Source organism: Rhineura floridana, chromosome 2 (assembly GCF_030035675.1).
Source record: "Rhineura floridana isolate rRhiFlo1 chromosome 2, rRhiFlo1.hap2, whole genome shotgun sequence".
Lineage (NCBI taxonomy): Eukaryota > Metazoa > Chordata > Lepidosauria > Squamata > Rhineuridae > Rhineura > Rhineura floridana.
In genome coordinates this window covers 146,591,420-146,735,598 of record NC_084481.1, presented here as the reverse complement: position 1 = coordinate 146,735,598, position 144,179 = coordinate 146,591,420, and the positions used below count along the sequence as shown (strand labels likewise).

At 41.4% G+C, this 144,179-nt stretch overlaps 1 long non-coding RNA gene across 3 annotated transcripts; it reads right to left on the bottom strand.

Annotated features, from left to right (window-relative positions):
* Positions 1–71,057: 71,057 nt before the first annotated feature.
* On the bottom strand, positions 71,058–123,783 carry LOC133378329 (uncharacterized). 3 transcript variants are annotated; one of them, XR_009760956.1, is made up of 5 exons: positions 123,696–123,783; positions 83,888–83,952; positions 79,152–79,287; positions 77,054–77,200; positions 71,058–73,534 (listed from the first exon to the last, which is right to left on the bottom strand). It is a non-coding gene; the product is annotated as an uncharacterized LOC133378329 (long non-coding RNA). The 3 variants fall into 3 exon arrangements; XR_009760955.1 differs by lacking the exon at positions 123,696–123,783 and adding an exon at positions 98,165–98,371; XR_009760957.1 differs by lacking the exon at positions 123,696–123,783 and adding an exon at positions 98,165–98,371 and having other exon boundaries at positions 79,214–79,287.
* Between the last annotated feature and the right edge of the window lie 20,396 nt (positions 123,784–144,179).

Genomic DNA, 144,179 nt, shown 5'->3' with positions numbered 1-144,179 from the left:
GCTTAGAAAAGTATAACACATTGCAATGGCATCATAAGCTGCATGTACACTTCTTTTAAATTTCTGTTCAAAATTATTTGAAAGATAAAATGTATAATATGCTATTTTTGCAAATAATTTAAAAAACCCTGCATGTACACTTATAATTGTAACTTAAATTGTTTACAGTAAACAATTGCCTACCAAGAGCCTGCTGTGATTTTTTGTTCTATATCTGCCACACACAGAGAGAAAGGGACTTTTTCTACTTATGAAAGGTATAAACTTACTCAATTTATGATATTTTCAGACAAGCAAGAAAAAACAACAGTTTTCTGGCCTTGCAATGGGTTCTAGCTATTGCCTGAAGGTCAACAAATCCCTTGTCAATTCACAACCCTGACTTCAGTTATTGGCTGCAAACCTGAAAGAGCGGGGTTAGAGCAGCCAGCTACAAGATCATTTAACAGAAGTTGTGGGGGGGTGGCTCACATTTTGGTATATATCTCTTAAACCAGACCACCTAGAAACTTTTTTTAAAAAATGAAAGCTGAGAGTAGAGATTGGGGTGACCCACCTGGAGAGGACCCCAAAACTCTGAAGTCTCCAGGCAAAAACTGGAGACCTGGCAACCCTTGCTCAGGGGCAAGTTCATGTTTCTTAAATTAATGTGTCTTACTGGATTGCTCTGGGGATACACACTGGCCTCCTGAACGCCTTGGGGGGAAAATGTATGATTAATAAACAATGAACAAAATTACTTATCTATTTATTTATCCCAAGCGTATTCTTATGGGTTTGGGATTGAGATGGATGATTTCTATGAGTCCCCTTCCAGCCTCTGATTTGGAACCTTGTTGCCTGGGGGTGAGAACCCGCTCTGCTGGTCAGATGAGTTTCTTTTGTTAATCTGATAGAGTGGCCAGGCAGGTTAATGGGTCTATCAAGTGCCCATTAACTGGTGTATGGGCCAGGGAGGTCCTATTGTTATTGAAACTCTTCAGGAGACTTCCCAGGAGGATCCCTCCGCCTGTGCAGCTCTGAGACGGGCTCCCGTCTTGGATGAAACTTTTTCAGTTTTAAATTCAGTCAGAAGGGTCTTTTCTGACTGGGGATAATTTCCTCCGGATAAGGAAGAAACGTGAGATTTCCCACATAGCTTTGTTGTGATTGTTGGAGTCTGGAATTCGTCAGAATTGTCTTTGAAAGACATTCTTCCAGCAGCTCAGATGGAGCGAGGATTTCTATGCTAGCTCAGCTGAATAAGTGACCCGTTTTTTTTCTTTAAAGAATAACGGATTAACAGGCAAGCATCCTCCTGTCTATACTTATAACTTTCTTATCTATACAGCTAAAGAGATTTGTCAAAGTAACAGCAATTAAGATAACCTAGGTGAGTTAAGACTTTCCTTTTTTACTCACGGAACTAAGAGGGAAGAAAATAAAAATAGCCTATCTTTCTTTTATTGCAAAAAGCTGACATGGAAAATAGCATTATAAAGATTACACGGATGAGGGATTTCTGATTGGAAGAGAAAAGAAAAATCTTTTTGATTTATAAGACTTTTGTGTAATATATGTCTGGGACTATTTTTCCTGATCTACTTTTTTTTTTGACGAATCTGCTCATTCTCTCTGCTACTAGTTATTTGGACGCTGTGAACTAAAGCTGTTTTTGCACTTCTGGGCATATAAGAGATAAGGGCTGTCTAGCGTGTGACGCCAGTTGGTTGGAAAGATTAACTCCTTTGTAACTGGATAAAGAAATAAACTGCTCTTTGCTTGGGACATTGAAAATTGAAGGAGTTTTGTTCCTTTGGCTTTAAGAATGACAATTAAGAAGATCATGGATGTACAAGAAGGGACTTTATCTTTAGACATGTTTCAGAAAATAATGAATGGGATTAACTCAATAAAACAAGAACTGAGAAATAATAGACAAGCGTGGAGAATTGAATTTCATGAAATGAGACAGGAGCTGAAAGAAATTCAGGATTCTATGAGAAAGGAGAATAAAGATAGATCTGGAAAACCAAAAGAGGATGAAAGAGAAATTAAAGGCAAGGTTCAAACTATGGAGATTGGATTAAATATGGACATGAAAAAAGATTTGGATTTCCTGGCTGTGACGGATCCTGGAGACAAATATTACAGTTTGGAACTCAGCGCTGTCCCTGAAGGAATTGAAGAGATTGGAGATAAAGATATTATCAGTTCAAAAAAATTCCTGGACTGGAAGGATTTGATGGAACTTGAAATGGAGAAAGTTAACAGAATTAATCCCTGTTTTGTGTCAATGGAAAAATCTTCAAGAGATGTACTAGTGTATCATGTGGAAAAGAGGAACAGAGATGCGTCTTTGCAACAATACTTCAGTGATACGTTCGGAATTGATGGCAAGAAAATATCTGTGATGGAGGAAATTCCTATCAGACTTTTATTATATGACTATGACAGCAAGATTTTTGGGTGCATAAAGATGGAAGATGGACCCAATAAGGATAATGACAGAAGAGCGATTTGAAATTACTGGACTTAGTAGACTTGATGAGTTGGATTATTTGACATGTTTATTTAGAAAAAAAATTGTTTGACATATATCTCAAGGATTGGAAACTTCTCTTTGACTTTTTGTGGAAGATTAAAATGATATGATGTTAATGAGATTTGAAACCAACTAAGATAACTGCTGGAGGAAGGTGATTTTATAATCTATTAAGAGATAGGTTTGTTATATATTATAGATTTATAGCTGAATTATGACAAATTGGAAGTCAATATTTTTATATATATATATTTTCTTTTTTTATTGTATTAGTTATTGATTTGTGTTTTTTTCTTTTTGTATTGTTTTGGTTTCGAAAATTTGAATAAAAATTAATTGGAAAAAAAAAGAAACTCTTCAGGAGAGCCTCTGCCCCTCCTGGGGCCTAAGAGAGGTTTGTGTTTTGAGTTGTGTCTGAGAAAGGCTGGGAACTGGTGGCAGGCAGAGAAACTGGCTCTCTGCACCATGGCTTTGGGCTGCCTCCTGTAACCCTGATGGAAAAGCTGCATATTGGACTGCTGATGCCTTGAACCCCTCCGTCCTAAGCTCAGGTTGGAATGTGTGAATAAATAAACCATATTTCATAAAGACACCACAGTCTCCGCTGACCTTCTTCCCAAGGAAACCAAACCCTGGGTGAGCGAGGGACCCCTGGAAATCTCAGTGCTCGTAAATTGGGGTGGCGCGCAACAGTATGTATTCCAAGCATACTTATTCTGCCTTACTAAGTCCCAAGACAGGTCACAAACAGAAGATTGCATACAGCAACACAAAACTCACAAAATACAACAATATGTTCAAGAAGTGCATATGCAGTTAAAATAACCTAAGCCTCAACACAGCCAAATATGAGATAAGCCTTAAAATATGCCTTCTGAATCAGTCTTATAATCTGCATGGAATGCAACAAAGAAGAAAAAAACAACTTCATCTATTTGGGGAGGGCATTGCAGGTTCTCCAGCCAGCTGCAGTAAAGTCCTGCTTCTTATAGTTATGCTCTTTCCTGGGTCTAACACGAAGGATTTATTTGTTTGTATTATGTATTTATTTAGCTGGTAAGGTATCCCATCCTGTTTCAAGAGGCTCAGAATAGACTTCACAATATCAGGTAGGCTATTAACCTCTTCTTTTTTCTTTTTCTTTTTGGTTTCACTATATTTCCCTCTTACCTTAGAATAGGCTATCATGCATCTGGACTACATTGAGAGTGAAAAAACAAAACAAAAAGTGTTGTTTTTAATATGAAAAAAAATATTATTCCATCAGTTTATAGAGCTGCTTTGTAGAGTTTCCAATACAAATAATTTGAAGCCATCAGCTAAATGTCTAACACACACAGTTTTTCCATGCATGCTTCCCCCCCACTCACACATAAGAAAAGTATCCTTTGCAATTTGTTCATTGTTTTAGGATGTTTTTCTCCCACTCACTCCATTTTTGCCCTCACTCTCTTTTTGCCAGTAAAAGGTAAACCACTTCTGTAAATAAGCAGTAAGAAATGGAATGACTACTTGAAAAGTCAGATTGTTCAAGCCTCACTCACTTCTTTCAGAAATGAGGTGCTCACATTAGGACAAAATGAGTTTTCATCTTGGAGGTCAAAAGTTGCTACATTATTCTTCAGCATGTGAGTGGCAGAGAAGTTTTATTTGGAGTGTATAAAATGAATCCAGAAGCTGGCTTTGTCTATTGGCAAGGAAATAAAGGACAAGATCCCCCTCTGGTGACTCACTGAATCCTATTGCTAGTCTTTTTTGTTTTACAGCAAGGTACTGGGAGGAATCCATCACTTCTGTTTAAATGTGCACCAATTAGTTTCAATGACAGGGAAATGCAGGTTTATTGATCAGGTTGAATTCATGATCCTGGAACAGAAAAAATAAAAACAAGATGACAGACAGGTAAATAGACTAAACTCTTAATATAGGGATGTAGGGATGTCACACATTAACTCCCCTAACCTGTGCACTCCCTCCTGAATGTTACCCATTTTTTCAACTAAGATGAATGCCCTGTGTGATCTTCTATATATGCAAAATGTATTTCCAAAGAGGTTAGTAGTCTTGAGGCGTTTATTTATGAACCTGTATCCTGCCTTTTGATCCAAAGGAGTACCCACTGAGCCATATTACTAAATATGCTAGGAGTTGGTTTCAACTGGACTTCCCCTCCACATGCTTCTGGGTTTCATTTACCTGAGGAGAGCATGCTCATCTTTTGAGTCCCTGTATGGTATTATAGGGAAAGGTCATCACTTCCTGATATTCTGTATGAAATGGCTATAGTTCAGTGATAGAGCAACAGCTTTGAATGCAGAAGAAGGTCCCAGGTTCAATCACTGGTTTCTCCAGGTAGAGCTGGGAATGGCCCCTGTCTGAAACCCTAGAGAGACAGTGTTGAGCTAGATGGACCTCACAACAAATTTCCCCGTGTCTCTAATGCCAACAGGCACCACAATCACTGACTCGTCCCCAGTCCTATCTATCAGGCTTCTTAGACAGTAGATGACATATGTAACCTTTGCACCAGGCAGGCAATCCCTGTTGTCCATACAACCATGACACAGCCAGCTATTTATTTTCCTAATGATTGAATCAGGATACCTCCACTACCCCTTCTGAGGAATCATTTGCCTCTTCCTCATAGTGATGCCCTCTTTCCCTGAGACATTCCTTCTCCATGACAGCAGGAGAGTTCTCATCGTGGGAGTGGAACACTTTGTTTGTTTTTTTATCCCACCCTTTCTCCAAGTAGGAGCCCAGGGCAGCAAACAAAAGCACTAAAAACACTTTAACGTCATAAAAACAGACTTTAAAATATATTAAAACAAAACAACCATTAAAAACATATTAAAACAAAGCATCTTTAAAAGCATTTTTAAAAGCTTTAAAAACATCTATTTAAAAATAAAAAAGGTTTAAAAACATATTAAAAAGCAATTCCAACACAGACACAAACTGAGATAAGGTTTCTACTTAAATGGTTTGTTGAAAGAGGTAGGCAGCGAAAAGATAACAGAGATGGTGCCTGTCTAATATCCCTGACATTCTTGTCCATCAACCTCTCTGCCTTTATCAGCTTCTCCAGGTCAGCCACCTTGGGCTCAACGGAACAAACTCATTCCCGGAGGGCCAGGAGCTCACTGTACTGAGAACACACCTCTGATTTCTGCCCAGCAGGCAAATGGGGGTAGAAGGTTCTTCATCCTTGCCTTAAACCTCTTTTCTAAGAGTTTTATAAAGGAGCTTCATGGATGTTTCTTCTGGATACATTGAGCTGAGAGTAGAAGAACCAGGCACTTAAGAAAAAACAAAAAACAGTGATCAGTGCCAAAGTCCTCTTCATTCACACCTGCCCTCTGCAAATAATTAGTGAGAGGGAGTGACCAAAAAATGGTGTCTTCCATGATGGGCTCCACTTGACCTGGCATTTCAAGCAAGAATTCCTGCAATGAGTCTCTCTGAGGTCAGACTAGCATTTCTTGTAAAACATATGACACAAGCCATTTATTTGCAAAAACAATGCAATCAAGGAAGCAAAGCAGATAAACACTGTGCATAGTACTTCAAGCATCCCCAGCGACAAGCTATTTAACACTTCGTGCTAATGGGGAGGATTTGTTATGAAGAGTTTATGATCCCCCCTCCTTTTTAATATATATTGTCAAAAACCGATGTAAGGGGTGATCATCCCACTCCCAAACATCCAATCTCTTTTTATATGCCCAAGGGGTGACAACTGTATTACAGGAAAATAAGTATTTGCTTCCTTGGGGAAGTGGGGGTGGAATAGTTATTATACATAAAGTGGGATGGAAACAATTGTATGCAGTTGCTCTAATGCTATGTATCATTCTCATGTAATACTGCTCTTCTCATTCAGATGTGATTTTTCTTATCATGGAATAATAGTCTGGAGTGACATTTTCAGATTATCACCTGCTCTAATCCACAAACTGAACTTGAGTTTGCTTTCTATAATCTATTTCTCAGAGATACATGTTCCTCCTTGTTTTGAACACTACTTTCCATGCAAAGTATATACTACAGTAGTTCTCCCTACGAGGCAGATAAGCTAATTACAATTTACATTGTACTGGACAATCTATACTGTCAATTGCATATGTGCCAAGCTCTTACAATGACGTATGTCTGCAATGGAGCCCAGGAGGAACAATGATACTTTTACAAGTCTTCATCTAGATCTGAAGTAAAACTGCGCACAAATTAACTATGTGGCTTTATGTCTGCGGGGGACAGCAGCCATGAAGCGATATTACTGGAAAGCTGCAGTAATACTGGCCATGGTTAAATTCTTAGAAATGGGTCACTAGTGGGGAAGTAGTGCACTGATATTGTAGTAGTTTCATGCACTAATTATTCGGTCAGCACTACAGCTGCACATCAGATGGTGATGGAAGCATATTTGTCTGGGAAATGCCTAACAGAAACCAGAGTTCAGAGCCCTCAAGGGCTGAAAAGCCATTGTCATCTGAGTCGTTACTCTACTGAGCCATCACATCTTGCCCCATCTGTAATATTTATCTGAATATGAGTCTGCACATGGAAGTATTTATTGTTAAGGACCAATGGTCTAATATATACAAGTGATATGAACTGCCAGATATCTAACTGGCTTAATCAAACTGCTGGGTCACTAGTAGTAATAGCTGTGATGGACACCTAGGTTCCGCCTTTTCCATCATTAGCCAATCCTGCAAGTGGAATGTTCAGAAGGGGGAGAGTGTAAAAGGACTGTTTTGTCAGTTAGGGGAGTTACTTTGATGCGAATGAAGATCAGATTGAGTTTGGGTCTGGTATAGGGTTGCCAGGTCTATGGTTTTCACCCAGAGATGCTGGTTTTTGGAAGTCCTCTATGGGAGAGTCATCCCAATCTCCAGACTCTTAGCTTTCATTTTTTTAAAAAAAGTTTCTAGATGATCTGGTTCAAGATATATACACTAAAATGTGACCCTCCCACACAACTTCTGTTAGAAGTTGGCTGCTCTAATCTCCATCCTTTCAGGTTTTTAGCCAATATGTGAAGTCAGGGTTGTGACTGACGAGAGATTTGCTGACCTCCAGGCAATAGCTAGAACCCATAGCAAATTCTGAAAACAGTTTCCTTTTCCTGCTTGTCTGCACATCAAAGGTTGTGTGAGTGAATAACTCTCAGCAGCAGGAAGATTGTCTTTCTACAATAATATAGCAGGAAATCTAGGAATGAAGATCACAGCAGGTTCTTGGTAGGCATGCACAGTAAACAATTACAGTTATGATTATAATAAAAGTATACATTCAGTTTTTCAAATTACTGCAAAAATAGCATATTATACATTTTATCTTTCAGATTTTTGAACAGAAATTTGAAACAGAGTACATGCTGCAGCTTATGATGCCATTACAATGTGTTATACTTTTCTAATTATAAGGAGTCAGAGAAGTTTAAATTTTCCTGGGCTATTGAAGAGGACAGTTTATTTGTCTAATTCATAGTCTGTTTTGAAAACCTTGCTATTATGAAGCTTTCATTCTATAATCATTTTTCTGGGAGTAAAGCTGCAATGCTAATCCAAAATACTTGGGAGTAAACCTCATTGAATTCAATAGGACTTACTTTTCAGTTGACATGGTTAGGACCAATGGGATCTTTGAGTGAACATAGTAAAGGATTGTATTTGTGTTGTAAATCTTTCTCCCTCCAATCTTTTTTTTTAAGCAATGAGGCAGGGCTTACTTAGGTATCACTGCTTTTATTTGGTAGCAAACTAATACTGATTATTTTTTTAAAAAATCTGCAGTGGCCAACTGGTTTTGACAATAAACTATTATATGGGGTGTATTATTTTTACATCCCCAGTGTGTGTGTATATGGAATCATTCCAACAACCCTGTGAGGTAGGGCTGGAAACCAAGGCAGCTCACAAGAAATAAATCCATTCAAAACACCATAGCCATAAAACAAGTATAACACAGTTGCAAAACAGCTTGAAGTGGCATGATTCTGAATTTTGTGTTAGGTGAATTGAAGTTCCTAATCATTTGAGGTTGCAGTCCTGTTCATGCTTCTCTGTTTGAGTAAGCCCCATTGAACAGACTGGGACTTGCTTCTGTGTAAACATGCCTAGGATTGCACTATAACTATACAGTGGTTGTGTAAATAATAAACATCTTTGATAATCATGCTAATATAAATATTTCTTCATACTATATCCCAATAAGTATCTGATTTCACACTATGGTTGTACATTACTGTTTCCTCTACATTTTAAGTGTGCCGTTTTTCCTTGGGGTGGTCATGGTCCTCCTCTATTGTTTTCACTCTGAGGGGCAGGTTAGGCTGAGAGATGGTGAGTAGCCCGTGGTCACTCAGTAAACTTTGTACCTGATTTCCATGTAAAAGAAAGTAATTAAAATTGTTTACATAAGTTTATTAAGTAGATTCACAAAATACATTTAAAGCACATCCAACTTGCATTTAAAGTGCCTGACTTCCCCCCCAAAATCCTAGGAAGTATAAATTGCCCCTAACAGTTATAGTTCCCAAGACCCTTAACAAACCGCAGTTCCAAGGATTCTGTGGTGGTATTCATGTGCTTCAAATGTGTGTTGAATGTGCTTTAAATGAATGGTGTGGATCTGCCCTACGTATGCTGTGCATTCATTAGTGAACTGAAACTAACAACTTTAAAAGATACTTTTTTAAATAGGAGAAGGGCTGTAGCTCAGTGGTAGGGGGCACGCTTTGCATGCAAAGATCCAAAATTCAATCTCTGGAAAAGACTATTGGAATCCTGGTGAGCCAGTACTAGTCTATGTCATTAGTACTGAGCTAGATGGTACCAAACAGCCTGCGTCGGTGTAAGGCAGATTCCTTTGTTCCTAAAAGAGGAAAAAGACCCAAGGGCCACAGTGACTCTGAAATTTATTTATGTATTTTACTTACAACATTTATATACCACATTATTGTAAAAATCCTCAAAACAGTTTACAGAAGGAATTAAAACAATAAAATAGTTACAAACAGGTATTTCAAAACATTCAAAATAATAAAACCAACAATGAGTTAAAAACTGATGAAAAGCATAATAGCTTCTACATGCCTTGATAGGCTTGCTTAAGCAAAAAGAACTTTTAGCGTATGCCAAAAAGAGTACAATGAAAGTACCTGTCTAATGTCAATGTCAATAGGCATGGAGTTCCAAAATGTAGGTGCTGCCATACTGCACGATCAATTTCTTACAAATGCAGAACAAGACTATGTGGAACCTGTAACGTAACATTGAAAGCACACCTTGAACTTGGCCTGGTAGCAACTGGACTACCAGTGCAGATTTCAGAGCAGAGGTGTTATGTGATGACTGGGTCTCACTCATGTCAGCAATTGTGCCATAGCATTCTGCATTAATTTATCACTTCCCATTTGCCTCAAAATCCAGTTTAGAGCTGCAGATTTTCACAGTTTTCTGCATTGTCTCACACAGAACAGGATTTGTTTTGAGGTGAGAAAAAGCAAATCATGTCAAATTTCATCATCCTCTTTGGCTGCCCTTGTTCTCCCCCCCACCTTCTTCTGATTTCTTGACTATTGTCTCCATTTTGGTTAATGACTGTGCCAAGGTATTCATAATCCTTGACAAGTTCAGTGTCCTCGTTGTCAACTTTAAAGTTACATAAATCTTCTGTTGTCATTATTTTAGTCTTCTTCACGTTCAGCTGTAGTTCTGCTTTTGTGCTTTCCTCTAACTTTTGTCAGCATTCGTTTCAAATCATTACTGGTTTCTGCTAAGAGTATGGTATCGTCTGCATTACTGCTCCTATTTTGGGCAGTCACCTCATGGGCTGTCATTGACTTAGCAAAGACAACAAAAGGCAGGTGAAGTGGGACACCTGGTGCCAGTGAAAGAAGAAATGAACTTGGGGAGTGGACCTGGTTTCCCTCATCTGGGTTTTTTAATAGGGCTGTCCCAGTAAGGTCAGTAGGACCAGTCAGTTGTGGGGTGTCTAGGCTGGTGGCCAAACAAGAGCAAGGCCTCTCAGGGGGTAAACACCATTTTTCTTTTTTGTTTACTTGTTGCCCCCAACTAATTACCTTTTTTTAAAAAAAAAAATGAATGTTTTGCGTAATGAGTGAATTGCATGAGTACTGACCAGGATGAGGTCCTTTAGGACCTCCAGGAAATGTGTGCAAAATTTAAAATTGTTGCTTTCCCCATCCAGGTCTGGTACAAAGGATAGCAAACAGGAGCTGATTAAGTTGCCTAACTGTTTCTTCTCAGTGCCAGTCTCCATCCGACTATGGCATGGGTATGGCAATGTATTGCACCGTTGTGGCATGGAGAAAAGGAAGAGGGGCAGCATCCTGAATGATTTCTCCATCATTTGCTCATGTGATGGTGTGCAGCTATCCAGTAATTTCCGTTCAACAATACTCTTGTTCTTGGAGTTCTTACAATCAAAATTACTGGATTGGAAGTGACGCCTGAAAGGTCATTTAATCCAACCCCAATCCCATAACAGTAGGTTGATTTTTTTTCTGGATACTTACTGGATGCCATGCTTGTATATGGCTTTAGTTATCTCTTCTGCATTCACTTTTTAGTTCTTTCTTTGCAGTCTGAATTGTGCTCGCCTGACCCTTTGGTATTGCTGGTGGCACGGGATATTATTTATTTATTTATTTATTATTTTTATTTATTTATTTAATTTGTATCCCGCCCTTCCTCCCAGCAGGAGCCCAGGGCAGCAAACAAGGCACTAAAAACACTTTAAAAATCATAAAAAGAAATCTTAAAATGCATTAAGAGAAAACAGCGTTAAAAACATTTTAAAAACTTTTTAAAAGGTTAAAAACATTATTAAAAGCATATTAAGCAAATCTGACACAGAGACAGACTGTGATAGCTCTCAACTTAAAAGGCTTGTTGAAAAAGAAAAGTCTTCAAAAGGCACCGAAAAGATAGCAGAGATGGCGCCTGCCTAATATTGCGAGAACATGGAATGTACCTTAAATGACCAGACATTTTTCTGTGGATTTCATCTTTTTATCAGCAGGCTTTGCCTTTCTACTGTCTAATGACCCCATCAGGCTCCATCCTGTTGTGCGTAGCCACAGCCGGCAGCCCCAGAGTCATCATGCTACTCCTGAGTAAAGGGCCTGTCATGAGTAAAGGATCTCTTTGCAAGTAAGCAATCCCAGAAACTCCTTTAGTACTAGCAGCTATGGTCAGGGTATGGTTCAGAAGGCCAGATTTTATAAGGTCTCCCTCTTAAGCTGTCCAGTTACTGGAAACGACATAGGTTTCTGGCTCCTAGTCCCTGATTCTAACTTTTTTTTTTTTTGCCTTGCTTTGTCGTACTTTGCCTGAACTCTCTGTGGTATTTATCTTGGACTGTTGCCTGACTTTGTGTCTGGATCACATTTGGACCTAGACTCATTCTTTGTGCTTGACCTTTGTTTGGACTGTGCTGCATCTTCAACCCCATGCTCTTTGGTGAGTACTTTGGTGAAGGCTTATATCTCCTGTAACTGGGACCCTAGCTGTTGAGGGCATCCCTTTGAGTTTTACATATCCTGTGATCTCTCTGGCCTCCCCCTTCATGCTCCACACAGACACTAAAAATTGTCTTTCAGGCATTGGCAACTGTAGCATAGTTAGGATATCTGGCAATCTGTCCTTCTGCCTCAGCAATACCTCTGCAATCTTTTGTGATATTTAAATTTCAAAAATACCAATAATATGGTATGTAAATGCTGCCATTTAAAAAGTAGTTTGCAGAACACAAAGCTCAAGTTTTCCTGCCCCTCCAAACCACTGGATAAACTTGGATTTTGTGCCAGGTATGTGGGATATTTAAGATCTCCGCTTCTCCAGTTCATTTGTCTGTCCACTTGATAGTTATATAATTCATATTATCCTATTCAAAGGATTAGGGAATATACTAAAATGTGCTGTACTGCTTTTAATAGAATGCAACCACACACACACAACCCAGACGTTTGTTTTAAAAATATTTCATGAGTGGGCTCTAGGACTTCTTTCCAAAGCTGTAAATTAAAATGGAGGCAAAGTTTTGCTATGCAAATGAAATCATCATTAGAAAGCAATGTTTTCATTTCCCACTAAATGATGTAAGTAGATGATGCTTTCAACTCTCTATAGGCTGTAATGTTGAGAAGGAAGCCAGCTGAAAGGCTAAAGGATCGGAGTTGCTTTGTCACAGTTTAAAAAGCTAAAACCTTAGAACATAATTTCAATAAGACCGGAAGAAAATAATAATGAGTTTTAATGTGATTTAAATTAACTGGACACATGCTCACAGTAAGAATTATGCAAACGTGCTTGAGACCTCCTGGAGCTAACAAGGAAATTAGGCTGTAAATGAATAGAGACTGAAATACCCTGGGGAAAAAATTTATTCAGACAAGTGGTCATTTCCTGCCAAATCCATTTAAACTAATTGAGGAAAATAGTACATTTTCCAATACACTTAGACAAATTTATTCCTGGAGAAACACCTTTCATTGGAGTTATCCTTAAGGATGATTTAATTCCATGTGCTTAACCCCCCTCCAAAATACCTCCCATTGTATCTACATATTTAATAATAGGGCTGCCCACAAATGTTTCCTTACAAAGATTTTGGAGTGAAAGATAAGGGATAAGAAAAGCTCAGGGGGGGGGAGAGATCTACTTTTGGTGCCCCTTTGCATTTTTTACATTGTTCATAGCCCTGATCTGTAACTTTCAAAACATATTTAGGATTCCTCCTTTCACTAATGATCCCAACCAATTGGGGATCACATAGTGAAAACAATCAGAATGGGATTATCACCAAGGACAGACAAAGCCAATGGTTTGTCGTCAGTTAGGGAGGGCACTGGGGAAAGGCGAGAGGCTTATGCTCCCTGTTTTGCCATGCTCCACTGTGGCAGTTTCACTGGCAAAACAGAGACCATCACCTAGTGCTAAGGAAATAGAGATATATACCCTCCCTCTCGCACCCATTCCAAGTGAGGGCCCATGCACAAGGACCAATATGTTTCCTTCCTTTTTTACAGGATCTGTTAAAAAAAAGCCATCAAATGTGGATGCTTTCCACAGTTTGCAAAAGCTTTGTGAAAAGAACCTTTCCCTTTTTGGCTGCTTCTTAATGTATTCCTTGATGGAAGGATTTCCTCTTCCTCCTAATTGTGATGACAAACATGAAATCTGCCTCAGGCATTTGGAACTGGCAGAGCTACCGTCCATATGAATAGGATCAGAGATCATAACATTACTGACAGGCAAGGGAAAAAGGAGGAAAACAGTGACAACCTGTGAAAACATCTGCCTCACCAGTTTGGGAAAGCCGTGCCTTTCATACCCGGCCAGGCTTTGTGTGTGTGTGTGTTGTCTACTTAAAAGTAGTGCAAGTCAGACCATTACACACACACTAACAAACAACCTGAAGTTTGTTCTCAAGAGAAGAACTTCAGTGCTCTGTTTCTCAAGTTTTGGAACATCTAAAGTAGCTGAAACATTCTATGTAATTCTAATAAAATAACAAAAAGCTTTGAACTGGAAGCGGAGGGAGAACAAGGGCAGCCAAAGAGGCTGATGAAATTTGACATGATTTGCTTTTTCTCACCTCAAAACAAATCCTGTTCTGTGTGAGACAATGCAGAAAACTGTGAAAATCTGCAGCTCTAAACTGGATGTTGAGGCAAATGGGATGCTGTTGAGAGATGCTCAAAGTGAACATCTATGAAACGGGGACACACTAGGCGTGTTTCTTCCCAGCACGTGGCTTCTATTTTGTTTGCTGGTGCAGTTAAACTAATTCCTGAAGTTCATTTTTAAACTCATTTTGCATCTTCCTCATTTCCATGGATACTGAGGGATAGAGTTTCCCTGAGCTGTACATATAAACTCAGCTCATGGCTTTTTCATATGAACAGGAAAGAAAGGGATATATTATGAGAAAGATCATAATCTGACAAATTTATCTCACATTTGCTCTGGCCAGCCATGTTACCCATCGAAATATAGCACCTTCCTGTATCTCTTTATTATATAATCTGAATGGGAACTTTCTTTTCAAAAATTGTCACCATGTATGCTTTCTATAGATAGATTTTCCTATGCAACACCAATACATTTCTGACTAATGATAAGGAATCTTCCTAGTAAAGTTAGGAAGAGATAATAAACTCTAAGAGGTGATATGGCTGGGAAAAGTATAACACTTGCATAGGCCACGATTCAAAGGCCCATTTTAGGCACACCTGAGAGTTGGGCACAGCTAATAAGACTTTTGGGATAGCCAACCGAGAAATGTTTTAACATACCTATTTTTATTTAGCTACTGGCTTTTCTCAGACATGGGAGAGGCAAACCACCAACTCTACCTTTCTGTTGGTTCCTTTTCCCTTTTTGGCACCTCTCTGGAATCTGTCACTGGAACACACGGAGAAAGAGTTGCTAACCTCACGTATTAAGCATTCATGCTTGAACTAACAGGTGTCAAGAGCACTGTCCCATGTAATTGGTCCCAACAGAGCAGGTAAGGTTGAACTTTCAGCTCAGCAGCAGAGGCATGACACAGACCTTCAGAGGAGTCTGCTAAAGGGTGCTTGCTGTCCAAATGATGTCCAGCCATTTTGCAGGATGGGTTTATAAACTGCCACCATAATTACTGCTGGGTGGCGTTCCACAGTTATGTTGGATTAAGAACCACTCTTCTCTGGAAATGTTCATTGTATCTGAATAACTCATGTAATGTTGTGGTGCTGCCCCTACCTTTGACCACTTCTGCATTGCACATATAAAATACTATTATGCAACTAACAGCCATGGCTTCCCACAAAGAATCCTGGGAAGTGTAGTTTGTTAAGGGGTGCTGAGAGTTGTTGGAAGATCCCTATTCTCCTCCCAGAGATATAGTTCCCCAAAGGGTATAAAATAATCAATCTGTCTTCCCAGGAAATCCTGTGAATTATAGTTCTTTGAGCGGAATAGTCTTTTTCTTCTCCTGTTCCAAGGCTTTAATTCTACCAAGCAGTTCCCTCAATTCTTGATCATCACTATCCTTAGAATAATATGATGATTTGTGACTGCTTCTGGAGTGTACAGCTGTTGTTTTTAATTTACTTTTTTTTTACAGGCACCATTACACAGTATCTTTGTTTATTGCCCAGGCAATATTATCTCTATAAACTTTCCCTCTTTTTTCAAAATGCTGCCCCATCATCCTTTTTTTTGGTGGGAGGGGGTTGTATGTATGCTTGTGTTAAGAAGGTCCCTGCTCAACTTGCACCTGCTTATGAGTAATCAAACTGAGATGCTTGCTTTTCAAACTGAGATGCTTGCTTTTATGAATGCCTGTATTTGATTCCTCATGGCATCCCTAATTTAAACAGCTATTCCCTTGTCAGCATTCTAAGCTTATCTACATTTGCCCAGTGGAATTCAAATGCACCTGAGTTTTGGGTTCACTCCAATAACGTGTGTAGATTGAAAACCATTCATTCATAGAATTGTAGTAGTGGAAGAAAAACAGTGGTCCATCTATTTATAAGAGCATTTACCAACTCATAAATATCATGACATATAATATTACAATGTATACAAAATGTGGATAAGAGAAAAATCAACATTTTAAATGTGGTGTTTGAGGAGAGCTTTGCGGATACCATGGACCACAAAAAAGACAAATAATTAGATGTTAGAACAAATTAAACCAGAACTATCATTAGAAGCTAAAATTATGAAACTGAGTTTATCATACTTTGTACACATAATGAGAAGACATGGTTCACTAGAAAAGACAATGATGCTGGGAGAAACAGAAGGGAGTAGAAAAAGAGGAAGACCAAACAAGAGATGGATTGATTCCATAAAGGAAGCCACAGGCCTGAACTTACAAGATCTGAACAGGGTGGTTTATAACAGATGCTATTGGAGGTTGCTGATTCATAGGATTACCATAAATCATAATTGACTTGAAGGCACATAACAACAACAATACAAAATGTGAAAATAACTTGCTTATCAATCAAGGAGCAAGACAGAATTAGAAAAAAATCTGTGTGGATAAACATGACCAAGATTTTCAAAAAATCCCATCCCTTCTCTGCAGCTCTGTGACTACCCTGCTGTCCTCAGGTGTGGTGGAGGATACTATGCTGTTGCTAACACTGAAGGTACATAAGAACATAAGAAGAGGCTTCTGGGTCAGACCAGTGGCCCATCTAGTCCAGCATCCTGTTCTCACAGTCGCCAACCAGATGCCTATGGGAAGCCACGAAGCAGGATCTGAGCGCAATAGCACTCTCCCTGCTTGTGACTCCTAGCAACTGGCATTCAAGGCATATGCCTCTGACAATGGAGGAAGAATATAGCCAACTATGTTCTGCTCCAAGGAAGATTCAGCTATCAGTCTACTTGGCTTCTGTATGTGGAATGGTGGGATGCCATCTTGAGCTTTGCCTCAGGCAGCAAAATGTCTTGGACCAGTCCCGAAGCTGTGCTACATAAAGCAATTCTGAGTGCATGGGTCCAGCCTTTCTTTGAAAATGTCAAGGAAGAACATTCCACAACCTCCTTAGATAGCCTCTCCATTCAAAATGAGTTAGAAAAAAAACTTGCTAGGGAAAGGGAAAAATCCAGAGGACACAACTCTTGGAAAGTTTTCCTGTGCAAGCTGGAATGAAATCAGTGCTAGCATTCTGCTTTCTTGCATGGCTCCCATTTTCTTATTGGGATTTACACATGATAACTTTCTAGTGAATAGTGTTTAATATTCACTCCACATCAACAAGAATTGCTAAGTACTTGCTACAGGAGTTTTAAACCAGCCAGGTGGCACTTCTAAAACTTACAAGCTGAGGTTATTATCAATTTCATGGGACTTGCTTTAATATTGAAGAGGTATTATCCATAAGTTTGCTGGCCAGCTTCCAAGTTGCTTAATTATATTTTGTCTCCCTAAAGTTTCCCCTGCAGCTTCAATTAACAAAGATATTAATTATTTCCTTCCATAGCAATGCTAGTCCAGAACACTTAATAACATTCAGTTTGATGTTTATATATCTCAGGGAGTATTTTAAGATCTTTTCAGTGAGAGGAGCTATATGTTACAAGAATATTAAGATTATTTATTATTTTTAAAAAATCTATAAGTTGCACCTTTGTCCAAAAATGGATTTCAGAGTGGTATAAATATGAATTTAAAATATAGAAATACAATATAAAACATAGCCAACACTACAATTGTGTGGTGGCTGGGAAAAAGGCCAATTCCAAGCTAGGAAAAAGGTACTGAAAAGAAAACTGCCAATATCATAATGCCATTACACAAATCTATAGTATAGATGCTTTTGGAATGCTGTGTACAGTTCTGGTCACTTCACCTCAAAAAAGTTATTGTCAAGTTGGAAAAGGTTCAGAAAAGGGCAACCAAAATGATCAAAGGGATGGAGCAACTCCCCTATGAAGAGAGGTTGCAGCATTTGGGACTTTTTAGTTTAGCAAAAAGGTGAGTAAGAGGTGACATGATAGAAGCGTATCATTTCAGAATCTTTGTATCAGGGCTTCAGAAGCTGAGATAGAAGAGAGCAGGTATGAGAAGCTCCATCCACATCTCCCACTTGCTTCTCTCACAGAAGTACCAAATGCCACTTCACCTCATGAAATTGTCTGGCCTGGAGTCTACACTCCTCGGTGATAGCCCATTTTTACCTGAAATGCTCTCTTCCAACAACACATTTCAAATGAGTTGATTTTTCTCTTATCTGCTTTTTTTCGTGTCCAACTTTCACATCCATACATAGATACAGGGAATACCATGGTCTGAATGATCCTGACTTTAGTGGTCAGTGACACATCTTTGCAGTTGAGGACCTTTTCTTGTTCTCTCATAGCTGCTATCGCCAGTCCTAGCCTTCTTCTGATTTCTTGACTGTTGTCTCCATTTTGGTTAATGACTATGCCAAGGTATTCATATTCCTTGACAAGTTCAATGTCCTCATTGTCAACTGTAAAGTTACATAAATCTTCTGTTGTCATTACTTTAGTCTTTTTTACATTCAGCTGTAGTCCTGCTTTTGTGCTTTCCTCTAACTTTCATCAGCATTCATTTCAAATCATTACTGGTTTCTCCTGAGAGTATGGTATCGTCTGCATATCTTAAATTATTGATATTTCTCCCTCTAATTTTCACACCTCCTTCATCTTGGTCCAATCCTGCTTTCCGTATGATATATTCTGCGGATAGATTAAACAAATAGGGTGATAAAATACACCCCTGTCTCACACCCTTTTCTATTGGGAACCAATCGGTTTCTCCATATTCTGTCCTTACAGTAGCCTCTTGTCCAGAGTATAGGTTGCGCATCAGGACAATTAGATGTTGTGGTACCCCCATTTCTTTTAGAGCATTCCATAGTTTTTCATGATCTACACAGTCAAAGGCTTTGGTGTAATCTATAAAGCACAGGGTGATTTCCTTCTGAAATTCCTTGGTCTGTTCCATTATCCAATGTATGTTTGTGATATGATCTCTGGTGGAATTCATATTCCACTGTGTGTATTTTGATGTTTGCTTAGTCTAAAATTTATTTTATACTTCAGGATAGCAGCCTGTAACATTCTGAATTCTAAAAAAAATTGCCAAGCATTGTTTGCATGAACTAGAATTGAACTGAGAAATGAATGTGAACCAAACTAGTTCATTTTGTAAAGGGACAAATGTAAACTGGAATTAGTTCCTTTTTGGACATGTTAAACTTGAACTAGAACTAGTTCCTTTTAAAAATTAACTTTCCAAACTCTGATTATACCTTCTGACTATTGTTCAGTTTTTTAAAAAAATCATCCTGTGCTTGATAAATTAAAGCATACATTTGAGATTGATTCAGGAGAATAATCCAAAACAAAGGCCATTTGATGGATGCAAATGTTACAGGAAAACTGAGCACAGGGAAGGATAACAATTCATAGGAAGAACAACAGACTCTAAGATCAAACAGAGAGCATCCCATACCCATATCTTTGTCTTTTCTTCAATGTATATTTATCCTGCTTTGTCAGCCTTCGAAGAGCATAATGAAATATTCTTGCTTTTGCACTTTTTTCAGGACAGTTAGGCAGATTCTGCTAAAACAGACAGAAGGAAATGTGCCTTTTTTCCAGTGTTTCCAAGGTCTGAGAAGATATGGCAATCTTTGACAATTTCCACAGAGGTAAAGAAAAAACAGCTCTCCTTCTAGTCAGAAGTTACCCAGCTAATCCAGAGAATCACGGAAGTTATTTTTCCTGTGGTTTTCGTGGAATCACACCACTGCCGTTCACAAACAAAATTTGGGGCAGTGTTCCAGCATACAGAAGCATACATGTGCATAAAGAATGAAGGAGTGACATGTCTGATGATATCTGCTGGTTTTGTGTCACACCATGCCCACTGGGAAAAAACACAGTTATGGAATGCAACAAGTGAGGAAAGGGATCTTAGAAATTGGGATAGCAGCACTAGCATTATCAGGAAAAATAATACAATAAAACCCATGTATGAATTGAAGCCTTGCATTTAGTGAGTCTCATTTATCCAAGGCTACTTCACAGAGTTATTTCAAGGATAAAGTGGAGGAGGAGGAACATGTATGCTCTCCTGAGCTCATTGGAGGAAAGGTGGGATTAAAATGTATTATTCCTTCTAATAGTGAACTCAGGTGGTTGAGTGACAAGTGGATTGAAGCAAAAATGGAGCCACTGAGTAACAAAAGGAGTATAAGAATCTTTGGTTGAACTAAAAATGTAATAAAATAAAATAAAATTGTAATACAAAGGGTGCAACACACCCTCTGAAAATTGGCTGAGCTTTTTTGGCTCAAGGTGGTGTAATGCCAAATGTCTAGCCTTTGCGAAGCATAAGACTAATAAATTCGTAATTTCAAAAGAATCATGAACACAGCTGGCAGCAAAGAAATTAAAGGCTTTATTGGAGCAGGATTTACAAACAGCTATCTTTTGCAAGTAATAAAACACTAAACTGAAGCTAATGGCAAATGGGTATCTGCCTCCCCTCCCCCCGTCTGTTTTTGATTGCTCTTATGTTCTCTTGCCTGGGAGGAGTTGTGGCTCTTGCATCTTGTTCTTTAATCTCGATGCCTGGAGGCTTCTTCAGTCCCCCTGAAGGCTTAGTCTTGTTGGTACCTTGGGACTTCTTCAGCCCCCTGAAGGCTTAATCTCCCTGATCTAGGGGTCCTGTATTTATCCCCAAACACCCCCTGGGAGAGGCACCTTACATCTATTAGACCATTATCTTCTCATCATCCAGGTACCTGGTTCCCCCTCAGGTGATGTCTCCTGATCTTGTCGTCGTGACATCTTCAGCTTGAGAATGCAGTTGCATTCTCAAGGTTGACTGCTTGTTTTGATTATCAGTCTACTTGTTTACATTAGCCAAGTGAGAAAATGCATAAGCTGAGTAGCTCATCATCCCTTCAAAGTCTGAGAAAGCCATAAACAATCTCACCTGACAGAGCAGAAGTGTGGGACAAGATGCATTGTTTTGGTTAACTGCATTACTTTTCTCACAGGCTGTTTCTGAGTACAGACAGAGCTGAAACTTCTGTTCCAGCTTCTTCTAAATAATATCACAAAGCCTGTGCTTTGAGCTCTCTAAATTGCAATATATTACAATTACAGTGTGCAAAACAATCAGAACCCCAATAACTCTGGGGTATGAGGCATGAATTAGGGGACAAAGGCCATCCACATGCCATTTCTAAGCCTCCTGATTACATCTAGATTCTTCCAGTCATGTGGCAATACAGGTTGGCTGAATATCCTTCCCACTTTTGTGAGTCCATTCATCCCCTGCAAAGTGTGTGTGGAATATTGAGCACTTTCAGGAGGGTGGGCAATTTTTTTAAAAAAAAAAACTTTTCAGGTAGGGGTAGACTTACGTATTTAAGAAAATGAAGTCATGCTTTTATTTTCTTTTGTATCAATGAGAAAAAGAGTTTTGCTGCCACTTTAAGGGACAGCTTGGCATCCTCCAGCAGCCACCAGGAGGTGTTCCCTTTGAAATTTGTGACAAGAGTATCCCATGGGAATGATGCTCCACCATGATGTAGCAATGTTTCCATGGGGTATTCTGTCCTAAATTTCAAAGGGAACGTTCCTGAGCTGCTTAGGGTACCCAAGCTATTGCTTGAAATGTCAGCAAAAGGGGTTTTTCCCCTGTTATAAAAAATGAAGAAAACCCCTTGGCTTTTCTTGGCTTTAATCCAATTTTGAGAAGGGGTCTAGGCCAACCAGCAGCAATGCTGGGAAGCCAGGCTGGGAAGCCTTTAGCTGTCGTCTTGCAGCAGCCATTACATTATTTATTTATTAAATTTATATCCCGCCCTTCCTCCTAGAAGGAGCCCGAGATTGCAAACAAAAACACTAAAAGCACCCTAAAACATCTTAAAAACTAAAGACTTTAAAACATTAATACAAGACATATTTTAAAATATATTAAAACAAAGCATCTTTAAAAACAAAAATGAAACGTCTTTAAAAAACATCTTTAAAAAACACTTTAAAAACATGTAAAAAAAGTAATTCCGACACAGGCACAGACTGGGATAAGGTCTCTACTTAAAAGGCTTGTTGAAAGAGGAAGGTCTTCAGTAGGTGCTGAGAAGGTAACAGAAATGGTGCCTGTCAAATATTTAAGGGGAGGGAATTCCAAAGGGTAGGTGCCACAACACTAAAGGTCCACTTCCTATGTTGTGCAGAATGGACCTCCAGGTAAGATGATATCTGCAGGAGGTTCTCACCTGCAGAGCACAGTGATCGACTGGGTATATAAGGGATAGGACAATTGTTCAGGTATCCTGGTCCCAAGCTGTATAGGGCTTTGTTCACCAGAACCAGAACCTTGAACTGGGTCTGGCATATCAGGCTGCAGTAGAGGAGGAATGAGAAAGGAAGCAGGACTACTCTATCAGCATAGCAGAGACCAGAGCTACAATTCCTAGCACCCTTAACAAACTACAGTTTCCAGGGAGAAGTCATAAGCTTTTAAATGTATGATGTGTATGCAGCCAAAGAACATTTGCTTATTTCCACTCCCTTTTCCTTTTGTGTTGTGTCTTTTTAGATTGCAAGCCTGAGGGCAGGGATTGTCTAGTTTGTAGTGATTTTGTAAATTTTGGGAGGCTTTTTTGGCTGAAGAGCAGGATAAAAAAATCATTAAATAAATACAAAAAAGAAGAAAGAGTGTGTTTCAAAGCAATCATCCCAATGACCATCCTGGGATATACAGAAGTTTGTTTGCTTATTGTTGTTTTCATTTTATTGTGACTCTTGATTAAAAAATGCAGGGTAGAGGCCTAGAAAAGAAATGTGCCATTCTGTGTAGATTTCAATATAATCTTCAGCTGAACTTCAGCTGGCCTCAGAAGGGATATTCTCATCAGAATCAAAACAAGGCTCATTAGCTGGGAGGTTGTAATGTGATTTGAATAGGGCAGATTAGCTATTGCATTTCATCTTTGCACAGTGTGGATATGCTGAGCAGTCAAGCTGCAGTTTAAATTAGCTTGGCCAGCCACTGGAAAATCATATGATTTGAATTTTGACATTGTGCTTTAGCTCAAGATATGTTGAGAAATATGCAACTGAACACTTAGGCACAGGGGATGGGGGTTCTATGGTCTTAATGAAGTTAGCCTTGCAATATCGGATAGGTTGTACCATACACGTTTTCATGGGCCCCAAGGAGAATCTCTGGCAAGGTTGGGAGAATGGAGAAGAGTTTACCAACATTGGGGAGCGCTGAAGAAGGAAATGATGAGGTTACAGAGGATGTGGCTCCAGAAGCCTCAAACCCAACTGCTGGAGATACTAAGAAAGACTCAGACAGCCTTTCTTAGCTGGTAGGTGATGACTGTGTGCAGCATCAAGGCCAAGTGTAACAGCAAAAGAGATAAGTACTAACAAAAACACTGGAACTTCTCAGGCAGGAGAAAATGAAAGTGACTATGCAGAGTCAGAGACTAGCATGTCTCCAGGGTTGTGGAGGTTAGAGAAGAGTAGGGTTGTCAGGTCTCCATTTTTGCCCAGAGACTCCAGTTTTTGGGGGCCCTACTCCGGATCTCCAGGTGAGGCACCCCAATCTCTGGACTCTTAGCTTTCATTTTTAAAAAAAGCTTTCTATGTGGTCTAGATCAAGAGATATACACCAAAATGTCAGCTGCTCCCCCCTCCTTCTGTTAGAAGTTGGCTGCTCTAATCCTTGCGCTTTCAGGTTTTTAGCCAATCAGTGAAATGATTGGTGAGAGATTTGCTGGCCTCCAGGCAATGGCTAGAACGAATTGCAAATCCTGAAAAGAAACTTCCTTTTCCTGCTTGTCTGCACATCAGAAGTTGACTTAGTGTATAACTCTCAGCAGCAACACAATTGCATTTCTCTCTACAATAATATAGCAGGGAATCTAGAATTGAAGATCACAGCAAGATCTTAGTAGGCATTACAACGTAAACAGTTTCAGTTACAATATAATAAATGCGTACATGCAGGGTTTTTTTTAATTAGTTGCAAAAAATAGCATATTATACATTTTATCTTTCAAATAATTTTTGAACAGAAATTTGAAAAAGTGCGCATGATGCATCTTATGATGCCATTACAATGCATTATTTTCCCCTAATTATAAGGAGTTTAAAAAGTTTAAATTTTCCTGGGCTGTTGAAGAGGGCAGTTTATTTGACTAATTCTTAGCCTGTTTTGAAAACCTTCCCAATATGAAGCTTTAATCTTATGCTCACTTTTCTGGGAGTAAAGCTCCAATGCTAATCCCACATACCTGGGAGTAAACCCCATTGAATTCAATAGGACTTACTTTTGAGTAGACATGGTTAGGATTGTGCTGTATATCAGTGGGACTTTTGAGTGGACATAGCAAAGGATTGTGTTGTAAATGTTTCCCTCCCCCTTCAATCCTTTTTTTAAAAAACAAAAACCAGTAAGGCAGGGCTTACTTAGGTGCCACTGATTTTATTAGGTAGGAAACTGATACTGATTTTTTTAAAAAAATGTTCTGCAATGGCCAACTGGTTGTGACAAAAACCTATAATGTGGGGTGCATGTATTTTTACATTTGCAGTGTATATGTGGAATCTTTCCAACAACCCTGTGAGATAGGGTTGGAAACCAAGGCAGCTCACAATAAGAATTTTTTTAAAAAATCCAATAACCATAAAAGAAGTATAAAACAGTTGCAAAACAGCTTAAAGTGGCATAATTTTGAATTTTGCTTTGCGTGAATGTAGTTCCTTATCATTTGAGGCTGTAGTCCTGTGCATGCTTCCCTGTTTGAGTAAGCCCTATTGAATACATTGGGACTTGCTTCTGAGGAAACATGCATAGGATTGTGCTGTAAATATCTTTACAGGTTTTGTAAATAATAAACCTCTTTGGCATGCATGCTTATATAAATATTTCTTCAGACTATGTCTTGATATATATTTGATTTCACACTATGGTTGTACATTATTATTTCCTCTACATTTTAAGTGTGCCCTTCTTCCTTGGGGTGGTCATAGTCCCTCTGTTGTTCTCACCCTGAGGGGCAGATTAGGCTGAGAGATGGTGACTAGCCAATAGCCACAAAGTAAACCTTATAGCTGATTTCCATTTAAAAAAGTAATTAAAATGATTTATATGCAGGCAAAGTTTATGAAATAATGCAGATCCACACAATACATTTAAAGCACATTCAACTCGCATTTAAAGCATATTATTTCCTCTAAAGAACCATGGGAAGTGTAGTTTCCCCCTCACAGTTATAGCTCCCACCACCCTTAACAAACTACAGTTCTCATGATTCTGTGCTGGGATTCATGTGCTTCAAATATACATTTATCTCTGACTTCACTCCCTTACATCCATAAAAACAACAACAGTGTTTGCAAGAATGAGAAGCACTGATAGCACAATAAGCACCCAGCTGGAATCAAGAACTTACTGTATTTTGTGGGGATTTGTTCTTCCATTATATACGTTTTGGAACATTAACTAAGCTCATTATTATATCTTCTGTATTTTCTGCTATTTTATGATGTTGTTGTTATGTGCCTTCAAGTCGATTACAACGTATGGCGACCCTATGAATCAGTGACCTCCAAGAGCATCTGTCATGAACCACCCTGTTCAGATCTTGTAAGTTCGGGTCTGTGGCTTCCTTTATGGAATCAATCCATCTCTTGTTTGGGCTTCTTCTTTTTCTACTCCCTGCTGTTTTTCCCAGCATTATTGTCTTTTCTAGTGACTCATGTCTTCTCATGATATGTCCGAAGTATGATAACCTCAATTTCATCATTTGAGCTTCTAGGGACAGTTCTGGTTTAATTTGTTCTAACACCCAATTATTTGTCTTTTTCGCAGTCCATAGTATGCGCAAAGCTCTCCTCCAGCACCACATTTCAAATGAGTTGATTTTTCTCTTATCCGCCTTTTTCACTGTCCAACTTTCACATCCATACATAGAGATTGGGAATACCATGGTCTGAATGATCCTGACTTCGGTGTTCAGTGATACATCTTTGCCTTTGAGGACCTTTTCTAGTTCTCTCACAGCTGCCCTCCCCAGTCCTAGCCTTCTTCTGATTTCTTGTCTCCATTTTGGTTAATAACTGTGCCGAGGTATTGATAATCCTCGACAAGTTCAATGTCCTCATTGTCAACTGTAAAGTTACATAAATCTTCTGTTGTCATTACTTTAGTCTTCTTGACGTTCAGCTGTAGTCCTGCTTTTGTGCTTTCCTCTTTAACATTCATCAGCATTTGTTTCAAATCATTACTGCTTTCTGCTAAGAGTATGGTATTGTCTGCATATCTTAAATTATTGATGTTTCTCCCTCCAATTTTCACACCTCCTTCTTCTTGGTCCAATCCCGCTTTCCGTATGATATGTTCTGCATACAGATTAAACAAATAGGGTGATAAAATACACCCCTGTCTCACACCCTTTCCGATGGGGAACCGATCGGTTTCTCCATATTCTGTCCTTACAGTAGCCTCTTGTCCAGAGTATAGGTTGCGCATCAGGACAATCAGATGCTGTGGCACCCCCATTTCTTTTAAAGCATTCCATAGTTATTCATGATCTACACAGTCAAAGGCTTTGCTGTAGTCTATAAAGCACAAGGTGATTTTCTTCTGAAATTCCTTGCTCCGTTCCATTATCCAACGTATGTTTGCGATATGATCTCTGGTGCCTCTTCCCTTTCTAAATCCAGCTTGGACGTCTGGCATTTCTTGCTCCATATATGGTAAGAGCCTTTGTTGTAGAATCTTGAGCATTACTTTACTTGCATGGGATATTAAGGCAATAGTTCTATAATTACTGCATTCTCTGGGATCCCCTTTCTTTTTGAAGTGGGATATATATTGAGCTCTTCCAGTCTGTGGGCCATTGTTTAGTTTTCCATATTTCTTGACAAATTTTTGTCAAAATTTGGACAGATTCAGTCTCAGTAGCTTGTAGCAACTCTATTGGTATGCCATCTGTTGCTGGTAATTTGTTTCTTCCAAGAATTTTAAGAGCAACTTTCACCTCACATTCTAAAATTTCTGGTTCTTCATCATACGGTTCCTCCATGAATGAATCTGTCATCCTGGCGTCTCTATTATAGAGTTCTTCAGTGTATTGCTTCCATCTTCCTTTTATTTCATCTCAGTCAGTGTGTTTCCCTGTTGATTATTCAACATCCCTACTCATGATTTAAATTTCCCTTTCATTTCTCTAATCTTTCGGAATAGGACTCTTGTTCTTCCCATTTTGTTGTCCTTTTCTATTTCTATACAATAACTATTGTAATGGTTTCCTTTGTCCCTACGTACTAGTCGTCGTATAGTTGCATTTTGGGTTCTGACAGTGTTCCTATCTCCTTTTGCTTTTGCTTTCCTTCTCTCTTTAACCAAGAGTTTCTTCAGTCATCCATTGAGGTCTTTCTCTCTTTTTAACTAGAAGTATTGTCTTTTTGTATTCTTCCCTGATAATGTCCCTAACTTCAGTCCATAGTTCTTCTGGTTCTCTGTCAACTAAGTTTAAAGCCTCAAATCTGTTCCTTATTTGATCTTTATATTCTTCTCGGATGTTATTTAAATTGTATTTTGGCATTATGATTGCTTTGTTGTTCTTCTTTAGCTTTACTCTGATTTTCGATATGATCAGTTCATGATCTGTACCGCAGTCTGCTCCTGGTCTTGTTTTTGCAGAAAGTATGGAACTTCTCCATCTTCTGTTTCCAATTATATAATCAATTTGATTCCTATATTGACCATTTGGTGATGTCCACGTGTACAGTCATCTTTTCGGTTGCTCAAAAAATGTGTTGGCAAGAAACAAATCATTGGCTTCACAGAATTCAATAAGTCTTTCTCCTGCTGAATTTCTGTCACCTAAGCCCCATTTCCCCACAATTCCTAGTTCTTCTCTGTTCCCTACTTTTGCATTCCAGTCCTCCATGATTATCATGATATCTTGTTTTGATGTGTGATCAATTTCCTCCTGTACTTCTGCATAAAATCTCTCCAATTCTTCTTCTGCATTTGATGTTGGAGCGTAGACTTGGATGATGGTTATGTTAATAGGTTTCCCATTTAATCTCGTTGATATCACTCGCTCAGACCTTGCGTTGTAGCTCCTAATTGCTTTTGGTACATCACTTCTCACTATTAAAGCAACCCTGTTTCTTTTTGATTTCTCATTTCCTGCATAAAATATTTTGTAGTTGCCTGATTGAAAATGTCCCATTCCTGTCCATTTTAATTCACTCATGCCAAGTATTGTAATGTTGATACACTCCATTTCTTGCTTGACAATTTCTAACTTTCCCTGGTTCATGCTTCTCACATTTCATGTTCCTATTGTGTGCATCATACAACTCCGGACTCTCCTTTCGCATCTGTGCACATCAGCCTCTGGGCTTCATTTCGGCTTTGACCCAGCTGCATCATTAGTCACAGCGCTACTTGTACTTGTCCTTTGTTCTTCCCCAGTAGCTCAGTGAGTGCCTTCTGACCTGGGGGTCTCATCTTCCAGCACTATCTCGTGTTGCACCTTGGATACTCTGTTCATAGGGTTTTCGTGGTAAGAGGTATTCAGAGGTGGTTTACCATTGCCTTCCTCTGAGTTTGGATGCATCTTAGTCTGGTGTCTCAGCTTTGACCATTCCGCCTTGGGTGCCCCTGCTAGGAGTCTAGCCTCTTGGTCTCGACTCCTGATGGCATTGCTCTCAGCTTCTTCAACACTCTCAACCCCCCTCACCTCATTAAGGTGTGCATCCTAAAGGGGGTGCATCCCCCTCACCACATTAAGGTGTGCATCCCCCTCACAACGTTAAGGTGTGCATCCTAAAGTTTTTATTATTTGTTCTAATATACATCTTATATAACCAGTGGTTTTCTTTTATAGAATTGGTTCGTTTTCTCTCTTCATTTCAAAAGACAGAGAACACTATAATGCACTATTTATATTAAATCAAAATGTAGCATGCATATGCAGACTTTGTAAAGTAACATATAAAGACAGCTTGGAAGAAGTGGATTTTTTTAACCCTGGAGGAAAGAATGAGAAGTACAACCTTTACCTTATCTAAAAGACTGCTACATGGGTGGGCGGGGGGATAATGCATGAGAATGAAGCAGGTGATAATGATATAGTTAGAGCTGGTGTAAACCATCACATATATCTTAGCACCTACTACAAAAGAAAGGGAACCAGGAGGGTGAAATCAAAGGTGCATCACTTGGGATCAGGAGGTGAAGGGAAAAAAATGCTAATATCTCTGAGTAAATCGAACTACATTTAAGAAAGCTTTTTGTAACTAGGACTAAGAAGTTGAAAATCTTCCAAATTTTATGCATCTTGATGGCTATTATTTTACTTAGAATATAAAAGACTTTACCAACAATAATTACTTGGACTGCTATCCTAGAAGTGCACATAATCACTTTAATGAACTTCTGCCAGATCTGAGAAAATACTCCTTTATGACAATTTTGCCGTAAGTTATAAGCTTGTCTGTCTCCAGTGAACTGCTTGGTCTAGTAACCATCATTTTTAAAAAAATCCTCATAATGAGAAAAAAATTGAATTAGATTTGTGCGCCTGGAGCCATTATAATAGTCAAATCCTATTTCTCTATTTTGAAGGGAAGCATCTAAATTTCTGTTACATAAAGGCATTGGAATTCAATGAAGGGACAGGTAATAAATGGGAGAGTATTGTACAGTAATAACTACAATTCTCTTTAAAGGTCATTGATAGATGAGAAAGTATTATGTCCTGCTTATATTCCTTGTCATGTTCTGACTAGGCTCTTTCCTTAGTGGAAAAATAACCAGGGACTCCTGTCACTCTCACTTTTAAAGAAATATAGATTCAACATCTGTGGAAAGCATCAAGCATTGAAGAATTTCACACTCTTTAATATAGTTTGTGAAAGAATAGCACCCTTCAAATTCTTAGGATACTCTTCTCCACAGCTTAGGAAATCCCATTTGAGATGTTCTTATATGTTCTGGCAGGGAGGACTACTGAGGTGTTCGGCTATACTGAATGGATCTCATGATGTAGCAACCTGCTGAATCTAACCAGATCTGGGCCTAACATGTCTGAGGGCCAGCCTCCTGGAAATCCTAGGTAAGTTGAACCTGAACTCTCTAGAGCAGCCTTTCCCAACCAGTGTGCCTCCAGATGTTGTTGGACCACAATTCCCATCAGCCTCAGCCAGCATTGCCAATGGCTGATGCTGATGGGAGTTGTGGTCCAACAACATCTGGAGGCACACTGGTTGGGAAAGGCTGCTCTAGAGAGAAGGATCCATATTTACTTATTGCTCACTTGAAAAGAGAATGAAAGATTTGCTGCAGAATTGCAAGACTACAAAAACAAATATTTAAAATGTCTTTTGCCCACTAAGAATAACAGCTGAAGAACTGCCCAAATCACTGAGATTGGTTAATGGTCTCTGTTAGCAATAGATGCTTTATCAGAAGATGCTAGCTGGAAGATCGAGTCCAGTAGTACAACGTCTTATGGTGCAAGCCTCTTTGAAATGAAAAGACCCATTAAAAAGTCTAATTAGACATTGCTATCATACCCCCCTCCCCAAAAAAGTAAGTGTGAGAGAAAACTCAAGACAGTGTTAGGATAGAATCAAATATGAACACAAGTTGAAATACAAATCTTCCCACCAGCATCTTTCCAGTCCTTTAATGAACCACAGATGTGTGCATCACTATGTAGAACTTCTGCAACTTTGAAGGGTGTCGGAAGGCAGAGCTGGGGTCCCAATCCCGGGGAGCTGGATCCCGGAGAGTTGGGAGAAGAGTATTCGGATGGATGGCAGAGGGAAGGGGGAGGAACTTCCCCCCTTTGGAGCGAAGACGAAACAGAGGAACTGCCAGTGATAAGGTCGCTTAGCAATGGGGAGCCTGAGCCCTCCCTGGACATTCTCACGCCTCCCCCTCTTTCAGGCTCAGAGCAAGAGGGGGAAGAGGGAGGGCTGCTCACAGCCAAAAAGCGGGGAGGCAGTTTACCATCAGCCCCTCCCCTATCCCCCATCCTGGAATCGGAAACTTCAGAAGAGGAGGGGGTGATGCTTCCCCCCTCACCGCGCACATGCAGACAGCTGAAAAGACAGGAGAGAAGGGGGGGAAGGCGGGCAGTACCTGAGGGGCAGTTAAGGAGGAGCGAAAGATTGCGCGCCCGTTTGGCCCCTTCTTAAAGAACAGGCGAGAAGAAGTCCCTTGCTCTGTCAACTTTCTCCCAATGCTGCAGGACCTGTATCCCTGTATTGCTTCATGAGAAAACGCAGTCTTTGTTTGGACATTACCCTAATAAAACACGAATTAACTACAGCCGTTGGTCTGGTTCCTGAGTCACATCCTGGGCCTGACAGCTTGACAATGCTCTCTTCACTTGACTGGGACAAGATGTCAAAGGGAGCAGCGGGGGGGACAAACCCCACTTCTGAGATGGAAGAAGTGGAACTCTTGAGGACTAAGGTAGCTGATTTGCAGACGGATGTTCAAGCCCTGCTAGCAGCAGTCAAGGCGCTGAAGACGGATAATCAAACCTTGAAGGCCACGATAGACCAGATGCGAACAGCCCCTCCAGCTGCCGTAGTAAAGGTTCCCATTGGATTGCCCCCAAAATACGCGGGACAAAGTGATCAGTTGGCAACCTTCGTGGCTCAATGTGAGTTATATCTGGATGTCAGGCACACGGAATTTCCAGACGATGGGGCTAAAGTAGCTTTCGTGATTAGCCTCCTGGAGGGAGAAGCTGCAAAATGGGTGACTCCGTATCTCGTGAGAAAGGATACTGTCTTAGGAAGGTACAGAGGATTTATACAGGAGATGACCGAGATGTTTCAAGACCCGCAAAGGGCTGAAACAGTAGTGCGGCAACTAGGCGCTCTGAAGCAAGCTAAAGGGACTGGTTCCGAGTACACTAACGCTTTTAAAATTCTGTCCCAGGAAACTGGTTACAATGACGCCGCCCTGATGTTTCTGTACCGGAGTGGATTAAATGCTGAAATCCTGGATGAGTTGGCCAGGACCTCCCCCCCCCCGCTGACCTACCAGGGCTCATCCGGCTATGCCTACAGATAGATCACCGGATGGAAGGAAGGCGCCTGGAAAGGAAGCAGGAGGTCCCAAGATACTCAGCCTCGGCATCCCGCAACAAGACCCTTCCCACTGCAGGGATGGCAGGTAATGCAACTGAGGGACAGGGAGGGGCTAGGCCAAGACTGTCGGAAGAAGAAAAGGAAAGACAACGCCGGGAACGTTTATGCTTTTATTGTTCAAAGCCGGGCCATGTGGCCAGAGACTGTGGACTGAAAGGGGGGAAAGCCGAGCCGTCGGGAAACTAGAACACCCAGTCCATGTGCAGGCCGGTGGACTGGGGGCAGCGTTGTATAAAGGCCCCCCAATGATCCAACCTCCCTCAAAGGGGGTGTTGGTCTTGCCTATTCGGATTACAACTTCCAGAGGAGTGGTGTTTAATTCCACTGCCTTAATTGACAGTGGAGCCTCCACAAATTTTATTGATGCAAAGTTAGTCAAGCGTCATGGAATTTCCCGGTGGAAACTGGACGCTCCCCTAGCTGTGGAGACTATCGATGGGAGACCCCTGAAGTCAGGAGGGGTGACACAAGCCACGGAGGAAGTGAAACTTCAAATCCCTGGGCACGAAGAGTTCATTTCGCTATACGTGTCAGATCTCTCGAACTTTGAGGTGATTCTGGGAATGCCCTGGCTAGCAAAGCATGAACCCAAAATAAGTTGGAAGGAGGCGGTGGTGTGGTTCACCTCACAGTATTGCCAGGAGAACTGTCAACTTGAAGGAATCAAGAACACCCTAGCGGGGGCAGTGGAAGACATCGACCAACTGACCCTGCCGCCAAAGTATGAAGAATTCAAAGATGTGTTTGATGAAAAAGAGGCAGAGACTTTACCCCCCCACCACCCTTACGACTGTGCGATTGATCTAGTGCCAGGAGCCAGCATCCCATCAGGGAGAATCTACTCTCTCACAGAGAATGAGAGGGAGGCCCTGAAGGAATTCCTGGATAAAAACCTGAGGCGAGGATTCATACGCCCCTCACAGTCCCCTGCTGAAGCACCACTATTGTTTGTGAAAAAGAAGGGGGGAACTCAGACCCTGTAAGGACTATCGCGCATTGAACCAGATCACCATCCCCAACAGCTACTCGCTGCCCCTGATCTCAGAGTTGCTGGACCGACTGCGCTCTGCAAAAATCTTCACGAAGTTGGATTTGAGAGGAGCGTACAATCTGATCAGAATGAAGAAGGGAGATGAATGGAAAACAGGGTTCTTGACCACTTACGGACAGTATGAATACCTGGTCATGCCGTTCGGGCTTTGTGGAAGTCCAGGAATTTATCAAAAATTCATGAACGACGTGTTTAGAGACTTGTTGGACACGTATGTAATCTGTTACTTAGATGATATCCTGGTGTTCTCAAAGAACCAGGAAGACCACGACCAGCATGTGAAGACGGTGTTGAAGAGACTGAGAGAAAATCACCTGTATGCTAAATTAGAGAAATGTGGATTTGACCTCAAGTCTCTAGACTTCCTTGGATATCGAATCTCAGCGGAAGGCGTGGAGATGGACCCAGGGAAAGTAAGCTGCATATTGGACTGGGGCCAACCTGTCACCAAAAAGGATGTACAACGGTTTTTGGGGTTTGCCAATTATTACAGAAAGTTCATTCCAGGGTTTTCCAAATTAACAGCTCCTCTGACGGACTGTTTAAGGGGGAAGAAGAAGTTTCAATGGACAGAGAACGACACCGAGGCCTTTGAGGAGCTGAAGAGAAGGTTTGCTACTGAGCCCATTCTGCGCTTTGCTGATCCGAACCACCCTTTCATCGTGGAAGCAGATGCTTCAGATTTTGCCATCAGGGGGGTCCTGCTACAATTAGACCAAGAAGGGAAGGAGCTGCACCCCTGTGCGTACTTCTCTCGGAAGTTAAAGCCTGCAGAGAAGAACTACACAGTTTGGGAGAAGGAGCTGCTGGCCATCAAGGACTCTTTTGAAAACTGGAGACAATACCTAGAGGGGACCTCTCATCGAATTGAAGTGCGCTCCGACCACAAGAATCTTGAAAGCCTCCAAACCGCCAGAAAGCTGAACCAGAGACAGATAAGATGGTCCCAGTTCTTCACTAGGTTTAACTTCCAGATTACTTACCATGCCCAAGCCAAAAACCAGAGAGCGGATGCCTTGTCCAGACAGCCACAATACAAAGAAAGTGAATCCGAGGACCAGCCTCAGTACGTAATCCCGCCAGAGAAATTAACGTTGGGAGTATGCCAGCCTTCATGGGAAGAGGAACTCAAAAAGGCACAACAAGAAGATGCAGACATGCTAAAATATCAGCAGGAGACGGGACAAGGTCAAGACTCAGAAGTAACCTTTCACTGGAGAAATGGACTGTTATGGTTCAAAACCGCCAGATATGTGCCAGAAGGGGAATTAAGGCTCAGAATCCTACGCCAGGGTCATGATTCCATCACAGCGGGACACTTTGGGATTTACAAGACCATTCAGAACGTGGCCAAGGACTTCTGGTGGCCTAAAATGCGTCGGGATATTGAGAGTTATGTAAAGTCCTGCTCTGTCTGTCTGCGGACAAAAACACAAACAGGGACACCAGCAGGACTGTTACAACCGTTGCCTGTCCCACACGAACCCTGGAAGGACCTCTCCATGGATTTTATAACTGATCTACCCAAGTCCCAAGGAATGACAGCCATCTTAGTAGTGGTGGATCTACTTACCAAAATGGCACACTTTCTTCCTTGTGCAGGGGCCTTAGAGGCTAAAGAAACGGCCAAGTTATTCATAAAAGAAGTCTACCGGCTGCATGGATTGCCAAACAGCGTAGTCTCAGACCAAGGAACTCAGTTCACAGCCAAATTTTGGAGAGCAATGTGGAAACAGTTGCAGACGGAATTAAAACTCTCCTCCGCCCATCACCCCCAGACAGATGGGCAGACGGAACGCTTGAACGCCGTTTTGGAAAGATATTTACGAAGTTATGTGTCCTATCAACAGACTGACTGGGTATCATATTTGCATTTTGCAGAGTTCGCCTACAACAATTCTCTGCACTCCAGCACTCAACAAACCCCGTTCTTCGCTAATTATGGATTCCATCCTAAAGTCTTTCCAAGCAGCTCAGAAGGAATGCTGGTACCGGCAGCTGAGAACTTCCTTAAGGAATTGCAAGCGGCGCAACAGACACTGAAACAGCAGTTAAACGAAGCCAAAACGGAGTACAAGCGAGTTGCTGACCTGCACAGGAAGGAGGGCCCCCCCTTCAACCGGGAGACCAGGTATGGCTGTCCACCCGCTTCCTCCAGATGCCGGGCAAATGTAGAAAATTACACGACAAGAGGGTGGGTCCTTTCGAAATAGAAACTCAAATCAATCCCGTGGCATACCGACTGAAGCTGCCTGACACGTTTAAAATACATCCTGTGTTCCATCTATCCCTCTTAACGAAAGCCGCCCCTCCCAGTGAGTTACGGCCGGAGGAACCTCCCGGAGCTCCACTCCTGGTAAATGAGCAGCTTGAGTTTGAAGTTGAGGAGATCTTAGATTCCAGGATCAGACGCCACAAGCTGCAGTACTTGATTCACTGGAAAGGCTATGGGGTGGCTGACAGATCATGGGAAGATGCAGCTGATGTGCATGCTCCAGAATTGGTAAAACTTTTCCATCAACATTTTCCCCACCGTCCCAAGCCAGACAAGGGGAGGGGGCACAGCCTGGGAGGGGGGATGGTGTCGAAAGGCAGAGCTGGGGTCCCAATCCCAGGGAGCTGGATCCCGGAGAGTTGGGAGAAGAGTATTTGGATGGATGGCAGAGGGAAGGGGGAGGAACTTCCCCCCTTTGGAGCGAAGACGAAACAGAGGAACTGCCAGTGATAAGGTCGCTTAGCAACGGGGAGCCTGAGCCCTCCCTGGACATTCTCACGCCTCCCCCTCTTTCAGGCTCAGAGCAAGAGGGGAAAGAGGGAGGGCTGCTTACAGCCGAAAAGCAGGGAGGCAGTTTACCATCAGTCCCTCCCCTATCCCCCATCTTGGAATCGGAAACTTCAGAAGAGGAGGGGGTGATGCTTCCCCCCTCACCGTGCACACGCAGACAGCTGAAAAGACAGGAGAGAAGGGGGGGAAGGCGGGCAGTACCTGAGGGGCAGTTAAGGAGGAGCGAAAGATTGCATGCCCGTTTGGCCCCTTCTTAAAGAACAGGCGGGAAGAAGTCCCTTGCTCTGTCAACTTTCTCCCAATGCCGCAGGACCTGTATCCCTGTATTGCTTCATGAGAAAACGCAGTCTTTGTTTGGACATTACCCTAATAAAACACGAATTAACTACAGCCTTTGGTCTGGTTCCTGAGTCACATCCTGGGCCTGACAAAGGGCGTATGAAAACAATTTTGGATTTCTCCCCCTCCCCATACATTTTAAGATGTGTGACAGGTGGGCATGGAGATCTCAGGCTGCTATGCAAGTATGGTCCAGAAAGCCACATGGGAAAGATACCAAACCAATATTTAAAAGCAGAAGAACTCTGCCCTCCTTTGCCTAAAGAGGGAATATGCACATATGCTGTAAAAGAAATGGTATGAAAATACTAAAGGCTATTGAACTACATGACAATTTAATTTTTATTGAGAGGGGACACTATTTTTTATATTTGGGGTAGCAAAAATACTCCAAGACAGTCTAAAAACTACAGGCATAGGGTGAAGGGCTGCACATGCTGAAGTCACCAATTTTGTGTCAGATATATTCAATGTTCAGCAAGGCCCTTGTTGAGCAGAATGATAACTTTATGGTCAATGTAGATTGTAGGAAGTCAGTAAACTCTTTAGTAGCATCTGAACAACAAGGTTACTTAACATGGTGATTATAGAACATGGTGGAAAGCTGATCATCTAGGCGTAGACATCCACCACATGATGATACCTCAAGAATGTTTGCGTATGCACGTGCTTGCATGCTCACACATTCACATGCACACACACACACACACACACACACACAGAGCACATTCACTCTACTAGCTTCCAGATTTCAAGGTATGAAAATTTGCACTATATATTTTTAGGTCTTCCTGGGAACCTATTGAATGCCTTTAAAACAAACATGACTGGAACTTCTGAATACCCATTTGGTATGTCATGATACAGGATAGAATCTTCTCTGTCCATGACATCTTGATTGCTGAATAGCCTTAGCTCACAAGCAAGAGCCATGCAGATATTATCAGTCTGTACCTTTATTTGTCCAGGCATTTTACGTTGGTTATTTCACCTGCTCTGGGTTGCGTTTTGTTTTAACTGCCTTTATTTGTTTTGAATGGTGCATTATTTTATGGTTGTGTATTTTATTATTTGATTTATGTTCTGTTGCCCACCTTGGTATCTGTATAAGGTAATAGGTGGGCTACAAATATTTTTAATAAATAATGCCCCAGTTGGGCAGCTAGACAGTAGGACGTCATCCAGATTTTTTTATCAGTAAAATCAATTTGCCAGTTTCTGCTGCTGTATAGCTATCAGTAAAGAAGCTGCTTCCTGAGCTCAGAATGATTATTTCTGCATAATGGAGTATTTTGAACTTATAATGCTCAAGCCCACTTAAATGGACACACAACAGAATGTGTTGCATGTCTACTTAAAAGTAAGTCCCACTGAGTTCAATGAAATTTACTCCCAAATAGAGATGGGGGACAAATTTCATTCAGTTTGCATTTTAATGCAAGCCGACCTAATTTGCACTTACCAAAACAATTCAGAATGAAGCTGTCCTATGAAATTGGCACTTTTCAAAATGTTATAGTGCAGTTCTCTAGCTAATAAATATTTACAAGAATACATGTATTTAGATGATAGTGTGCATAAGCATGAATATATTAGTGAAAATAACATACAAACTGCATTATATTATGGAACATTTCTCACAAAAACATGTATTTTAGGCAAAATGGTATGTATGTTAGGAGAAATATACACTAAGATGCTGAAAATTTTTCATGAGGACTAAAAAAAGATTTACAAACTGATGCACAAAATGTGTCAAACTGAACTCAAGATTGGGGGAAAAAAGAAAGTGAGAAACTGAAATTGACAGATTTATCCATCCCTACTCCCAGGTAAACATGTATGAGTTTGCAGCCTTGGAACATGTGCTTACTGCAAATATACACCTCATTTATGTGCTGGACAAGTGCTCAAAAATAATAAACTGCTTCATTCAATAGCGTCATTTATTTTCCAGATGCAGATGAGCCCTATTATATAACTTTCATTTTCTGAAAATTCACAAAAAGCTATGTGAAATACTTTGGAGGTTTCTTTAAAAAACAACTCCTCTGTATATGAGCAGAGCAAGTTTAACCACAAAACATAAAGCTCCTTCTAATGACATTTCACTAATTACAACCCTCAGGGAGAGAGTCACATAAGTAATACAGTCAGAGAGGCACTAGTGCCATTTTCATTTTATGTTCCAAGAGAAGATAGTTCTCAATAACATTTGATATTATGCAGCCCACTGGACTCTACAGCTTGAATTGCAATATAACTGCCACCACGGCAAGTGAAATCTGAAGAGTGGAGAGAATTCAAGGTCGATCTGTTTTCCCCAAGGTGAAGTTTACAAGCAAAAAGATCCATATTACATGATTTTTTATATAAAAAAAGTTGGAACAATGTTAAATCCCTTCCCATTCTTCACCAGTGCATTCTATTTTTCATCTATTGCTTTGTGGAAAGACATTTACCATTTCTGAGCTTAAAATTAGAATTATGCCAAGCTGTTTCTCTTTTCCTACCCACAATTCCACAGTATACGTTCTGCATTAAAAATAGGAATGAACTCTTCTCAGGAATAGTAAGGCAAGCATTGCTGTGTATTTGAGGAGCTGTACCTGATTGGAGTTGTGAGGTCATGGGCAGGGTTGTGGTCATCTGGGGTCCCAGGGGAGCCAGGTTTTTGCAAGCCAGGTTCTGGCAGGATCCCTATGTCTCCAGAGTCCTATAAGCCAATTGGCATGATATGGTAGTGTGTTAGCCACTGAGAAAAGTCCCAATGAGTGTCAATTGCAAGCAAGTCTTTATTAGTTTCTACTTCAGAAAGACAAGACAAGTTGTGGAGAGTGAGACTTCTATAATTGCAGAAGAGACAGTGAATCCAGAAGATAGCATCCCATCTACTTCATTAAGCAATGTGATAGCAGCAGGAGAGAAACATGTAGACACTGAATTGTCATTCAAGCAATATCTTTGACAGTGAGAGTCAATTGGTGACAGTGATAAAGAAGCAGAAAGCAATATTCAAGCTTGGCCAGATTACTCTATAATTTTGGAAGTTTGCATAATCTTAGAATGGGATATGGCTGTGATGATCATGAAGTGACCCTGCACTCCTGAATTTGCCACTACACTACACTACTGGCCATGGGAAGGTGTAGGTCAGGAATACCTCCCGATAGTATTCACCTTAATGATGTGGCCCAGGTAAAGGGGAATGGTGTATCATGCCCCTTGGCCTGGGCAGAGATTGGTTCTCTCAGTGCAGTTAAGAACGTAAGAACATAAGAAGAGCCTGCTGGATCAGGCCAGTGGCCCATCTAGTCCAGCATCCTGTTTTCACAGTGGCCAACCAGGTGCCTGGGGGAAGCCCGCAAGCAGTTAAACTTGTTCAGATTAGGTTAGCTTCCCACAATACTATTTCGCCTCCATAGAGACTTCATAAATGTGGCCATAGTTCAACCCATACCTTGAGTCTCGTCTCTTTATTTCCAATTCTGGTCATAATGATCTAGGCATGGAATTTATGCTGCAAGCAGAAATCAAGAAAGGACTGCATATGTTACTGGAACATAACAAAGTTTACTTATCTATTTTTCTGGTTGGCTCTGAAAAACAGAACCTGCCTATTATACACAGTGAAGCAGCATGGACAATAACAGCTCAGGATTCTCAAGCTTCAGTCTTACAAAATTCACCTCAGGGAAAGAGAGGGGGAATGTATCTTTCAACTCCACATAGTGAAAAGGGTGTCAATTAGTGTCACTACTGATAAAGGTTTGTAAAGTGCCTGTCTTTGAGGAAGTAGACATGGAATATATTTTAAATGGATGCAAATCTTCCTTATTCCTCTGACCCACTGAATATTCAGTAACCTGGAGATCAGACACATTATATTTGAGTAATAAAGAAGCACAATTATTTGTGTATATATAAACTTTTTGAACAGGCAATTGAATCAGGAAATAAGCAGGTATGTTGGAACACCCCCCATAAAATGTTTTGCTATGTAAATCAATATTGAGTAATATGCAATTACATCCCAGGTGCAATTCAATCTGTGGTTTGCGGGCTGAGCTATAAGTTACCTTTATCACACGGAGAGATCATTTGAAATTGCTTCAGCATGATGTCTTATTGCTGTTGCCACCATATAACATAGAACACAATAACTACATTGTTCTTTCACATCAAAGTAAATACCTCCGCATTACTGCAGTTTATAGCAATTGGTGTTGGTTTATCTATGAATTGTGGCAAAATAAGATGGCAAAATAAGACGTTATGAATACATGCAGAAGCTATCTTATGCAGTATATGCATGAGAAAGGTAATCTGTAAAGTGTAGACCAGACTGTACTGTGTCACATACCACCAAGTTTCCTACAAATGTTTCAGTATGTAAAGCAATGCTGCACAAGAGAGAGCCAAAGTTTTAAAAAATAGACACATAGGGCAGGGCACACCCTCGACTTGGTTTCTGCTCCAGATGGAGGATGTGGTGGTCTGGAGATGGGGGGGATGGATGTCACCCCATTGTCATGGTCAGACCACTTCCTGGTAATGTTTAGACTTATGGCTCCGATCCTCCCCAGATTAAGATGGTCCACCCCTGGACACTAATGGAAACCAAAGGATTCCTGGGGGAGTTTCCAGTGGATAGAGCAGGAGACCCTGTTGAAGACCTTGTCACACTGTGGAACAGCGAGGTGTGTTGTTCTGTTGATACGGTTGCCCCCGAGTGCCCTGTCCAGCTTTGTGGAGCCCGGTTTGCTCCCTGGTACACCAGTGAGCTAAGGGCAATGAAACAGGGTGAACAATGTATAGACCGCAAGTGGCAAAAGATGTACTGTGAGGCTGACTGGGCATGAGTAAAACATCAGAACCGTGCCTACTGTATGGCAGTGAGGATGGTGAAGTAGGCCCACTTCTCTGCCACCATCGCATCCTGAAGCAGCCATCCAGCGGAGCTTTTCCATATTTTCACGGGTCTGTTGACATCAACTCCAGGAAATGAAGTTTTAGACCCTTCGGAGGCCACTATGAATTGTTTGCAAGGCACTTTGAGGGTAAAGTTGTTCACCTCCATGGCAATTTTGATGCCCCATCCACATCTACTGTAGACCCCAGTTAGGTGTCCAGTACAACATCTGCTGCAACTTCTTGGGAACGGTTTCAGTTGATGTGGCCTGATGACGTAGACAAGGTGCTTGTGATGATGTGGCCAGCAACATGTCCTCTCGACCCTTGCCCTTCTTGGTTTAGTAAAGCTTGCCGAGGATGTGGTCAATGCATTATTGTGCGAGGGAGTGATTCCAGCCACCTTGAAAGAGGCAGTGATTCGACCACTCCTGAAAAAACCCACCCTGGACCCATTGAACAACTACCACCTGCTCACAAATACCCCCTTCTTAAGGAAGGTGATTGAGAGGGTTTTGCCACAGCAATTGCAAGTATTCTTGGATGAAACAGATTATCTTGGCCCATCCCAGTCTGGCTTCAGGCCTGGTTATGGGACTGAATCAGCCTTGTTCGCCCTGATGGATGACCTTTATCAGGAGAAGGACAGGGTGTGTGCAACCCTGTTGTTCTTATTTGATCTCTCAGTGGCTTTTGATACCATTTTATTTTTATTTATTTATTTTATTTGTTTCATTTTTAGACCGCCCATAGCTAGTAGCTCTCTGGGCGGTGTACAAAACAGATTAAAAATACAATATTATAATAAAAACAATCACATATATCAACAACAATATTAAAATAAAGTGTAGACATAAACATTAACATTAAAAACATTAAAAACATTAAAAAGCCTGGGAGTACAGCCAGGTCTTAACCTGGCGCCTAAAAGAAAGCACCGTAGGCGCCAGGCGTATCTCTTCAGGTAAGCTGTTCCACAATTCGGGGGCCACTACAGAAAAGGCCCTAGATCTGGTAACAATCCTCCGGGCATCCTGGTGAGATGGTACCCGGAGGAGGGCCTTAGATACTGAACGAAGTGAACGGGTAGGTTCATAGCGGGAGAGGCGTTCCACAAGGTATTGCGGTCCCACACTGTGTAAGGCTTTATAGGTCAAAACCAGCACCTTGAATCTGGCTCGGAAACAAATAGGTAGCCAGTGCAAACGGGCCAGGACAGGTGTTATATGCGCAGACCGATTGGTCCTCGTCAATAGCCTGGCTGCCGCGTTTTGCACCAGCTGAAGTTTCCGAACTGTCTTCAAGGGCAGCCCTACGTAGAGTGCATTACAGTAATCCAGTCTAGAAGTTACCAGGGCGTGAACAACTGAAGCGAGATCATCGCTGTCCAGATAGGGGCGTAGTTGGGCTACTAAACGAAGATGGTAAAATGCATTCTGAGCCACCGAGGCCACTTGAGCCTCAAGCGACAAGGAAGGGTCAAAAAGGACCCCCAAACTACGAACCTGTTCTTTCAAGGGGAGTGTAACCCCATCTAGAACAGGATGAACATCCACCATCCGGGCAGGGAAAGAGCTCACCAACAGTGTTTCAGTCTTGTCTGGATTGAGTTTCAGTTTATTAGCTCTCATCCAGTCCATTATCGCGGTCAGGCAGCCGTTTAGCACATCAACAGCCTCACCTGAAGAAGGTGAAAAGGAGAAATAGAGCTGCGTGTCATCAGCGTACTGATGGCAACGCACTCCAAACCTCCTGATGACCGCACCCAGAGGCTGCATGTAGATGTTAAAAAGCATGGGGGACAAAACCGACCCCTGAGGGACTCCACAATGGAGAGTCCAGGGTGTCGAGCAATGTTCCCCAAGCACTACCTTCTGGCGACGATCCGCTAAGTAGGGGCAGAACCACTGTCAAGCAGTGCCCCCAACTCCCAACTCCGCGAGTCTCCCCAGAAGGATACCATGGTCAATGGTATCCTTCTGGGCCAACTTGGTGAGATGGGTATTGGAGGCACTGTTTGACAGTGGTTCCGATCCTCTCTCCAGGATCATTTTCAGATAATAGCATTTGGTGATTGTCTTTTGTTCCCCTGGCAGTTGTGCTGTGGGGTGCCTCAGGGTACCATCTTGTCCCCCATGCTGTTTAACATCTATATGAAGGCCTTGGGAGCAGTCATCAGGAGATTTGGGATGAGGTGTCAGCAATACGCTGATGATACCCAGCTCTATTTCTCTGTAACATCTGAATTGGGAGAGGCTGTGCAAGCCCTGGACCACTGCCTGGACTCAGTGGTGGGTGGGATGAGAGGCAATAAACTGAGTCTGAATCTTAGCAAGACAGAGACGCTGTGGATTGGTGGTTCTCAAGTTCAGATAATTGGTCAGTTGCCTACTTTGGATAGGGTTGTACTTCCTTTGAAAGAGCAGATCCGTAGGCTGGGGATGCTCCTGGATCCATCTTTGTCGCTAGACATTCAGGTGACCTCAGTGGCTGGGAATGCCTTTTAACAGCTTCAGCTAATAAGATAGCTGTGGCCGTTTCTGGACTGGGATAGGCTGACCGCTGTTGTTCATGCACTAGTGACCTCCAGGCTGGATTACTGTAATGAGCTCTATGTCGGGCTGGTCCAGAAGCTTCAGGTGGTGCAAAATGTGGTGGCAAGACTGCTCACTGGGGCAGGGTATCAACAACATGTCATCACACTGCTGAAAGAATTGCACTGGCTACCTATTAGCTACCAGACTTAAGTTCAAGGTTCTATTTTTGGTGTACGAAGCCCTATACAGCTTGGGACTGGGGTACCTGAAATACCGTCTTATCCCCTATATACCCAGCAGATCACTGTGCTCTGCAGGTGAAGGCCTCCTGCAGATACCATCTTATCAGGAGGTCCATTCTGCACAACATAGGAAATGGACCGTTAGTGCAGTGGTACCTACCCTTTGGAATTCCCTCCCCTTAAATATTAGACAGGCACCATCTCTGTGATCTTTTGAGCATCTGCTGAAGACCTTCCTCTTTCAACCAACCTTTTAACTAGAGACCTTATTCCAGTCTGCGTCTGTGTTGGAATTACTTTTTAATATGTTTTTAAAGGATATTTTTAAAGCTTTTAAAAAAAATGTTTTTAAAGATGTTTTGCTTTAATATATTTTAAAGTCTTTTTATGATGTTTTAGAGTGTTTTTAGTGTTTTTGTTTGTCACCCTGGACTCCTACTGGGAGAAAGGGCTGGATATAAATCAAATAAATAAATAAAGGCAAGGGTGCTGAGAAGTCTCCTAGAAGTTCCTAAGTATCCCTACTTCTGTCACAGAACTACAAATATCAGAGTTTCTTAGGAAAAATCAATTAACAGCTAAGCTAGATTACATTTTCAATAGTGACATGTTCAGAAGATACATTCCACTATTTTCATTCATCCTAAGATGGAGACTGCTGGTTATAACACCAGTGACTTACATCCATGTTTTATCACCACATTTCATTTAGTTTCATGGTAGATTGGAGCAACATCTCCTTGCACCATGTTTAATCACAAGCAGACCTCCTTTTCCATTTCTGATCCTTTCCTTGAGCATGGAGAAATGGCTAGGGACATAGGAAGCTGCTTTATACTGAATCAGACCATTGTTCCATCATGCTGAGGATTGTCTACAGCAACTTTCCAGGGTTTCAGACAGGACAGCTTCTAAAAATCCTGCCTGGAGATGCTGCCTGCAGATGGTATGTAGGACCTACATACAATACAGATTCTATGCCACTGAACTACAGCCTTTCCCTTCTGCTAGAGCCCAGCCTCTCCCAAAGCTCAGCCAATATAGCCACATTTGCTCTACTCTACTCCTCTTTTATCTGGAATTCAGGAGAGGACAGAACAAAATATCCTTGATTTATCACTGCCCCATTTGAAGGAAAATCTGAATGGCTATTTGGTACTTCAGAAATGTATGACCTTACTGACATCTCACATAATTAGGATAACTATATTACAAAAGGAATAGTTGTTAGGTGTTTTGTTAAAAGAAAAGCAAAAGTCCCACAACTGGAGTGGTAGGAAAAACTGGACTTGGTGATAACACGAACAAGAATGGATTCCCACTGTGTTCCTTGTGAAACAGCTGATTTTTGGTGGGAAGCACTTCAGGCATTCAAAAGCAGCAAGCAAGGGAATCCTAGTGACTTCTTCCTCTCCCCATGCCGGTCAGTAAATCAGTGGGGTGGAAGCTTATTTTGCGTGTGGGAAGACCTGGACATTGCCCCAACATTTGGAGGACATTTCTCTCCTTCAAATGAAGTTTCAAAGCACAAGGGGAAGTATGCTTTTTTTCTTCTCAGTTTGAATGTCCAAATCAAACAGCAGAGAGTTGGAAGATGAGGGACTGCTCTATAAAGAACAAGGTAGTTTACAAATAATAAGGTAGTATACTACTACTGCCAAGTTTACAAGACTGTTACTGGTTAGTTTCTTATGGGTAGGAGATACAGGGCTGGACAGGGCACCCTTCCACAGCACCACAGACACTGTGAACCAGAAGCAGATTTCTGTATTGGCAGGGACTGTCTCTGGTGTCTTTAAAATTTATAATAAGAACCAATGATCTCTTCCAAACCACTCTGTGAAATTATACTTCTCTCAGTAACTGGTTCTGAATCAAAAATAAGTTTACTTCTTACATTGAAAATGATGGTTTGTTTTAAACATAGCATGAAATATTTAATGCCCTGGAGGTTTTATTTTTCTTTCCTTAAAATATTACATTACAAAATGTGTCAATTTGTCAAAATCTGTAATCTTGCAGCATATGCTCAGGTCTTAAATAGAAAATATCTTTCTCCCCAACTCTTCCCCCCCAATTACATATGAATAAAGTGATATGATTATGAAATGAAGCACACATGATTATACTGCAAAGAGAGTGCTGTATACTATAGCCAGCATGGATTTTTCGCATTCTGCAATGTTAAATTGAAAATACCCCCCGTGCCATTCTGAGGCTTCCCATGAGCTCATTTCAAAACAAAACCTTACAAAACTTATAGTTCTGAACTCAGAAACGGTTGCGTAACAATCCTGTAAATTTTCATAGTGATACACAAAACAGTCAGAGAGAATTTAGAGTTCAAAATATAAAAGAGAGAAAATCCAGATCCCTATTGGACTTTTTTCTGTCAGTGTTCTCATAATTTGTTGAAATTAATTAAAAATCAACCATGTTCACAGACTACTTGTAATCCTATTACTGACTTTGCCACATGCTCTGACTTTCATCTTCTGCAGTTTAAAAATTAAAAAAAATGTCTGGCTGATTTTTAATTAATTTAAGAAATTTAGCATTGAACTCAATGATAAGCGTGAGCATGCTCAGTAAGAACCAACTGTCAATGTTCTAAAAGCCAAACTCACAGCAATTTGGCTTGGCTAATCGGGGGCCACACCAGACCTTTATTTCACTTTAGGCAGTCATGGCTTCCCCCAAAGAATCCTGGGTAGTTTGTGAAGGGTTTGTGAAGATTTTTTAGGATACTCCTATTCTCCTCACAGAGCTCCAATGGCCAGAGTGATTTAACAGTCAGCTGCTTTGACTGAAGCTCTGTGAGGGGAACAGGGTGCCTCCTTGCAACTCTCAGCACTCTTCATTAACTACACTTCCCAGGATTCTTTGGGAGAAGCCATGACTGCCTAAAGTGAAATAACAGTCTGGTGTGGATGTGGCCAGGGACAGCTTTGGTTTAAATTTGGGTGGGAAGCTACGTATGCCTGCTGTAGAATAAAAAGGTGGGGGAAATGCTGAAAAACAAGGATTCTGTTCACAGTGTTTTCCTTTTGGAAAGGAAAGGGGCTTTCCCTATGCTCAGTGCCCACCCACCCAATCTTGTCCCCTCCCCTCCCTCATCTTCCTCCCTGCCCCTCCTCCAGCTCAGTTTCACCAATCGTAAGCATGATTGCACAGGAATAAATCCCACTGAACTCAATAAGCATGCAAATGATCAAACCTGCCCTCCCCTCCTCCTCCCTCCTATCACCTCCCTTTTGCCCCTTCCCTCCCAATACCTACCTCCCCCTTCCCCTTCTACTCCCATGTCCCCTCCCTTCCTCCTTCCCTCTCCTCTCCCCTCCCTCCCCCTCCTCCTCCCCCGTGGTCAGTTTTACCTATCCTAACCATGATTGCATGGGAGTAAATCCCATTGAACTCAAGCATGCAAATGATTAGACCTGCCTTTGCCCTCCTTCTCCTTCCCTCTCCCTTCCTCCTCCCTTCTTCCTCCCCTCCCCTCTTCCTTCTTCCTCACCCACTCCAGCCCTCCCTCTTCTTCTCCTCCCCCATGGTCATTTTTACCTATCCTAAGCATGATTGCATGGGAGTAAATCCCACTGAATTCACTAAGCATGCAAATGATCAAATCTGCCCTCCTCTTCCACTCCCCGTTGCCTGCTTCCATGCCCCTACTACCCTCCGCCCTTCCTCCTGCCCTCCTGCCCTCCTTCCTCCTCCCCTACCCCTTCCCTTCCTCCTCCTCCCCTCCCCATTCCCCATGGTCAGTTTCACCTATCCTAAGCATTGCAGGTGAGTAAATCCCATTGAACTCAATAAGCATGCAAATGGGCAATCCATGTTCAGCAAACTTACACAGGATCCTATTAATTACCTCCTGGATTAAAAAGCAGAGAAATTCACTAATAGGCAAAAAAAAAAAACCCATTGCGGTTTAAGAATGTACCTATAGCCAACAGATATTTCTATTAAACTTTAAAAAAGTAGAGAAATTGGGCAGCTGTAGTGAATGCACGAGGGGACACAATTTGTGTTGGTCTTTGCATTTTGACAGAATTGTAGGACAGTACAATATCCCAGAGAGGAGGTCAGGTCTCCTGCTCCCCTGGTGCATTCACTGTAGTTGCCCAATTTCCCTGCTTTTTAAAGTTTGATAAAAAATATCTGTTGGCTATAGATACATAAGAACTCATAAGGATCTTTTTGCTTATTAGTGAATTAAATCATATGTTTGTTATCCCTTTTAAAGGTAAAGCTAACTATTAAGTGTATGTGCGTGTGCGTGTGTGTACAAATGCAAACACTCTTGAGGAAAAGCTTAGACCAAAGACATTCTGGGTTTTTTCCAATTTACCTATTTGAAAAGATTACTGTTTCATTTGTTTTCAGGCATTTTCATCATCCATTTACTTCTGCAAAATCTTCTAAAACACTGGAAGGAAATGTAGGAATCACATCAAGTGTTAACTGTTCTTTGAGATTAGGTGGAATGCATTGTATGACCTAAATATGCTTTGTAAACAAGGCATTGCATTTCTTATCATTGGAGGCCTATTAAACAGTTTCTCTGCGATTGAAAGCATTCCCCATAACTTCGAGGATCAACACCAGCAATAGTAAAGTGACATAGGAAGGTGCTTTCAGCATCAAGATAAGAGGCACCATTCTCCAACAGATTTACACATCATGTTAGTTATCTTTTCATAACCTGAGAAACCAGGTAGAAAAACTCCCTCGTAAGAAAAGGGAAAAGGCTACTGATGCAACAAATACAATATCTTTCAAATAAGCAATTCTCTGAGTTTTCAGGTACATATTGTTTGATTCTTTTTCTCACTTCCTTCTATTCCTTCCCTGGTGAATTTCACTAAACTAGAATGTGGCCTACAACATTGTATCATCCACCAGTCAAAGTCTGTCCATATTTTATTTTATGAATTTACACATCAACAATTTCATTCTTGACAAACATATTTCTATGAGTCCCTTTCCAGCCTCTGATTTGGAACCTTGCATCTGGAGGTGGGCTCCACAACTGAGAAACCTGATCCGCTGGTCAGTTGAGACTCCTTTGTTAATCTAATAGAGTGGCCAGGTGGGCTAATGGGTCTGTCAACTGCTCATCAACTGGTGAATGGGCAGGGAGATCCTATTGTTATTGAAACTCTTCAGGAGAGCCCCCCCTTCCTGGGGCCAAAGAGAGGTTTTTAGTTGAACTGGAGAAAAGGCTAGGAACTGGAGACATGCAAAAAGGCCTGCTCCCTGCACGATGGTTTCAGGATGCCTCCTATAAGCCTGATGGAAAAGCAAGATCTATTGGACTGCTAATGCTTTGAACCCCTCCATCTTCAGCTCAGGTTAGAATGTGTGTAAATAAAAACCCTCTTTCCTAAAAGACACCACAGTCTCCGCTGACCTTCTTTCCAAGGAAACCAAACCCTGGCAATCTTTCACCACTCAGAAATTGGGGTGGTAACACTATGTTTACATGAAATTTGTGCATGCAAAATTGAAATTGAACTGCATTTATGAAGAAGGAAGACATCTAGGACAATCCAGTGGGCTATTTCCAATTTAAAAAGAGTGAGACTTCCATTGTTATATCAAGAAAGTGTAATCAACCAAGTTTGACAGTTTATGCATTTATTGCAGGAAACAGTCCTGCCAGTACCATCACATCTGGGTGCCACAATGGGAGCTGAGACGAACACTCTGCATAGGCCAGGGGGCAGGTGAAGGGATGGGAGAGGGAATCTTTTGGCTAGAGTATGATCAGTTTGAGCTTTGCCCTGGCTCCTTCTTTACAGTAGATCCTTATTCCAGGCTGAAGATAGGTAATTTTAGACCCTGGATGTAACAGTCTTACAGGGGTGGAGGGCTGCTTTTAGATGGCCATGCATACAGTTTTCTTTATGAAGCCCACCCCCTAACCACCAATGCTTTACAACTGCTTCTACACTCCTGATATGTTAGAGAATAACAATGATTATAATAATAATTCTGCTTTCAAAAAGAAAGACTTTTCAGTGTTTCACATTTAAACTTATTTAAATCATAGTAGCAGCATGATTACAGGCATAAAATGAAGTTTCCTTTCACTGCCCTGAAACTAAACACATTTATTTGGGAATGAACACCACTGTGCTGTAGAAAAGGGTAGTACACATTTTTAAAGTAAAAATAATAAAATGAGGTCTGTAAAAATGTATGTGCCTGGCCAGCCATCCCCAGATTATAAAATGCTTTATTAAATTAGAAGAAAGGATGAGGTGAGCACTGTCTTTCCTGATGGGTACTGAGATGCCTGTACTGGCCCAGCTGATGCAGAGCCTGTTTGCTGTGGCCCAATCACCTGAATGGCCAGTCTCTGAGTCATCATTTGGTGGAGGGAGGAATGGACTTGGGACCCAAGATCCAGCCCTGCACCACTGCCTAATACAGAGAACTTCAAAGCCATAACACCAGGGTGGTTAATGTATTTTGGCTGATGGCCTCAATCACCCTTATAAATAAATAATATTTATTTATTTATATAATTTATTGCATTTGTTAGTCACTTTAAACAAAGAAATGTCTCAAAAGAACAAAATAAAATGCAAGCAATTGCCAAATTTAAAATGACTTGCAATACAAAATTCCTAAAATATTCATCAAACAATACAAGTTCTACCCCACTCCACTAAAACATGAGCTCCACAGTAGAGCAGCCTTTCCCAACCAGTGTGCCTGCAGATGTTGTTGGACCACAACTCCCATCAGCCTCAGCCAGCATTGCCAATGGTCAGGAAAGATGGGAATTGTGGTCCAACAACATCTGGAGGCACACTGGTCGGGAAAGTCTGCAGTAGAGGCTAACTTAACCCCTAAAAGTCTGGGTAAATAAAAATTGCTTGCCCTGGTGCCTAAGTGGCTTAAAATCTTGTTATTTTATGGATCACCTTCTCCGATTTAAACCTGCATTTTCTCAGGTAACTAAGGTAACTCTAGGGTTTCCATATCACCAGTTTTCACCAGAGGCTCCAGTTTGGGGGTCCTCTCCTGGTGAGTCACCCCAATCTCCAGACTCTTAGCTTTCATTTTGTTAAAAAATTGAGTTTCTAGGTGGTCTTGTTCAAGAGATATCAACCAAAATGTGGTCCACACACACACAACTTCTATTAGTACCAGCTACTCTAATCCCTGCCCTTTCATGTTTTTAGCCAATCAATGAAGTCAGAGTTGTGATTGACAAGGGATTTTTCAATCTCCAGGTAATAGCTAAAACCCAATACAAGTTCTGAAAACAGTTGCCTTTTACTGCTTATCTGCACATCAGAAATTCAGTAAATTCATAGCTTTCAGCAACAACAAGGGTACATTCACTGTGCAGGAGATCTCAATACATTGATACTTGCTTCTGAGTAAACATGCATAGGATTGAACTAGAATAGAAGATCACACAGGATCTTGGTAGGCATGCACAATAAACAATTTCAGTGATGATAATAATAGAAGAGTACATGCAGGGGTTTTTTTAATTACTGCAAAAATAGCATATTATACATTTCATCATTCAAATGATTTTTAAATAGAAATTTGAAAAACTCTACATGCTGCAGCTTATGATGTTATTACAATGTGTTATACTTCTCTGATTATAAAGAGTGAAGCAAGTTTAAATTTTGCTGGACTGTTGAAGGTTGCACTTTATTTGTCTTATTCATAGCCTGTTTTGAAAACCTTCCCAATATGAAGCTTTAATCTTGTATTCACTTTCCTGGGAGTAAAGCTACAATGTTAAACCTGGGAGTAAACCAGACTGAATTCAGTAGGACTTACTTTTCAGTAGACGTGGTTAGGATTGTGCTGTAAATCAAAGGGACTTTTGAGTGAATATAGCGAAGGACTGTATTGTAAATCTTTCTCTCCCCCTCCAATCCTTTTTTTAAGCAATTAGGCAGGGCTTACTTAGGTGGCTTTTTTTTAAAAAAAGTTCTGCAGTGACCAACTGGTTTTGACGATAAACTATTATATGGGGTATATGTATTCTTACATCTCCAGTGTGTTGGAGTTTTACCAACAACGCTGTGAGGTAGGGTTGGAAACCAAGGCAGCTCAGAAGAAATAAATCCATTTAAAACCCAATAACCATAAAACAAGTATAAACAGTTGCAAAACAACTTAAAGTGGCATTATTCTGAATTTTGGGTTATGTAAGTAAAATTCCTTATCGCTTGAATGTGCAGTCCTGTGCACACCCCACTGAATACATTGGGACTTGCTTCTGAATTAACATGCATAGGATTGCACTATACATATATTTACGGGTTGTATAAATAATAAACATATTTGACATTTATGCTTATATAAATATTTCTCCATACTATGTCTCAATATGTATTTCATTTCACACTATGGTTGTATATTATTATTTCCTCTACATTTTAAATGTGCCCTTCTTCCTGGGGTGGTCATGGCTTGTGTCTTTTGTCTTCAGTCTGAGGGCAGATTAGGCTGAGAGATGGTGACTAGCCCATGGTCACCAAGTAAAATTTGTAAAATTTAAATGATTCATAAGCAGGCAAAGTTTATGAAATAATGCAGATCCACACAGCACATTTAAAGCACATCCAACTCACATTTAAAGCACATGACTTGCCCCAAAGAATCCTGGGAAGTGTAGTTTCCCCATCATAGTTATAGTTCTCACCACCCTTAACAAGCTACAGTTCCTATGATTCTGTGCTGGTATTCATGTGCTTCAAATATATGTTGAATGTGCTTTAAAACATGGTGTGGATCTGACTAGGTATGCTGTGCATTCATTAGTGAATTGAAAATATAAATTTTAAAAGATACTTTTTTAAAACAGGAGAAGGGCTGTAGCTCAGTGGTAGGGCACATGCTTTGCATGCAAAGATCCAAAATTCAACCTCTGGAAAAGACTGTTGCCTGGAATCCTGGAGAGCCAATGCTAGTGCATGTCATCAGTACTGAGCTAGATAGTACCAAGTGGCTTGTGTCAGTGTAAGGAAGATTCCTTTGTTCCTAAAACAGGAAAGAAACTCAAGGGCCACAGTGACTCTGAAAGTTATTTTACTTACAACATTTATTTTACTTAAAATGTATTTTACTTACACCATTCATATACCACTTTATTGTAAAAAACCTCAAAGTGGTTTACAGAAGGAATTAAAACAAAAAATATCAAAAACAGTTAAAAACAGGTGTTTAAAAACATTCAAAATAATGAAACCAACAATGAGTTAAAAGCACACACGAAAAAAATCCTAATAGCTTCTACATGCCTGGGTAGGCTTCCCTAAACAAAAATATTTTTAGCAGGTGCCAAAAAGAGTACAACGAAGAAGCCTGTCTAATGTCAATAGCATGGAGTTCCAGAGTGTAGGTGCTGCCACACTAAAGGATTGATTTATTACAAAAGCAGAACATGTGCTATGTGGCACCCATAACATGGAACACACACCTTGAACATGGCCTGGTAGCAAATGGACAACCAGTGCAGATTTCAGGATGGAGGTATTATGTGCTGATAGCTCACTCATGTCAGCAATTGTGCCGTAGCATTCTGGACTAACTGCAGCCCCTGGGTCAGGTTGTGCTGCATGGGGATTTCTGTGACTTTGGCTGACTGGCTGCCAGGTTTTTTTAAGGTTAGTGTTTTGGTTAGGAATCCTGGAATTGCATTTAGGAAATCATCACTGTCTTTTCTTTTTCTTTTCTGTTTGCATTTCATTTATGTCTGACTTGACTCCTTTACATCCATAGAAGCAACAACAGTGGTTCCATGCGCTCAGCTCAACCCACTTAAACCCACTGATAATGCACCTTGTTGTTTGCATGACGGTTTGTTTCTTGCCCAAAAGTGGTAAAAGAGAATTCACATACAGGGAAGTGTGGCTTTAATTGCTTTTGTTCCCAAGTTACTGCCTGTGAAAGTAGACCAAACCATGTGTATTTTCTCTCTGTCAATTATTACTCACTGGAATTGGGTTGGCTGTCAATGTGAGTTTATAGCATCCCCCAGGGAAGACAGGAAAGGGTGGAGAATCTTCTTAACTCTTATTCATTTCTCAAACCTCTCTCTGCATTGAAGGGTAAAGTTTGGAGTAACCATATTAAAAGGCAGGGGCAGGGCATTCCAGGCAGCACAGTCCTAACCATATCTAATCAGAAGTAAGTCTTGTTCTATGGGGTTTCATCCCTTAATAAATGTGTTTAGAATTGCAGCCTTCAGGAGCATCCATCTTTACTCCTGAGTGCTCAAATCTAACATCTCCACAACACTAGGCTCCCTTCTTCCTACAATGGCCTACTGGTGACTGGACTGGCCTGAGTGCACTTACAGTTCTTGTCAGAAGCAAGTAGGCTAGATCAAATGTTCCCTACCCAAGCTCCCTAAGCAGGTGAGAAGGAATGATCCCATCACTTCAGCTTGACCTGGGAACACCCCCATTTAGCTAAGATTTCTATCTTAATTTCCAATCAGATTTTTTTTTAAGTGGCAAAGCAACTGTTGTTGATGCTTAACACATCATGCTTAATGACACCACAGGGGCCTGCCCCTGAAATCTCAGAGTTTGGGATGCTTCTGACCTGGCAGCCCTAACCTGTTCTGAGATTCCATGTGGGGCTGTAGGGCTGGGCTATCTCAGCCATTGCACCTAAGCAATGGGACTAGAGTTACCAGATCTCCGGTTTTCGGATGGAGTCTCTGGCTTCGGGGGTGTTTTCTGGCTCCCCAGCCAGACCACACCCCCTGTCCCTGGATCTCCAGTTTTTGGCATGGTGTGGCATGGCCACCCAGCAGGACTGGCCACAGGGCAGGAGATCCCAAGCCCGCCGCCATTCCCCCGCTCTACTTACCTTTCTCTTTGCTGTTTTTTGCAGCACGCACAGGTTTGCCATCAATCAAGATGGCAGCCGAGGTTTCCCTAAGGAGCTGAAGCCTCTGCCGCCATCTTGGTTGATGGCATGCGTGTGTGCTACTGCCCCGTGACATCACTAGGGCCCACCCCATGACATCTCAGGTTTTGGGATGCTTCCGACCTGACAACCCTAAATGGGACTAGGGTTGCCAGGTTCAAGGCCTGAGACTGATCCTGTATCTTTAGGAGAAGAGAAAGTCAGCCAAGTGCAGGTGTTCTTGCAACACTGTAATGTGAAAAACCACAAGGTGGAATTCTCCCTTCCCTCTGGACAACTTTTAAAGATACAGAAGACCTCTTGGAGGCTGGGCGTGGCAACCAAGTTGTCTTCTGTATCTTTAAAAGTTGTGCAGGGGGAAGGGAGAATTCCACCTTGCGGTTTTTCTCATTACCGTGTTGCACTTGGCTGACTTTCTCTTCTCCTAAAGATACAGGATCAGTCTCAGGCCTTGAACCTGGCAACCCTAAATGGGACTCCCTTTCCCAAGAAGTACAGTTTGCCTCTTCCCTCTTGCCTTTCCTTGGGAATGTTCCAAAGAGACCAAGGGTTACTTTTATTCTACTGTGGTTTTGTTTTCATTGGCTTATGCTGCCTGTTTTATTTATTTTTCTCTGGTGGCTGTTACTTTTATGTGTGTTTTTTAAATTGTGTCAGTTGTTTTTAATTGGGTTGCTCCTTTGGGTGTGTGTATATCTGTGTGTGATCTGCTTTGGATGCCTTTTAAGCTAAAGGAAAATGTTTTAAAAATAACTAAGTAACTAAAAATATATTAGGCAGTCATATAAAGGCAAAATAACAGAAAAAATATAATCTATCCTTGAAAAATATTTGTTTAAGCTTGAAAATTGCATATGTAAATCCTCTTCTATTAGGATTTATACACTTCCAGAAGTCAAATAAATTGGCAATAGAAATACAGTTACATGCAGTCCTATCCTATCTATGTTTATTCAAAAGGGATGTTGTTATTCAATGGGACTTGTTCCAAAGTACATGGGATCAACGGAAATTGATTCCATGTAACTTTTACATAGGGAAATCATTATCCTTTGATCAGGTCCCTTCCTATTACCTTCCCTCCAGACTATCAGGATAATGATTAGCAATAATTTGTTTGCTATTACAGTGTTGCTGATTGATGCTGTTCCTCTATTCTCTCCTCAGATCTGAGTGGTGGAAGTCACATGGGATTGTTTTTTTCTTTTTTGAGTACTTAAGAACTGGCCTGAGGTGAGTTATTTCAACTGAGATGGTGGCCAGTTGGTTTGGTGTTATAGCTCACACTAGTCATACTGAAAATATGGCACAGATATTTCATATCAATTATTCTATTATCCAGAACTCTGAGTTCTGAAAAATATGGTTGTGAACTAGTCCTCAAAGTACCTTTTTACTACTGATTTTCAAAGTGTGTTGATTTTGCATTGCTTTCTGTCCATCATGGAAATGGAATAAAGCTCTTGAAAACACTCTTCTACATGTGCTGTATAAATGAAAAGCTGCAGATGGCACAGTCAGAGACAAAATATGTCATTTTAAACACTTTAGTATGCATGCTAAATAACTCATAAGGATTTTATCACTGAAATTCATAAACATTTAATATGCTGAAATTAAAATCCCTGCAAAAAAAAAAGTAGTCATACTGGACAGTATGGCAGATGTGGGTTGGAAATGAAATAGGGAGTCATGTGGAGCATCAAGATGACAAGCTTGGGAAAGACAGCTGAACAGATAGTATGGGATTGATTCTGTCAGACAAATGTATTATTCAGCAACTTTTCAAATCTATATCTCTAACCATCTGGAGGCTCATGTGTGCTCATCACGGAATGCAAGCTATGTTTTAACAATGTTAAGGTAAAGTCTAATTAGATCAGATGAATCTCTCTGACCTGCCAGCTAATCAATAGTAGCAAGGAACAGAGACAGTATATCTTGGTCAAATTATAATGAAGCCATAGATTCAAATATTCATTCTCCAAAATAAGTATGTTGATACTTAAGAGCCAGATATTGCACTTTCCAAGTGACATAATTGGATTTTAAATAGGCCACAAATTAATTTAAATGCATAGCAACCCATGTGTGGGAGTGTCATCCCAGCTGGGTTGTCACATGCTGCCTATGACTACAGAGAAGGGCGGGTAGTGGGGAGTTTCTGGTAGCAGCGGGGAAGTCACAGCTGCAGGAATGTTACACTGAGGTGGCCACTGTCCTCCAAATCTCAGAATTCTGCTGAATTTGGACTTAGCTACAGATTTTAAAATAGTCCATGATACTCTTACCTTTGAGGAGTGAATCGCTTTGCTTCAAACTTCAGCAGCTTTCCCTGACACCGGATTAGCTCCAAACAGTGAAAGAGCATACCAAGCATACAGAGTTTCCAGCATTTAGAGTGCTATGGGCTGTACCCTACTGTTCCATATAGTATTCCTACAAAGAGTCCGAATTTCGACTTAGATTTCTTAGTATTCACATCCCTGCTATACAGGAGGGTGATGAGTGTCTTATTCTGGGAAAGCTGCCAATGTTTCAGGCAGTCTGCCAAGTAGGTAGTAAACAAAGATAAGAGAGTTGGGAATGAAGCCAGATGCAGCCAACAGTGTCAAAGGATTTAATGAAGCCAACAGTGTGGAAATAATCTAGTTGTGTTACCTTTAAAGGTCTCACTGACAACATAGCCAGATGGAAGTTTCTCCAATATTACACAATGTGTAACCCCATGGAGCATACAGAACTGGTTTGTCTCCAAAATTACACAATGTGTAACTCCATGTAGCATGCAGCAGTTGACACCTGCCTGTTTAGAAGGGTTATAAATATGTGAAGAGCACAATGGCATTTACCAGTGCTTTTAAGCCTGTTCGAAGATGCTTTAGCTGCTGCAAAAATCCAAGGTTTGATTCACACATTGTGTGAGATACTTTTTCTCTTTCTTTCTGGATAAGTATTAGAGGTACTGATATGGGTACTAAGATACTAGAGAATAACCTTTGTATATATTGCAATGTAACTGATTTGACTTATTGACTAAGGCCAACTATATGCATTCCTGTAAAATGTTAAGTGTTAAGGTGTTTAAGAAATAAATGTTGTAAGGCTACTCTGCTGTTGAACTCCCATTTATTTTCCTGATATTTACCAAGTCCCAATAATTCTTGGGAGGGATCTCCAACCTTTAGCCTACCTATTCAGATGACTGCTGTTGGTAAACTTGTATGCTTAGGTTTGCACACAGTGTGACATATAAGCACTCTGAATAGCCACAGGTCAAAGGGGAGAATGTGAGAATGCTCGATCCTGTGCATTCACAAGATAGAGGCCATCCTGGTAATTTAAAGAGGATTAATACTACAAAGATTAAAGGGAAACTTAGAAAATCTCCTTAATATTGGTGAGACTTTCTAGGGTTGCATTTTAAATGCTGTGGTATTAACCTTTTGAACTCCTCCCCACTTATCTTATTTGCTGATCTGGCAGTTTCTCTCTCTCTCTCTCTCTCTCTCTCTCTCTCTCTCACACACACACACACACACACACACACACACACCTCAAAGTGTAGATAAAGCTAACATGAAACTGACCAGGCACAGGAAGGAAAGCAATCTCGTGTTTTCTGCCATGGCCAGGAGGTCGAGGATACAATTCAGATAGGAGGAGGATGAAGCATCAAAGCATTGTCCTGACTGCTGCTTATGCCACTAGTACATGTGAAGTCAAGGGCACTGCCAAAACAGAACCCCTGATGTATGTTCCCCAAAGCATTCTATATCAGAGTGACAATTGCCTGAGAAATCAGCGTGGTCATCACTTGTGAAGGCACCACTACTGTCGCCAGCACAGATGCTGCCACCACAGTCTGTAAACTCACTGTGAAGCCCATGGTGTTAACATGATGCTCCCACACTAATCCTCAAGGCACAGACTGGGACACCAAAGTGGGCACCGAGACAGACAGCTCATACCCCTGCTGCTGAATTCCAGTGCATCCAGCCAGCCTCCCAAATCCTGTAAGAGATAAAGCACAGCCCCTTCCTTCTCCTGGCTGCTTATGGGTCCCTGGACCCTTTACCCCTTTCTATGGGGGGCAGTTGCAGCTTGGCAGTGGGCACTGACCAAACAAAACCCCTGCTACCTTCTGTGTCCCAGTGTCCCACAAGGGACCCTCAACCATGAGGACAGAGGCCTCCATTCAAACAGCTGGTGGTGCTGAACCATCATCCCCTTCAGAGACCCCCTTCATGCCCTTCACTCCAAACATCCATTTCAAACCCTCTGATGGCATAGTCCCACACTTCAACACATGTCCCATCAGAGATTACTTGAAAAAGCCCGAAATCATTTGATTAAGGGGATATGCCACATGCTCCAATTTCTCTCTCTCTCTCTCTCTCTCTCACACACACACACACACACACAGAGAGAGAGAGAGAGAGAGAGAGAGAGACCACTACTATTATGTATCCTCCACAGTCATACCACTTTTTTTTAATGCTAGCCCTTGAAATAAAGCTGCCAGTCATTACTATTAAAGACACACAAATAGAGAGGATTGGTAACACCCCTCTGTTTAGATGAGCTATAGTGAATCATACTGTAAAGCAGTTTTGAATTTTTTATCAAGAACATTCCTTTGAATTTCCTTGAGATGTTTTTGTGAAGCTCTCTTTGGTTATTTGTTTGTTGTTCATGTTCATCTTACTTTTAAAGCCAAAATGACTTGGGATCAAGATATCTAAAGTACTGGCTCCTCTTTGTGAAGGGCCATAACTCAGTGGTAGAACATCTGTGTTGCATGCAGAAGGTCCTAAATTCAACCCAAAGCAACTCTGGTAGGACTTGGAGGGACTCCCTGCCTGAAATCCTGGAGAGCCTTTGCCTGTCAGTGTAGATAATATGGAGCTAGATTAACGAATGGTCTGACTCAGTCTAAGGCAGCTTCTTATGTTCCTACGCTCATAAGAGCCTGCCTGCTCAAAAAGACCTATTGTGAAGGCCTTCCTTCTCTAACAACAGCTGAGGTAACTGGTTGATATCCAGTAAAGGGGTTTGTCTGTTGTTGCTCCCAGGCTCTGGAACTCCCTGTCTGAGGACCTTCTTTCCCCTTCTATGGCTTCTGTTATTTTGTGAAGATCTTTCTTTTTCTCAAGGTGTTCAGCCTGCCAAATTCTTCATCATGGTTTTATTTGTTTGTTTGTATAGCGTACTTGTATACCACTTTTCATTTTTTTTAAAAAAAAGACCTCAAAGTGGTTTACATCCAGGGCCAGCACCAGATGGCAGCCACGTCGGGCCCTGACACAGGGTCCCTGTGGCCCAGAAGGGCCCCTGAAGGGTCCCTGTGATGTTCCTATATATTAGTGTATATATGGTAAGTGCTGGTTGTTTAGAGTATACATGGTAAGTAGTGAAAGAGGAGGGGGAGTGAATGGGCAATAGAATGCTTGATGATTGGCTGAATGTTTAAAATGGCTGACAGTATAAATGAAAGGATGACAGGTAAATCTGGGTGAATGTGAGGTGGTAAATTGTAGAATCTGGGGGGAGAAGAGAAAGAGTGGATTGCTTGGTGGGGTTTGAGAGAGTTGTTTGCCAGGAGAGAGTGAAGAAGGAGGGAGGTGGAGTTCGGATTAGTATTGAGTAAAACCATATGCTTATGTGCCTTAAGAAGAAATCTTGTTAATCTTGTTAGCTTTGTTATCTGTAATAAATACTTAATTTGGTTTACCAAAGGCCTGATCCTTGGCTGGGGTTTCACAGACCAGAAGGGAGGGTAAGGTAATGACCAAGGCTGAAGGGGAACTGTAACAAATGGTGGCAGCGGTGAAGAGAATAACAATACCAGTATTCAGAGTCTCTGGGAATACTAGTATTGGGACGTTACTGGTGGTTGCCTAGCAGGGGGATCTGTTGAGATCTGTGCTAGAGCGGGGAGAGAAATCATAAGAGAGAGCGGTCTGGACTGGTGGAGTCCCTGGTGGTGCCTAGAGACAGGCAGTAACCACGAGCATGTAGGAACCTGACAGGGAGAGCCAGGAAAGGACGCATCACATGTGGTGTCAGTAGCGGTGGGATACGAACAACAGAGAATCCAGATACAAACCAAAGAGAGTCCCAAAGACAAGTGGTGACAATGGAGACTACGTCACAGGTGTTGGCTGTAGCAGTGAGATACGAATACTAGACAATCCCTAATAGTTGTGTGGCAACAGAAATAACAAAACAAGATTTCTTGTGAGAGTGACTGGCAAAGAGTGTGTGGCAAAGAGTGAGTGAACTCAAACACCATGGCTGAATACAAAAAAATGAAAAGAGAGGAGCTGGTGGAGAAGTGCATAACATTCAATTTACCTAATGAGGGTAAAGGGGTAGATGAATTGAGGGTAGCACTTATAGGATTTGCAACTGCCCAGCAAAAACAACCTGTCAGAGAAGAGACCCCAGAAGGATATTTAAGCAATCCCGCTTATATAGAGTACTTGAGAGAGAAGTTGAGGATGGAAGGTGCAGAGAAGGAAAAACAGAGAGAGTTGGAAGCTGAGAGATTGAGGATGGAAGCTGAGGAAAAAGACAAGCAGAGAGAGTTGGAAAGTGAGAGATTGAGGATGGAGGCTGAGGAAAAAGATAAACAGCGGGAGTTGGAAGCTGAGAGATTGAGGATGGAAGGTGCAGAGAAGGAAAAACAGAGGGAGTTGGAAATTGAGAGAATGAGATTGGGGTTTGAGGAGAGGGAGAAGCAACGAGCATTGGATGCTGAATTACAAGTAGAAAAGTTAAAATTTGATAGAGAGAAATTTCACTCTGAGGAGACAAGGAAAGACAGAGATGGAGCAAAAATAAAAATTACTCCAAAGGACTTTGCTGTCTATGAGCCTGGTCAAGATCCTCAAATTTACCTCAGCACCTTTGAAAAAGCAGCTCAGTTGTGGGGGCTACCTGAAGATAAATACATGCAGTATTTATCAAACCTGATTAAAGGGGAATTGGCTGAGGTATACCAATATTTCCCCTCTGACAAGCCCGTCACCTATGCTGAATTCAAAGAAGCAGTGTTTAAAAGATTCAGACTGGGGCCAGATTATTTTAGAAAGCTTTTCAGAAATTGCCAGATACAGACAGGGAGGTCTTTTGTGGAACTGGGAGCAAAGTTGATGGATATATTTGGAAAGTGGATGAGTAGTGCCAAAGCTCAGTCAGTGGAAGAGGTGAAAAGCCTCATGATACTGGATCAATTATACCATCAGTTACCACCAGAAATAAGGCTCCTGGTCAAAGACCGTTCCCCTACATCTGTGCAGGAGGCCGCAGAGATGGTGGATCACTTCGCCTCCAATAGAACTGGCTGGGTGGGGAAAACATCAAGAGAGTTTAAACCCAGACCATATAGTGCTGGCAGAAGGGATGTGGTACCACAGTGAGTGAGTCCTCCATTAAAATCTGAAGGGCACAGGACACCCCAGAGTGGATCTGTGTACCCTAAAAGTGAGGAGAAATTATGCTACAAATGTGGTAGACCGGGGCACCTACGTTTTCAATGTGAGGTTGCCAACTCCAGTAGTAATCCTGCTCAGACAAGGGCAGTGAAAACAGAGCCCAAGGCTTTAGAAACAGCAAAAAAGGTTCAGTTCTGCCAGATAAACTGGACAGAAGTAACAGACCTTGATTCAAGTCTGAGAGAGGAAGTGAGTGTACAAGGGGCAAATTATTGGGCATTGCTTGACACTGGTGCCGCTCGGACGTTACTGAGGCCAGATTTAATAAAATCTGAAGAAATATTACCTCAGGAAACAGTGACTATCCAAGGAGTGAGGGGTCAACCAGAAAGTTTGCCTGTGGCCCTGGTAGAAATGACTTGGAGAGGCCGAGAGGGCCGATATAAAGTAGGCATTAATGCCCAGCAACAAGAACCAGTAATACTGGGAAGGGTTGTAATGGGCGCCCAAGGAAAGATCTATGTAGTGACCAGACAGCAAATTGGCAGAGAAAAAGAAGCCATATTAAGGGGGACTGAAACAAACAGGGTGGAATCTGTTAACCAGCCTCAGGTCACCATAGCAACCACTAGCAGGCCTGCTGAAGAAGACAAACTGTATCAAGTGGTCTCTGGGGAAGAAGCAGATCAATTCAGGGAAGAGCTGCATAACGATACCAGTTTGAATCAAATAAAGGAACAGGCTCTGGCCCAACAGATTCCTTTCACTGACAAACTGAGGAATCAAGTTGTGTGTGAGAATGGGATTTTATATAGACTGTGGATGCCTGCTGAGAGAAAGGATGAATGTGAACCAGTGAAACAAATGATGGAGGTGGTGAAAAAGCATCTCAGTCAAGCACAGCAGAAGCAAAGTTACTGGTATGACAGAACAGCCAGGGAACGTGTGTATGATGTGGGAGATATGGTTATGGCGTTCATACCCAGGAAACATGACAAATTACAGGCTAACTGGGAAGGACCATATACCATCAGAGAAAGGCTTGACACAGTGACATATGTAATCACCACAGACCAATTAAACAAAAGCAAAGTGGTTCATGTAAATATGTTGAAGCCTTACCATACCAGGGATGCAAAGGTGTTGCAAGTTACCTTATTCCCTGAGGGAAGTGGGCCTGAACTTCCGGATTTGGTACAGGAAAGCAAAGACAAAGGAGGGGTAGATCAAGTGGAATGGTCAGAGGACGTAGAGGAGGAAGTAAAAGAAGAGATTCTGAGAGTTTTGAAAACCTATAGGAATCTCTTTAGCAACAAACCTGGCCGAACCAGTATAGTTATACATTCCATTGATACTGGAGATCATGCCCCAATCAGATCTGTTCCGTACCGTGCGAATGGGAAAGTTTTGAATGAGATCAAAAAGGAGGTGGAAGATATGCTGGAATTAGGAGTGATCAGGGAATCCATCAGTCCCTGGGCCTCAAGTATTGTCCTGGTTCCGAAAAAAGATGGAACAACAAGGTTTTGCATTGATTATCGGCTAATCAATAAAATTACTGTCCCAGATGCGTATCCTATGCCTAGGGTAGACGCTATGTTAGAGTTATTGGGGGCAGCAACCATTATCTCTACACTAGATCTCTGTAAAGGATTTTGGCAAATGGAACTAGACGAGCAATCCAGAGCCAAAACTGCCTTCAGTACACCAGATGGGTTATATGAGTTTGTGACCTTACCCATGGGACTAAGGAACTCACCAAGTTCATTTCAGAGGCTAATCAATACTGTGTTGCGAGGCATGTCAGATTTTGCAGTGGCCTATATCGATCACGTGGCCATTTTTAGCAAGTCGGTGCCTGAGCATGTCCAACACCTGACAACAGTATTGGAGGCCTTAAGAAAAGCAGGCCTCACAATAAAAGCTAAGAAATGCCAGTTTGGACTAAAGGAAGTAATCTATTTAGGACATAAGGTGGGGAGTGGGAAAATCACCCCCTTATGGAGCAAGGTGGAGGCAATACAAGCGTGGCCGATCCCCTTAACCAAAAAACAAGTAAGGGCATTTCTGGGTGTGGCTGGTTTTTATAGGAAGTTTGTGAGAAATTTTGGGGAAATAGCAACCCCCTTGCATGAATTGACCAAGAAGAAGTGTTCTGAGCGTGTGGTATGGACGGATGAATGTCAGAAGGCTTTTGATCTGCTGAAGCAAGCCTTGTGCCAAGGACCCATATTAATAGCACCAGACTATGAGCAACCATTCATCGTGGCTACAGATGCGTCAGACCTCGCGCTGGGAGTCGTCTTGCTGCAGGAGAGAGAAGGCACCAGACATCCAGTGGCGTATCTGAGTCGCAAGCTGACGCCGAGGGAGAAAAACTATTCGTCGGTCCAGAAGGAGTGCCTAGCGGTCGTGTGGGGACTGAACAAGCTGCGCCCATACGTGTGGGGACGAAGATTCACAGTGACTACGGATCATCGGGCTTTGTTATGGTTGCAGACTATGAAAAACCGTAACACTATGCTGCAGAGGTGGTCCTGGGCCCTACAGGACTATCAAGTGGACTTCCAGTTCATAAAAGGTAAGGACAATGTACTGGCCGATGGACTTTCCAGGCAAGTGGCTGGGACTGCAGTGACGTGACCAGACGGAGGAACAAAGAAAGACATTTTCCCCGTAGAGACTTTTATTTGTTAACGCGACGTATAAATCCTGGAACAGGAATAATACTCTGCTGTTGTTTAAGGGGGGGGAAATGTGATGTTCCTATATATTAGTGTATATATGGTAAGTGCTGGTTGTTTAGAGTATACATGGTAAGTAGTGAAAGAGGAGGGGGAGTGAATGGGCAATAGAATGCTTGATGATTGAGACTTCCGGGAAGGGTGACTTCGCTTGTGCCTGCTTTTGAGACGGGCTCCCGCCTCAAAAGAAGCTTATTCAGATATAAATCAGTCAGAACATTTTTTTTTTGACTGATGAAATTTCTCCCGGGCAGGGAGAAACGTAGAGATCAACCTCAAAAGCCTGTTTTTGTTGGGAGGACTGGATTTCATTAATTTATGAGAAAAGGTCCAGCCAGCAATGCCGGACGGACTTCCGAACAAGCTCTATCTGATTAATGCGATACGTTTATCTTTTCTTCAAAGAGAAAACGGACTAACAGGCAAGCACCCTTCTTTCTATTATTTTTTTTACTTGGTTTAAATTGTTGCAGCAAAAAGAGATTTGTCAAATGAATCAGCTTTAAAGAACTTCTGGGTGAGCTATAACTCTTCTCTGTTATTCACGAAATTAACAGCTTATCTCTGTTTCTATTGCAAAAAGCTGTCCTGGAAGTGCATTCTAAAGATATAAACAGAAGAGGGATTTCTATTCCGAGGAACATTATATTGTCTGGGACTATTCTCTTTTTGGTCTATTTTATTTTGACGAATCTGCTTCTTCACGACGCCACTAACTGTTTTGATGCTGGGAACTAAATTTGTTTTGTATTCTTGAACATAGAGAGATAAGGCAGGCTGCTCTGTTTATACTGTGATGTCATCAAGCCTGGAATATTAACCCAATTGTTGCTGAAATAAGAAGTGGTTCTTCTTTATTTTTGTTTTGTTTTGTTTTCGTGGTTTTAAAAATGGCAATCAAGAAAGTGGCTGAGAATCTGGAAGTAATTATGTTTCAGAAAATAATGGATGAGATTGAGATAACGAAACAAACCCTGCGACAGGGCAGTAAGGAGCTGAAAATTGAACTGAGCAAAATGACGCAGGAGCTTAAAGAAATAGGGGATCCTGTGAGAGAGGAGAATGAGATCAGAGATGAGAAAATAAAAAATAAAGGGAAGATACAAGCCCTGGAGATTGGAACAAATGTGGAATTGGAAAAAGATCTGGAGTTTATGGATATTAGAAATAAAATCTACTGTTTGGAATTTAACGTTATCTCTGAAGAAATTAATGAAGATATTAGAGATAAAGTTATCAATGGCTTGGATAATCTTCTGGACTGGAATGACGTGATGGAGCTTGATATAGAGAAAATCTATGGAATTAACTGCAGCCATGTGACAATGGAAAAACTCTCAAGAGATGAGCCAGTGCATTTTGTAAAAAAGAAGAACAGAGATATGACTTTACAACAATATTTCAGCAACTTATTCAGAATTGATGGCAAGAAAATATTTGGGATAGAGGAAATTCCCATCAGACTCTTATTATATGACTATGGCTATGACAGCAAGATTATTATGGAATACTGATAATGGAAGATTGGACACTGAAATTACTGGACTTAACAGGACTATTGAAGATGGAAGATGGAATTAATAGGGATAATGGAATAATGGCTATTGAAATTATTGGACCTAACAGATTTTGATGAGATGGATTAATCAATATGTTTATTTGGACTATGGTTATGACAATAAGATTATTATTATTATTAACGAGATGGATTAATCGACATGTTTATTTGGAGAAAAATTGATAGATATATTTCTTAAAGAATTGAAACCTCTCTTTGACTTTTTGTGGAAAGAATAAAGTAATGTTTATGAGATTTGATGATTAATTAAGATAACTACTGGAGGAAAGTGATTTTATAATATGATTTAAGAGACAGGATTGTTATATATTGTAGACCTATAACTGATTTGATCTGCGACAAATGGGAAGTCAACATTTTATTTTTTTGTTTAATCATTTTTGTTTTGTTTTGTTTTTTGTCTTTGAATGTTTTATGATTTTGTTTTGTATGTTTTATGAAAATTTGAATAAAAATTATTGTAAAAAAAAAAGAATGCTTGATGATTAGCTGAATGTTTAAAATGGCTGACAGTATAAATGAAAGGATGACAGGTAAATCTGGGTGAATGTGAGGTGGTAAATTGTGGAATCTGGGGGGAGAAGAGAAAGAGTGGATTGATTGGTGGGGTTTGAGAGAGTTGTTTGCCAGGAGAGAGTGAAGAAGGAGGGAGGTAGAGTTCGGATTAGTATTGAGTAAAACCATATGCTTATGTGCCTTAAGAAGAAATCTTGTTAATCTTGTTAGCTTTGTTATCTGTAATAAATACTTAATTTGGTTTACCAAAGGCCTGATCCTTGGCTGGGGTTTCACAGACCAGAAGGGAGGGTAAGGTAATGACCAAGGCTGAAGGGGAACTGTAACAAATGGTGGCAGCGGTGAAGAGAATAACAATACCAGTATTCAGAGTCTCTGGGAATACTAGTATTGGGACGTTACTGGTGGTTGCCTAGCAGGGGGATCTGTTGAGATCTGTGCTAGAGCGGGGAGAGAAATCATAAGAGAGAGCGGTCTGGACTGGTGGAGTCCCTGGTGGTGCCTAGAGACAGGCAGTAACCACGAGCAGGTAGGAACCTGACAGGGAGAGCCAGGGAAGGACGCCTCACAGTCCCTCCTTAGGGTGGGAGGGTAGCGCTCCCATTCTGCGATCTGCAGCAGCAGCAACTCCCAACCCTGCTGCAGATTGAGAAGAGGGAGCTCCCAGGCACCCCCCATACAGATAGCATGGGCTTCAAAAAGCCTCCACACCCCCACCTACCTCTTCCATCACTGTAAATGTTGTGTGCACTGCACGCACATGCCTACCATCAACTAAGATGGCAGCAGAGGCTTCCCTAAGGGGCTGACGCCTCCACCACCATCTTGGTTGATGGCAGGCATGCACATGCAGCATGCATGGCATTCACAATGACAGGAGAGGTAGGTGGGACATGTGGGTGGGCACCACAGCCCCAGGTCAGGCTGGTGCCCAAGGGCCCAGTCATGCCTGGCACCAGCCCTGTTTACATCAAAACAAAACAGGTCCATAGAAATCACAAATAAAATAACATAACTAAATGTTTAACAGATTATCATCATCTGCTGTCTCCTGGTCTCTTTCTCACCTTTTAAAAAATATTATTTGGTGTTGCTTTTGTTTTAATTCATTCTTGGAAGTCCTCTTGAGTGTTTTTTAAAATGGAAATGTGGGGTATAGATATTTTAACTAATAAGTAAATAAAGCAGTTGGTACCCATATTAACTATTGTTACTTACTAAATCAGCTGGACTTAGTAGACATGCCCCTTTCTGCTCCATTCCGAAGATGTATCTTCTACCGACTGTCCTCTGCTAATTGTCCAGCTGAAAGTTCATAGTGTTCCATTATGCCTGGAGCAATTGTGATATGGCGTGACTGTAGTTATTGGGATCATGTAGTCTAGGAGAATCTTGATGAACTATCCACTTTTATCTTGTGTGTTATATCTAAATGTTAAGTGGACTCTGTGTGTCACAGGCCCTGGCTCTACATGAGAGACAGATTAGCTTATTTTAATAAATGTACAAGGCTCTTAAGAAGAGGAGCAAAAATCTTGGGGCAAAAAACAGCCAGTGGTAAGCACTTTTGAAGCCCATTGATTCAATTGGGAGAGAGTCTTTATTTATGTAATATTCTCCTTCAAGAAATTATTATAAAAGCTAGTCAAAATATTTCTCCACATGGATGACTTTATCTCCCTTATTAATACACCATTCTGCATAACTATGAGAGCATATATTGTGCTACAGATGTTTCCCTTCCTTCGAGAAGTCAGGTTAGCTTGACCATACCAAGCTGTGATTACTTTACTCCTTAATTAGACTCTCTGTGAGTTGGACCAGAGGCAGAGTTGATGTTTGCCAAGATGAAATTCTCAGAATGTCCCCTGGCTCCTATGCGAATAAGAGGAATTGTGGGTTTTTTTCCATCTTGAGGAAAAAGTCTTTCTTTGAAGACAAATTGCATATATTCCTCAGAAGACTTTCTCCACTCAGAAGAACACTATACTGTCCTAGATGCTGATGTGCTCCACAACAGCTTCCTTGGAGATTTCAGTCTTTCTTTAAGGCCACACACTGATTTCCATTAAAAAGTGTCCTTAGAATCAGAATTTCCCCATTGGTTTTCTACACTGAAATTGACACAAAAGTTTCACAGCAACTTCTCAGTTACTCTGCTGTCAGTTTAATTACCTACCTTGAGCACCATTCCGCTTTCCTCTTGAAGACATAGAAGGGCCACTTGTCATATATTGACTGTAACGTATTTTTAAAAGGTTGTATTGTTTACTGTACAATGCATGGCTGTCTACTCTTTGATTCATTTTTTAAAATTGATACTTCTATTCATTAAATGATCTGAAACAGTGTATACAAAAATTGAGCTGGGCTTTCTGATCAGGTAAACCAGAGATATACATAGCCCAGATTGTCCATTAGAAAAATCCCAAAATCCACAGGAGCACAATATTATTTTTAGGGCCAACCAAAATGTCCCAAAATAGTGAGCAAGCCTTCAGCTTCTTCAGAACTTTTCATCAGGCTGGATAGCAAAACGGGGGAGTGGAGAGAGCCAAAGAACTTGCAGTTTTGTAACAGTTTTAAATTGAGTGCTGGAGGAGTTGTCAGACTAACAGTGCAATCCTATGCATGCCTACTCAAACTGAATTCAATGATAGCCATGTAACTTTACATAGGATTGCAGCCTTAGGGCACAATCCAATTGATATTTACACCGGGCTGAGGGGAGTGGGATATGGCAGACCCCTGGCTGAACCAGCAGGCTCCCAGCTCAACTGGGTTCCACCAGGATCTGCCAGCAGAAGCCCCTCATCCCGGTTCAGCCGCAGTGCAGTCGAGGCCCAGCAGGCTCAATTCGACATCTGCCAGGGAAGCCTAGCCCAGCAGAAGGGGAGCCAGCAGAAGCTGGTCTAAGGCCTGAAAGAGGGGTGTTCTGGGGACATGTTGGAGAAGGGGCTCCTGGCGGGGACTTAGACCACATCCAACTTGTGTTCAGAGTGCTTCTGCAGGTCCTGATTCAGGCAAAATTCATGCCAGGAAAAAGGTTTGCCTAAGAAAATAATTGCAATGGAAGTCTATGGAGAGTGCTTACTCCCCAGGGTTTACTTTCCAGTCCCTGTGAACAACTCCTGGCTGAACCAGCATTCGGCCAGACTGGAGGCTTCCGAACGGCAAATGGATGCCATGGACCTTCCCACCAGTTCCTCTTCTGCCGGCACCCCAGTAGATTGCTCTGTTAATTAGATTACCCTAATCTAGGCACTAAACAGGTTTTAGGTTGTACTAAGGGTCATCTTGCTTTTGGTGCTCAACTTTGAAATATTCTTCAAAGGAGACTCTCTGGACACTTACCCTGATGTTTTTTTAGTCCCAGATGAAGACTTTTTACATTTGCTGAGGCCTATTAGATACTGGGTTTTTATGTATTGTTTTAATTTAGTTCATATGATAGGGATTTCCCCCCCTGCTGCTACTGTTTTATATTGTTTTATGCTGTTTTCAGTTTATAAGTATGTGTTGTTTTATGGTGCAATCCTGTACATGTTTCTTGCAACTTAAGGCTGCAATCCTATACTCACTTACCTGGAAGTAAGTCCCATTGATCTTAATGTGGCTTGCATCTAAGTAGACATCATCATCATGGTTTATTTGTATGCCACCTTTCCATAGTAATTTATGCTCAAGGTGGCTCACAACAAGAAAAAGTTACATAATTCACTGTTACAAAACAAAATTGAAATAGTCAAATAATAAGTTTAAAAAACATTAAGAAACATACAATAAATTGAAATAATGTCATTACAATTCATAAGGTCCAAATACAAAAACATAGTCCCCATAACAGCAAAAATAATTGTCCTGCAGAATTAAACTTCGACCCAAACCGACATTCCTGAACAACAACACACCCCATGTATAGGATTGCAATATAAGTGTTTTAATCTGGGATTCTTAAGAACAGGATAAACTTTTTCTTAACCAACCAACCGAGCAATCATGAATTTGTGATAGAAGAGAGAGACAGAGATCTCAAGGGTCCATTACACACACATAATTATTTCATCAACAGCATGACTGAGTTTAAAGCTCACACAGTGGTGATCTGTGTTTATGGATCCATTCTGAAGTGGACATGATGAGAGTCCAGGGTGGTGTAGTAGTTAGTGTTGGACTATGTAGGACTTGGGAGATCAGGGTTCAAATCCCCACTCAGCCATGAAGTTTACTGGGTGGCCTTGGGCTCTCGGCTTAGCCTACCTCACAGGGTTGTTGTGAGCAGAACATGTGGAGATGGATCATCATGTACACCATCTTGAGCTCCTTGGAGACAAGATGGGATAGAAATGTAAGAATAAATACATAAAATAATTTCCACACAAATTGGTTTTACCCCATGAAAATCTCTGACAGAATTGATTTAGTAAGGCATGATCTACCCAGATTTAAACTCTTTAAAGTTTAATTTTGAATGGATTGTGTTCTTAGCCTTTGCATTACCATAGGAAGTTATGTTGTCTTTAAAATCACTCAGACTTTGAACTGGGAGCTTTTCATGTCATATTCATAGGCACCCTCCACACCAACTCTCAAATATATATGCTAAAAATATACTGAGATCACTAACTGAATCACAGCAGGCAGAGGAAGGCTATTTGCAAATCTAATGTCTAGATGCCCTTGTGAGGAGCTGTTTTTTAAGCACAGGACATGTGTGTGCATGTGTGTGTCTGTGTGTTGAACTGCTTTTACTTGCACAGGCAGATAATATACGCCACTCTCCATATCACAAGTGTTGAGAAGCTACCTCAATGTATCTCATCTGAGGGGATAACTTGGAAAAGACTCCAGTCTCTCATTTAGTAATATATTAGCTCTACTGAGACTTCACCACTAGACCTATGAAACTTGTTCTCCCCTCCATTTCCAGCCTGCACCCTCCCGACTGGGTTAAGTGGTGGGTGGGAGACATTCAAGAACTGCAGGTTTCTTAAAAACAGCAGACTATGTGCCATGTAGAAAAACAAACATCTTAAGACAGTGAACTGTGAAAGCTTCTTACTCTTATGCTAGAAGGACCTGAGAATTCCTATGCATACTAATCATGCTACCATATTTCGTTTCTCCTTCTGTTACCATTGTCAACACAGAGATATCCTTTTAACTGAGCAGTTTCATAAGAGGTTGAGGAATGAAAAAACAAAATAATTATATGTAAGATCCATGAAAAGGGTTAGGTAAACCACCGGTTGCCCATGCAAAGGGATCAAAGTATGAATGGCAGTAAGATGAAAAGCTTTTGTGTGTTCTTTGTGTAGCAAAAAAAAAACACCCTTAGCTTTATTTTACACAAGAACTTTCAAAAGATCTTCTGTCTGTTCAAAATAAAGCCTAATGAATATCCTACGTGAGGCCATTTGTGATTGGAAAGGGGTACAGATTCTTTGGTAAATTCTTCAAGTCTGCTGCCAAGCAATCGTTCGTTTCAGAATACGCTTTGGTGGCTCCTCCGTTTGAAGCTTCCAAAAGCCTTTATCTCTTGATATTTTTAGTTATATAGATTAGATCATTTGCTGATGGATGCTATTGTTAGTGGCACAATAATAATAGCATTTGGCAGTTACAACATGCATTAAAGTTTCAAGGCTCTGCAGAAAACACAAATTAATTAAATTCACAGCAGCTTGGTAAATGTTTATAACTGCATTTTTCCCCCAAGGAGGAGAAACTGAAACAGACCAAAAAAGTGGGGAGAGGATTTGCTTAAGGTTATATGATAATTCAGTGGCAGGTTATGAAGAAGAGAAGTCCAGGGTCACGTGTCCCCATGTTTAGATCCTCCTCATCATGTGGATACATTCTGCAAATCACTAAATACCATCTTTTCTTTGACAGGCAGTTCTAGGATCTATAAGCCTGATACAAAGCCCAATTAACTCAGTGGGGAGTTTGACAGTACTCAGATTGGGCCAATTATATCAGAACAGACCACAGAAGGCATATATGCCTTCAGACGCTGGCTTACTGTAGCATGAGCATTTGCAGGTGATATCTGACCTTTGGAAAAGAAAAACAAGTCACAGCAGGTGCAACAACCTGCAGTTTAATATAGGTGGGGTCCTGAAAGGTAGCACTGCAGAACAGAAGGAGAAGCTGTAGTGTTCCTCAGAAGAAATGTTGAGCTTGAAACATGTGTGAAGATGGAGCTGCGGAGAGAGAGAGATATGTGTATAGTAGAGGTTAAGGATCAAACAGAGGCTCTGCAGAAGTCTCGTATTTCTGAATCACCAGGAAAGGCAAAGTCAGCTTGAGGGGGCAGTTTCTGCACAGCCTTTAGTTTGGTGTGGCACCATTGGAGACTGGTGGTTCCAATGTCAGTGGGGCAGTGAATCTGCTTTGGATTTTAGTCTGAACTTTTAACAACTCCTTGAAATTTCAGACTAAAAAGCTGGAGCAGATTCACTGCCCCACTGATATTGGAGCCACCAGTCTCCACTTTTCAGCACTACACCTAGAGTGCATCAGTTCTGAGTCGTTAAGGCCTAGAAGTGTCTCTTTTCCGCCTCCCTGCTTCAGGTGGGGTATAGACTGCCAAAAGTAAGTGGCTTTCCCCCCCCCCATTTGGGTAGATGGGGCTAGTCTCCTAATAAAATTTATGTTGGCTGTGTCTTGAGGTACCTTCTGGTCTGAATTGTGCAAGACTGACAAGGATTAGGCAAGAATATGGCTGCTCCATTCAGTGCATTTTGCACACAAGATATGCATCATATTCCCTCCCCATTTTGTTTACTTTCTTACTACCTTAATGTCCTAAAGGCAGAATCCACAACTCAGTGGTTTTGTGCTACTGTTTCCTATCACCAGTGCTAGCATAGGCAGATGAGCCTCAGCAAACTCTAGCCATGGAGACAGCTGGAACACTGCGTGGCCGCAGAGTCTATACAACAACCACTAATGAACCTGTCACTGGCCAGTTCAGTCGTTCCATTTTTTTTGATAAGGCTGTATCCAGAATAGGTTTCATCAGGATTGCTACCCTTGACAGGAGTTGGAGTTATGAAAACTACTCTGACTAGTCCCAGCAATGTAGTTGTTTTAAGGCTACAGGACCATAAAATATTCACTCCCAGGTATTTCTAAACATTGTTTTGTTTCAATGGCCTGCACTGGTACTTAAAGGGAGTCACATTAGCACAGTAGAGTTGCCATGGGCCTGCCCATATGTTCCTAACTCCTTATGATTCCAGTTATATAAAACAAACAGTCTAGAAATAAACACTACAGAGCTGGTGAAGAAAAGCATTCACATTTAGGACTTATTTTTCACCTGTCGATCAATCATATTACATGACTGATTTTCTCATATAAATAGGGATTGCATCTCTAATGACAGATTAAAATAATATTGCTTCCAAAGAACTCATAATCCCACTCAATATTTTATAAAACCTCAACTTGGGTAATACATTTGTTTGTCTTCTTTTCATAAGTGAAGATTTGTAAGGCTTTAATGGTACTGGATTTTCTTTTTCTTTGCACTGATGGCAATTGCTTTTCATATTTTTAAATAATTACATGATCAATCTCCGAAATTATTTTTATTATTCTTACTTGAAAGCATAAAAATACACCACAGTTCTTACAGGCATTCCTACATTGCAGCTCATCTCTAGGCTTTTCTAGCTTATCAGCATGATGGAGGTCTTTGCTCAAGACTTCTGGATCTGATTCTGCTCTCAGGAGCACTGGATCTAAGCTTGCGGGCATGGTTAATAATGTATTTCCTAAAAACAGAGTAAAAGAAGTCCTGCAGGAGGATTGGTTTCAACATGAAATGCTGTTCTAGCTATTGGTATTCCTCCTCGAGTAAGGCTGACCCATGGTTGATTTTCACAGAAATAATTTGACCATGCAGGCAGTTCTCCCAAGTGATGGTGTTGAAGTTTGTACTTCCCTGCTTGGAAGTGAACATTATTAACTTTGCCTGCAAGTGGATCACGATGACTGCCTGTAGTGTGCAAGTGTCACCATACCAGAGTCATTCTCCAGCTTAGATAATAAGCCATGCTGAAGAACATTCCCCTTCACACAGCACATAGTTTCACTATGGAATTTGCTCCCATAAAATGCAATGATGGCCACCAACTTGGAGTGGCTATACGAGAGGATTAGACAAATTGATGGAAGATAAGAGTATCAGTGGCTACTAGCTATGGTGGCTATGCTCTGTCTCCTTAGGCAGAGGAAGTATGCTTCCAAATACCAGTTGCTGGAAACTGCAGTGGGGGGGACTGCTCTTGTATTCAGGACCTGTTTGCAGGTTTCCAATAGGGATCTGGTTGGCCACTGTGAGAACAGGATGCTAGACTAGATGGGCCACTGGCCTGATCCAGAACACTTTTCTTATGTTGTGTGTTCCTGCTAGCTGCCTCCCCCCACATCCCATTTATCTGGTTTGCTGCAGGGATAGGGGAAGAATTCAGCAAACTCAGCTTCCAAAGAAGACTCATCTGATCCTTACCACCTGAATCAATGTGTGGATTGGATATGGGTCCACATCAGAATCTGCACTCCTGCCAGATTCGATGACAAGTGGTCTAAGGGTTGTCTCACCTCTTCTCCCCCCTTCTCATTTTACAGATAGTATCAGCAGCCTGGCTCACCTTGCATAAATTGGGGTGCATGCAGAATGGAATGAAATGGACTTAAATTGATCTACTATCCCTAGTCTAGTGATATCTGCAGCAACAATGGTGGCAGCACATGACAGAAAGTTCTAGAGGCCTGAGAAGCCTCCTGCCCCCTCCTCCATTGTACCTGGAGGATAAACATTACAGGTCAAAGGGTCCCTGTAGATGTAGTTTAATTTCCCAGGGAGTCCTTGGAATGCTGGGGAAATTACATCTCTCAGGGTTCATGGTACCTGTGACAATAATATTCAAGGCACCAGATATAAAGAGTGAAGGAGGGCAGTGGAGCCATAGGGAGAATGGGCCACTCCCCAACCAACCCTCAGTCTGCCCTCAGCCAGCCCCCACCAGCCTGCCTTCTTACTTATAACCTGTCCACCGGGTGGTTCTGCATGTGGCAATGTCCTCTTCCTTAGTCTCAGCGTTGCACTTGTAGCACTCAGCATATAGTAGAAGGATGGTGGCAAAACTAGAATTTTTTGGGTCTTCATGTTGGGTCTGGCTCTACTTACTGTTAATCTCCCTACCTTCCATCCCACTTGTTCCAATGGCCACAAGCCATCACTGAAGGAGGGACATCTATCAATTCTCTAGATCTAAGAATGTAATAAGAGCCTTGTTCGATCAGACCAATGTAGTCCAGCATTCAGCCAACCAAATGCCTATGGAAAGCCCACAAGGAGGAGTCCAAAACCAGGGCAGGAATGCAATAGCCCTCTCCTGCTCATGATCCTCAGCATACTGCCTCTGATACTGGAGTATAGCTATCTAGGCTAGTATCCATTGATCCATTGCTGACATTGGTATTGCACATCCCAGGGAACTACAGGAAGTCAGTAATCCTGCTGCGCTCCTTAATTATCTATCACTATAAAACCAATGCAGAACACTAAAACAACAATAAGCTATGAGCAATAGAATAGCAGCCAGAAACAGATTAACAATCGAAAACCTGGGAATATAAAAAAGGCCTGTGCCTGGTATGAGAAAGATAGCATAGTAGGTACAAGGTACATGCAAAGTTCCTTCCCCTACCTTTGTTGTATCTTGGTTTCCATCTAAGGTGAGAGGGGAACTGGGATCATCTAGTGTTGGAGGGAAGAAGAATGTGCATGCAGAGCTTCTTAAAGGAGAATCCTGCTGGCATAATCCATTTCCGGACAACTGCTGCTGAAGTATAGACTGTAATGGGAAAGAAATATTCAGAACTGACAAACTGAATGCATTTCTCAAAAGAAAATTTGAACCACGGTAAAAGCAAAAAAATCTCACAGTTGTTCCTCATATGCAAACTAGGAATGGAAAGAACTGTCCATTTCAGTTCTCTCCATTTCTCATTTTTCCAAACTTAAATTTAATTCTTCACATTTCTGCAGCAATTTGCTGCAATTTAAAAAAATTCTCATGAAAAATCTCCTGCATTTTAGTGTTAATTTCTCCTAATAAAGACACTTGTAGGCAGTTTTGGTTAATGTACATATTTTTGCAATCAATTTCTTGTCATATATTGCATTTTTGTATGTTAGTTTTCACTCATATATTCATTTTTATGCACACTTTCTCCCAACATGTGCATTTTTGTAAATATTGGTTGGTTGGTGAACTGCAATGCAAAATTTGAATAAGTGTGAATTTTGAAGGATGGCTGTGTTTCAGTTCTCATATTGTTTCGGAAAGTGCAAATTTGATAGATTCGGTTTGAAATGCGAACTGAATTGAATTTCTTGTCTATCCCTAATGCAAAGAGCTTTACTGTTTGAAAATACCAAGGTTCATAAACTCTTCCCTTGAGTGGAAAGCCTTTTTCTTACAATCTCTCAAAAAGAATGTTTTCCACTTAAAAGTTAAAACTGCATTCCTTTTATAAAACCTATCGAGTTCTTTGGAGAGTACATAGTAATATATCACACCTTAGTTCATTAAATATAGGGAAGGGTTGTGGCTCAGTGGTAAAGCACATGCTTTGCATGCAAAATGTATTAGGCTTGGTTCCCAGTGTTTCCAGGTAAGGGTGGGAGAGACCCATGCATGAAACCAACTACCTTCCTCCCAGTCTCTTCCTGACTTCGAAAACATAATTATTTCTTCTACTGTCTAACTTTTCATCCATCTAGCCCAGTGGTGCCTACTCTGATGGGCAGTGATCTCCAAGGTCTTTCTCAACTTTCTAACACAGACCTTTTTGCTGGAGATTTCAGGGATTCAGCCTGGGGTCTTATGCATGCAAAGTATGTGCTCTGTTGGCAGAACTGGCTCTGTCATTGGAATAGTTACATGGCTTACGCCATGTGAAATATTTGGTTGGATCATTAAAGAATGTGGGGGTACCACTGGATTGGATTGTCCCATCTTGCTGCCTCTGCCTATGGGGCTTCTCAAGAAGCTGTGCTTCTGCCCATGTGCAGGACACATAAATCTCTAAAACAGCGTAGAATCTTAGACAAGGTAGGGCAGATCTGAAGATGGCAAATTGTTCTGACATATCATTGGCCTTCATTACTGCTTCTATTATGCTCTAAGAAACCCATGATATGAGAATTCCCGCTCCGCGCTCCCGGCAAGACCTGGGACAGCGGGGTGTGTTTGCGGCCCGGGATTGAAGTCCTGGCCGCTATTGATGAGGCCAGCTGACATGGCCAGGCCAGGCACTTGTGTGCCATGTGTGGGCAAGGGGGAGGCGGGGTGATGGAGTGGATTTAAGCTCACACCGCTCACGAGCCTCCCTTTTTGGCTTGTGACACCCGTTCCCCTCTCCCCTTGCTATGGTGCTTTTAGCTGGTCGCTTCGGGGCCGAGTAGGAATTTTTGCCCTGCTCACCCATGTTGGTGGGCAGATTTTTTGCCTATTCCACACTGTGGTAGTGGGATGGAATGGAGTTAGAGGGTGTCCTTGTTTAATAGGTTATTTTGGCTAATTTGGCTAATTTGATGTACCTAATTTGATGTACAACTGGATGGTTGTATTCTGTTGTAGTTGGTCACTTTGGCAGGAAGGTGTGGGAAGGGAAGCTGGTAAGGATAGCTAGGTGGCACCGTTAGGCACCTTTGGGAGTGATTGGTGGATCTGGAGGCCTGCCCTTCTGAGCTGTATGGCTTGGGGGGTAGGATATGGGCTGACTTTGGGGACAACTTACCTCATCCACCCGTAGTTGTATGACCTCAGGGGGTGGTGATGCGAGAAGGCCCCCCTACTCACCTTTGGGGTGGGACAGGGGTAAGGGGTAAGCAGAATGACTTGTCCTTGTCCTGGCAAGGGTGGTCTCCCAATATCTGTAATTAGATACATCAATTATAACCTAGATCCTGCGCCTATGTTTTACCTCTGCAGGTAATTTTAAGGGTTAAATTTAAAGTTCAATAAAGTGGCCCTTAGTTCAACCCAGCCTTCGTGTCTATGTGTTTATTTTCAACCCTCGGCCGCAATTCCATATCACACACAGCCTACTTGGATCAGATGACATAGTCTGAAAACAAGCCATTTAGATCCTTGGTCTTTTCAGGTTCACTTGCTTCATGTTTCCCGTTAGGGCTTATGCTGCACAGCTCAATTGTTCCTAATGCTTTTCCAGTGTCACATCTCACAATGCTGTGGAGAAATGAAATTGAAGTTTGGCTTCTTTTTTCATATCTAAGAGCAGTCTGGAGATTTTGTGATTTGATCCTTTGGGTTATGATGCTCACTGAACCATAGCTCTATTTTCCCAACATCCTCAGTGAGGTTTATAGCAAGGCCCCAAATATTAGTTGAAAAATTATATCCTGAAACTAGAAGGAGGGGTGGGAGGTGGAAAGGAACATCAAACAAACAAAATCCACTATTTCTTTACTCTAACATGTAATTTTAGCCTACAAATCCAAGACACCAGTATAGGGCCAGGTAATTTTGGTTCATTCATATACTTGTAACAATATCACATGGATGTTAAGTGTATATATCAGAATTTTCATGTCAGTATTTACTACTTTGTTATTGTTTTCTGAAAAAAATAACACAAAGGGATATTAACAAAAGCATAGTTATAAAAAGAACTGTTATCTGATCAATTTGTCAATATCGATATTTTCATAATGATAAACTGAGAAGTAAGTCTTTTGGCTGGCCAACATAGAAGACAATTGTAGAGACCCAAATGGCCAACATCTTCCATCAGCTCAGCGCTATCAACTGATCAAAACTGAGTCCAAAAGTGATGTGGCTGAGCAGTATGAGGAAGGCAATATTTTTCATCATGTATCAGAAGGTCTCCAGAATTCTTCTATGCATTCCTAGAATAAACCTCAGGGTTGTCCAGATGCAGCAAATTATGTGACTTTAGTGGGTTTTATGAGGTTAACCACCAAGTTAGAGATGCAGGTCAAATCGCTGATAGCTTCTGGTGACAGGTTATGAAAAAGTGCTGCATTAAAGTGTTGTGTTTAACTTTTGATATGAACACTACTTTTTGGGGGGAGGGACAGTGTTTCACAGTGTGTGAAAGATTCTATAAAATGGCTCCCAGTGGGCTGAAGAAATGTGTGAAAGAGTAGGATGGGATTCCTATTGTTTCACATGTTTTCATGTGTTTTTTGTAGCCTTGGTTCCTGATCAGCTTCTGCCTTTGGTACCATTTTTTTAAAAATTGAACAACTGAGATTGCACAATGAAGAAGTCATATCAGCATTATGGGTCACACAGTGAACATAATTATATTCCCATACCACATAGCAAATCAGACTTAGCTATATGATACCTCCTCTACCATGAACCTGGAGTTTGTTTTGCAGTGGGTGTTGGCGACGATGGGCCACGGCTCCTCGCAGGACTCAGTGGACTCCAACATGGGCCACTCCAGCTTCATCTTGTGCTGCCACCTGGAGATTGCCTTCCATGCCCCGCACTTCTACCTATGCTGCCTTGGCAAGAACAGCATCCTTGTTGATGGTGCCTTCCAGCGCAGGGGCGGCCCAGACCTCCAGCTGCCCCCGCATCCTTTTGTTCACCGTTTTGCGGGATCCCCTGGGAAGCTTGTGAGACGTTGGGGGCGATTTGTGTGTGTTGGACCCTGCATGAGAGTCAGTGTGGATAGCTGGAGTCCTGGGTGAGAGCCAGGAGGTTGAGAAATGTTGAGTGGAGAAGTGCAAGGCAATTGTTTTAATATTTATTTGTTAATTTGTATGATGTATGCATTTATATTGTGGTTTTATTATAATAATACTAATAAAATAATAAAATTTTATTTGTGAGTCACCTATCTGGCCGACTGAACAGCCACTCTAGGCGACGTACATTGCCAGAATAAAATACAATATAAAACCCAAAATACAATAAACTAAAATTAAACAACATTAAACTAAACAACATTAAAAACTGACCCACCCCCGGAGACCCTATAGGCCTGCCTGAATAGCCAGGTCTTCAAGGCCCGGCGGAAACCTGTCAGGGAGGGGGTATGGCGAAGGTCGAAAGGAAGGGAATTCCAGAGGGTGGGGGCCACAATAGAAAATGCCCCCTCTCTGGTCCGCACCAGCCTAGCTGTTTTAGCTGATGGGACCAAGAGAAGGTCTTGTGTGGCTGATCTTGTCAGGTGGCATAATTGGTGATGCTGGAGGCGCTCCTTCAGATAAACTGGGCCGGAACCGTATAGGGCTTTAAAGATCAACACCAACACCTTGAATTGGGCCCGGTAGACAACTGGTAACCTGTGTAGATCTACTAACACCGGGGTTATATGATCACGGCGACGGCTGTTCCTAATCAAGCACGCCGCCGCATTTTGTATCAGCTGTAATTTCCGGACTGTCTTCAAGGGTAACCCCACATAGAGCGCATTACAGTAGTCTAAGCGAGAGGAAACCAGGGCATGTATCACCTGTGGAAGCAGATGAACAGGAAGGTAGGGTTGCAGCCTCCGTATCAGATGTAATTGATACCAAGCCGCCCGGCTCACTGCCGAGACCTGAGCCTCCATGGACAGCTGGGAGTCAAGAATGACCCCAAGGCTGCGGACCTGGTCTTTCAGGGGTAATCTTACCCCATTAAACACCAGGTCTATGTCTCCCAAACTTCTCTTATCTCCCACGAGCAACATCTCGGTCTTGTCGGGGTTCAGTTTCAGCCTATTCCTTTCCATCCATTAACTTACGGAATCCAGGCACTTGGACATGGTATCCACAGCCAACTCTGGTGAGGACTTGAACGAGAGATAGAGCTGAGTGTCATCCGCATATTGGTGACACTGCAGCCCAAATCTCCTGATGATGGCTCCCAGTGGCTTTACATAGATGTTGAATAGCATGGGGGAGAGGATAGATTCCTGTGGCAATCCACAATTGAGAGGCCAAGGGTCTGAAACCTCATCCCCCAATGCCACCCGTTGATGTCTGTCTGAGAGATAGGAACAGAGCCATCATAAACAGTGCCCCCAATTCCCAATCCCCCCAGACGATCTAAAAGGATACCGTGGTTGACGGTATCAAAAGCCGCTGAGAGATCCAGGAGGATGAGGAAGGTATATTCTCCTCTATCCAACGCCCTCCTCATATCATCCACCAGGGCGACCAAGGCTGTTTCAGTTCCATGTCCAGTCCTGAAGCCCGATTGGAATGGATCTAGATAATCTGCTTCATCCAAGTGTGTCTGTAGCTGTTAGGCCACCATGAGCTCAATCACCTTGCCCAAAAATGGCAAATTAGAGACTGGGCGAAAGTTGTTTAACTCTTGGGGATCCAAGGAAGGCTTTTTCAAGATGGGTTTTATTACTGCCTCCTTGAGGGCTGTTGGCATTGCACCCTCTTCCAAGGATGCATTTACCACTGCCCTGATCCCTTCGTATATTGTATATTTTTATAATATTTGCTGTTTTTTATCTTCTGTACACTTCTTAGAGATTTTTTTATATATTAAGCAGTATAGAAATGGCTTAAATAAATAAATATAATATCACATAGGCAAAAGGAGCCTTCTCATTGCTTTGAAAGGAAGGAGAGGGGATGCAACTCAAACAACTAGGCCAACACTGTCCTGCCAAGCAACTGTCTTCCTATGCTGCTCTGGTGGTTTCATTGCCCACTACTGTTGCACAGCTAGATTTTCACCTACGTGACTGGATGGGGATGTACGCTTGGATATGCATCCTGTTGAAAGTAAATTAATGTGATCAACAACATTTGTATTCAGTTGTCTATGATTTCAATGGAATGTGCAATTCAGATGAGCATCTGCACATATTCTGTCCAACTAGTCAGTTATGTGCAACTGGATCAGGCATAAGGGTTCCTTGACAGCAAAATCTTATCCCCCCCTTTTCCTGAAAACTGGTTCTGAAACAGTTTTATCAACATTTGCAAAAAGTTCTGAAAAACTGCAGGAAGGAGAATATTGTGTGTTTGTATTTGCATTGTATCTGTATACAGTGTACATGAAAATGAAGAAATACATCCCCACCACAATCAAATGAGGTGGTGGCTACCTATATTTATGGCTTCAGAACTTGTAATATTTTTCATACTATTCAAATTCTAAATACTCAAAATGGTAGCAATAGCAGTAGATCTAACATGCTACAGAATTAGTCCCAAAGCGCTTACCTTGATCTGACTTCTGTAATCATGTTGTCTGAAAAGGTAATTCTTTGGGGCTATGACAGGGACTGGGTATTATGAGTTGGTTTCTATAAAAACTTAGGCATGAGTTTGGGTTAAATTATATTGTAGTCTACATGGCTGCAACTTGTTAAGATTGCTAGGAACACAGAAAAGGCAATAAAGGTTTCTTACTGATTCTTTTACATTTCAAAACCAATTTAACCTGCCCATCCACCATTTCCTCATTATCTACCTTGACCAATATTTGCTGCATAGATTCAGCCCTAGGAAAGTGTTTTCTACCCACCTTGATGGGCTGATCCGAAGCCAGTTTCATGGTGTGAAAGAATATTCTGTCCCAGCAATAAAGTACTGTAAGAAATTAAATGATAGAAACCAGTGTGTATTGGAAAGTCTGGAATGGAGAAAGAGGCCAAACACTGAAGGTGCCCTCAAAGTTTCAAAACATTTTTGAGCATTGGTTGATGCCTATTATTTCAGAAGGCATAACTACTAAGCTTGAAGATACCAACTGGGAATATGAATGTGCTTTTGAAGGACCAGCTGTCATATTACAAATGTGCTCCTTGAAAATGATCTTTAAATGACCTTTGGAACTTAAACTGGGATAATCCTATCATCACAAACACTTGATGACAACATGGCTGGCATTATTCTAGCAAACAAAAGAAATAAACATTGTCATCTCACTTTCATGAAATATACAAATGATTTTAAAAAAATGAAAATTAGAAACAAAGAGAAAAAGTCATGGGAAGTCAGAAAAATCATACTTGTTATTTTTGTTCCTAGACCTTACCCAATATTATTAAAACCTTGAAAGAATCAACTTATTGCAAATACATCATGGTTAGGTCAGGCTGTGAACACACTTGTCACCTGCAGCAAAGCATTTCCATTGGCCACACCTGGAGAGATAATGGGTTGATCTGCTGATCAGTTGCAAAATCTGTTCGAAGCTGATTTTTTAAAAACTGCACTGAAATTGATCCCACCAGGTTTTACAGTAAAAAGGGGTGGGGCTTCACACGCACTGTCTGCCCCAGTTTTCAGAAAAGAGAAGTAAGGATGCATTGGAACTGACAGAACAGTAAGTGTGTCTCTACTCTTAGATTCACTAGTCATTTCACACACACACACGCACACTTGACATTAAAGCTATTTGTTTCTTTAAACATATCATGATTAAGGTCACTGACAGAACAGACTTCAGATATGGGTGTTTCAAATGTTTGTATCAGTTACTCAAACATTAAGCAGAAATTTTCAAGCCATACTAAGTATTCTCTAATTTCACACTGAAATTAGACTGTTTAACATAGCTGAATCAATTATTGAAAAGCTGAATGTTCACATTGCTGTTGACCCCACTTTTGTGCCCTGCTTCCTGAAACTATTTTTATTTGTCCTCAATGTCCTCAGCCTCGTTTACCCTTATTGCTATTTTCTGAATGGCTGTAGTGACCCATGTGATTTTTTTTGATGGGCATTTGTGCACCAGTCTGTTAGTATCAAAGCAATGCAAACATATTTGCCGTAGCTGTCCAATAATAACTGAAAATAGAAGATGTCGTAGCTCATCCTTGCTTACAGGCCTTAATTGGCAAGCCTACATTTTTAAATTATTAGTTGGTTTCGTGATTTTTTAAAAAAGAATGTTCATGAGGCAAGGACTTCTCTCTCTAATCAGTTGGATTCACAATTAGTTATTTACTTTATTTAACAGCATTTCTAAGCCACTAATGTTTTAAAAATCCCAAAGCACTGTACACTATGTACAATATAGAAATGTCATCAGTTAAGAGAAAAATACGAGTTAAACCCAATAAAACAATATAAAAGCTAGTAAAACAGACATTCAGGGGATTCATACACATAAATCAGGGTCCAGTCTTATAGGTCAGGGAAAGCCTCGTGCGTGTTTCATCCTTGGGGCATTCATGAGGTTTTTTGGTTTCTCAAGTTAGGAGGACTCAGGAACCAGGGTATTATTGTCTATAAAGTCAGGAACCAGGGTATTATTCTCTATAATACATACCATTTTGAATCGTACAAGTCAGTTTCAGCAGTTAGTGAGCATGCATCAATATATACAACATGCAACATGCAGCTGCTCTTTTCAACACCTATTCTGCAGAATGTAGGCTGTGCATATACAAAGCTTTGGATACTTTTATTGTTGTTTTTAACTATGTTTTTATCGGATTTTAATTCAATCATGCTTTTGCATGTGGCAATGCTGCTTTGATATGCTTTTATGAAAAGAGTGGCTTATAAATAAAATATTTAATAGAATAAGTAAAGTTGGCATATATAATAGCAGTAGAAGACTGCTTTCAAGGGTAATAGAGATTTCTTCAAAATACATTTGTGTATTCTAAGCTGGAAGAATTAGTATTCTCTGCCTGATATTTTTGAACTTTCATGGCATTAGTATTTTTCACAAGATCTTGCTCTATATTTATCTTTCCATGTGATAACAGAAGAGTACTCATGTAAATCTGCAAACAAGACATTTTAATTAATTTTTTCCTCTTTTCACAGACTGAAATTTTCAGACCAATTGCACATTAAATACTATGAGAGATTAAGTAATTCCTTTGTATCCACTCTAAAACAGTAATGGCTTCCCTTGCAGGAAAACCACTGTAATAATCCTTCTGAAATTTTGCAGGACACATGCTTTGGAAACTTTTACTTTGCCTGCCATTTTTTTCCCATTTTGCATCCAATTTTTTTAAAATAAAAAATCCCTTTAAAAAATAAATAAATTGAACTTTAAAGGTTCCAAGCTTAAAAGCCACTAATCCTATTTGCCTATAATTTGGCAGACTTGACCTACTATGGAGGAGCTAGTATACTTGCAAATTTCATCCACTTATGTCAAAAGGGAACAAAAGGTATAACTTTTTTAAAAAATTCTCAATAGTGAATCGGGGAAACCAAGTTGACTGACATGGTCACAAATCTGAATTGAGAAGCCTACAAAGCGTCTTGGACTGAGGAACACTGTTCTCTAAAGTACCCAACTGCACTTTAAACTGCATTGTTTGATTGGTTGCACACCCCTAACATGGGCAACCAAAACATTTTTAAATTGTTATACTTTTTATTGTAAACTCATAGAACTGTATAAAATATTAATGAATGCACAGAGAAAATGCTTCTTTATTATTGCATTCTTTCCTACTAGAGAATGATGATAGTTTATATATATAGGTTTTCCTTTTCTCAATAATCAAGACAATAATTTTAATAATCAAGACTATGTCAGCATCAAAACTTGAGATCAGTGACATTAATCATAATAAAAATATCATGGAAGGCTTCAGCAGCTCTTTGTACTGTAGACAGTTTGAAGAGACAAGCTGTTGACAGTGATTCATGGCTGCAAATTCAGAGCCATCTGCTATTTTGCAGAGTTCCCCAGCCAAGGTGACAAGGTGAAATGTAGCAGCTGCATCATCCTTGCTTTTTAAAATCTAGCTAAAACTGGCCACTCTGGTGAGCAACATCCTGGTCCCAATAAGATTATGGCAAGCAAAGTCCTCCATATGCCCCAGTATCAATGAGATCTCATGGAACAATCAACCTAAGTATTGTCATGGCTTTCCTGTTTTGTTGAAATGACATATAAGCCTTTCACTCTTTCTGAAGCTTTGCAATAATAGCTTCCTTGTTATCCAACATAATTTGTAATTCATATGTCCCTTTGATTGAAATCCTGGAAGCAACATGCATGCAATTTTCTCCCACGAGGCTATGGATTTCTGTTGCCATATCAAATTCTGTTACATCTATTTGAATTTGCTTGTTATAATACTATTAACTATGTTGTTGTAACTATGATGTGTTTTTCCTCGGTTGCGGGACACTGACAGCCTGGCGGGCCAGATCCTGAGCTTCCCTACCCCCAGCAGGCCACTTTGACAGGTCCCACCAGTCAGTCATCTGATGTCACCCTGATCTCAGATGATCCATTTTTCCTTTTCAGTGCAGCTTGAGTTCTAGCCATGCTGCAAAGGAAGATCCCAGCCAATCCAAATGGAGTTTGAAATCAGCACCGATAAGCTGATCAGCAGTGATTTGGATCACTTCCTGAATTTCTGATTGGACACTTTGGAGTGTGGCCAACTCCAGCAGGGCTTGAAGTTACTGCTAATCTGCTAATTAACACTGTCTTCATGTGCCACTTTTGATAGAGGTCAACTACACTTCAGAGTTCCTGACGGGAAACTCTGGAGTAAAGCTGATCCCAGTGGGGCTTGAAGCCACTGCCAGTCAGCTGATTGGTGGTGACGTCAAGCCTCACTTTCAGAAGGGATTGGGTCCACTTGGGAGCTTCAGTTGGAGGACACAAGGCTCTTCATTGTTTTTGCTGCAACATGGCTATCAGGTCGGAAACATCCCAGCTGCATTCTGAAATGGAACAGTCCTGGAATTCAGCCACTTCAGTTTACCACTTCACTTGCATAATATGAAAAGGTTCTTGGCTCCGCTGAGATCAGCAAGCCTTGATTCTGATGAAGCACATTTAGGGTTAGGCTGTAATAAATTATTTGCTTTTTCCAATGCAGTTGTTCGAGGTGTCACAAAGGCCAACAGAAGTAAAAGAATATCAAGGCACAAAGGTGGTTGGTTTATTTTATCAAATAGTTTGTAAACACTCAGGACTGGGAATGTAGTGGGGGGAAATTAAGTTACAATGTGCTGAGGAATGATGGGAAACTTTATTCCCCTATACGTATTTATAGTGGGACCCACAATTTAGCAGAAATAATTGAAGTTAATTAAGTGGTAATTTCACTAAAAGAAGAGTCTTTAAAACATATTTTATTTAGCTGTCCACCCCTACAGGTAGCCAGTAGTTTTTGTAAACTGCTTAGAGGTTTTATTACAAAGCAAGCGGTATATAGATTTTGTTAAATAAAATAAAATAAATGCTCTGGTTACATCCAGTCTATTAGACTACTGTAATCTGCTTTATGCAGACCTTCCTTTAAAGACAGGTCAGAAACTTCATCTAGAACAGAATACAGCTGCTGGGAAGCCAGGGGAGAGTAAGAGAGAGAGTGCACAATCCTAAGCATGTTTACTCAGAAGTAAGTCCAATTTAGTTGAATGGGACTTATTATTAAGTGTCTATAGAGTAGCAGTATAAATAAATACAAAGTCCTTGACTTGGAAGGAACAGATTTCCTTTCTAAGGGGCCAATATGGGGAGAAGTGGGAGGAGAGTGTTTCCAAGTACTTTTAGTAACCTTGCTTCTCCTTAAGTACTTCTGATATGCTACTGTCACAGTTCACTCATTCTGCATAAACTATTTCCTTCCCGGTCATTTCTTCAGCAGTTGCTTTCACTTAACCACATTGAATAATTCTTCTCCTGAAGGCTTGTGAGATCATATTCATTAATAGAGGGTTTTATCCAATGGGATCATGTGTACCTGAAGCAACCTTTAAGTCTCAACATCCTAAACCAGGGGTAAGAGACCTGCCCACCTAGAAGTTCTTAGTCTCCAACTCCCATCAGCCCCAGTCAGCATGGCCAATGATCAACGATGATGGGAGCTGAAATCCAGCAACATCTAGAGGACCAGAGATTTTCCCATCCCTGTTGTAAGCCTTTTCCCCAAGCTTCATACCTGCTTTAAGCCAAGCTCAGGCCATACAAGCTTAATTAATCTTGGGAAGATACATATTTAAGCAGAAGATACATATTTGAGCTCCAGCAATTGAAAGTTCTTTGATCCAGCAAAGGCTTCTGTGAGCAGAAAGAGTGGAAGCCAACTTTGCTTAATTCCTCTTCCCTCTGCAAATCTACCCCAGAGGCTGGAGGAACAGCATGGCAGGTGATGCAAGGGGCTGCAGGAGAAAGGGGGAATGTGCAAAAATCACTTCCCCCACTTTCTTCTGATAGAAGCATCCACTGTATCAATGAGGATTCCATTAGTGGAGGGACACATCTGGCTATAACCCTGAGGCTGCAAACCTGTGCACACTCACCTAGAGTAAGTCCCAGGTAAGTAACTGAGTTTTGAGTAGACATATGGACAATAGCACCGTGCATTTTTTAATCACTTCAGTTTGTGACGTACTGGGCTCTACTCTAACTATCCAGGATTCTTGGTTATATTCATGTGACCCAACCAACATTTCTTTACAGTTTCAGTTCATAAGAACATAAAAAAAAAAACCCTGTCGGATCAGGCCAAAGGCCCATCTAGTCCAGCATCCTATTCTCACAGTGGTGAATCATTATGGGAAGCTCACAAGCAGGTCTTGAGTGCAATAGTGCTCTCCTCACTTGTGATTCCCAGTAACTGGTATAAATAAATGGACATGGCTTATTTTTAAATGCACCATTGAGAAAACATATAGACCATTCCTCCTAAGGATTAATTTTAGAGGCACCATGTGCTAGGCATTATAGGGTTCTGGACATACACTAATTCTTCCTTAGGACCTATGCCGGAGGCTCTTTTGTTGCAATTGCTTTCCAACCTATAAAATGATAAACAGATTTTACCAAAGGAAAGTGGATCTGAAAAAGGTCTTCACCACTGCTTTGGAAAGAAGCACTGAAACAGAATTGAAACTGAACTGCTATTATTTGCTTGCTTTTCTTTCTTTTTTTAAAGAGGAAGCTTACATTGAGATAATAAAGATTGTTAACCGAGGAAAGAAAAGCAAATGTGAATAGAGGGCAGTATGGAATATAAGCATGGAAGTGTGAAAGACAGAAGACTTTGAAAAGTTAAACGGAAAGAATAGTCTAATGAGAGGCAGAACAATTGTGCTGGATCTATAAACTTTCCTATTCAGTTCAAGTTCTTCTTAATTACCCTTTTCAGTGTCTTAAAGATTGAAAGTTTTGATTCTTCTTCCTCTTAGAAGGCATGTCACTTCAAGAGATCAATGAAATGTCTCTAGCTCTTCTCTTGACTCTTCCCTGGATATTAGTTATGCACATCTAGGTCAGCCTCCACAATTCCTCTGCTCTTTCATTCCCTACATTAACTAGGGCTGTACTAAATATTTTCCTGTTTTGATTCTCAAAATGAAAAAAGTGTGATGAGGAATAGAGATGGGATCCATTGGTCGGTGCTGGTTTGAAAACATTCCATCAATCTAACAGGCCAGTATCAATGCAACTTCGTCCTTTGTCCACTAGCCCAGATTTTACTAATCCATTTTTCCCCTTGCAAAAAATATTGATATTAATATCGATATTTTTGAAAGAAACATCATAATTTTAAAGGAAATATTGATATTTTGAAAGGAAACATCAATAAATGATATATATATATATATATATATATATATATACACACAAAAGATCCTGGATGTAGAATACAGCCATTATGATTGGTATCCATTGTCTAATTCCTTTTAAAGCCATCCAGGTTGGTGGCTATCACTATATCTTGTGGTAGCACATTCTACAGTTTAACTATTTGCTGTGTGAAGAAGTACTTTCTTTTGTCTATCCTGAATCTTCCAACATTTGACTTCATTGGATCACCCTGGGTTCTAGCATTATGAGTGTACCCACACCATGCATTTGCCCCTGCAGCCCAGAAGGGACCCTCCTAAGCTGGGAGGGTGGAGTTCTCACTCCATGATCCACACTACCATTGGGTGGTGGGGCCAATGACCCAATACTGTCATAAATCATGCAATGGGAACTCCACCCTTCTAGGAAACACCCTGCATTCAGGCAGTATGGGCTTAAATAGGCCCACCCACCCCACCTACCTCCTGCATCACCATGGCAGCACACTGTATGTGCACACCTGCCATTATCCAAAAGGGGGGCATTCCTAAAGACACAACAACACAGGAGGTAGGTGACCTGGGTAGTCCTATTTAAGCCCACACCACCTGCGTCGGGAGGGAGTGTTGGGAAACTTGACAAAGTGAACCCAGGGCATTCTGGTGCCCAGGGACCCAGTCATGCTTGGTGCTAGCCCTGCATTTGTTTCTATCCCCCTTGTTCACCCTTTTTTCTAAACTAAGAAGCTTCAAGAGCTATAATCTTTCCTCATAGAGGAGGTTCTGATCAGGGCACTTTATAATCACTTTAACATTGCAAAATAGGTCTTTGTTTAGAACCATGACATGAGCTGTATGTGGAGCTTATATTAAGGCTACTACAGACTTCTAGATGGACTACACACATATCAAGTTAATGAAACAAGAACACACATTGAACTATTTTTCTTTCCATTTTAGTGCCCATCCAGCTGTCATGGCTTCAGGGCACCCATGCCACAGACAGCTTTTTCATTTACTGTTTCTGGCTTATGGCTTTTCAAGGCTGTTTTTGTTTCTAACTTCTTTGTGCCAGCTTCTAACCTGGAAACTGAAGAGAGCCAATTCTGATAAAGGTTGACAGTTGAGGGATGCATTTGGTTGACAACTTAATGTTTTCACCTCAGACTGGTGTCAGCTTACTTCTTTTGAAAATGTATTTGTTTTCTGCTGAAGGTAGGGTACAGAGAATGAGATGTCATATTTATATCCACAAGTGATTTAAGTGGAACTTACTTCTGAGTAAATGCTTTCAGGATTGAGATGTCAAAATTATTGATTGTCTCATATAAAACAATTACAGAAAAATCTCTGAAGAGTTGTCTTATGTTTCTATTGGTAGTTCTGCCATCCTCAGAAGAATAGGAAATGGTGGGCCAGGTGAGGGGTTTCTAAATTGTCAAATTCTCTCCCCACCAAGGTGTCTCTAGCTAGCATCTTCATTGTATGGCTTCTGTTGTGTGCTGAAGACACCTCTTTACCTCTTTAGTACTTTGACAGTTAAGATATTTTTGTGGGGCTCACTACTTCTGTTTCATTTCATCTCTTCTTGCTGCTTTTGTTTTGAATGTTGAATTTTTTAAATAATTGTATTAATTGTTTTACTTGAATTAATAGTATGTTTATATTGTTGTCACCTGTCCTGGGACCTTACAGTGAAGGCCAGGTAAGAAATCTTAATTAATTAATTAAGTACAGCAATTGTGCAGCTAACAATGTACATCATGGGATTTTGCATTGTAGAAAATGCACTTACACATCTTCCCATTCCCAACTAAGGAAGGTCATTCTGTATGTGAGCAACCTGCACTGGATAATAGGGTGCATTCTGGCCAACTTCTTCAAACAGGTAATTTCCTCAGTAAAGCATTTCACTTTTGTACCGCTTGTTGTACTGCCACTTAAAGAGTAACATATTGCTGCTCATCACTAGTGTTCTTAGGCTGAGAAGACCATTTCATGCTTTATCTACAAACTCTATAGCAGTAGAAGCAAATTCACATCTCAAAAAGGATTTTATGGAGTTGGAAAAGGTGCAGAAAAGGGAAACTCTCCATCTATAAACAGTTACAAAATGCAAGGCTTTTTAGCTTACAAAAATATAACTAAGAAAAACATAACTAAATGTATATGATAGAAGTTTTTAAAAGCATGTAAGGTGTGGAGAAAGTGGAGATATGTTTTTTCTCCATCTCTGACAATGCTAAACTCTGGGTAATGCAGTGAAACTGATTGGCAGGAGATTCAGGAGTGGCAAAAGGAAGTACTTCTTGAGGCAACGTGTAATTAATTTATGGGATTTACTGTCAGAACCTACGGTGATGGCCACTAGCTTAGATGGCTTTAAAAGGGAGCAAGAGCAGGAAAGGGCTATTGCCTTCATGTCGTGCTTGTGGGCTTCCCAGAGGCATCTGGACAGCCACTGTGGGAAGCATATGTTGATTAGATGGACCTTTGGTCTGATCCTGCATTGCTTTTCTTAATCAGCAGGAGTTTTAGCATGAGTTGCCAGCAGTAAACTGCTAGCAACAATGCACCCAGGCGTATTTCTCTAGAAAGAGGTGCAGAAGGGGAGCTCACAACCCTTTCCTGCCCCCCCAGTCTCTGCAAATTCTATACTATTTAACTAGCCAGGGGGCATTGCCATCATTCTGCTTAGCCTGTGAATTTGTCAGGCCATGCAGGGATGATTATGGCCTTGCTTGGTCTGGGAGGGAAGCAGCAGTAGACCACTTGCTCTAACCCATCCTAAAATAAGAGTGCTTGCCAAGGACTAATGACTGAGTAGGGATGAGTGACTCAAATAGAGTAAACAGGCCATAGAAGTAAGTAGGAGGCTCCAGCTTCCAGACCTTGGCTAAGATCCTAAAGCTAACATAAATAAATTATCTCGGATTTGGTGCTGGTTGGTTTGCACCCCTCAATATTTGTTTTCAAAGGTGGACTATGTTCGCTTATTATTAATTCCCTAATTAACCTCCCAAAGCAATTATACTTCCCAAATGCACCACAAGCCAACCCAAATAAAAAGTTGTTACAATGCTGAAAGAAATGGTTATAACTTGTGGAGCATTCTGAATGCCAGAGCCTGTAGAACACCACAAATCATCATCAGCAACACCTTATAATCCTGCCATTCAGTCCCAGGCAGGTTGCATATAGTACAAGAATAAAAACAGTAAATAAAATTTAAAAAACTACCAGTAAAAATTCAAAAGCAGCAAGCAATAAAAGTAAACAACTGACATATCCAATCACTCCTCCCAAAGAACAACTCCAAATTATTCCACTTAAAAAGGCTCAGGCTGTCCAAATCAAGTGGCATGGATGCAGCAGTTATTGGGCCAGTTTACGAACTGTTGAGAAAGTCAGCTACCACTTTAAGAAAAATGCTATGATGGATTGGAATAATCTGATTTCTTTTCTATAGCTGTGGTAGGTTCCCAAACTTTTCCCCACAGACCACTGTAAAATTGCTGAAGGTCTTGGCAGACCACTTAATGATTTTTCTGCCTGTTGTAGCAATTCCAATGAACTCTGCTAGGTGCTGTATGATTTTTAATTGTATTTTGATGTCATGGGTCCCACAGAGGATGCATGGCAAAGCAAGCAGGAGGAAGATGAAGACTGGGATCCTAGGGAGGAACCTAGTGGGTTGCAGAAAAAGGGGGCTGAGACTGCATAGGACAGTATAAGAAATAAAAGAAGCAGCAAACATACAATTAAAAATCATTGTACTTAATGCAATGGATTAGCCATCTCCTGTCTTCAAGCACAAATCCACAGAAACACCGCAGACTACCTAAATGAAGTTTGTGGACTGCCGGTGGTCCATGGAGCACAGTTTGGGAACCCCTGTTCTATAGCATCCTTCAATACAAAGATCATCAGGGCAATTACAGTATACTGTATATACTGTATGTTCATGTTACAGTATGGAACTGATTCTAGTCGTACATAGCCAGCAGAGCTAGGCTGGTTTAGAGCAGACTCTTATTAGGCACTGCAGATAAAAGTGCTTTAATCTGCCTCACATTTATATGAACAACATAACAGGGATCACAAAAACATCAAAAGATGCCAGGTGCTCTCTTTGGGTCCAAGCCCTTAAGAGTATCCTAAATTGTGTCTTCCACATGAAATTATAGGACTATAATATGTTCCTGGACACACACACCCCTGGAGGAGTAGGCCATTGCTCTTTGCACCAGACTCTAGCTTTTAAAGGGCAGCTTTAGTGGTGGAGTCTTACAGGCATTTCTTTTTTTCTTTGTTGGAAAGCTTTCAGATGAAAGACCCATCTGTTAAATGGTGATGAAGTCTGAAGGAATCTATTTCCTCTCCCCTCTGGTTTTTCTGATAGACTTGTTGCATTACAGTTGCTAGATATTTAAAGAGCCTCAGCGACATCTAAGCTTTATTGAAAAAATTGGCTTTTCAGTTAACATTTATTCTAGGCATAGCATAATGAAAAAACAATACAGTTCAACCCATACACAGTGACCTTAATCTCAGCTTTCTTGGTCAAGGAACTGGGGGTGCAGTATGAACTTTCAAAGAAGATACGATTAGATCATTGTTTGATTAAGGTGGATTTGCACTATAATAGTTTCTTCTTTTGAAATATGTGTTTCCTGTAGCCAGAATGACATTTACAGGAAGTATTTCTCTTTTAGAACCCCAAAAGTATTTCCTGAAAACATTTCTTTTAGTTAATAGGGAAAGTTGAAGACTCCTTCAGTGTCCTTAGAAGACAATCATTAGCCACTTACCTACTATAATAAAAGAAATTTCAGTGACAGTAATGACTGAATCAGGGGTGGGGAAACAGTGTCCTGTGGGGCCTCCCCATCTCACCACTAACATCCCTTTCTCACTGCCTCCATTGCCTCCACAGCTGTTATGGTTGAAAAATGCCTCTTATTGGCTCCAATGGGAGACTTTTTCAAGCCTAAGCATGGCGCGGGGGAGATGGAGTGCTCTGTGTATGTGTGGGTGTGTGTGATAGCATGGAAGGGAAGACTTAACCATGCCCTGTCGCCCATGTGCTGTAACTATTTTACAAAAAGAAAATCCCCTGTGGCAATTAGGTTTGAAAGCAGTCTTCTATTGATGCAGATGGAAACAGTTTTCAACCCTAATTGCTGTGCAAGGGAAGATCTTTGTGGATTATATGAGTTCTTAGAATACTCCCCACTGTTTCTTATGGCTGCCATTTCCCCTGCAGCAGATCTGATTCATCATACATGCCACCCGATGTCCCAAAATGGCCCTAGGTCTGGAGCATTCTGGAGGATAAAAAATGGTGGCCATGCTGCCAAGACAACTGCCGCCACTAGTGGCAGAGGAAAAACAATACCCCTAAGGAGGAAAGAAAGAAGCTATTCAACTGCCATTGGTGGCCCCATTCCCAAGAATATTTGATGAAATGGTCTCTGCAGTTTGGCCACCCATGAATACGGTGGAGAATTTCAGGTGATCGCTTTGCACATTTTTAAAAAAACCAACAATATGAAAGAATGATTACTGTGGCTGCTATGCTGATGATATTGCAGCATTTGTTGTTTGAATGAACCTGATTTGTGATAGAGATGTATTCTTTGTATGCTTAACAGCCTTTCTTGTCTTTATACTTCTCTTCATCTTGGAATACTGGGTAAGCAGATTATGCCTCCTTTTCAACAACCTAATTCTCACAATAGTTGTAGTGGAAATGCTACAAGCAGAAGAACAGAGTTGTTTCCATCGGAGCACGTTACTAGTCCACAGTATGATTTGTGAGACCGTACATAGGCATTAGTGTTGTCTTTGGTCATTATACATTGTATTTTTCTAAATGAGTTACTTTAAACTGCTGTTGTTTTTCACTTTATAAATGACATGTTTTGTATGTATTTTTTTAAAAAAGTTTAATATTTTTAATTACATTTGAAAACTGCCCTGAGAGGGCTTTGCCCTGAAAGGTGGAATATAAAATTATTAAATACATAGCATCACTTTTTACTATTCCCCTTGTATGCCCATCTGCCTTATCACAAAAATAGACTGCTAAAAACATTGTTCCTACGCAAATTTTATTTTTAGAATGCTGTTGTGTAAAATGCACAGGATTATGGCATTGCTTGGACCTTTGGTACAGGCAGGAAAATTCATCAAAATGTAGAGACCTTGCCTAAAAAGAATCTCAGGGATCCAGAGGACGTATGAGCTACCTAGCACCAATGAAACTGTTGCCTAGCAACAAAGCCAGCTCACAATAATAACCTGAGTGAAATTACAGTCACTGTTAATAACAAGCCCCCTTCTCCAACATCCAAATGTAATTTATCTCTTCTCCTCCCCCAAGTCAAGCAACTCCTGTTTCATTAAGAACAGAGCAACATACAGATTCTCAGTGAGAATGAACTCAGGGCAGGTGTTACTAAGGTGAGGGGCAGAATCAAAGCAAGGCACGTTTGCCTCTTTGTGCTCTGTTCTGTTCTTGAGCTATTGTCATTTAAAAAGAGATCACAGCTGTTGCAGGGGTTGGAGAGAACACTGTATTGTCATTTCCCATTGAATCAAGAGAATATTAGATCTAACCCCAGCCAGCCAGGTAATTAGAGCTGCAGCAAAAAGCTGTACTCCAATCCCTGGCATTGTGGGGAATTGGGTCATTTGGGATTTGTACTTAATATCTGCAGGAAGAAATTAAAGCTTGAGTGGAAAAGGAGAGACAGGCGAACCAGTCCTGCTGAGACATTAATAGCTTAAAATATGGCCTGTGCCACTACAGCAGGTAAACAACCTCCTTTCACATTGGGGTGTGGGGAGAAAAGGATCAGTCACAGAGTAGGATCTTTCATGCCTGAGAGGGAACACTCCATTCAATATTACCAAAAGGTAATATTTGTGGTCTAGAGCCTGCTGAAGCAGGCAGGGATAAAATGATAAATTTCCAGCTCCCTTCATATCTGTCAGATAATCACGGGTACCCAGGTACAATGGTTTGTGAATACACTTGCTACGTTCAACAGCAATTGTAAGCATTTACTAATTTGGTCATGATGCATTCTGAGGTTGTTTGTCATTATTTATCCCATTTAGCTTTTTACTCCTTTTCAACACAGAGACAAGGCCCTCTCTCTTTGAAGCATTTGTGTTTCTGAAACTAAGAAGGTCTGGACCTAGCCAACACCTTAATGAAAGATAGCTTGGCACCTCCATATTCCTCAGAAAGAAGAGTAGATAAACTAATGTTTATACTCACCATTTCAGTATCTTGTTTCACTGTCCGTTTTCTTGCTACACTAATCACTGAGCTGGTGGATATATTTTTTATCTCCAAGTGCTGGCAATTGTCGACAAGCCCAGTTGCAAATACCACCCCCTTTTTTTGGAGTAGTTAATTGAGAGGTTGTGGCAAGATGGTTGCAAGCACTCTGGGTTGCAACTGATTGTCCTGACCCATTTCAGTCTGGGTTTGGGCCTGGTTGTGGGACTACATCAGCCTTGCTTGCCTTTATCAAGAAGGCAGGTGGAGTGCAACCTAATAATTCTTTCTTGATATCTCAGCTGCTTTTGATACCATTTGTTGCCAACCAGCCAAACAACTCTGTGAGATGGGTATTGGGGCACTCTTTTACAATGGTTCTGATCCTACCTCTGAGATCAGTTTCAGAGAACAGCATTGGGTGATTATCTTTTGTTTTCCTGGCACAGAGTACCATCCTGTTCCCAATGCAGCACTAGGGGACTAAAGAAGACCTGCCCTGGGAAGGAGTATCTGAGCATCTGGGTGCTTGCTGCTTGCTCCTTTGGGGTGCTGTCTCTCAAAATAGCTGAAGTCCCTGGTAAGTGCTGCAAGGACTGGGATCCCCTGCCTGACCCTGGCTCCACAGAGAGTCTGCAGTTACTCTTGCAGCCTCTTGCATCAGTTGCTGGCTGGGTCAGGAGGCATAAAAGCCCAGCTGCCCTTGGGTGGCGGGTCTGCCGCCAGTGAGATTGCCCCTTGGGGAGCCCCTTAGGGAGTCCCGAGGGCAAGGGCACTACACCCCTTCTATTACTTTTCTTTTTTGTTTGTTTTAATTTTCTGTTAAACCAATCTAGAGGAGATTGGTGGTGGGGAGGGCATGTGGTGCATGTGTAGTTCCTGTGCAGGGTGAGAGCCAGTGCAGTGAACTGAATGGTAGGAGAAAGTTGTCAGATGACTTCACAGTGAGAGTCTGTAACTGGCAGAAGTCTGGCCCTCCCTGGGTGTGAGACAGGAAGGGGAGTAGATGGGCCCTGTGTGAAAAAGTTTGAATGGGTATGACTGTTCCCAATTCTCGCAGATGCCTTCTGGGATAATTGGCTCCGGCAGACTTTGTTGGTGAGCTTGTGTTGGGCCCATATCAGGTGTTTAGGAGGAGTCTTAGTACACAGGAACATGGGTGATGCCACTCCAATTTGTAATCACAGATAGAGGGAAATATAGCCATGGGGATGTGGTGAATTACCATAGAAAATGAGGGCAAAGCTATCTGCGCCTTGCTCCTTGCTACCACTCCTTTCATGGATGGGTTCCTTGTTACTCATCTGCTGTGCCCACTGGCCTGTGTGTGTTGTTGTTTAACGCCAGATCAGTACACAATAAGACCACTCTCATCCATGACTTGATTGTGGATGTAGGTGCCAATTTGGTGTGTATTACTGAGACCTGGGTGGGTGAGCTGGGAGGAGTTGATCTGACCCAGTTTTGCCCACCTGGATACTTGGTGCAACAACAGCACAGGCTGCAGGGATGGGGGGAGTAGACACTGTGGTCTACAGAACTTCCATCTCTGTCACCAGGAAACCACTCTGTCTTGGAGCTGGCTGTGAGGGCCTGCACCTAGTGTTGGGCCAAGGAGACAGTAAACTGGGGTTGCTGCTGGTGTACCGTCCACCCTGCTGCCCAGCAGCTTCTCTGACTGAGCTGGCAGAGGCCATCTCAGCTATGGTGTTGCAGGATCCCAGAATGATAGTGCTGGATGATTTCAATGTCCATGCTAAGGCTGCCTCTAGTGTTCCGGCTTAGGACTTCATGTCCTCCATGATGACCATGGGGTTGTCTCAAGTCATCACTGGCCCGACACATAGAGTAGGGCACACCCTCGACTTTTTTTTGCTCCAGATGGAGGAAGGGGTGGTCTGGAGATAGGGGGGTGGATGTTGCCCCATTGTCATGGTCAGACCACTTTCTGGTGAAGTTTAGACTTATGGCTCCGATCCTTCCCTGCAGGGGTGGTGGGCAGTTTAAGATGGTCTGCCCCTAGAACCTAATGGAATCCACTGGATTCCTGAATGCCCTGGGGGAGTTACCAGTAGATAGAGCAGGTGACCCTGTTGAAGCCCTTGTCACACTGTGGAACAGTGAGGCACACTGGGCTCTTAACACGGTTGCCCCCGAGCGCCCTCTTCGGCATTGTGGGCCCGGTCTGCAACTTGGTACACCAGGCTGGATGACGGCTAGAGCACAAGTGGCAAAATGTGCTGTGAGGCTGACCAGGCAAGAGTAAAACATCATAACCATGCTTGCTGTGTGGTGGTGAGGGCAGCAAAGAAGGCCCACTTCTCTGCCTCCATCGCATCCTCAAGTAGCCTTCCGGTGGAGCTTTTCCATATTGTCAGAAATCTGTTGACATCAACTCCAGGAAATGGAGTTTTAGACCCTTCGGAGGCCCATTGTAAATTGTTTCCAAGGCACTTTGAGGGTGAAGTTGCTCACCTTCACAGCAGTCTTGCTGCCCCCTCTGCATCTACTGTAGTCCCCAATGAGGTGTCCAGTGCAACATCTGCTACAACTTCTTTGGAACGGTTTCAGTTGATGCGGCCTAACGATGTAGACAAAGTGCTTGCAATAATGCGGCCAGCAACGTGTCCTCTCGACTCTTGCACTTCTTGGCTTATTAAAGCTTGCCGAGGGGGTTAGACCGAGTGGATCCAGGGTGTGGTCAACGCATCATTGCATGAGGGAGTGATTCCAACCACCTTGAAAGAGGCTGTGATCCAACCATTCCTGAAAAAGCCCACCCTGGACCCATTGGTTTGTGACAACTACCGACCGGTTGCAAATACCTCCTTTTTAGGGAAGGTGATTGAGAGGGTTGTGGCGCAGCAATTGCAAGTACTCTTGGATGAAACAGATTATCTTGACCCATTCCAGTCTGGCTTCAGGCCTGGTTATGGGACTGAATCAGCCTTGTTCACCCTGATGGATGACCTTTATCGGGAGAAGGACAGGGGGAGTGTGACCCTGTTATTCTTACTTGATCTCTCAGTGGCTTTTGATACCATTGACCATGGTATCCTTCTGGGCCAACTTGGTGAGCTGGGTATTGGGGAAACTGTTTCACAATTATTTTGATCCTATCTCCAAGGTCGCTCTCAGATAATAGCATTGGGTGACTGTCTTTCGGCCCTCTGGCAGTTGTGCTGTGGGGTGCCGCAGGTTACCATCTTGTCCCCATGCTGTTTAACATCTATATGAAGCCCTTGGGAGCAGACATCGGGAGATTTGGGGTGAGGTGTCAGCAGTATGCTGACGATATCCAGCTCTATTTCTCCATATCATCTGAATTGGGAGAGGCCATGCAAGCCCTGGACTGCTGCCTGGACTCGGTGGTGGGCTGGATGAGGGCCAATAAACTGAGTCTGAATCCTAGCAAGACAGAGGCACTGTGGGTTGGTGGTTCCCGAGTTTGGGTAATTGGTCAGTTGCCTGCTTTGGATGGGGTTGTACTCCCTCTGAAAGAGCAGGTCCATAGTCTGGAGGTGCTCCTGGATCCATCTTTGTCCCTAGAGGTCCAGGTGACCTCCACGGCTAGGAATGCCTTTTACCAGCTTCAGCTGATAAGACAGCTGTAGCCGTTTCTGGACTGGGATAGCCTGACCACTGTTGTCCACGCTCTGGTAACCTTCAGGCTGCATTACTATAATGCCCTCTATGTGGGACTGCCCCTGAGTTTGGTCCGGCAGCTGGTGCAAAATGTGGCGGCAAGACTGCTCACCGGGGCAGGGTATCGCCAACATGTCACCCCGCTGCTGAAAGAATTTCACTGGCTTCCCATTTGCTACTGGGCCAAGTTCAAGGTTCTAGTTTTGGTGTACAAAGCCCTATACAACTTGGGACCGGGACACCTGAAAGACCGTTTTACCCCTTGTATGCCCAGTCGATCACTGCATTCTGCAAGTGAGGGCCTCCTGCAGATACCATCTTATCAGGAGGTTTGTTCTGCACAATATAGGAAATGAACCTTTAGTGCGGTGGCACCTACCATATGGAATTCCCTCCCCTTATATATTAGTCAGACGCCATCTCTGCTATCTTTTCAGTGCATTTTGAAGACTTTCCTCTTTCAACAAGCCTTTTAGGTTGAGACCTATCCCAGTCTGCGTCTGTGTTAGAATTGCTTTTAATATGTTTTCTTTAATAATATGTTTTCAACCCTTTTTTAAAAAAAGATATTTTTAAAGCTTTTTTTAAAAAATGTTTTTAACGTTTTGTTTTAATGTATTTTAAGGTCTTCTTATGATGTGTTTTTAGCATTTCTGTTTGCCGTCCTGGGCTCCTGCTGGGAGGAAGGGCGGGATATAAATAAAATACTACTAAATACTACTACTACTAATAATAATAATAATAATAATACTAATAATACTAATAATACTAATAATACTAATAATACTAATAATACTAATAATACTAATAATACTAATAATACTAATAATACTAATAATAATAATAATAATAATAATAATAAGGGAGTGACTCCCTTATGAGGAAAGGTTGCAGCATTTGAGGCTTTTTAGTTTAGAGAAAAGGCGGGTCAGAGGAGACATGATAGAAGTGTATAAAATTATGCATGGCATTGAGAAAGTGGATAGAGAAAAGTTCTTCTCCCTCTCTCATAATACTAGAACTCGTGGACATTCAAAGAAGCTGAATGTTGGAAGATTCAGGACAGACAAAAGGAAGTACTTCTTTACTCAGCGCATAGTTAAACTATGGAATTTGCTCCCACAAGATGCAGTAATGGCCACCAGCTTGGATGGCTTTAAAAGAAGATTAAACAAATTCATGGAGGACAGGGCTATCAATGGCTACTAGCCATGATGGCTGTGCTCTGCCACCCTTTGTCAGAGGCAGCATGCTTCTGAAAACCAGTTGCCGGAAGCCTCAGGAGGGGAGAGTGTTCTTGCACTCAGGTCTTGCTTGCGGGCTTCCCTCAGTCATCTGGTTGGACACTGTGAGAACAGGATGCTGGACTAGATGGGCCACTGGCCTGATCCAGCAGGCTCTTCTTATGTTCTTATGTTCGTATGTTCTGTTGCCTGGCTGCGACAATGGACTGGATGAGAACTAACAAACTGAGACTCAATCCTGACAAGACTGAGATGCTGTTGGTGGATGGTTTCTCTGATCGGATGGTGGATATATACCCTGTCCTGGATGGGGTTACACTCCCCCTAAAGGAACAGGTGCGTAGTCTGGGAGTCATCTTAGACTCTTCCCTCACACTTGAGGCTCATGTAGCCTCCGTGGCCCGGAATGCGTTCTACCAACTTCGGTTGGTAGCCCAGCTACGTCCCTATCTGAGTAAGGAGGACCTCTCATCAGTGGTACATGCTATGGTAACCTCGCGTCTGGACTACTGCAATGCGCTTTACGTAGGGCTACCTTTGAAGACGATTCGGAAGCTACAGCTAGTGCAAAATGCGGCGGCCAGACTGCTAACAAGAACTAAGCGGTCTGAGCATATAACACCTGTGCTAGCCCGTTTGCACTGGCTTCCAATATGCTTCCGGGCCAGATTCAAAGTGTTGGTACTTACCTATAAAGCCTTATATGGCGCGAGACCACAATATCTGTCGGAACGCTTCTCCCGATATGAACCGGCCTGTACACTACGGTCTACTACGAAGGCCCTCCTCCGGGTTCCGACTCATAGGGAAGCCCGGAGAGTGGTGACAAGATCTAGGGCCTTCTCAGTGGTGGCCCCCGAACTATGGAATGGTCTCCCCGAGGAGGTGCACCTGGCGCCGACACTATCATCTTTTCGGCGCCAGGTTAAAACCTTTCTCTTCTCTGAGGCATTTTAATTCCTGTTAATTCTAAATTATTATATTTTGATTTTAGACTGTACAGTTTTGTGTACAATTTTGTGTTATTTTTATTGTATTTTTAATGTTCACCGCCCAGAGAGCTGTTGCTAGTCGGGCGGTATATAAGCTTAATTAAATAAATAAATAAAATAAATAAAATAATAATGCTATTTATTCCCATCTGCACAAAGCTGTTGGGGGTTATAATTAGAATTTTGGGGTTGTGTCATTGGAAGATACTCAGCTCTATTTTTCTGTAGAATCTAAATCATGACAGGTTGTGCAAGCCCAGGATGTGGGCCAACAAACTGAGTCTGAATCATGGAAAGATGGAAGTGTTGTAGGTGAGTCATTCCCAAGTTCAGAATATTGGTCAATTCCTGCTTTGGATGGAGCCATACCTCCTTGAAGGAGCAGGTTCATAGTCTGGGGGTGCTCCTGGTTCCATATCTAGAGGATGGTGACCTCAGTGGCTAGAAGTGCCTTTCAGCTGGTATGAAAGTTATGGCCATTTCTGGAGCAGACTAGCCTGACCAGTGTCGCCCATGCACATCAATGATACTGCTTCCCATACATTTCAGTGTCAGATTTGGGAGGGTTGGCAAGAAAGCTGGAGGGTGGAAAATCCCCTACAACTTTTCAAGCTAAAATTAATCTGATGTCAAGTTAAATGCATGTCTTCAACAAATAGAACAATAAGAACTCTCTTTATAGAATGAAACAGTGATGTACTTATTCATAATGGCTGTTCTAGAACATTAAGTATCTGTGCACAATCTCATTACTAGCACTACCCCTTGTAATGTTTCATCTGCTGGAGGAGACACCATTAGTGAGAAGGCTGACTAAAGTAATATCCTTTCTGTGTACTGAGACTGAGTTCTTAGTGTTCTTTAGCTTCATAAATTCCATTTATGAGCTATGCCATGTACTTGTGATGTTACCAAAAAGCAGAAACATTTTCAGGGTTCATCAAAGGCGGGTTTATGAAAGTGTGTTTTTATAACTGCCTTAGAATGATTCCAGATATTCTATTTACTAGAGGTGTGCAGCAACCTCAAGATTCATCTTGTATCTGTATCTGTAGCATTTGAAAGCAACCGAATTTGTTTCATATCCTCTCTGTGTCATTCTGATTTGATTCATTCTTTGGGTCCAAAACTGATCTGTTAAATCTGAAGCTCTATTTCACCACAATGGCTATAATGAGGAATCTAAAAATAACTATAAGGTTTTTTTCCCTTTGACATAAGTGGATGAAATTTGCAGGCAAAGGAGCCTCATAAGAGTGTTTTTGTTTCAAAAAATAAGTCTCTTTTATATTTTCTGCCAGAATTTGATGCAAATTTCAGACTTTGTTGACCCATCTGAAGGGATGAAGCCTGACAAATTTAAGAAAGGTAGCTACAGCAGTAGAAATAGAAAGCACATATTCTTCCCTAGTTTTGTGTGGACAATCGAATTGAAAACTGGGGACAAGAGGAAGATGTACAAACCTGCCAAAGTTCAGACAAACAGGTCCAGGGCTATCATGCTAGGTGATTTTACCTTTGTTGTACAAACTGAAATGCTAGAATCACAGAATGAAGTCATAGAAAGAAGTCACTGTTTTTTCCTCACTGATTCCTCCTTCCTGGAGGTACCCTCAAGAAAAAGAGGGGGAGAGCTATTATTTTTAATTGTTTCTTAAGAAAAAAGAATGATTAGGAAAGAAGTAGGCCACCCCAGTGGACCAATTCACTACTTACACTCTGGCCTTGAAAAATTATTAACTAGACCTTTCAGTTGAAATTAAAGACACCCCCCCTTCTCTAACATCTCCCCTCATGAGTGCTGGGCATTTCCCCAGTCAGTTTGGTTTTGCTTCTTGGGGCAGAGGGAGACAGACAGTCATTTTTTGGAAAATGGAAACTACAGAACCATTTGGAAGTTTAGGGAGTCCCTGATGTGCCTCAAGATGATTTGTTAACATCACAACCCAACTCAGAAATATGAGAACCATCTCTGAATCACTTTGATTTGTCTTCTTGTTTGTGGTACACACAGAACCAATGAACACTCCTAGTAAATATTACAGATGTGGCCAGTTACAAAAATATTGCTGATATTGTGTTAATGGGTTGGCTCTAAGTCTAAGTTGTGATATTTCTCCATGCAGCTAATTACGCAGAGTCTTTTTGAAGTTTTTAAAATTTCTATTTCCCCCCAATACACTAGAAAACAAATGTAGTAATGAGAAACATCAGAGTCTGATAGATTTTTTTCCAACTAAAAATCAGAAACTCAGTGTGATCAGCAAGAAAAAGTACAAAGAAGGTTCAAAGGGACTAGCCTTATTCCAACTGCCAGCTCATACATTATCTAAAACTGAATGATAGCCTGCAAAATGCAAGAAACTCAGAGAATCATGGGCTGCATGTTTCTGAGTGAACAAAAATAATCAAGAAGAACTAAGCAAGAAAAAAATGATTGCACAGGTTATTTCCCCCACCCCCAACTCAACTGAAGAAGCCTGGCTCATAAATAAGGTTCCCTTTTAGGCCACAAAGCAAAATTATGCCAGGGAACAATTAAAAGTGGTATTTTCCCTATCACAGTTAAACACAATGCCCTGTTTCTAAAGTGTAGGTGGCCCTATACATGAAAAATCATGTATAGTATCTTGTATCAGATATATTAGGGTTCATCACTAATAGGGGCTCAGCAGAATGTTCTAAAAAGGCCCCACTGAAAGCCATTCAACAAATCATGCTGTTGCAGGCTTCCCTTTGCCAAAGATATGGAAGAGGTCCAGTGCTATAACAGATGGTGCTTTACAGTACGTGTATACAAAGATAAATTTTACATTACAAAAGGATGCCTTAAGACTATTGCTGTGATGAGGACTAGCTTACATATGCATATTCAGATTTGAATACTTGGCATCTGAATCCTCACTATTAGGCTGGTTCACACATGCCATGTTCATCCTTTGCTAATGGCAATTAGGAATGGGCAAATTAGTCTCTTTCCAGACTGTGTCACTTTTGTATGCGTTCATCCATAAGTCTGATCTTTCTAGTTTTTGCATTAATCTGTGATTTATTTATCTTTAAAAAAAAAAAAGCCACATTTAAATGTGTTCTCTCAAAATACTCATTTTGATACATTTTTTGAGTCAAGGACTCCATCAGAACAATCAAGATATGTGAAAGGCAATGGATAAGTAAATTCTGATCTGCACATTGGACTAAGAAGTACTGATCAGGCTAGTTTGTATCACAATTCACAAAGATTTCATTCCCTGGGCCTGCAGTATCAAGTGACAACTCGCATAATATGTGAATGAGTTGTCACACAGGAAAAAAACAACACAGATGTTGTCTGGCCACAGTAAAGTGTTTACCTGGAATCATATAATCATAGAATAGTAGAATTGGAAGGGGCCTAAAAGGCCATAGCATCCAACTCCCTGCCCAATGGAGGAACCCAAGTTAAAGCATACCAAATAGATGGCTGTCCAGCTGCCTTTTGAATCCTCCAACGCTGGAGAGACCACCATCTCCCTAGGTAATTGGTTCCATTGTCGTACTGCTCTAACAGTTAGGAAGTTTTTTCCTGATGTTCAGCTGAAATCTAGCTTCCTGTAACTTGAGCCCATTATTCTGCATCCTGCAGTCTGGGACTACCTGTTTATGTGGTATATGGTATGAAAAGGGTTAAAAGGAGATTGGCTGCAACCACTGCTCTTCCTATGACTCAGTGGGTGGGATTTATGTTGTGTGTGTGTTTAAACCCCCTACCAATTCAGTTCTGTGTAAACTGTCCTCCGAGGTAGTCCTGCTTATCATCTGTTTGATAAAATAACTGTTCTGCTATTCCCTGGGAGTCTGCTCAGCCCTGTAGTCAGCCTTCCTTGTTAGATGGGGCAGCCACATTTCTTGATGGGGCATTGTCGGAGGAGATAGACAGTGACAGGCAATCCCCCCTGCTCACTGGTGGATAGGATTGCCAGGTCTCAGGTTTTCACCTGGAGACTCAGATTTTTGGGGTCCTCTCTGGATCTCTGGGAGAGCTACCCCAATCTGCAGACTCTCAGCTTTCATTTTTTAAAAAAAGTAAGGTTCTAGGTAGCCTGGTTCAAGAGACATACACCAAAATGTCAGGGGTCCCCTGCAACCTATTTTAAATTAGCTCGTAGCTGGCTGCTCTAATCCCACCCTTTCAGGTTTGTAGCCAATAAGTGAAGTCAGGTTGTAATTGACAAGGGATTTGTTGACCTCCAGGCAATCCTCTGCAAGTCCAGAAAACTGTTGCCTTTTCCTGCTTGTCTCAAAATCTTATAAATTGAGTAAGTTTATACCTTTCACCAGTAGGAAAAGTCCCTTTCTCTGTGTGTGCAAGATCTTGGGAGGCCTGCATAGTAAACTATTTCAGTTATGATTATAATAAAAGTGTATATTCAGGGTTTTTTAAATTACTTGAAAAATAGCATATATATTTTATCTTTCAAATAATTTTTGAACAGAATTTTTTAAAAAGTGTACATGCAGCTTATGGTGCCATTACAATGTGTTATACTTTTCTAATTATGAGGAATTAAACAAATTGAAGAGGGCAGTTTACTTGTCTAATTCATAGCCTGTTTTGGAAACCTTCCCAATATGAAGCTTTTAATTCTATACTTGCTTTTCTGGGAGTAAAGCTGCAATGCTAATCCCACATTCTACGAGTAATCCCCATTGAATTCAATAGGACTTACTTTTGAATAGACATGGTTAGGACTGTGCTGTAAATCAGACTTTTGAGTGAACATAGCAAAGGATTGTGTTTGTGTTGAAAATCTTTCTCTCCCTCTCCAATCCTATTTTTTTAAAGCAGTTAGGTAGGGCTTAGTTAGGTTCACTGCTTTTATTTGGTAGGAAACTAATACTGATTTTATTTTTTTTAAAAAAAACACTAGTGAGAAGAGTAAATAGTAATTTAATGTAGATATGTTTTCAGATTGCTTTAGGTTACCTCTTTATTTCATCCTTTAGCAATAAGCACCCAGTCCTGCTCTACTCATCATCATAACTGTAGAAGAAATACTCTTATTTCTTACTGTAAACAGGCAAACATGCTTCTTTATTGCTGGCTGGGTAGAGAACAGAACTGAAACTGAAAAGCAGAGCAAAAGAAAGTCCAAGGGCCATGTCATTATACAGGCTTTTCAGGATCACTTAAGTAATTATAGGGTGACTGTGATCATGAAAAAGTGAACCTCAGTCCGGGAAAGTGTTGAGTGAGCAGACTTTTGAGGGCTTTTACAGATGGGGCTTTTGTTGTGGATTCAGGGGGTCAGAGGATCCTATTGTTAAATTGCTCCTGTTCTTAAAACAAGCTGTTATTCTTTATGTGGAGGCTGTCATTGTCTGTCATGTCACAAACTAAAAAGACAATTTTCCAACAAAAAAAGAAATCCTTCTGGGAGGGGACCAAAGCACAGCTCTGGGAGGGGGGCAATGCACCCCTTTGCCCCATCCTGGCTACACATTTGAGTTTACTGTGGTGCATTGTCAAGAGGGATGTGTGCAACTGTGTGAGTAGATGCACAAGGGACCAAGTTCAGAATATTACAGTAAACATTCCATTTGCACCCCATCATGTTTAAGTCTTCATACTACATTCACTTGTCCAGTGCTGGCTCCAGGTTTTCGAGAGTCCTTATACAAAGATTACCTCATTGTGCTCCCATTTGTTTGGCCTTTTGTTATGGGCCCAGCTTGCACAATCACCCAAACAGACAGCGTGAGGCAAGTGGAGGATTCTCCCCTTTCCTCTCTTTCTTTACATGCTTGAAGACTGAACAGGCAGTAATAGCAAGGGGAAAGGAGGCAAGCCAAGGCCAGGAGGCTCTGGGGTCTAGCAGAAATAAGCCTGCTCGTGAGCCTTAGCAGGTACCTGCAGTTGCTGACTGTGATGTTCCTATATTAATGTATATATGGTAAGTGTTGGTTGTTTAGAAGATACATGGTAAGTGGAGTGAAAGAGGAGGGGGAGTGAATGGGCGGTAGAATGCTAGATGATTGGCTGAGTGTTTAAAATGGCTGAACGTATAAAAGGAAGAGTGAGAGTGGAATCTGGGGGGAGAAGAGAAAGAGTGGGTTGTTTGGTGGGTTTGAGAGAGTGGTTTGCCAGGAGAGAGTGGAGAAGGAGGGGGGTGGAGTTCGGATTAGTATTGAGTAAAACCATATGCTTATGTGCCTTAAGAAGAAATCTTGTTAATCTTGTTAGCTTTGTTATCTTTAATAAATACTTAATTTGGTTTACCAAAGGCCTGATCCTTGGCTGGGGTTTCACAGACCAGAAGGGTCTGCCTTGCCTTGTCTCAGTTTTAATTCTGTGGGCCTGGTTCATACATGCATATTCGTCACTTGATATGGATAGCCTCAAGTTATGACTTGCATCTATGATCAGAGATCAAACTTTAATTATCACCATGCATGTTTTCCAATGGCCCATTCAGCTGCCAGTCAACAAAAACACAGTACCAAGCAGAGGCTGAAGGGAAACTGTAACAAATGGTGGCAGCGGTGAAGAGAATAACAATACCAGTATTCAGAGTCTCTGGGAATACTAGTATTAGGACGTGACTGGTGGTTGCCTAGCAGGGGGATCTGTTGAGATCTGTGCTAGAGCGGGGAGAGAAACAATAAAAAAGGACAGTCCGGACTGGTGGAGTCCCTGGTGGTGCCTAGTGACAGGCAGTAGCCACGCGCAGGTAGGAACCTGACAGGGAGATCCAGGGAAGGGCGTTACACTGACCCTTACTGCCAGTCCTGCGCTGGCCCATTTATATGTCATTTTAATACAACTGATAGAAGGCATATTAAAGCTACAACTGAATGGGCCAGTGCACCCTCATGTGAACCATCCCCAAAATGTCCAAGTGCAATGCCTTTGGATAATATGTAACTCCTTTGTATTTCTCATGAAGGCTGCAGCATATTTCTCATCTGCCTGAAAATAAAACACATTATTGTCCTACTTTCCAAAGGCCCTGTTTTTCCACAATTGCCTGTTTTACATGCCTTGAGACAATATGAGACCATTTCAGGCTAAACTCATTGTTCAGCTCCTATGTTGAAAGCTGTTGTGTCACCTGTGTGCCAAGGGTGTCCCTTCATGACCCACTGAATAACTGTTACCCTTCAGGGACGTGAAGTTTTGTTTGTGGCCTGTCATCATCTCTGCCCCATCTGCCTTGCCTTGTCTCAGTTTTAATTCTGTGGGCCTGGTTCATACATGCATATTCGTCACTTGATATGGATAGCCTCAAGTTATGACTTGCATCTATGATCAGAGATCAAACTTTAATTATCACCATGCATGTTTTCCAATGGCCCATTCAGCTGCCAGTCAACAAAAACACAGTACCAAGCAGAGGCAAATCAAGCTAATGTGCATGAATGTGTGATCTTGATCTGAATTTGTGTGAGTTTCTGTAACGGTCACTGAAGTATTTTTCAAAAAGATGTTAGAAGACTCAGAAGTTGTTTTAATGAGATTTTTAAAGATATAGTGATTTTTCACAGCAGAGACAGCATCCATGAAACTGCTGAGGCTAATGTCTTATGTTCAATTTATTCCATGTCACTGAATTTTGTTTCACATTTTTCTCTGTGGTGCATATGTGACCTGTGTATTTAGACATTTCTCTGAACAAAATCAAACCATTTATAATCAAAATGATAGAGTCTGGTCTTCTAGTCTTTTGCTCTAAATGAGGGATAGGGAACCAGTGGCCCTCCAGATATTGTGGGACTACATTTCCCATTCTTGACCATTGGACATATGGGCCGGGACTGATGGAAGTGGGAGTTCAACAACTTCTGGAGGGCTATAGGTTCCCACTCCTGCTCTAAAGAGTGCCAGTCTCAACTAGGTGATCATCAACTTTCACAGTTAAAGGCATTTGCATTTAAGCTAACTTTTGTTTTTAGTGCTATGACTGACAAACATGGAGTTTGAAAGGTTGCTTGTAGTTTTAAAACTAGTTAATCTTGTTTTCTGAGAAAGAGTGAACTATAGAAGTGATATAGGAGGTTGTGTGCATTTGCATTAGTTACAGGAAGCAGTTAATGTGGTTTGCCATTATAATTCAACAACTGAAGCATTATTGATCTTTTTTATTGAGCATAATTTAACATCTGGTCTTGGCTGTGGTCCCATTTGCTTAGGGTTCCTGGTTACGGAAAGAATATAATGCGATGCATTGTTGCATCTAGTTTTCTATAGCCTCCACCTCTGATTCATTAATTTCTTAGAAGACAAGCTATTTCATTCTTTTTTGCCATGCACGCCTCCCTGATCCATCACCTCTTGTGCACGCATATCGCAGAGAGTGATGTCAACGAAGCACACTCTCATTTTGTGAGTACTGAACAGCTGTATGAAGGAAAGGAATAGTTATAAGGCTCAATAGAAATGTTTTCTTTTCCACCTTCCACCAACTTTCAGCAAGGGCTCCACAGTGTACCCACTATGGGAAGCCAGTATGCACTTCACATATGTAATCAACCTGCCCATTTCTCCTCAGTTCTGCATGCACAGGCTGCTCCTGCTTCAGTGAGAAAAGGATGGATCATGTCCATGTTTTGGGAGGAAATGTCCTTTGTGGTCCCTTCATAATTTAATACGAATTAAAACTTGGAAGTTTGAATTAGATATCAGTCAGCTAGCAAATGGTAGATGACTGTTGAAACAAAAATACACAGTTTTATCGATAATATTTTAATTACCTATAGCAAAACAGTGACGACTGCATAAATAAAGCAATTGATGCATGTGCATTTTGAGACCACACATCCAAATGAACACCAATTTCATGTGAGCACGTGCACAAAGAGGCAACTCATTTTGGGTGAAACGATAGCACACAAAAGATTTATTGTGTGACTTCAATGAAAATTAAATTCATGTTAAAATATTTATGTAGATGTGGCTGAAACATTCTGTTGTGAGATATATCAGGTAGGCCTTTGGTATTTTGCAGACATATAATTCAGCTCTTCTTCGTCGTCTTCAAATTTAGTGCTTAGAAGATGTTAAAGGCAGTTCGGATTTGAGGACAGTCTCCACAGAGATTTTGGCTCAGCAGGTGGTAAGGATTTGCATCCATATTTCATATATATTTCTATCTCATTACTGGTTTCTTATTTCTTTGTGATTTGTATCTCTATAAAATTCCAACTTGTGCAATGGGGATTGAGGTTTCAAAAAAGGCAAATTCTGCATAAAGTGGACATTTATCACTCAATTTTTTAAACTTTTTTTCTTGAGTGAGCAAGATGGGATGAAAAGACATGCTTGACACGCTCATACACACATTTAAAAGTATGTGTTTTTTTAAACCTAAACTTCAAGCACACTAAGATAGTTTTTTTAAACACACACACAAATACCCCGGGCATAGAAGGTACTCTAATCTGAGATGGCACTCCTTAGTAAGTGGCAAGATTATTTGCCCTGTTATTTTCCTTTAACTGAACTGTGATCTTCAAATAATATATGTATATTGGGAGTAGGTTTGTTCGGGTAACTGTTAATTTGTAAGAGTTGTAATCAGTACAAAATTCAGTAAGTGCTTTTTATAATAGGCCTGAACATAATGAATCAATTTGGTATTCATGCAGATGTCACATGTAATTTCAGAGCTGTTATACTATAATTTTGGAGCACTTAATAGAGATTATGGTGGTGGCAATTTTGTCATTCTAGAGTAGGGGCTTTTCCATCATACATTTCTAGCTTCTCACATTTTGAATGCTTATTGTATAGCCCAAATAAAACTTCTGTGATTGGATGAAACCACAGTATAAACAGCCTTTCTCCAGGAGCAGAACTGAACCAATCCAACATGAACAGGATTTTAAAAGAACAGTATTTGGAAAGTAAAAATCAAATGAAATCTCACCTCCACCCCAAAATCAAAATATGGAACCTCTAACATCCTCCCTAAGGGAACAGGAGAATAAGCTTAAAGTTGTCCTGATAAGTAGGCTGATTGGAAAATGAACTACCAAATTTGCTATGGGGAAGCAGTTTATGAAATCCAGACATCTAGCAATTTCTCACTATGCATGAGACTGCTGGAAAGGTACCCTATATTTTAAAAACCTGAAGTGGAGAACAAGTTAATTTATAAGCAGGAGATCCTGAGCAGATTTTTTAAAAATCCACCAGTACCTAGTAGTGGGTTGTGTGGAACTGCAGAGCCACCTTCTTGATACTGGCATTGCTGCTGCTTACCTAAATAAGACTGAACTAAGGCAGGGTGGTCAGGGCTGCATGGGTGCACCACGGGGATTGCCAGATGGGCTCCGCTGGTGCACTCATGCAGCCCCTACCTCGCCACTCCCCTGCTTTACTCCAGCCCCATTCAGGTAAGCAGCACCAACACTGCTGTTGGGAGGGTGGTGCTACTTTACTGCCAGTACCAAAGAAGTAGAAAGTGTTTCAAGTATGACATCCTGATATGTAACCATTTCTCCCGACTCAACAGATACCTTAAAATGTACTTTATCTTGTTTTGCTAACTTCTACAGTAGAGAACAAGCTAGTCTGTACACCAGAAATTGTGATTAAGTAGAGCATTTTGAAAGCCAGCTATTATGTTTGCTGAGCTTTGATCAGAGAAGCAAATATGATATTGTTAAACGGTATTTACTTTTTTGTGAGATGTTTGAGACACAAACAGCTGCAGCACTAGGGGGACTGAAGAAGACCTGCCCTGGGAGGGAGTATCTGAGCATCTGGCTGCTGGCTGCTGGCTGCTTGCTCCTTTGGGGTGCTGTCTCTCGAGACAGCTGAAGTCCCTGGTAAGTGCTGCAAGGACTGGGAACCTCTGCCTGGTCGTGGCTCCAGAGAGAGGTTGCAGTTGATCTTGCCGCCTCTTGCATCAGCTCCTGGCTGGGTCATGAGGCATAAAAGCCCAGCTGCCCTTAGGCGGCAGGTTTGCTGCCTACGGGGTCACCACCAAGGGTAAGGGCACTGCCCTCTTCTATTTCTTTCTTTTGTTTTTCTAACCAATCTGGAGGAGATTGAGTAGTGGGGAGGGCGTATGGCTCATATGTAGTTCCTGCACAGGGTCAGAGCCTGTGCAGTGAACTGAATGATAGGATAAAGTCACCAGATGCCTTCAGAGTGAGAGTCTGTAACTGATTGAAGGCTGGCCCTCCCTGGGTATGAAACACAAGGGGAGTAGATGTGCCCAGTGTGAAAAATATTGAATTTGTCTTACTGTTCCTAATTCTCGCAGAGGCCTACTGGGATAATTGGCTCAGGTAGGTTTTGGTGGTGGGCTCTTGTTGGGTCCATATCAGGTGTTTAGGAGGAGTCTTGGTAAGGAGTGACATGGGTGATGCCACCCCAATTTTGGAGATCACGGGTAGAGGGAAGTATAGTCATGGGGAGTGGTGAATTACCATAGAAGTCGAGGGCAGGGCTATCTTCACCTTGTTCCTTGCTGCCACTCCTCTCATGGATGGGTTCCTCATTGCTCATCTGCTGTGCCTATTGGCCTGTGTGTGTTGTTGTTTAATGCCAGATCAGTACACAATAAGACCACTCTCATCCATGATTTGATTGTGGATAAAGGAGCCAGTTTGGTGTGCATTAATGAGACCTGGGTGGGTGAGCTGGGAGGAGTTGATCTGACCCAGCTTTGCCCACCTGGATACTTGGTGCAACACCAGCACAGGCTGCAGGGATGGGGGGAGGAGGAGTTGCTGTGGTCTACAGAACTTCCATCTCTGTCACCACTCTGTCTTGGAGCTGGTTGTGAGGGCCTGTACCTGGTGTCGGGCCAAGAAGTCAGTAAACTAGGGTTGCTGATGGTGTATCATCCACCCTGCTCCCCACAGCTTCTCTGACCAAGCTGGCGTAGAGCAACATGTTTTTTGCTCCAGATGGAGGAAGGGGTGGTCTGGAGATAGGGGGGTGGTCATTGCCCCATTGTCATGGTCAGAACAATTCCTGTGAAGTTTAGACTTATGGCTCTGATTCTTCCCTGCAGGGGTGGTGGACAGATTAAGATGGTCTGCCCCCGGAGCTTAATGGAATCCATTGGATTCCTGAATGCCCTGGGGGAGTTACAAGTAGATAGAGCAGGTGACCCTGTTGAAGCCCTTGTCACACTGTGAAACAGCGAGGTGTGTCAGGCTCTGAACACGGTTGCTGCCGAGAACCCTCTCTGGCACTGTGGACCCCGGCTTGCACCTTGGTACACCAGTGAGCTTAGGGCAATGAAACAGGCTGGACGACGGCTAGAGCACAAGTGGTGAAAGACGTGCTGTGAGGCTGACCGGGCAAGAGTAAAACATCATAACCGTGCCTACTGTGTGGTGGTGAGGGCGGCGAAGAAGGCCCACTTCTCTGCCTCCATCACATCCTCAAATAGCCTTCCAGTGGAGTTTTTCCATATTGTCAGGAGTCTGTTGACATCAACTCCAGGAAATGGAGTCTGTGAATTGTTTGCAAGGCACTTTGAGGGTAAAGTTGCTCCGTAGCAGTCTCCATGCCCCATCCACATCTACTGTAGTCCCCAATGAGGTGTCCAGTGCAACGTCTGCTGCAACTGCTTGGGAACAGTTTCAGTTGATGCTGCCTGATGACATGGACAAGGTACTTGCGATGATGCGGGCAGCAACGTCTCCTCTTGACCCTTGCACTTCTTGGCTTATTAAAGCTTGCTGAGAGGGTTTGACCGAGTGGATCCAGGGTGTGGTCAATGCATCATTGCAGGAGGGAGTGGTTCCAGCCACCTTGAAAGAGGCTGTGATCCAACCACTCCTGAAAAAGCCCACCCTGGACCCATTGGTTTGTGACAACTACTGACCGGTTGCAAATTATCTTATCAGGAGGTCCATTCCATACAACATAGGAAATGGACCTTAAGTGTGGCAGCACCTGCCCTGTGAAATTCCCTCCCCTTAAATATTAGACAGGCACCATCTCTGTTATCTTTTTGGCACCTATTTGAAGACCTTCCTCTTTCAAGAAGCCTTTTAAGTTGAGACCTTATCCCAGTCTGTACCTGTGTTGGAATTGCTTTTTAATATGTTTTTAAACCTTTTTTTTTAAAAAAAAATTAACCTTTTTTTAGATGTCTTGAAAGCTTTTGTTAAAGACTTTTTTAAAGTTGTTTTGTTTTAATGTATTTTAAAGTCTGTTTTTATTATGTTTTAAAATGTTTTTAGTGCTTTTGTTTGCCGCCCTGGGCTCCTGCTTGGAGGAAGGGCAGGATATAAATCAAATAATAAATAAATAAATAAATAAAAGGTGATTCATAAATTAAATACTATATAAAATGACAATAATCAGTGCTTTGTTGCTGCTTATAGCTTGATAAAAGTGCTATGGGTGCCAGCACCCAATGGTTGCCATGGGCAGTCAAAAAAGAGGTGCCAGTAGTCTGTACCGATGAGTACCATCACATAAAAAGCCCTGATAATAATAATAATCCAGATAATGCACCCTAAGAAGTAGATTGTCATTCCATCAGAGTACCATGAATGAAAATTTAATTTCTAAAGGATTAAATCATTTTATGTTTGCATAAAAGGTAATAAAAATGACCTCGGAACACATTAAAGTTTAAATGTTCTACTGTGGTAGCATGAATGAACCCCAGGACTGGCCCAAGATATTGCTTCTTGAGGCAAAGGACAATATAGCATTCCCTTTCATTCCACAATCAGAAGTCAAAAGAACTGGCAGGTGAGTCTTAGTTCAAAATAACGATAGGAGAGCCCTCCATTACATCTGTCCTGAGGGCGGCAGGCTAGCTTAGGGGCACAAGACAGGCAGTATGGCACACATAGCATCATCCTCCAACACATTGCTGCTGCTGCTGCTGCTCTGCTAGGGGTATGCACATGCCCTAAGATTTGCCTAGTATCTGTTTCCGAGTCATTCTGTGCACTTTCTGCTTTGACCTGTGTTTCGAGTTCCATGCTGCTCGGTAAAAAAATCAACCCCTGTGTTTCCTCATTCATTGTAATGGGAAATCTAAAAATGTCTATAACATTTCCCCCCTTTGGCCAAAGTATTTGAAATTTACATGTAGATGAGTCCCTCTAGGGTAGATTAAGCCCGACAAATGGGTCCATGATGTTTCCGAGGAAGAAGTAAAAGCGATTCACTTTCTTCTGTAACCTTGAATGGGGATTTGCCTCTTTCCTATCTTAAAATAATTAAGGGCACAATACAACTCATATTTACACCGGGCTGAGGGGAGTTGGATATGACGGACCCCGGTTAAGCCGGCAAGGAGATGCTTACCTAACCTCTTGACAGATGAACCACTGCTGATTACTAGGAAAGGAAAGGGAGAGTGGCATGGTCCAAAAGCACCATCAGGAGCACTGGATTGGTGCCATGCCAACCTTGCCACCACCTTACCCCTTCCCTCCAGGTAAGCAACAGCGACTCACTAGCCAGGAGGTCAGGTAGGTGCTTCCACCCCACCATGCTATCCAGTACTGCTGTAAACAAACTAGTGTGGATTGCTTTGTCACAGCAAATCACACTGAAAGGGAGTGATGGCAAATAAGACCATCCCATTAGGGGAAGGGGCTGTAGCTTAGTGGTAGAGCATCTGCCTTGCACGCAGAAGGTCCCAGGTTCAATCCCCGGCATAACCTCAGGTCTGAGAATGTGTCCTCCTGAAGCACTGGAGAGCTGCTGCCAGTCAGTGCAGACAGCACTGAGCTCGATAGATTAATAGGTCACCAAATTCTTCCAAGCTACACAGGAAGTGGATTGGACTGTGAAAGACCAACCCAAATTGTATTTGCATTTTGACAAATTTATAGGTCAGTACAATATCTCAGAGGGGAGGTCAGGTGTCCTGCTCCCCTGGTGCATTCATTATAGCTGCCCAATTTCCCTGCTTTTTAAGTTTGATAGAAATATCTGTTGGCTGTAGGTACGTTCTTAAACCTCAAGGGTTTTGCCTATTCGTGAATATTTGTACAGGTAGCTTTAGCTCATGTTTTCCCACTAACCATAACAGGATGTTGCCTTATGTCTAGTTTATTTTGGGTTTTCTGGTTCCTTTCTCATTTATCCTTTTTAAGCCTAAAAGGAGCACTTTAGCAAAATCCAGCTCTTTATATTACAAGCAAATACTTAGCCAGTTCTACCCTTGGGCAAGTCAATCAGATGGAAGCCAATCAAAGGGGGGTTGGGGGTGTCACACTTCATAGAAGGATGCTACTTTTGTGTGGGGGATCCCAGAGGCATTGGACGTATTGAACATGGTATCTGGTAGGCGCTTCTCTTCAATGCCCCTGCATTGTTCTTTTAAAATAGTTTTTAAAGGGGGATGCTGGCAGCAGCTATAATGGATCCTCTGGGGCCCCGGCATATTCTCAACCAGCCCTCTTAGCTTTGTTTGTTTCCTGTTCCTTTTCCCATACTTATCCTAAAATGCAGTACAGGCTTCATTTACAAATGAACCTGTCAGGCTGTGATCTAGCAGGAGTCAGTAGGTAATGATATTATCTGCTAACATGAGTAGAAATGCTTGCATTCATTATTCATCCCTCTCCAGGGCTTCCCCATCACTCAGACTTAACTGCCATCTTTTATTAATTATCTGGAAATTTGGAGTCACATCTGGTAATGAAAAACAAAACGGCTTCTGTTTGTTGTTGCCAGGAGCATGTTGTTGCCAGGAGACTTAACTTTGTGGCCATTGAGGTCAATGGAGGCATCCCGCCCATATAAACCAAATTCAGTCAAGACAAAATATTTGACATGAATATCGAACAATCTGCGGATTGCTGTTGTGCAGTCGGCTAATGTGGTCTGAAATGCAACCATCCATTCATCCCTACAGAGCAATAATATCTAACTGGTGAGAAGTGGACTTGATCAGTGGCAAAGAACTGAAATTATATGGACAAATAGAAAAAAAGTTTGTTCTTTGCCTAATGCAGCCTTCCACTCATTAGTGAACCCTGTACCACATGGGAAGGACTGTAGTGCAGAGGCAGAGCATCCACCTTGCATGAAGAAGGTCCCAGGTTCAATCTTTGATGTCTCCAGTAGGGCTGGGGAAAACTCTGCCTGAAATCTGAAAGCTGCTACCAGTCATAGTAGACAGTACTGAGCGAGGTGGACCAATGGTTTGACGGAGTATAACACAACTTCCTATGTTTCTAAACGGTTTAACAACTTCCAAAGCTGTAGCTGAGTTAGCATCTTAAACCAAAAAAGAACAAGAGTCCCAAGTGGAATAAAGGAGCACATCATTTAGAGAACCAATATATGCTTTCTAATATCAGTTTTACAGTACTTCCGCAATTCCACCATTTCCAGAGAAGTAACCATGTTAGTCTGTTACAGCAAAATGCAACAAAGCCATGAGACACAAGTGAAACAAGAATTACACTCTTTGGTTTCAAACATTTTCTTTTATTATACTGAATTTCCCTGGCTTTTATGCTTTCTGACAAATACAGGTATGTAATAAAACCCACTGTTGTTTTACTAAAGAGTGGAATCAGATATCAGAGACATAGTTTGACATCCTGGGTCTCAGATTTAATTTTAATACAAGTTTCTAGCCCTCCGGGAAAACAGTTTAGAAATACATAGGCAAGCTTCTGCTAAAGGCAGAGGCAAGACAGGTTCGAGGCATGAGGTAAGGCTCCAGGACCCCACTGGCCCTCTATGATTATGACCAGCTTTGTTGTTGTTATGTGCCTTCAAGTCGATTACAACTTATGGCGACCCTATGAATCAGCAACCTCCAGTAGCCTCTGTCGTGAACCACCCTGTTCAGATCTTGTAACTTCAGGTCTGTGGCTTCCTTTATGGAATCAATCCATTTCTTGTTTGGTCTTCCTCTTTTTGTACTCCCTTCTGTTTTTCCCAGCATTATTATTTGTCACCCATATATTTCCCACCCAATTATTTGTCTTTTTTGTGGTCCATGATATGCGCGAAGCTCTCCTCCAACACCACATTTCAAATGAGTTGATCCTTCTCTTATCTGCTTTTTTACTGTCCAACTTTCACATCCATACATAGAGATCGGGAATACCATGGTCTGAATGATCCTGACTTTAGTGTTCAGTGATACATCTTTACATTTGAGGACCTTTTCTAGTTCTCTTACAGCTGCCCTACCCAGTCCAAGCCTTCTTCTGATTTCTTGACTATTGTCTCCATTTTGGTTAAGGACTGTGCTGAGGTATTGATAATCCTTGACAAGTTCAATGTCCTCATTATCAACCATAAAGTTACATAAATCTGTTGTCATTACTTTAGTCTTTTTGACGTTTAGCTGTAGTCCTACTTTTGTGCTTTCCTCTTGAACTTTCATCAGCATTTGTTTCAAATCATTACTGGTTTCTGCTAGTAGTATGGTATCGTCTGCATATCTTAAATTATTGATATATCTCCCTCCAATTTTCACACCTCCATCATCTTGGTCCAATCCTGCTTTCCGTATAAATAAATAGGGTGATAAAATACACCCCTGTCTCACACCCTTTCCGATGGGGAACCAATCGGTTTCTCCATATTCTGTCCTTACAGTAGCCTCTTGTGCAGAGTATAGGTTGCACATCAGGACAATCAGATGCTGTGGCACCCCCATTTCTTTTAAAGCATTCCATAGTCATATAAAGATCAAATAAGGAACAGGTTTGAGGCTTTAAACTTAGTTGACAGAGAACCAGAAGAACTATGGAATGAAGTCAGAGACATAATCAGGGAAGAATGCAAAAAGACAATACCTCTAGTTAAAAAGAGAGAAAGACCTCAATGGATGACTGAAGAAACTCTTCAAATGGTTAAAGAGAGAAGGAAAGCAAAAGCAAAAGGAGATAGAAACACAGTCAGAACCCTAAATGCCACTATACAGCGACTAGTACTTAGGGACAAAGAGAACTATTACAATAGTTACTGTATAGAAATAGAAGAGGACAACAAAAATTGTAGAACAAGAGCCCTGTTCCAAAAGATTAGAGAAATGAAAGGGAAATTTAAACCAAGAGTAGGGATGTTGAATAATCAACAGGGTAACACACTGACTGACCGAGATGAAATAAAAGGAAGATGGAAGCAATACACTGAAGAACTCTATAAAAGAGATGACAGGATGACAGATTCATTCACGGAGGAACCGTATGTTGAAGAACCAGAAATACGAGGTGAAAGCTGCTCTTAAAATACTTGGAAGAAACAAATCACCAGGAATAGATGGCATACCAATAGAGTTGCAGCAAGCTACTGAGACTGAATCTGTCCAAATTTTGACAAAAATCTGTCAAGAAATATGGAAAACTAAACAATGGCCTACAGACTGGAAGAGTTCAATATACATCCCAATTCCAAAGAAAGGGGATCCCAGGGAATGCAGTAACAATTGAACTATTGCCTTAATATCCCATGCAAATAAAGTAATGCTCAAGATTCTACAACAAAGGCTCTTACGAGAAATGCCAGATGTCCAAGCTGGATTTAGAAAGGGAAGAGGTACCAGAGATCATATCGCAAACATATGTTGGATAATGGAACAGACCAAAGAATTTGAGAAGAAAATCACCCTGTGCTTTATAGATTACAGCAAAGCCTTTGACTCCTCTTTTGGACTGATTTACTATTTTTTGCATTAAATATAAATAAAATAGACAGATATTGATATAAACACTTATTTATCAAATGTATAGATATAGTCTGGGGAATTATTTAAATGCAATCATGAAATACAATATTCCTAAACAATATCCTATCATTTTTTATGACTGATAAAGCTTCACAAATTAATTTACTCCATCCAGCATTAAAGTATAACTTGGCTATATTCAGGCTCCATGTCCTTCCCTCCAACCATGGCTTCTGCTACCTGAGTCCTTGCCAAAGTATTTCATTTCTTTTGATAACGTGGATCATGGAAACAGAGTCAATATCATAAAATAACCCAATCTCATTTGCAATTTATTCCAAGTACAGAATTTTGATTTAAAAGGGGGGGAAAGCAGAGTACAGATATGGTTGATTATCTTGAAATAGTAGTATTTCATGCACTATGTAATGAACTCACTGCTACAGGATGGTTGAGCCAAATGCTAAAGAATCTTATATACTTCAGCACATGATAAGTCCCAGAAGACAAAGCAGGCCACTTTTATGTTGGGCTGGCCAACAGCTAAATGAGAAATAGAAGCCAGCAGCATAATGGTTGTTAGTTGACAAAATGGAAGCAAGTAAAACATTTTTTAAAATAATATTAATAATTAATGAACGCACAAATGTGCCTTATTCAAATCAGACCATCAGTCTAGCTTGTCCATTTCAACTGGAATTGGCTCTTCACTGTCTCAGTCAGAGGTTTTTCCCATTTCTGGTATCTGATAATATCTAACTTGAGATGGTAAGTGTTAAATCTGGGATGGAAGATGGCTACCTAACAAGATGCTTTCCTGAAGCTCTTCACCATAATAGTAAGAAACAACTGTACTGTATACATTATTTTGCTCTAGTTCAGTGCTAGACTAGTTTTCACCTGCCCAGCAATGCACCTAAGAATTTAAGAAGTTATTTAAGCTCCTATGCCCCAGAACGGAGCCCTTCCTGACAAGCAAACATCGTTAACTCCAGCGGAGCTTTTCGGCTATCTCTTTCTAACAACTCTTCATTACCTTGAACATGAGAGGGCCTGTTGGCAAGCTTGTATCCAGCTGGCAAGAGAATTAGAAACTACTCCTATATCTATACACTGAACTTGCATGGGACTTTAACTATGTTAATGACAAAGGCTGTAGGAAGCCGAACATAATTTGATGCACTGGACCAGCAGGTTTAAAGAGGCAGAACTGAATCTCACCTAATTAACCCCTGAGCTGCCAATTTGAAGTACTTTAGAAACTTAACAGCAAATGAGATGGTGCTTACCAGGGAGGGATACAAACAACTTGGACTGATCCCTATAAAGGAGAATACCTCAGTAGTGGGCAGAAGACATAACCAGTGTAAGATCACAGACTTCTACCGCGCAAACCTGAATGCCCAATCTGATCCAAACCCCCTGGATGTGAGGTTGCCAGAAGAAAATGGAACCTGTTTAGATTGGTCCTTGGGACCATACTGCCCAATGGAACCTCCGATTGGGGTTTCTACAAGGGCTGGGGTGTGTGCTCTGGCAGAAGAATTAGAGCATGCCAATTTTACAACTATAGACTCTGGTCAGATTTGTTATCCTGCTCAGCTGCAGATATGCGGGAATTCCGTGAATACTTCTTTGCCCTATCCTGCAGAGAATGAGAAAGTAAACAATATAGCCAATTGCTCTTCTGTTTCATCACAACCTCCTCTGCCTCCACCCAACCATTTCTTAAAGTATATGGGAGTTCTTTGTGATGAAGACTCTGAGTCGGATACGGTGGCTAAACGTCTTAACACACAGCTTGAGCTAATTAAAAAATCTATTTACAAACTGGGCAAAAGACTTGTCACAAATCAAGAACCTCCTTATGGAATATATGGACCAACTGTCACTTCTTATGGCCACCGTCCAGTTGAATTCGGGTAGACCTGCTCAGGTTCCCTCCACTGATATGTCTAATTTCAACTCGGTGCCCAAGCCTCGGGTGGTTAGGGACCTTGGTCCCCAGCGAGAATTTAACCCTACCACAGAGCTCTTGATAGGTGAAACACAACAGCTGGAAGTAAGGTGCCCTAGCACGGCAAGTTCGCATTGTCTACATGCTGAATATGATAAAAAAGTTGTAGCATCTTTAAAAAAGGGCCCTAAACAGAAGTCCACCAAGATTCAAACAAAGTCCCAAACAAACTTAAAAAAGAAAACAAAAAATATTAAAGCTACTGTCCGCACCAGGAAGGGTTCTAAAATGAACTTCAATAAACTCTTTAAGGTGCTGGACATGAAAGAGAATGAACAAGTAGCATTGGACACGTTACAACAAGTAATTAAAAATAATAATACATCTCCATCCAAGAAGACAGAACAAAGACAGATCCTTATGATGCGAAGCCCTGAAGCCATGCGCCCGGATGATGCAGTAACAGCCCCTCAGGAACACCAGATAAATTCCAAATTGCCGATCAGGGGTGCTGTCCCCTTGATTGGAGTTGAGGCCTGTAAGAGCCCAGGGAACTTCAGGCTAGCTTCCGCGGACAAAAAAATGTGGTGTCTCCGGTTAGAAGACAGGAGCTTAGTACCTACCAATTACGCTAAACAGACCGGTTGGCTGACCCAGAGGGATCATAAAATTCATCTACTGAAGTTATTACCAGCCGCTATCCAGCCCACACTGGATTTTGATTCAATTGAGAAGATTGAATATTTCTTTTACAATACAATAGCGGCTCGAGCTTTGGTGTCCTTTACTTCTGCCTCAGCTGTGAACCTAGTTTACTCCCACAAGGAGGGACTTCACTACAGAGGCATTGTGGTGAAAAGATACTTTACAGACTATTCTCCCCCTCTCCCCTTGATCACACAAGGCTTGGGGAAACGTCTCGTACCCCCAATCAGGGAGAAGAAGAAAGTCCCAACTGAAATGTCTGTCAATCGCTCTAACTTTCCCGCAAACCCAACAGCTGGAGTTTGGAGTCAGCTAACCCAGAGATAACATCTATAGCAGGCAGTGCTGTCCAGGTGAACGCTGCCCAGAACGGGCAGGCTCCGGCTACCGGGGATTATTGTCCTGAAGAAGTCCTACTTATAAACAGCTTTGGATCGTTACCCGATCAGGAACAACATGAGATTTTGCTCCTCTTGGCATCGTTGAAAGACACCCTTATGAATCTATATAATCGCAATCGTGAGACCAAACAGAACACTTCTGACCGGTCTGTGTCCAATCCCAGGATTATTTCGAGTACCACTCCAGCTGAGAATGTATTGGTGTACAAAATATGGTCTCCAAGAGTAAACCAACATAGCGGTATGGCCAGGAAGGACTATTCTCCCCCTAAACATCACCCAACCTCTCTGTTGGGTCAGCGAGTGCTAAGCCCAGAGATAACAGTAATACAACCGCTAGAAGGAACGAAGCTACCGATGCCTCCTCAATCGCCTTTATTTATGAGGAAGGAGGACATACAACATCCCACAACCTATTACGATTATGCAAATGCTGAACTGAAATCTTTTGATCGGCTGGCCGTACAGTGTTTGGAGCCCCATGAATACAGTCCTTCAATCCACAAGGATAACGACTTGGCATTTCCGGATCAACCTCTGTCTACTTGCGCTCCCTCTGGAAACTGTTGTGTTCTGAAGGCCCCACTTGATGCATTTGATATTATCGAAGAGGCAGATTGACTATCCTTGTCAACCGATCCATGCTCTGTGAAAAATCCACACAGACCTGATCAAACTTCTGTTCTGACTTGGAATGTTGCTGGCTGGACAAATAAGGCCCGGGACCCTGAAGTTCAGGGATTCATACAGGGACATGATATTATACTCCTCCAAGAAACTTGGCTCAGAGACGATCTATTCCTAAATAACTTTGTGGTACATTAGCTTGCGGCCGCCCCTAGCACCAAGGGCGGCCGCCCAAAAGGGGGGCTATCTACTTTAGTCACAACTAAACTTGATATCTGTATTAAGAGAATTGGGGTTTTGGACAATTTAGCGCTGGCTCTGTTACTCAAATTTCCTCATGTTACCATGCTGTTGATAAATGTGTATATCCCTCCTATGTGTAGGAAGATAGAGATCAGAAACACTTGGAAAAAGTTGGAGGGGTTTATTAGTCAGCTTTTGAATGATTACCCAGAAGCTCTAACTCTGATTGCCGGAGATTTAAATGCTAGAACTGGCGCTAGTGATGCAAAGCTGTATTCGCGCTATCAGCTTCTCCCCCCGGAAGCAGATTTGGAACATCCCCTCCCCCTGAGACAATCTGAAGACCAAAAGTGTAACTTTGCTGGGCTATGTTTAATCCAATTGTCTAACTCCCTAGACTTAGTGATTTTGAATGGGACCGTAAAGGGTGATACTCAGGGGGAATTCACATTTCTATCCAACCGGGGGGCTTCCACCATTGATTACTTTATAATCTCATACGTGTTTCTTAATAGGGTGCTCCAATGTGAGGTGGGGATGAGATGTGACAATGATCATTTACCATTGCTTGTATCGCTTAATCTGGAAGCCCAGGCAAGTTACTTGGAATGTGTGCCCATGATGAATTCCCTGGTGGAGTATGGTCCCGCCCGTATGAAATGGTCCCCGAAATTGAGTGACACCATGCTAAAATTCCTTCAATCCAAGGAAGGCTATTGTTTACGTGAATCTATACTAACTGTGCAAACTCCAGATATACCCTTGGAGCTCTTTCAGAAACTCATCACCTCTATTTGCCAGTCATTAGCCCCAAAAATTACCAGAAGGCTTGGAGCTCCTTACTCTAACTCCAAATCATGGTATGACCATGAATGTGTCACCCTTAAGAATCTCCTTTTGTCTAAATATAAAACTTATAGATCTGTAGATTCACCCTCTCTCCCTGACGAATACCTTGAACTGAAGAGGAGCTATAAAGCCCTAATTAAAACAAAAAAACAGCAGGCTAGGAGGGAGGACTGGAAAAATTTGATCAATGCAGTTAGAACAAAGAATTCATTTGCCTTTTGGAGATTGGTGTCTAGGGGTGGACAGACTGCCACTTCAGCCGCGGATTTCCATATTCCACCTAATGTATGGGAATCCCACTTTAGGAGGGTATTCTCCAAGCCCCTTAGTAAAGATTGTGTATACGAAAAGACCACTCAATTGGAAATGCTCCCGAAATGGCCTACAGTTTCTGTCTCTGAGATTATCTCCCTTGTTGGCAGACTGAATACGGACAAGGGTCCGGGAAGCGACAATATCCCGGCAGAACTCCTCAAGGAGAATGTGGACTGGTGGGCTCGGCTTTTGGCAGTGCTCTTCACAAATATAGATCGAACGGCACGTTTCCCAGAGGATTGGAGGTTGGCTATAGTAATCCCAATTTTTAAGAAAGGGAAACGCTCCAACCCCGCCAACTACCGTCCAATTAGCCTGTTAAGCACCATCAGCAAGCTCTATGCTTCCCATCTTCTTGATAAGCTCCAGGAGTGGCTGGATACTGAGAAAATCCTAGATGATTAACAGGCTGGTTTCAGGGTGGGACGATTCACCCTTGACCAGGGACTGGTCTTACAACATCTTGTGGAGAAGTATATGTCTCCCTCGGGTGGAACTCTATATGCAGCGTTCATTGATTTTAAATCAGCTTTCGATCTGATTCCCAGGAACAGACTATGGGAAAAACTGAGGGAACATAATATAGATGAGCGACTTCTCCTATTAATTCAAGGCCTACACGCGAACACCTACCTACAGGTTAGGTGTAACCGTGCGGGACAGCTAACTGCACCCATCCCGACTTACAATGTTGTTAAACAGGGCTGTGTTCTCACGCCATCACTATTCAACTTTTACATTAACCCACTAATTAAACATCTTGCTAGGGAAAATGCTCACCCGCCTATATTGGCGGGAAGGCCATTGTCGTCCCTTTTGTATGCGGAGGATGCCGCCCTCCTGTCCCTATCCTGTGTGGGTCTACGTCGCCTTCTGAGAGCACTTAGTTGCTTCTGCAAGACAGAGCTCCTTACAATTAACTACGAAAAATCTAAGATCGTAGTATTTACACGGAAGAAACTCAAACATCGTTGGAGGCTGAATAATCATCCAATTGAACAAGTCCCCCTTTTCAGATATTTGGGGATTATTTTTCACTCGTCGGGCTCCTGGAATTTCCACCTAAGAAACTCAGCCGAAAGTGCACAGAGAAGTATTAGGGCTCTTCTCTCTTTTTTCTTCTCTAAGGGGGGCCAATACATCCCAGCAGCAATGTTAGTCTTTAACTCCAAAGTTGTACCCCAACTCCTACACGGTTCCCAATTGTGCACCCAGGGTGATTACACCCCCCTGGAACGTGCGCAATCTATATTTCTCAGGAACATTCTGGGCTTACCTTGCTGCATCTCAAATGTTGCACTACGCCAGGAGTTAGATACCTTGCTCGTTGAGACTAGGGCTTGGGTCTATCGGATAAACTTGTGGCTAAAGCTGATATTTTCCCCTGGGACTCGCTCCACTAACTCTTATTGACCCTTATCAATCACGCTGGAAACGTGCAGTAAATTCTAAATTGCTGTCTATGGGCTTCTCATGGGCAGCAGAATTACATATGGGATATTTTAAAGCCAAAGAGCTCATCTTGTTACGCGTCAGAGACACTGAACTACAGCATAACATGAGCCAACTGTCAGCATTCCCCAATATCAGGTTCAGCGTAAAAGCTCCTGATCTCGCAACTTATTTAACTTCTTTGAGCATTCCCAAATATAGAAAGGCATTTTCTTTGGCCAGATTTAATGTTCTCCCCACTGCTGTATTAGAGGGGAGATATAAGAAAGTGCCTTTCAAGGAACGGTTTTGTCTTTGTGGCTCTGGAGCGGTGGAAGGGGTAGAACATGTTATATTACATTGTTCTCTATATACAGACCTCCGCACTCTGTTTATCTCCCCCTGTCTTTCTAGAAAATTTAGATCTTCCGAAGATAATCAGGTACAGATTTTACTTGACGACTGCGATCCATTTATTACGGGGACGGTAGCAAGATTCTGTGTTGCGGCCATGGCACGCAGAAAGTGTCTGGCCCAAACATTTTAATATTTGTTGTAATTACACTGTACCTGCTTATAAATGTATATAATTCTGCTATTTTAAATGTGCTGGTCTTGGACCAAAATAAATGAATTGATTGAAATCTGGGATGATGCAAGTCATGCATTCTAGCACTGTTGTGCTGCAGTTTTCCAACTCTTTACTTTCTGCTGCCTCCTATATGTTTATGGGAAGGGCAGTAGCTCAGTAATAGAGCATCTGCTCTGCATGCAGAAGATCTCAGGTTCAATCACCTTCTGTAAACAATACTGCACTAGATGGACTTTCGGTCAGATTCAGTATATGGTAGTTTCCTATGTTCCATCACTTTTCAGTCTTTTAATTCAGATCCTTTCTATGGCCTCTATACTCCCCGTTCTTTTCTTGCATGAGATCAGCAGATGCCATGGCCCATGAGTATGCAAGGCCCAGTTACCCATTTATTAGCCTCATGTCTGCATGCTGCTGAAACAGCAGCCCAGACCCTCTAGCTCCCTATGCCTTCTGGTAAGGGCAATGGTCCTTCATTCCCCATGGAGTTGTATGGACTGCATCAGTAGCTGTTTATTGGTATGTATTTTCAAAAAGGATGTTTAGTTTAGAAATGTCTCCAAAGAACCAACAGAAGTATTTACTGAAATGTAAGTTGCTACTAGGTGTATTGTTATTACAAGTGGTTCTTGTTATTTTATCTCACATTTATATACTGCTTAATCATTTGCATTTTGAAGTGGTGTACATAAAAATGAGCCATATATAAAATGAAACAATAAAAGAATTATAAAAACAAACGCTACCTTAAAATGCCTGTTGGAACAAAAAAGTCTTAGTGATGTGCCTGAAGTTCAACAAGGAGAGTGCTTGTCTCATCTCAGTTGGGAAGGAGTTCCACAGACTTAGGCCCACTACACTGAAAGCATGGCTTCTGGTTGTTACACACCATGCATCTGAGTCATGGGAGGATGGGACACCAACAGAGAGTCCTGCAAAGATCTCAGTGATCACACTGAGATATAAGAAATCAGGAGAACCTTAAGATAGCCTCAGGCAAAGTTGCGAAGGGCCTTGTAAATTAATATAAGAACCTTGAACCTGGCCTGGTAACATATGGGCAGCCAGCACAAGCTTTTAAGCACCGGAGTTATGTGCTAGCAATAGTTATGTGCTAGCAATAGTTTATCCCTATCAAAAGTTTAGCCACAGCATTTTACATCAGCTGGAGCTTCCGTATGAAGCACAAAGGTAGCCCCACATAGAGCACATTGCAGTAATCAAGTCTGAAGGTTACCAATGCATCATTCAATGCAACCAGGCTATCCCTGTCCAAGAATGGCCATAGTTGGCACACCAGCGAAACTGGTACAAGGCACACCTAGCCACCAAGCCTACCTGAACCTCAAGTGACAAAGATGAATCCAGGAACACCCCCCAAACTATGCACCTGTTCTTTCAGATGGAGAGTAACTCCATTGAGAACAGGCAAACGGCCAATCTCCTAAACACTGGAACCACCCACATCTTCTCAGGGTTCACATTCAGTTTATTAGGCTCTATCCATTCAACAACTGCATCCAGACAACATTCCAGACCATGCTCAGCCTCTCCTGACTCAGTTATAGAGAAACAGAGCTGTGTATAATCAGCATACTGATGACACTTTGCTCCAAAACTCCTAATGACCACTCCCAATGGCTTCATGTAGATGTTAAACAGCATTGGTAACAGGATTGTACCCTGTGGCATGCTGTAGCACAAAGACCAAGGGGCCAAGGCACACTCCCCCAATGCTATACTCTGGTCACAGCTCTGCAGGTGGGAATGGAACCACCATAAAATAGTGCCCATGTTTTCTAGTTACCAGTTGTTTACCAGGCCCAATTCAAGGTGTTGGTGTTAACCTTTAAAGCCCTACACGGTTTCGATCCAGTTTATCTAAAGGAGCGCCTCCAGCATCATCAAATATGCCGCCTGACGAGATCAGCCTCACAAGACCTTCTCTCGGTCCCGCCAGTTAAAACAGCTAGGCTGGTGCGGACCAGAGAGAGGGCATTTTCGATAGTGGCCCCCACCCTCTGGAATTCTCTGCCATGTGACCTTCGCCATGCCCCCTCCCTTGTAGGTTTCCGCCGAGAACTGAAGACCTGGCTGTTTAGGCGGGCCTATGGGTAAGATGTGGGTGGGTTTAGATTAAGTAGACTCTGAAGTTGTATTTTTATTTATCTGTTGTATTTTAATTTTCTGTACGTCGCCTAGAGTGGCCGTTGATTCGGCCAGATAGGCGACTTAGAAATAAAATTTTATTATTATTATTATTATTATTATTATTATTATCAGCATCACCATTATCACTTTGAAGTCTATGGGGGAAAAGAAAACCTTTCTTGAGAGTTCATAAAAGAGAAGCATGTTCAGAAACAAGCAGGGGTTTAAAATTTGCAAAATACAATTTTTCATCCTAAAACGTGATACCTATCAAAAATCCAAGCACTAAGCAAAGTGTATACCTGGCCTCCATAAATCAAAGTCATAATATAATAAACAAACACTGCATTGCTGTATGTGAATTGTGTAGCCATACTGCTTCAACATGAACCATTTTTAATATCTAACGTCTTGTCATATATAAAATAAATCAGTAACTTTTGCTTCCCCTTTGAAAGGTTTCATGGTACTGTAACTCAAATATAAATTACTATTTTATACCACATTTTGTTATTTGGTTCTCTGACTTTTCAGGTTAAAGTACCATGTAGGTTGTCTTGCTTCTTACTATATGAGGAACTCCAGGGGTTGTATCCAATGATGTTGCTCAGGTGATGGTAAAGTTTCCATCAGTGGAATGAGAAGGGAAGCAGTTCTCAGAGACTTTGGAGCATCCTAAATCCACTCTGGAGGCTCCTCTGATGAATGGGTGACTTACATAGGAGGGCATATAACAATTTCGAGCCTGTCATTGCAAGATTTCAGATCACCCCCGAGTGGCTTGCCCCCTCCCCCCAAAAATGGGGATAGGGATTAAGCACACATTTCCCCTTTCCCACTGCAGTAAGTGCAGACTTGTTCCAAAACTATTTATGGATGATCTGTATTGTATTACATTTGTAGCAGTGAAGCCTTTGACACCAATTCGGTGAGATGATGTGATGTTACGGAAAGGCCAGAAGCGCTCCACTTTCTCAGCAAACAAGAAAAAATAATGTTTCTAGTCTAATTTCTTTGAAAAATATGTTTGTTCGTGTGATCAACTCACCTCAGAGAGGTCCTATTAAAGGAAAAGGTGCCTGGTTTAAAATTATGAATTTCACCAGTTTGTAACTGTTACGAAGGGACCTTGAACTCCCTCATGAGCGTAGCTCACTAGAAATCCAAGTCCCCAAAAGAGAGCAGCAGGATCTTTTTGCTGGAGTTAGCCGCACATCACCCCCAGAGCATGTATAATTTTACCCTTAACCCAATAACACATACACTGAAAGTAAAATAAAGAGTGGTTTTATTAAGAGAAGGAACAAGGAAAAAAATATTGCAGTATACAGTTGCAGTTAACAATGAGCAGCTTTCTAACTATTATTCATTCATTCATTCAGCAACACTGGATAGACTAAAGCAAAGAGACTAGCCCTATAAACACTTTCACATTAAGCTCACCCACACAGAAAGAAAGAAAAAAGGAAAGGAAAAAGGCCCAAATAGTTGCATATACCTTTCCTGGAGAGTTGCTGCCAGCCTAAAGCTGAGAGAGAGAGACTTTCGTATCTAGCCCAATGAGCAAAAGCTCCGCCCTTTGTAACCAGCGCCAGATTTGAAAGTTCTCACCCAAATCCATAGCTCTGAAATTGTCCCAAAGATGCTAGCGTGCTTTGATAAGAAAAGCAGTTGTTGCAGCCCCCCAGAAGATGAACTGAACTCCCCTTCTCACTCCTCATGTTTTATACCTTTTCCTAACTAAACTGATCTCAAAGTAAACCCAGAGTAAATGTCTCCAGGAGGATGTGGACCCACTCATTTCCTGATAAGTTCCCAGATAATAGGTGTGATCTCCTGCTGTAGATTCCTGATGATTCCTCAAGGTTAAGATCATCATAATCCTTGTGTAAAACAGTTTATTTGCTTCTCCAAAGGCTTAGAAATGCACAACACCTCCTAGTTTGAAAGGAGCTATTCTGTTTCCTCGTGATGGCCTAGATTATCATAAACATTTCCTTTGTTTGAAAGGAGCGCCTATTCTTACTGGGTGACAAATCCCAAATTTCCATGAGACAGGAAGTCTATACCTTCAGGCATTGCAAGATATGTACTCAGAGGTCACAGAGGGGCTGTTTCCCAGGAATCTTTGCTGTTGTAGGCCTTTTCAAACTCTGGTTCACTGAGATGAATCAAAGATTAAAAATTCCAAATATTTGATACCTCATAACATAACCCTCACCTCAAAATGCAAATTATGTTGTAGTTATAAGGGGTAGCTAACATGGTTCCCGCCAAATGTTGGATTGCAGTTCCCTTCATCTGAGACTATTGGCTGTGCTGGCTGGGACTGATAGGAGTTGGAGTCCAGCACATAGAAGGTGGCACAATGACTATCTCTGGTAAAGTCCTTCCTTTTTGTTTTGAAATGGGCTCCTACTGGGAGAAAGGGCAGGATATAAACAAACAAACAAATAAACTATATTTTTCAGATTCCCGGCTCATACCTGAAAGAAATGAGACAAGCAAGTAGGTGGGTGGGAGAGAAAGAGAGGTGGTAAGGGTTGTGGAGACTTATCTGTGGAGCAGGGGTGGAACTAATATACTCTGTTGCATTGCAGTAATATCATTGGGAGTGCAGTGGCTCAAAATCTTGCTTAGAATAAACTATGCCGTTTTATAATTTGGGACAAAAATGGCTCAGTGACTGGAGAGGTTTGCCCCTTCATTAGTAACCAACTTGCCTTCTTCTGTATATTAGCTACATGTCTGAGAGAAGAAAATGAAGAGAGGCTTACCACACAGACTAGGTTTGAGTTTCCCTGCCCTCAACAGCAACAGGATTTTAAGAGAGTTGCTGCTGCACTAAGGTGCTGAGGAAAGGCTCTAGTGGTGAAAGGGGAAAAAATGAATGTGTGTTGGTGGTGAGGTCCTCATGTGTCTTTCAGTGGGGACAAATGGAAATGATGAACCATGGGAGTATGGGGTTCTTACCAAAACAGCCGGACTTGTATCAACCTGCCTGTAACTTTCTGCCATACAAGTGAATGGAACCGCTTCATGGCAAAACATGAACTAGTGCTATTGAGGACACTCTTGGAGTGGGAGCAGAACTTCCGCCCTGATTGCAATCCATCCAAGTATGTCTTTTGCTGAAAGCTGCTATTTATTTCTTTAGGTAAGGGCAAAGACAAAACAATGACTGTTTTAAACAGGTGCCTGGATCGAGTAGTGGGTTTAATGAGGGCCAACAAACTGAGGCTGAATCCTGGTAAAGAAGGAGACTCTGTGGATTAGCAGTTCCCAAGTCTCAGAGTTGAGGAGTTCACTGGTTCTGGATAGGGTTGCACTTGCTCTGAAGGAAAAGGTGCACAGTTTGAAGCCTCAGGTGACCTCTAGGTGAGGAGTGCCTATGAGCAGCTTATGTTGATATGCCAGATATGTTCTTTCCTGGATAGTGATAGCTTAGTCACTGTGTCACTGATTGGCATTGGTAATTCATGACTGGACTATAATGTGCTCTATGTGGTGCTTCCCTTGTGAATGGTTCAGTGGAGATGCAGTTGGTGCAGAAAGCAGTGGCTAGGTTGTCGAGTGGAACACCTGAACATGCACATATTATACCTGTGCTGAGGGAATTGCACTGGCAGCTGATCAGCTACGAGGCCATGCTCAAAGTCTAGTTGTTTACATATAAAGCCCTGAACAACTCTGGACTGGGTTACTTGAAAGACCACCTGTTTGATCATGTATATCATGTGGGGAAATTCTACTTGTGGGACCTACAGATTATCATAGGGGGTGACCCCAAAATGGACATTTTCTGTTTTGTGGCATACCCTTCCCCTTGTCATACATGAAGAAGCAACAATCAGTTGCTTCAAACATCTCGCAAAGACATATCTTTTTGCCCAAGCTTTCCCTGACCTATAAGATTGGACTATGGTTTATGTGTGTGAATCCTCTGAATTTCTCTTTTACTTGCTTTTATATATTTTTATATTGTCTTATTCGTTTGAGGTTGCATTTTTGTTTTACTGGATAATGTTTTTACTTTGTACATAGTGAACACTGCTTGGAGATTTTTTAAATAGTAAGTGGTTTAGAAATGCTTCAAAATAAATAAATAAATATTAGGAAGTTGGCATAACCTGTTGCTTTTTCCCTCACTCTTGGCAACATGGCCTCCTCTGTCAGGCATCCCACACCCCATAAGCACTCAATGCCAGTTGTCCCAAAGTGTATTTGATCTTCCTCTATTCCTTAGGCATCATAATGACAAGCTCTTCATTAGTATCAGCAGAGGTTGCTTAAAAGGTCCACACCTTGTCTAGAGTTTTTTAGAATTCAAGTATTTCACAGAGAACATAGCTACCAGTCATGATGGCTATGTGCTACCTCCAGCATCAGAATACCAGTTGCTGGGGGACCACAACTGAGTGAGTGTTATTGCACCCATGCCCTGCTGTTTATTTCCCACAGGCATGTGGTTAACCACTGTGGGAAATGGGGTGCTGGAACAGATGAGTCTTTGGTTTGATACAGTAGGACTCTTAACTATAATTCAGCCAACACTTACATCTTTTTGACTAGACAAGTCAAAGACAAAGACATGAGAGCCTACTATATCAGTTAGACATCAATGCCAACAGAAAAGTTTCCATTTAGAAGATAAAACAAACATTTTTCTCCAAAGGTTATCAAAAAGCATTTTATATGAGGCTGACACAACGTTTGATCCAGGAAAACACCATGCTATTTTGTCTTCATTATTATTTATTTTCAGATTTGAAAGTGAACCATATTGTGTATGATTCAGATCAGCACTTCTGAAAAGGTACAATGTACAGTAACGATAGATATGCTATTGTTTTTCACTTAACCAACTGGTAAGTAAACCATAAACCATTATTGCCTATTATCCTTTGTCTCAAGCTACCTTAAGTTTGGTGTGTGGATGAGAACAAGGGGAGGTCTTCCAACAGGTGACGGAATGAAACTAGGTTTCTTCATCTGAGAGCTTACTAAAAGAATTAAGAAACAGTTGAGAGTAGGGTTTGCTCCAAGTTTGCTTAGATTTTGCAGGTGCCTAACCTGATATTGCTGGGACACTGTTATCACTGCTTTTGCATCCTTGAGGTTCCTGCATCCTTGAGTCTATATTCACTAATAGGCAAAATCTTGCTGTTTAAGAATGTACCTGTTGCCAACAGATATTTCTATCAAAGTTTAAAAAGCAGGGAAATTGGGCAGCTATAGTGAATGCACCAGGGGATCAGGAGAACTGACCTCCTCTCTGAGATATTGTACTGGCCTACAAATTTGTCAAAATGCAAACACAATTTGCATTGGTCTTTCACAGTCCAATCCATTTCCTCTGTAGCTTGGAAGAATTTGGTAACATATGTCTCTGAACATATGGTGAGTGGTGGCAACACCTGCCATCTCCAAGATGGAGAATTACATCTTTGTATATTTGTTGGTGTTCTTACTTTGCTTCTTTTCTGTGTTACTACTGTTTCTACAGAGAATCTAATCTAGAAAATTATATTTCTCTCATTATTCTTCCTAGAAACCTGTGTCAAATTTATTTTTATTAATTTCAAAGACTTTTCATTGGTCAGTGTCATATGATGGTGAAGACAGCCTTTTGTGTTTCAAAGTGGAGGTTATGCTCCATTTCTCTTTTGAGTGCATTAATAGTTGAATCTGAAATTGCAGTTTGATGTAAAATCAGAGTGATTGCAATATGTTGCTAATTAAGCAATTACCCTAGCTGTTGGAAAGAACAAACTTGGCCTGCCCAAGTTGCATGTTTTCAGCCTGAAGGGAGGAGGAAGGGAGAGGAGAGGGAAAAGGCAGGACTGATCATTTGCATGCTTATTGAGTTCAGTGGGACTTACCCCTATGCAATCATGGCTAGGATAGGTAAAACTGGCCATGGGCGAGGGGGAGGGGAGAGTAAAGGGAAAGAGGAAGGGGGAAAGGGGAGCAGAAGGAGCGGGAGGGGGAAGGGAAGGGGCAAAAGGGAGGCGATGGGAGGGAGGAGGGCAGGGCAGGTTTGATCATTTGCATGCTTATTGAGTTCAATGGGATTTACTCTTGAGCAATCATGCTTGAAAATGAAATGGACTGCCTTCAAGTCAATTCCGACTTATGGCGACCCTATGAATAGGGTTTTCATAGTAAGCGGTATTCAGAGATGGTTTACTATTGCCTTCCTCCGAGGCTGAGAGGCAGTGACTGGCCCAAGGTCACCCAGTGTGCTTTATGGCTATGTAGGGATTTGAACCCTGGTCTCCTAGGTCATAGTCCTAGGATAGATAAAACTGACAGAGGGAGAGGGGAGAAGAGGAGAGGGAAGGAGGGGATGGGGGAGAGGAAAGGTGGGGTGAAGGAAGGGGAGGGAAGGGGTAAGAGAGAGGTGATAGGAGAGAGGAGGAGGGGAGGGCAGGTTTGATCATTTGCATGCTTTTGAGTTCAGTGGAATTTACTCCTGTGCAATCATGTTTAGGATAAGTGAGACTGACTTGGGGGATGGGCAGGGAGGGGAGGAGGAGGGCAGGGAGGGGAGGAGGAGGGAGGGAGTGGGAGGGGAGGAGATTGGATGGGTGGTACTGGGCAGAGGGAAAGCCCTTTTCCTTACCAAAAGGAAAACATTGTAAACAGTATGATTCTTTTTTAGGGTTTCCTCCACCTTTTTATTCCACAGCAGCCACATGTAGCCTCCCACCCAAATTTAAACCAAAGCTGTCCCTGACCACACCAGACCTTTATTTTCCTTTAGATAGTCATGGCTTCTTCCAAAGAATCCTGGGAAGTGTAGTTAGTGAAAGGTGCTGAGATTTCCTAAGAGATGCCCTGTTCCCCTCACAGATCTTCAATCAGAGCAGCTGACTGTTAAACCACTCTGTCCACTGGAGCTCTGTCAGTGGAATAGGAGCCTCCCCTCAGCGCCCTTCACAAGCTACACTTTCCAGGATTCTTTGGGGGAAGCCATGACTGTCTCAAGTAAAATAAAAGTTTGGTGGGTGTGGCCCCCTGATTAGGCAAGCCCAGCAGCTGTGAGTCTGGCTTTTAGAACACTGACAGTTGGTTCTTACTGAGCATGCCTGACATTATCATTGAGTTCAATGTAAAATTTCTTAACTTAAGTAGAAATCAGCCAGGCATTTTTTAAGAACATAAGAAGAGCCTGCTGGATCAGGCCAGTCGCCCATCTAGTCCAGCATCATGTTCTCACAGTGGCCAATCAGGTGCCTGGGGGAAGCCCGCAAGCAGGACCTGAGTGCAAGAACACTCTCCCCTCCTGAGGCTTCCAGCAACTGGTTTTCAGAAACATACTGCGTCTGACTAGGGTGACATTGCACAGACATCATGGCTAGTAGCCATGTTGGAGAATTTTGTACTTCTCCTGTGGGTTCTTTGCTGGGGGTCCCTTAAATAATAATCCTGAGACAGGCTTAAAGCAAAAAGATAGGCCTTTATTAAAAACAAGCAACTGCTTGGAGGAGTTACACAGAGAACAAGTCTCTGTGCAAGCCCCCCTTACATGATCCACACATCTTTCTTATATACTCTTTTCAAGGTAACATTGATTACACAATTGTCACATGATTATACATAAGCATATGTCAATCAATACAATAACCTACGTCAATATACTTTATTTGGCATAAGCATAAGCATTATTATATCTTCTAAAATATGCAGTCAAGATAACTTTTCCCTTCCTTTTCCATGAAACAACTACTCCAACCGCTTCCCTACATTTTCTTCATATCTCCTTTGATAAGTATTTGAGCTCTAAAGCAAGCATATATTTATAGCCTTTACTCGACTTCTCCTAGCTTTATAAGTGCAATTTCAGCAGTTCCACTAATACATTTTACTAATACATTTTGGGCCTAGCCACTTTGGAGAGCTCACGCAAACTTTGAACCAAAAGAATTACACAACAGCCATTGATAGCCCTGTTCTCCATTTAAACTTTTTTTTTACAATAATTTTTATTCACATTTTCATAAAACATACAAAACAAAATCATAAAACATTCAAAGACAAAAAACAAAACAAAACAAAAATGATTAAACAAAAATAAAATGTTGACTTCCCATTTGTCGCAGATCAAATCAGTTATAGGTCTACAATATATAACAATCCTGTCTCTTAAATTATATTATAAAATCACTTTCCTCCAGTAGTTATCTTAATTAATCATCAAATCTCATAAACATTACTTTATTCTTTCCACAAAAAGTCAAAGAGAGGTTTCAATTCTTTAAGAAATATATCTATCAATTTTTCTCCAAATAAACATGTCGATTAATCCATCTCGTTAATAATAATAATAATCTTATTGTCATAACCATAGTCCAAATAAACATATCGATTAATCCATCTCATCAAAATCTGTTAGGTCCAATAATTTCAATAGCCATTATTCCATTATCCCTATTAATTCCATCTTCCATCTTCAATAGTCCTGTTAAGTCCAGTAATTTCAGTGTCCAATCTTCCATTATCAGTATTCCATAATAATCTTGCTGTCATAGCCATAGTCATATAATAAGAGTCTGATGGGAATTTCCTCTATCCCAAATATTTTCTTGCCATCAATTCTGAATAAGTTGCTGAAATATTGTTGTAAAGTCATATCTCTGTTCTTCTTTTTTACAGAATGCACTGGCTCATCTCTTGAGAGTTTTTCCATTGTCACATGGCTGCAGTTAATTCCATAGATTTTCTCTATATCAAGCTCCATCACATCATTCCAGTCCAGAAGATTATGCAAGCCATTGATAACTTTATCTCTAATATCTTCATTAATTTCTTCAGAGATAACGTTAAATTCCAAACAGTAGATTTTATTTCTAATATCCATAAACTCCAGATCTTTTTCCAATTCCACATTTGTTCCAATCTCCAGGGCTTGTATCTTCCCTTTATTTTTTCTTTTCTCATCTCTGATCTCATTCTCCTCTCTCACAGGATCCCCTATTTCTTTAAGCTCCTGCGTCATTTTGCTCAGTTCAATTTTCAGCTCCTTACTACCCTGTCGCAGGGTTTGTTTCGTTATCTCAATCTCATCCATTATTTTCTGAAACATAATTACTTCCAGATTCTCAGCCACTTTCTTGATTGCCATTTTTAAAACCACGAAAACAAAACAAAACAAAAATAAAGAAGAACCACTTCTTATTTCAGCAACAATTGGGTTAATATTCCAGGCTTGATGACATCACAGTATAAACAGAGCAGCCTGCCTTATCTCTCTATGTTCAAGAACACAAAACAAATTTAGTTCCCAGCATCAAAACAGTTAGTGGCGTCGTGAAGAAGCAGATTCGTCAAAATAAAATAGACCAAAAAGAGAATAGTCCCAGACAATATAATGTTCCTCGGAATAGAAATCCCTCTTCTGTTTATATCTTTAGAATGCACTTCCAGGACAGCTTTTTGCAATAGAAACAGAGATAAGCTGTTAATTTCGTGAATAACAGAGAAGAGTTATAGCTCACCCAGAAGTTCTTTAAAGCTGATTCATTTGACAAATCTCTTTTTGCTGCAACAATTTAAACCAAGTAAAAAAAATAATAGAAAGAAGGGTGCTTGCCTGTTAGTCCGTTTTCTCTTTGAAGAAAAGATAAACGTATCGCATTAATCAGATAGAGCTTGTTCGGAAGTCCGTCCGGCATTGCTGGCTGGACCTTTTCTCATAAATTAATGAAATCCAGTCCTCCCAACAAAAACAAGCTTTTGAGGTTGATCTCTACGTTTCTCCCTGCCTGGGAGAAATTTCATCAGTCAAAAAAAAAATGTTCTGACTGATTTATATCTGAATAAACTTCTTCTGCGGCGGGAGCCCGTCTCAAAAGCAGGCACAAGCGAAGTCCCCCTTCCCGGAAGTCTCCATTTAAACTTTTAAACTGCAGAAGATGAAGGTCAGAGTATGGGGCAAGGTCAGTAATAGGATTACAGGTACTCTGTGAACATGGCTGATTTTTAATTAATTTAATTTATAAGAACTCTGACAGAAAAAAGTCCAAAAGCGGTCTGGTTTTCTCTCTCTTTTTTTTTACACTTTGAACTCTCGACTCTCTCTGACAAAACAGTCTCTGACAAAACAGTGTATCGCCATGAAAATTTAGAGTTGTTAAGCAAGCATTTCTGAGTTCAGGACTATAAGTTTTGTAACGTTTTATTTTGAAATGAGCTTAGGGGAAGCATCATAATGGCAGGGGGGGTATTTCTGATTTAACATTGCGGAACGTAAAACTATGCTGTATAATACAGTATATCTGTCTAACACATTTCAAAGCAGCCATAGACCTCCAGTGCTCTGTAATCTGAAGAAAACTGGTTCCATAAAAGTTGCTCTGGGCTTCACATTTCTCAGGGAAAGAGGAAAAAAGCTAGTCTTTAAAACTGCATGAAATGCAGTGATTGTTGTTGCTAATTATATTGATATTGTGCCTCTCTTCCTGAGAGCTCAGACCTGCATGTGTCAGACTCTCACATCTATACCATGATAAGTCTCATATCTTTTCTGTTCCGCACAATATTCTGCCTGATAGACCTCCATAATGAGAAGTAACAAGATAAAAGTGTGAAGCATTCACTGGAAGCACAAAGAGGAGGTCAAAGACCAGAATACTGAAAAGATGTAGCTTTATTCTGTGCACAGAGGCACCATAGATTTCTTGTATATAAAAAAATTCTTGTATAAAATATGTTAAAGCCCAACGCGTTTCAGCTTGTGCAGTCAAGCCTTCATCAGGGGCTAAAATACAAAATATTGATTTTTTTTTTTTTTTAAACTTACTAACAACTTAAACACACACATTCATTTCTGGAAGAACACAGTTACAGAAATGTTGCAGCCAAATGTTGCTTTCATTAATCTCAGAATATAGTTACAAAACTCTAACAACTTAAATACATACTAACAACTTAAACACACACATTTTCATTTCTGGAAAAACACAGTTACAGAAATGTTGCTTTCATTAATCTCAGAATATAGTTGCAAAACTCTGACAACTTAAATGCATATCTAATTATAAAAACAATTACAATTACAAAAATAATATTGCAGTCAATATTGCTTCAATATTTTCAAAATATACTTACAAAATTAAACTCTTCAAAAAAATATTAAAACAAACTTTCTGGTATCTTCCTTATCGCTGTTGTCATGTGAAGCAAACTGAAACCAAATTCAAAGAAATATAGAACTCTGCAAAATGCAATGAATTGAACCTGCTTGATAATTACTTCACCACACCTGACTTAAGTTGACTGTGTTTGTTCTGAATTAGAGTAGAGGTAATGAATGTGTGTGTTTGTTAGTAAGTTTTTTTAAAAAAAATTCAATATTTTGTATTTTAGCCCCTGATGAAGGCTTGACTGCACAAGCTGAAACGCGTTGGGCTTTAACATATTTTATACAAGAATTTTTTTATATACAAGAAATCTATGGTGCCTCTGTGCACAGAATAAAGCTACATCTTTTCAGCATTCTGGTCTTTGACCTCCTATTTGTGCCTCCATAATGAGAAACCTGGTTTCTGAAAGAGTCTTATATGAAGACAGCAGGAATTGAACCAAGGACCTTCTGCATTCAAAGCATGTGTTCTGCATGGAGCCAAATACTTTCTTGGTGGGTTACATTCAGTTTGGTGGATCACCAGCTCTGCAGGCCTGGGATATGCCAGTCTATCACTGATTCACTCCTCCCAGAGCATTTTCCATGTATTGTATTAATGGTACTAGAGATTACTATTTATGAAACTCAGCATTGAGATTGTTCTCTGATAATGATTATTAGATTTATTAGTTGCTTGATTGACAAGGGTTTCCAAGCAGCGTACAATGTTAAAACAAAAACAAATACATCATAGTAAAAAATAAATAAAACAGCATTATCTTCATGCCTTAACAGCATACTAATACCATCATATAATCTCAGTTTATCAAATGCCTGGGGAAAAGATTTGTCTTTACCTGGTGGCAAAAAGGTGTCAATGAAGGTGCCAGGCAGACCTCATTGGGGAGTATATGCTACAGATGGGGAGCCACAACTGAAAAAGCCTTCTCCCTTGTCACCACCCTCTGAGCCTCCCTTGGAGAGGGGACCTGGAAGCCGCAGAAGAAGATCTAAGGGTTCAGGTAGGTTTATTTTGGGATAGGTGTTCCAGAAGATATTGGGATCCTGAGCTGTAAAGAGCTTCTACATAATGAAGAAATTTTTATTCCCCAGAGAGCCAT